The following is a 144179-nucleotide window of genomic DNA, read 5'->3' as shown; positions in this document are numbered from 1 at the left end:
TGTTTAAGATGAATATTGGCAGAGTGAGAGAGAGCTCGTTAGGCAGGCAGGTGTGAGCCTGGTTGCTATAGTGACTGCACCCAGTGGCTCCATACACACGCACACAGACATGCACCTCACTTTTGCTGCTTAAAATGAACAGAAAAGTCAGGCCGAAACAAATCGCTCCCAAATGAAAAGTACAGGTCGTATTGACAAAATTCTTTCACCGTGAGCGGCAGCAATGTCCAGTCTACCTAATTCTCAGTTTTCATGCCTGTGGAGTTTATTATATGGACGTGGTGACAGTGTAAAGACACCATGCTCTTCTGATTTTCAAACAAACCTTCTGAGCCATTTTAACATCAGAGTCTATGGAGGAGTTGGAGGGAGGAGGCTGTGCTTTGGTGACATTTATGAAAGAACCATAACACCTAGTACAATAGTAAACACATTGGATGAAAGAGGACAGCGATGGCTACGTTTTGAGGGTAAAATCAGACCTGTAGACCAAACGCTGCGGACACAGCAGCAGTTTTAAAAAATATTTTAAGATTAATTTTTTCGCTCCTCTCACTCTAGCAGTTGAGCTGTCTCACTCTAGCCCCAACATTCCGTCCTATACACACCCATTATAAACTCTGAAACGGGTGAAAAAACATCATGAAACTTAAACTGGAACTGAAGAAAAAGTATAATAGATATTGAAAAGATGAATAGAAGTTGAATAGTTGAATGTCTTGTCTTCGTTTTAAAGTTTGAATGGTGGCTCTATGTCAACGTATGTGGAAGTAGATACAGTTTAAAGAGGAGTAAGTTGAAGGAGAATTTGAAGGGTCTCCCCATTGAAATACATGGAAAATTTTTGTTGAAAAAAGTTGAATAATTTTAAAAATATAAATGTTATAAATGAGAAAAATAGAAGCAGTCATGTCCCAAAGAAGAGGAATCTAACGGTGTTTGAATGGTTTTTCTAAGTTGAACGGTTTTGAAGGAGATAGATGCACAAAAACGTACGGAATATGATATAATAATAATAATAATAATAATAATAATAATAAAGATTACAACAACAATACTGTGAATGCTTTTACAAGCATTCACACTAATAACTAGAAAGTGCATTTTCTGAAGAAACTGCAGTGTGAATGCTTGAATCTGAATGTATGCACTGAAATGAATTAATTGCTGAATTTTAAGTTAAAAATGTTGAATGAGATGAAAAATGCAGACATTTGCACCTGAAAACAAAAAAGCTGAACTGCTAAAAGCTGACAACCACAGAGAAGAAGTTGGAAAATAGCTGAAAATGTTTTAAATGTAAATTAGAAAAACATAAGAAATGACAAAAGACTATTTAGTCAGAAAACATCTGAATGAATATTAAAAGTTCATATTCTTTGAATCACTGAATGACTAAAATGTGATCCCTCCACTTGGATCCACACAGTTTTAAGGGTTTACATCTCTGAGCTTTGAAAGACACTGTGTTGGAAAGAGAACAACGATGGCGACGTTTTGAGGGTAAAATGATGGCTGTAGAGCAAACACTGTGGACACAGCAGCAGTTGAAAGAGAAGTGTTTAAGATGAATCTTGGCACAGTGAGAGACAGAGCTCGTTAGGCAGGCAGGTGTGAGCCTGGTTGCTATAGTGACTGCACCCAGTGGCTCCATACACACGCACAGACATGCACCTCACTTTTGCTGCTTAAAATGAACAGAAAAGTCAGGTCGAAACAAATCGCTCCCAAATGAAAAGTACAGGTCCTATTGACAAAATTCTTTCACCGTGAGCGGCAGCAATGTCCAGTCTACCTAATTCTCAGTTTTCATGCCTGTGGAGTTTATTATATGGACGTGGTGACAGTGGAAAGACACCATGCTCTTCTGATTTTCAAACGAACCTTCTGAGCCATTTTAACATTAGAGTCTATGGAAGAGTTGGAGGAGGAGGCTGTGCTTTGGTGACATTTATGAAAGAACCATAACACCTAGTACAATAGTAAACACATTGGATGAAAGAGGACAGCGATGGCTACGTTTTGAGGGTAAAATCATACCTGTAGAGGAAACGCTGCGGACACAGCAGCAGTTTTAAAAATATTTTAAGATTAATTTTTTTCGCTCCTCTCACTCTGGCAGTTGAGCTGTCTCACTCTAGCCCCAACATTCCGTCCCATACACACCCATTATAAACTCTGAAACGGCTGAAAAATCATCATGAAACTTAAACTGGAACTGAAGAAAAAGTATAATAGATATTGAAAAGATAAATACAAGTTGAATAGTTGAATGTCTTGTCTTCGTTTTAAAGTTTGAATGGTGGCTCTACGTCAACGTATGTGGAAGTAGATACAGTTTAAAGAGGAGTAAGTTGAAGGAGAATTTGAAGGGTCTCCCCATTGAAATACATGGGAAATTTTTGTTGAAAAAAGTTGAATAATTTTAAAAATATAAATGTTATGAATGAGAAAAATAGAAGCAGTCATGTCCAAAAGAAGAGGAATCTAACGGTGTTTGAATGGTTTTTCTAAGTTGAACGGTTTTGAAGGAGATAGACTACAAAAAACGTACGGAATATATAATAAAATATAATAATAATAATAAAGATTAGAAGAACAATACTGTGAATGCTTTTACAAGCATTCACACTAATAAAGATTACAACAACAATACTGTGAATGCTTTTACAAGCATTCACACTAATAATAAAATAGAATAAAGATTAGAAGAACAATACTGTGAATGCTTTTACAAGCATTCACACTAATTAGAAGAACAATACTGTGAATGCTTTTACAAGCATTCACACTAATAATAATAAAGATTTGAAGAACAATACTGTGAATGCTTTTACAATCATTCACACTAATAAAGAAACAGAAGAACAATACTGTGAATGCTTTTACAAGCATTCACACTAATAATAAAGAAACAGAAGAACAATACTGTGAATGCTTTTACAAGCATTCACACTAATTAGCCTATTGAGTCATCTTAGAATCTCTTTTTCAGTTTGCTGAAAAGATCTTGCGAAAAGAGTCAATAGACTTTCCATCTACAAAAAAGGCTGTAACCACACACAGGCTGCAAATTGCCACCACTCTCCTCCTAGAGACAGGTAACTCATTTTCCACCATTCAGTGTTCTGACATCATGAATATTTTCATCATGATGGCTGTAGAAACAAACCATATAGTTGTTTGAATGAAGTAATAAGTGCAGTAGGTAGTATACTCTATGTGCTATTTTTTCACTTTTTAAAACAGATGACCTGACAAACATCTGTCATTTCTGCGGGGAAGAAGAGCATGAAACTGACAATAAATGGGTAATGTCATCATGAAAGACTGCTAAATGTTATGATCAATTCCCATAAATGAAATTTTAACATTGGGATTTGTATTTTTTTTTTTTTTTTAGATTCAGTGTGAGATGTGTTTGCGGTGGTTCCACCAGCTCTGCTTGAAAAGCCCACCACCAGAAGACGTGTTTATTTGTTTCACTTGTACATAGTTGACACTAAAGTTTCACAGCTAGTGTTCTTATGGCACACATTGTTGAGAACACTCATATCTACATGTATAGATGTAGATGTTAAATTAAGAAGTCTAAAAAAATGAAAATGGTCTCCAAAGTTTCTGTAGTTATTGGTTATACTGTGACTTATTTTGCAAATAAACTATTACGTGATAGCAACGCCAATATGGATTACAGATGGGGGGGCACACATTTTGGCAGCCGATGCCACACAGCCTGATAAAATCTGTATCCCTCCACAACTTTTGCTGTGAAGAAGAAATAGTCTCCAAAGTTACTGTAGTTATTGGGTATACTGTGACTTATTTTGCAAATAAACTATTACGTGATAGCAACGCCAATGTGCATTATTGATGGGGGGGCACACATTTTGGCAGCCGATGCCACACAGCCTGATAAAATCTGTATCCCTCCATAACTTTTACTGTGAAGAAGAAATCGTCTCCAAAGTTACTGTAGTTAATGGTTATACTGTGACTTATTTTGCAAATATACCCTTTGTGATAGCAACGCCAATATGGATTACAGATGGAGAGGGCACACATTTTGGCAGACGCTGCCACACAGCCTGATAAAATCTGTATCCCTCCATAACTTTTGCTGTGAAGAAAAAATCGTCTCCAAAGTTACTGTAGTTATTGGTTATACTGTGACTTATTTTGCAAATATACCCTTTGTGATAGCAATGCCAATATGGATTACAGACGGTGGGGGGGGCACACATTTTGGCAGACGCTGCCACACAGCCTGATAAAATCTGTATCCCTCCATAACTTTTGCTGTGAAGAAGAAATCGTCTCCAAAGTTACTGTAGTTATTGGTTATACTGTGACTTATTTTGCAAATAAACTCCTTCGTGATAGCTTCGCTACAAAGTGTAAACCGAGTGTAAATTCACCGGAGAGCGACGTGTTGCCATGATCGCGTCTGGTTTTACAGTATTATAGTATCAAAGTATTTTTCTAGACAAGTATTCCCAGCAGGTTATTTCAGTGTACAGTTTAAGATAAATTGTCTTCCCCACGGCACATTACAATGTCACGAAACTAATATTAAATTAATCGAGTCTGCTGTTTTCCAGCTTTTACTCTGTATTGCGTCGACAGCAGATCAGTGACAAGTAGCGTACAGAACGGAGCTGGGCAAGTGGCTCCTCCTTCTTTGCGCGCTCTCGTGGATGGGGAAACAATTTTTGCTGGGGGTAACTACTTTGGCACAACACCGGTAAGCGCTGCTTCTCTGTCTCTCTGCTCTGAAATGAAATGTCTATAAGCTAGTGATGGGTAGATGAGGCCTCGTGAACCGTTTCAGCACATTCCCCAAACTGTATTGATACTGTGTCGACACAGTGTTGCTGTTTTGCTCCATACTGACACCTGCTGGACCTTAAATATCATTGCAGGCAACTTACTGGAGACTCACAACAGACACTGATTCAATGACCTAGTCATACTTGTACACTGTAAGGTATTGTACTTTCCATGGAATCATTTTATATCTTTTACATTTCAAATATTGTAGACATCTATAAAATATATTGTGAATGACACTAAGTGAAAATTAAAATGAAAGTATTGTGAATGTAATATTACCCATTTGACTCAGAGTTTATTATAAAATTCTATTCAGAAAAATAAGTTTATCCAATGTTTTTGCATTCAGTCTATTGCATTTTTTTGACACCATTTCCCCAGCTTTGGAAAACTCACAGGCACAGATGAAGCTGGGGTACACAAAAACTGTAAAGCCAGGTGGAAAAAGTTCTGATAAGATGTCTTCCTATTCCCCCAGTACCTTAAAGGATCCTCTGATCTTGGAATGTTTCTCTCCGACACTCTCCACAAAACTAAGGGTTGGCAGTCCCTTATAATAAGATTCAGGACTGCCTGGTCCAGAACAGTCTTCCTAGATGCTTGATTTCAAAATAATAAAACACATATTAATAAAAAAAAAAAAAAAGATGATAAAGCTGTTCAGTGTCAATATAGGCCGACCTGTGTTCATTCTCGGTGTGTTTGTCTCCTCATTTTCATGTTTGGCTCTGTAATGCCTAAACACTGAGGAGATGCTTTTGTTTGTGTAAGAAAGCGCCGCAGAACAGATGCGACATTTAACCTGCATAAAATGAAATAAATAATTTACACTTCAACTCACATTGCTGTTTTTCCTATTCTGATAGATTACACTGAAACAAAGACAGACAAACTATTATCTTATTTGCAGTTAAAAGATCAAAATGATCCCACACAGCAGAAACATTTCTTTTTCTTTCGGGCTCCATTTTGTTATGGAGAGATGTGTATTTGGTTTTTTTTAATCTTTGCGAGAGTAATTTCGTGTTTTTTTGGTGGTGACTCATTCCGTTGACAGATGCGGATGCGGTACTTTTTAAACACAGTTTGGCGCGTTGGCAATGAGCGATACAGCAGCTGTATCGATCACGTGACTTTTTCTTAAAGCGACGCACGCACAGATACAGGCTTCGCTAGGTGAGCTTGATACATGCGTCGGTGCGTCAGTGTTGCAGGACCCATCACTACTATAAGCTGTTTGAGTGATTTACCAAGTTGCTGTTAGTGACTTATAAAGCCAGTCTAAGTATAAGTCATATTAATGTAACACAATGGCTGCTTTGTTACTGAAACGTTGTAATTTTAGTATTTAAAAGGAGTGTTTGGTAATCTAGCCCTCACAACCAAGTGCTAATGCCTAGCCTAGCTCCTATAGCCCAGTGTGAAATGTATTTGGTTTATTTGATTGTTTAATACAGTTATTGTGTTGTTATATTTGATTCATTCGGTGTGTTAGTGTTTCTGAGTCTCTTAGGGAAGCTGAAGTTAGTTCTCCTCTTCACAAATCAGTCAGTTAAAACGGTCTCATTCTTTAGGTTGTAAGGTAATGAGCCGCCATCTTAGAACCACTGATTAGCTGCTGAAGCAGCATGGTCGGCAACTTCAAAGGAGCCATTTTACCGAGGCCGGAAGAAAAAGAGTCACGTGCCTGTTTGGGTTGTGGGTTAATTAACAGAAGGGAGAGAGAGAGTGAGGATAAAACACATAATATAAGAATAATAACATCTCTTAACAAGAAGAATTTTTTTTAATTAATTAATTTTAGTTTTTTAGTTAAATTTTCAGAACTGTTTAACAAACACTTGTTTGTGCAGGTTGTTTTTTTTTTTTAAGTAAAACCTACACCTGCAGCTCTGTTTAACTTCTCACTTTGTGAAAAATTAATGAAATATAAAAAAAGACCACCTTGAAATAAATAAAATGCAGCAGTGCACCATTAATATTATTAATATGATATGTAGATATTTAAAACAACAGCATATTAAATGATACTAAATGACACTGTTTGCAGGTGATAATATTTTTAGGAAGCAGAATTTGAATGCAGACCAACTCATATGTTGAAACCTACAAATATATCACCCAAGCTTTCTTTTATGATTGTTCATGCTTTTAAATTGTGATGTCAGAATTTGATAAAGTGTGCAGTGCTAGGTGTAGCAAATCATTCCTTATTAAATCTACCGTGTTATCTAATAGCACCAAACTAATAGAGCTATCACATAACTGAGAAACTTGTGTGGCTTATTACAAATGGATGAAACCACATATTACCGTAATGAAGACAGTAATCTTTAATAAGGTGTAGAAAAAAGAGGTGAGTTGTTTGTTGCTGTGGTAAACAAAGAAGTGTACTGAATCTTTTGGACTACACAGAGTGATGCAGTATTGACTGTGATGCTGATTTGAGTTGTCTCATTCTGTATTTTTGTTCTATGTCTTTTGTTACACAGAATGAAAGAGATCTTTGGTTTTGCTTTTGCTGGTAAGTAAACAGTGATTGTAACTGAAGCAGTATCAACCTGGCATTGCGTAGCACATTTGGCAAGTTACATACAGTAGTTTGACTTTTTGTCATATGTTTCCATTTACTGATGGGCAGAAACACACAGTCAGGATTTATGACATTCAGCAGCAAAGCCCCCACACAGGACCTTTGACTGTCCCTGAAAATGTCCCTGAAGTTTAATAGCCCATTTATGTATGATTTAAATTTCTTATGGCTTATCAAATCCAAACATGGTTAAATGTCTTTATACAGTTGTTCATTTTCTCCTTATGTTTGTGGATTTAAGTAGCAATGAAATGAAAGTGTTTTAGGGGAGTCAGTATAAGTGGTTGCTCAAACACTTAAGAGCTGCACAGGTATTGATTTATATTGTCTCTCAAATCCTGCTGATGTATTACATTAAAGTCAGAACACTGTAGAAGTATTTTGCCTGACTCGGTATATGTAATAGCTTTAACAGTTAAGCAATAATAAAAACGAATAGAACCAGAGGTGTGAGTGGAAATTGTTAGGTACATTACAGCCACTGTGTCGAATTAGTTTATTACTTATTTAGTGAATATAATGTGTTTTAAAATTAAATAGAAATGTTGCCAAAAATGGACATTGCAAAATACATAAATATTCCTAGCAACTGGTACAATGAAAGGAATTTTTAGTGTAATATTTTAAGACATTTCATTTTAATCACAAAGCATTCTGCACCTCTGTTATTGTAACATGTCAGTATTTACATCTATTTTAGGATTTGCATATTCATATCAGACTAACCAAAACATGATGAGGTTTTCTGTTGCTTCTGATTAAAAGAATTACTTTGTATTTAATGTTTTTAACCTGAAAGGACATTAAAAGTTTTGGTTTTTCACACTTTATTAGCACTGACCTGTTGTAGAAAATGTTGGAGTCACAAGGCGTCTGTGTAGGAAATATTTGGTGTATCCTGCACTTGTGCCAACAAATATTGGTGCCTGTTCTTTGCATTTCTGTAGTAATAATTAGGGATGGGTATCGAAACCCGGTTCTTGTTGAGAACCGGTTCCCACTGTTTCAATTCCTTGGAATTGTTTGCCATTTTTGCAAACGATTCCCTTATCGATTCCAGTCGCCCCAAAAGACGCGTCCACGCGTTGCGGAGCGTCATTTACCTGGCAGGGCGCCTAAGCGGCTCAAACGCTCAAAAGTTTGGTTATAGTACTTTACGAGAACGGATGACAATGGGGCAACTTGCAATACTTGCAAAGTAGATATTTCATTTAAGGGAGGAAACACTACGAATATGCAAAAGCATTTGCTCACAAAACACGCGATAACCTTAAATGAATGTCGTGTTTTAATTCCGCTCCGACTCGTGAATCTCAACCCAGCAGCAGCGGTAACGTTTGCCGTCGCTCTCCCGTTAATGCGGCAGGTAAATAATCAACTAACAGTGCATATTATGTTAGCGCGATCTGCCTTATTACAAAATCTGCCATTACTGTGCATTTAGGTGACGATGATGAGAGAGACAGTCTGGCTGGCTCAGATGCTGGCAGTTCTTGCTGCAGTCTACCGTTAGCGTCTCCTTTCAGGCCAGGATAGATGAATGTCACCGAGCAGTGACTAAGTTTGTGGTCAAAGGCTTGCACCCATTTGCCACAGCAGATGCCCCCGATTTTCGGTAAGTGAACGTGTTTTATTGTAGGCAGGGACATTACTGGATATTCTTGTGTAATTGCTACAGAATAATTTATGTTATACTTTGTTATTGCTACAGAAGAATATTTATTTTATTATTTTACATTTACAATTTTTTTTCCTGGGGACCCCGTGACACCCCATTGGAGAGCCGTAGGCTGTGGATCTCTTAAGATCTCACTGTTGGGTTCGTAAGGCCATGTTACTCCTAAATTTCTATCTTGTTCAAAGAGAAGATATAAAACAAAGTTCTAAGCTAATCGACCTTAGTGTTCTCTTTTAAAAAAAATAAGAATCGATAAGAGAATCGATAAAGAATCGAATCGTTATACAGAATCGAAAATGGAATTGAAATCGTGAAAATTTTATCAATACCCATCCCTAGTAATAATGCTTGTATTACACTTCCTATAGCCATGTGAGACCCTGCAGTTCAATTATCTCCTCTTTAGACTAAAGTAAAGGGCGGATGGGGGACACAAAGGGGGTGAGAGGTAAGTGACGGAAGTGACGGCGGTAAGGTAAGGACCCATGTTGTAGGTGACGTCAGACGCCGGAGATTTGGCGGAAAAAAACAAAACAAACGAATGGTAGCCTAGAATTTAACAAAGTTTCTTTAATCTTCAGTATTGTCAAATAAACTAACCAACTGTCATATAACTAACAACATCTGTCCTATCATCTCTAACACCCTGGAGAACAACGAGGAGAGTTTAGACGCTCTCCAAGAATACATCGACCGGTGCTTCAAGATTTAGTAATGAAGAAGGCCCAGAGCATGTCTTCCCGCCAAAACTGAGACGCCATCATCTAAAGATATCGCCCGCAGACTCCCCGGCACAACATCGCCTGCCGGCAAAGATATCGTCGACATCCTGGAGTCAATCGATAAGCGATTGTCCAGTTTTGATGCGAGGCTGTCCCTGGTGGAGATCTTACACCGGGAATTTCAATCTCTAAAAGAATCCCTGGAGTTCAGCCAGAAGCAGGTGGAAACACTTGCTGCAGAAAACGCCACGCTACGGGACTCGGTCAAATCTCTAACCGAAAATGTGACCCAATTAAACATAGAAAATAAAAAATAAAAGAGACCGTTATGGATTTACAAGCCCGTAGCATGAGAGATAATCTTGTGTTTTCTGGTATTCCAGAGTCTGCCGGAGAGGACCCGGAAGCGACCGTGAGAAGCTTCATTAAAATCCAGCTGAAGCTGCCGGAGGACACGGTGAAAAACATAGGGTTTGAAAGAGTGCATCGCATCGGGCTCCGAAGGCAGGAAGCGGAGACCAGCGTCCTATTGTGGCCAAATTCGGCCACTTTAAGCAGAAGGAGCAGGTGAAGAGTCGCGGCAGAGAGCTGAAAGGAACGGACTTCAGCGTGAACGACCAGTTCCCCAGAGAGATTCTGGAGCGACGCAGGGTCCTGTTCCCAGTCCGGCGTAGTTTTATTCAAAAAGGCTCCGGGCTGTCATCGCCGTGGACCGGCTCTCGATGGACGGACAGCTCTACCGCGACCCGGCATCACTCCATGGCTGTATTGACCGCACACCAGATAAGAATCCGCTGCGCTATTCTCTTCACTCACACTCTCTTGTATTAACTTTTGCTTAACTATGTAATATCAGTTTGCTAATTTAGTATAACGTTACCGTCACTCTCCGCCAATGCTTTAATTGGAATGTTTCCGTTCTTATTTCTTTTTCCTCTCTCTCTTGTCGCTCACCTTGCTCTTTGGTTTCCTTGCTTCTCTTTTCTTTCACTATGTCGATCACCTGTTTCCCTATCCATCCACAAAGGACACTGTCTATTTCTACATGCTCACTCTGCACGATCACGCACACACATGCGTTTAAAGGCAACACATTTACAACAGCCACACAGTGCACACAGATATAGGACACACACGCACACATTTGCTCATTTTAGTTATTATGTACACACATAGTCAGACCTATGGAGCTTCACGCTGCGCATTTTCTTCTCTCTATTTACAAAAAAAAAAAAAAAGATGTGTTTCCATTTTCCTCACCCGTCTAAGCAAGACACACAGCATATGTCATTAGCCACAAACACACAACTATGGGCACGCTAAGGTTTGTCTCATGGAATGTGCATGGAGCTGGCTCTAGGGAAAAAAGGTTAAAAATACTTAACCAACTTAAAAACTACAGGCAGACGTTGTTTTATTACAAGAAACCCACATGCCTGTCACAGGTCTGAATAAACTTAAAACACCTGAGTTTCCTAATGTGTTCTCAGCCTGTTATAATTCTAGACAAAGAGGAGTAGCAATTCTAATACATAAAAATATTAATTTCACAGTACTCGATACAGTTATAGATCCAGAGGGCAGATTCCTAATAGTCAAACTATCTATACTTAACCAAAAGCTAGGTATTGTAAGTATATATGGTCCGAATGTTGATGACCCCTCATTCTTCCACGGTTTTTTTTAGCACACTCTCCGAACACCTAGATTGCACAATTGTTCTTGGGGAGACCTCAACCTGGGACTAAATGAAGAAATGGATAGGCTCAATACAACAGGAACTCAGCGTAATTGGCAGTCCACAAATATAATCAAACAGTATGTGAGCGACTTTGGTCTTTGCGATGCATGGCGCTCCCTCCACCCTAACAGTAAGGAATATTCTTTCTTCTCACATGTTCATCACTCCTACTCTCGTCTGGATTATTTTTGATCAGCAGCTCACTGCTGAGTGACATTTCAGACACTGAGATTCATCCTATAGCTGTCAGCGATCATGCTCCTGTATCTTTAACACTAATGCAGAAGAATAATACCACACCAAGTAAAAACTGGAGATTTAATACATCGCTGCTCAAAGATGAAGAGTTTATCAAATACTTTAAAAAGAATGGACTTCATATTTAGACTTTAATGACATTCCTGGAACATCAGCATCTGTCCTCTGGGAAGCAGGAAAGCCGTGATGAGAGGTAAAATAATCTCTTTCTCATCACATAAGAAGAAAGAAGAAAACAAAAATATTCAAGAACTGGAAAAAAAAACATCAAATCCTTAGAAAAAGCCTATGTATCACACCAAGATCAAGAAATATTAAACAATTTACGCAAAACAAAACTAGAATTAAATGAAATTATTAATAAAAGACTAAATTCTTAGTACAAAGACTTCGCCTGCAAAATTATGAACATGGTAACAGATCCGGACAATTTCTTGCTAACCAGTTAAAAATCAATAAAGAAAAACAACTATATGTGCTGTTAAAGATTTATCTGGGAATACAATATATGATCTTAAAAAATAAACAAAATTTTTAGGGATTTCTATGAAACTTTATATACACCACAAATAAACCCATCTAAAAACGAAATTGATCAGTTTCTGGACAACATAACTCTTCCAAAATTATTAGACACCCAAGCAATGGCACTGGATTCACCACTGATGCCAGGTGAACTCCAGGAAGCCCTGATAAGTATGCCCAATAATAAGGCTCCAGGTCCAGACGGCTTTCCTGCAGAATTCTACAAAGAATTCTGGACGATTCTAACACCAGTTTTTACAGAATGTTGCAGGAAATCAAAGAAAATGGCAGACTACCACCAAATATGAACTCTGCAAATATCAGTCTCTTACTAAAACCAGGCAAAGACCCTGTATATCCCTCAAGCTATCGTCCAATATCCCTTATAAATGTAGACCTTAAAATAATCTGCAAAGCTCTCTCAAAGAGATTAGAGAAAATAACCCCCTCTTAATTCATCCTGACCAAACTGGCTTCATAAAAGGTAGGCACTCATCAACAAATACACGTAGATTACTTAATTTAACAGACTACTCATGCAGCAAAAACATTGAAACCATAATATTGTCTCTTGATGCAGAAAAAGCATTTGACAGAGTTAACTGGAAATTTCTATTTGCAACTTTACACAAATTTGGTTTTGGAACCTCTTTCATAAACTGGTTAAAAATATTATATAATTCCCCAACAGCTTGTGTCAGAACAAATGATCAAACATCCTCCAGCTTCTGTCTCCTGAGGGGTACCAGGCAGGGATGCCCACTCTCCCTTCACTGTTTGCAATTTTATTGAGCCACTAGCAGCAGCAATTAGACAGAATTCAGTAATTAAGGGCATAAAATGCAAGAATGTAGAACATAAAATCAGCCTTTATGCAGATGATGTGTTACTTTTTCTCCAAAACTCACAAACCAATATCTCTGGGGTGATTGAATTGATAAATTCTTTTTCAAGAGTCTCAGATTATTCAATCAACTGGTCAAAATCTACAGTTCTTCCGATTAATTGCTCCTTCCATAATTCTTCTCCTACACCACTGCAATCTGGAAATATAAAATATTTAGGTATTAATGTCTCTCCTAAGCTTTCAGAATTAACTAAATTAAACCACATCCCGCTTTTAAAGACAGTAGAAAGCGATCTGGCTAGATGGAAATCTTTACCCATATCACTCATGGGAAGGGTCGCCGCTATAAAAATGATGGTCTTGCCAAAAATAAACTATTTGTTTTCAATGATCCCAAATAAGCCATCACAAGATTGGTTCAGATCTCTAGACTCATGTATTTCTAAATTCCTTTGGAAAGACAAACCCCCACGTATCAGCTTAAAAACATTACAAAGGACCAAGGATAAAGGAGGATTAGATCTGCCTAACTTTAATCACTATTTTTTAGCCAACAGGCTTCAGTTCATCTCTAGATGGTTTAAACACAGCTTCTTAGATGAGCCCTGGCTAGATGTAGAACAGGCACTATGTAATAATCTAGAAATTTCAGACCTACTATTTATCAGCTCAAACATCAAAAGACATGAATGCTTTAAAAGCATCAACATCAGCTCTTCTCTGACAGCATGGTGGGAGTTTCTAAAAATGACAGCGTCCTCATTAATCCCATGCAAACGTACACCTATCTGGAATAACCCTGACATATTACAAAACAATAATATGATTAATTTTCCAGAATGGAGTTGTAAAGGAATTAAATACTTAGAACATATATTAGAGGGAACAGAATTTATTCCATTTGACAGACTAGTTACACAATATGGGATCAACAAGAAAAGATTTTAGAATATCAACAAATTAAATCCATAGTAAAAAGAGATTTAACCTCAGTCAAGCTGAATTACAAACACCACCAAGTGCGGTACACTTTCTTACTCTTAAATCCCCAAATTATTATCTAAAATATACAGAACACTTTCTAAAATAGATGAATCAATATCCTTCCTATTGCAAAGTGGGAAGCAGATTTATCAGTAAGCTTAGACCAAAACTTCTGGTCTCAGGTATGCTTAAAAACCTTTAAATTGATTAAAAATCCCAGTCTGCAATTAATACAATACAAAATACTACATAGAGTGCACTATACAGGTCATCGGATGTTCAAGATGGGCTTTACATCTTCCAACAACTGCTCACACTGTCAAGGCAATACACCAGACAATTACATCCACGCCTTTTGGTTCTGTCCACCAGTGCAGAAGTTTTGGCGTGAGATATGTGAAGACTTATCAAAGTGTCTGAAATGTAACATTCCAGCCTCCCTTTAGTATGCTTGCTGAGCAACTTGGATGAGGTCACTGCAGAAATAAACACAGCCCACATTGTTTTTACAGCCCTATGCATTGCCAAGAAAACGGTCCTCCTTAACTGGAAAAATAAAAATAATCTTAATTCTAATCAATATAAAAACCATCTAATAGATCACATTAGTCTTGATACAGCCTCTGCCACCACATTTGATCAATCCCTTTGGGCTCCTTTGATCGGCTTCATCACCTAGTGGGGGTGGGGGGGTCATGGTTTGGTCCTGCCTTCGCTATTGTGGTTGATGTGGAGGTTGGGATGGGCTTAGGGCGCCAGGAGAGCCCCTAGAGACGTTATCCCTGGAGGGCACAACCCGGGGGGTTGTGGTCATAACCTGGTGAGTGGCTCTGGTCGCTCTTAGAGGGTGTTCTCCTCGTGGCTGCGTGCAGCGGGGCTGGGGGATGGTCTGTACTGGCGGACGTAGGTTACTGGCCTGGTAGCCTGGCTGCCCCTGAGTGGATCCGGGGCAGGCGGGGGGGCTTGGGGTTCGGGGGTGCTTCGTCTCCGTGATGGGGCTCTGGCTGGGCCTTGGGGGCTTCGGTCCTCGTCGGTGTGTCGCCGAGGTTGTGGGCCGGTGGGTGCACGGGGGCTCAGCCCTGGCGCAGGGGCCTCTGGTGCATCGACCTAACTGGGGACTCTTCAACTGGCAGGAGGTTGTTCCATCCTTGCAGAAGTCCACTCTGCAGGTGGGGAGAGACACAGGAGAGGTGGAGAATAAACCTAACCTGGGTGTCTGTTGTCTTGTGTAGTCTGGAGATGATTGAATGTTGGGGTGGGTATAGTTTCCTCTGCGGTGGGGTGGGGTGGGCTTCCCCAGGTCCTGTGGGGCTTAGCGGTGCTGCTGCCGTGGGCCCCGATCGGGATGGGCCTGGGCTCCCTTGCCTTGGTGGGTACTAGAGGACGGGGGTGCCTACTGGGGTCAGCCGGGGAGCTGGCCCTAAGGAGGGCATCTTGCCCCTCCTTCTTTTCCTCCCATCCCGGCTGCCTCCCTCTTCCCGCTCCACCACACCCACCCACACAGGTAGGGCCTTGGGGTGCGGGTGTGTCACCAGGGTGCAGGGAGGCATTCCCCCCTCTGTCCCCTTCTGGCCACCTGTGCCTCAATTTTATTTCACAACTTAGACATCCACATTATTCACACTCTCATAACACACACACATATATATATATATATATATAGGGGCCTTGAGGGTGATCACGTTAACGGCGTCCAGAGGACGGTCTGTGTATTCAACCCTACCTCTGGCGCGGTGCCCACCTCTCAATTTTAAATCCATGTAGACATTGAGGGTTCTCGGGAGGGGCCGTGCTAACACCTGCTGCTCTCTGGCAGCAGCACCATGCCCTCCCTTGTTTTAAATGCACTTTAGAACAACACGCAGCAACACTACACATGAGCGGGAGGAGGAGGAGGTATGGGGTCTTCACACACCCCGTTCTCTACTAGCCATCGGGGCGGGGGCTGGGAGGAGGTGTTGGCTGTCCGATTGGTCTCCCTGCTGCTGCGGAGCCTGGGGCGGTCTGCTTGCCTCCACCCCGGGGAAAGGGTCACATCTCTTGGGTCTGGTGCCGTTTCCCCTCTGGGGGCGAGGGTACCTGGACCCGGGGCATAGAGTATGTTTGGGAGTATGATTGTGTGTACATGTCTATATATGTCTATCCCTACGTTGGGTGAGTGCTGAGTGTTTGTATATGTGTGCATGAGGGTGGGAAAGCATGTTTATGTCTGTGTGTGCCTGTTTGTCTGTGTCTATATGTCAGGTCGGGTCTTAGACTCCACCTCCCTGGGTACTCCCAGGCCCTCAAGTGTGGAGGCCTATCTCCCCTCACCACACTCCCTGCTGGTAGCTGATGCCCTCAGGGGTTGGTGCATTGGTGGTTCTTGGTGTCCGGGGCTGGGCGCTCAGGTATGCACCGCTCACTCCCGGTGGCTACTTGGCGGGGCCCGATGCCTGTCGCTCGGTCAGGCCTCTTCCGGGCAAAGGGGCCCTCGGGCCTCCGGCCTCGGGCCTGCAACTCGGTTCACTCTGGCACAGCTGGCTGCCGGCAGAGCCGGCGGGCACGCCAGTGCAGCCCCTCTGGCTTCTGCTCCGTGGCTACTGGGTGACCCCTCGTCTGGGGATCTCCTCAGCCCTTCCCAGGAAGGTGGCACGGATGCCCCTCCGGTGGTGCTCCTTGGGCTCTCGCACTCTGGGTCCTCTGGATGTCTGGAGCCTGGATCTCCTCCATGCCTGCTTCATGCCCTGGGGACGGGGCTATGGGCCTCCACACCCTCTAGCAGACCGTTACATGGGGAAACCTTTTTGTATACAAGCGCGTTGATCCACACAGGTGTGCACACGGGTGTTCACTGTTCGTGAGACATAAACTACACCTTTCTTAGCTGCTACTTCAAAGCACATTGTGCGCTGTCTGTCCTGCGTGCTGCACAACAACTTTCAATATTTAGTATTTACTGCTGTTCACACTCAGCTAGATTAACGTGATGGTGTTGTGTTTAGTATGTTGCTTTGTTTTTGTTTGGTTTTTTTGCTTGTCTTCTCTTCTTTTTCTCTCAACAGGTGATCCAGGAGATTTTTTTTTCTCTTTTGTCTTTATAAGTGCCCTTTCTCACTGTCCCTTTTCCCTTCTGTTTTTCTTTTCCTTCCTCTTTCTTTCTTTCTCCTTTCCTATCCCCCAGTCATGTCTGTCCCATCTGTAACAACTGAAAATAAAATAAATAATAACAACAAAGTTTGATCAAATGGACCAATACGGCAATGCCATGATGATCCATTTGGCAAAATAAATCCATTTGGTATCCTTGTTGGTCTTCAGACAACAATTCTGACGGCTTAAGAACCAAATGGGACAGACAAAAAAAAAAAAAAAAAAAAAAAAAAAAGACTAAAGTAAACTTCAAAAAGCTTAAAGTAAACGAGGCTTTTACTAGTTAATTTGTGTCACAGTAAATTGGATTGTGTGTGAAGAGGCTCAACAGTCTGAATCATCAAACAGTGATCTGATGAATTGTTTCCTTTCTCTAGACTGCTGATCTGATCGTCTCAAGTCTGGTAAGTAAATGTTTTTCTGAGGTGCAGTGCTGGGAAATGTTTCTCATTATAGGAGATTCAGTGTAGTGCTGTGAGTCAGCACAGCTATTGGTGATCATCAAAAGTCATCAAATCCTAGAAAAGTCTGTGTAAACATTTCCAGACGTACAGAGGTCCGTAGGTTATTGTGGCAGCGCATATTTTTTCACATTAGAGCAGCTCATGAACAGCAGTTTAGGTACAATTAAGTCTTCAAGTAGGGCCTTGTGGATTTCAAAAGCTTCTTTCCCTTGATTAAATTAAGTCACTGTCTGAAATCTGCTCTTTGAATTAGTCTTTTAATTAAAGATTTTGTTGATGACTGGAAAAAATCAAAAGCACAGATACAGCACTCATTTCTGTATTTTATGATTAAATGATCTACAAAGAAATGATCATCATACTACATTTTTAAGTAGGCCTTTAAGTACGTCCTAGATTTAGTGGAGTGCTTATGGCTGTGTATTAAACATACCCCAAATGTGACTGAAATTTGTAGGAACCATCCATCTCCATATTTCTCATTTTGCCAAAAGTCATACTGAGTAAAGTATTGTTTACTTTTATGTTAACGGATCTCAAATCCCGGTTTCTGTGTGCCCAGATATTATGATGTACTGTTGTCCCAGGTAAGTACACACAGAAACAGGGATTTGAGAACTTTGGGGATTAAGGAACATGTGATGTGGCATAAATTTTAAGTAGGTGGCCTGAAACTGTCTGCTCTAACCTCAGTGTGTTGGTTTTGTTGGACCATATAATATTTACAGTAAGTTATTGTAGCAGCACATCTTGGTGTAAGTTTATAGACTCTGTTTGTTTTTATTGTTTTAATAGAATTTGAATTCAGGCCACCTCAAATGTTAAAACCTGCAAACATTCCATACAAGCTATCATTTGTGATTGTTGCCTACTTTTAAATTGTGACATCACCATTTGATAAAGTGTGCAGTGCTAGGTGTTGCAAATCATTGGTCACGATATCTACTCTCTTAAGTAATCGAACCTAAATTTTGGAACATTACATGACTCAGAAACTTGTGTGGCTTATTGCAAATGAATAAAACTACATATTACCTTTATGAAGATGATAATCTTTATTAGGGTGCGGAAAAAGAAAACAGAGGAGAGTTGTTGTTTGTATTCCAGCTGTGGTAAACAAAGAAGTTTCCGGAATCTTTTTGACTACAGAGAGTGATGCAGTATTGACTCTAATGCTGATTGGAGTTGTCTGATCCTGTATTTTTGTTCTTTGTCTTTTGTTACACAGAGTGAACAGATCTTTGGTTTTGCCTTTGCTGGTAAGTAGACAGTAATGGTAATGTTTAGTAATTTACTTGTGTCATCTTGCCATTCACTCATGGGCAAAAACAAATAGTCAGAATTTAGAATCTGTAGCAGCAAAGCCCCCACACAGGGCCACTGACTGCCCCTGAAGATGTCAATGAAGTTTAATAGCCCATTTTTCTCTGATTTTAATTTTTGATGGCTTATCAAGTCCAAACATAGTTAAATGTAAGAGATATCTTTATGCAGTTGTTCGATTTCAATCCTTATGTTTGTGGATTTAAGTATCAAACAAAACTATGAAAGTGCTTTAGGTAAGTATAGGTGGTACCTTAAACACTTAAGAGCACCACAGCTATCGATTTTTATTGTCTCTTTCATTCCACTTATGAATTAGCATGAAGTCGAAACACTAGAAGTACAGGGAGTGCAGAATTATTAGGCAAATGAGTATTTTGTCCACATCATCCTCTTCATGCATGTTGTCTTACTCCAAGCTATATAGGCTCGAAAGCCTACTACCAATTAAGCATATTAGGTGATGTGCATCTCTGTAATGAGAAGGGGTGTGGTCTAATGACATCAACACCCTATATCAGGTGTGCATAATTATTAGGCAACTTCCTTTCCTTTGGCAAAATGGGTCAAAAGAAGGACTTGACAGGCTCAGAAAAGTCAAAAATAGTGAGATATCTTGCAGAGGGATGCAGCAGTCTTAAAATTGCAAAGCTTCTGAAGCGTGATCATCGAACAATCAAGCGTTTCATTCAAAATAGTCAACAGGGTCGCAAAGCGTGCGTGTGGAAAAACCAAGGCGCAAAATAACTGCCCATGAACTGAGAAAAGTCAAGCGTGCAGCTGCCAAGATGCCACTTGCCACCAGTTTGGCCATATTTCAGAGCTGCAACATCACTGGAGTGCCCAAAAGCACAAGGTGTGCAATACTCAGAGACATGGCCAAGGTAAGAAAGGCTGAAAGACGACCACCACTGAACAAGACACACAAGCTGAAACGTCAAGACTGGGCCAAGAAATATCTCAAGACTGATTTTTCTAAGGTTTTATGGACTGATGAAATGAGAGTGAGTCTTGATGGGCCAGATGGATGGGCCCGTGGCTGGATTGGTAAAGGGCAGAGAGCTCCAGTCCGACTCAGGCGCCAGCAAGGTGGAGGTGGAGTACTGGTTTGGGCTGGTATCATCAAAGATGAGCTTGTGGGGCCTTTTCGGGTTGAGGATGGAGTCAAGCTCAACTCCCAGTCCTACTGCCAGTTTCTGGAAGACACCTTCTTCAAGCAGTGGTACAGGAAGAAGTCTGCATCCTTCAAGAAAAACATAATTTTCACGTAGGGCAATGCTCCATCACATGCGTCCAAGTACTCCACAGCGTGGCTGGCAAGAAAGGGTATAAAAGAAGAAAAACTAATGATATGGCCTCCTTGTTCACCTGATCTGAACCCCATTGAGAACCTGTGGTCCATCATCAAATGTGAGATTTACAAGGAAGGAAAACAGTACACCTCTCTGAACAGTGTCTGGGAGGCTGTGGTTGCTGCTGCACGCAATGTTGATGGTGAACAGATCAAAACACTGACAGAATCCATGGATGGCAGGCTTTTGAGTGTCCTTGCAAAGAAAGGTGGCTATATTGGTCGCTGATTTGTTTTTGTTTTGTTTTTGAATGTCAGAAATGTATATTTGTGAATGTGGAGATGTTATATTGGTTTCACTGGTAAAAATAAATAATTGAAATGGGTATATATTTGTTTTTTGTTAAGTTGCCTAATAATTATGCACAGTAATAGTCACCTGCACACACAGATATCCCCCTAAAATAGCTAAAACTGTCATGGTCCTGGGTCGTTGACCCAGCGTTGTGTGTTTTATGATTATTTTCCTCTGTTCTAGTTATTCTGGTTTTGGTATTCTGTGTCCTCCCCTCGTGCCCTGTTCGTGTTCTGGATTTCCTGTTTTATTCTGACGGTCTGTGTCTGTTGTCATCATGTTCAGCTTGTATCCTCAGGTCGTCTTGTGTATTAGAATCAGCTGTGCTCCCACCTGTATGTCATTACCTGGTCTCCTTGTTTGTGTGTATATTTAGTGGGTGTCAGGCTGTGCTCGGCGTCGGCTCGTCTGCGTTTGTCTGCGTATCCCTGTGTAGTCTGCGTTTCTCTGTGTTCATCTGCGTCATCCGTGTATCTCTGCATTCTCCATTTCATATGACTTCAGGTTTGCTCTTTAGTTTTCCCAGTTTAGGTTTCTTTAGTCATTTGTCATTCCTCACTGCCTGTTCTGCCACTGCCACCTGTAAATAAACCCTCACTCATATCATCAGTCGGCTGCTTGCATTTTGGGTCCTCATTCATCCACAACACGACTGCTGCCCCAGCCGTGACAAAAACTAAAAACTACTTCCAAAAACATTCAGCTTTGATATTAACGAGTTTTTTGGGTTCATTGAGAACATGGTTGTTGTTCAATAATAAAATTATTCCTCAAAAATACAACTTGCCTAATAATTCTGCACTCCCTGTATTTTGCCTGAGTGACTGTAAGTGATAGCTTAAACGCTTAAGCAATAATAAAATGTAAGAGAAGTACAGATATGAGTAGGTATATTAAAGCCAATGTTTTAAAATTAAATATAAATGCCAAAAAGGGATATACTACAAAACATAAATACAGGGAGTGCAGAATTATTAGGCAAGTTGTATTTTTGAGGAATAATTTTATTATTGAACAACAACCATGTTCTCAATGAACCCAAAAACTCATTAATATCAAAGCTGAATGTTTTTGGAAGTAGTTTTAGTTTGTTTTTAGTTTTAGCTATTTTAGGGGGATATCTGTGTGTGCAGGTGACTATTACTGTGCATAATTATTAGGCAACTTAACAAAAAACAAATATATACCCATTTCAATTATTTATTTTTACCAGTGAAACCAATATAACATCTCCACATTCACAAATATACATTTCTGACATTCAAAAACAAAACAAAAACAAATCAGCGGCCAATATAGCCACCTTTCTTTGCAAGGACACTCAAAAGCCTGCCATCCATGGATTCTGTCAGTGTTTTGATCTGTTCACCATCAACATTGCGTGCAGCAGCAACCACAGCCTCCCAGACACTGTTCAGAGAGGTGTACTGTTTTCCTTCCTTGTAAATCTCACATTTGATGATGGACCACTGGTTCTCAATGGGGTTCAGATCAGGTGAACAAGGAGGCCATGTCATTAGTTTTTCTTCTTTTATACCCTTTCTTGCCAGCCACGCTGTGGAGTACTTGGACGCGTGTGATGGAGCATTGTCCTGCATGAAAATCATGTTTTTCTTGAAGGAAGCAGACTTCTTCCTGTACCACTGCTTGAAGAAGGTGTCTTCCAGAAACTGGCAGTAGGACTGGGAGTTGAGCTTGACTCCATCCTCAACCCGAAAAGGCCCCACAAGCTCATCTTTGATGATACCAGCCCAAACCAGTACTCCACCTCCACCTTGCTGGCGTCTGAGTCGGACTGGAGCTCTCTGCCCTTACCAATCCAGCCACGGGCCCATCCATCTGGCCCATCAAGACTCACTCTCATTTCATCAGTCCATAAAACCTTAGAAAAATCAGTCTTGAGATATTTCTTGGCCCAGTCTTGACGTTTCAGCTTGTGTGTATTGTTCAGTGGTGGTCGTCTTTCAGCCTTTCTTACCTTGGCCATGTCTCTGAGTATTGCACACCTTGTGCTTTTGGGCACTCCAGTGATGTTGCAGCTCTGAAATATGGCCAAACTGGTGGCAAGTGGCATCTTGGCAGCTGCACGCTTGACTTTTCTCAGTTCATGGGCAGTTATTTTGCGCCTTGGTTTTTCCACACGCTTCTTGCAACCCTGTTGACTATTTTGAATGAAACGCTTGATTGTTCGATGATCACGCTTCAGAAGCTTTGCAATTTTAAGACTGCTGCATCCCTCTGCAAGATATCTCACTATTTTTGACTTTTCTGAGCCTGTCAAGTCCTTCTTTTGACCCATTTTGCCAAAGGAAAGGAAGTTGCCTGATAATTATGCACACCTGATATAGGGTGTTGATGTCATTAGACCACACCCCTTCTCATTACAGAGATGCACATCACCTAATATGCTTAATTGGTAGTAGGCTTTCGAGCCTATATAGCTTGGAGTAAGACAACATGCATGAAGAGGATGATGTGGACAAAATACTCATTTGCCTAATAATTCTGCACTCCCTGTATTAATATGCAATCCTGTGATGAACAACCAGAGGAACAAAATCCAGAGGAACCAGAAAGTGATTTGAACAATGGAGGTTTTGCTCTAGAAAGTTGTCTGCAGCCTGTTGACATTTCAGAAGAGATTCTCTGTTTCACTGATAACACATATTGTGTGGCTCCTGCAGAAAGAAACAATCCTGTTAGCTCTTCAGAACTCCTCATTTGGAAGCCATGGCATTTCCTGTGCAGTTTCCTACTGGTCAGAATACACTGGATGAAAAAAGACGTCTTAAACTCACACCAAGTGCTTACTTCAAGTCAAGGCTTTTCAACATTGATGCAAGATTTGCTAAAGATACAAATTACCTGTTTTTATCACAGTTTGTCACTGAAATACACTTGGCTAATTCTATCATGACAATACAGCTAAGGAAAGGTAAAACTATGACGAAAGATGGACGCAAAATCACATCAGGGATGTTACAAAGTAAGACAGAAGTAGAGAAGCTGGTAAGAAATAAAGATGCAATCAGATTTATGCAGCCACTCAGAGGAACTCCAGCTTACTGGCAGAAAACTACCAGAGATTTATTCAGTATGCTTCGTCAAATAGCACAACCTCAGTTCTTTGTCACATTCTCTGCTGCTGAGATGAGATGGCCTGAAGTGATTCAAGCAATAAAGAGACAGCAAGGTGAAGGGGTTGATTTTGAAGCGCTGGACTGGTCAGAAAAATGTGAAATTCTAAGATCAAATCCAGTAACCACCATGCGAATGTTTGATAAGCGTGTTGAGGCTTTGTTCAGAGATGTGCTTTTTTCTCCTGCACAGCCCCTTGGTGAAATCATTGATTACTTTTACAGAGTTGAGTTCCAGCACAGAGGTAGTCCGCATATACACATGTTGCTGTGGATTTGAGAAAAGGTAGAAGTAGATGTGGATGATGACCAAACTGTCTGTGACTTTGTGGACATCTCAGCTCAACTCCCTGATCCAGAAAAACAACCTGAACTGCACAAAAAAGTCACTGAACTACAAAAGCACAGCAAAAACCACACAAAGACATGCTTTAAGAGTGTGAACTCTGGTTGTAGATTTGGGTTTCCAAAACCACCAGCCACAAAAACAATGATTGTGAGACAGGATGAGGATTCAGACACTGAAGCTTCAAAAACCAAACTCAGACCTTTGATGAACCTGCTGAAGGAACCTGAAGCTGCTTCCCTCACCATAGAGCAGATTCTGTCACGATGCAACTTGACAATGAATGAGTATGAACAATGCCTCCAAGACATAAACAAGAAAACTGCGCTGATTCTGAAACGTGACCCAAAGGACTGTTGGATCAACAATTACAACCCACACTTGCTTGAAGCCTGGAACTCTAATTTAGATGTCTCGTTAATTTTGAATGCCTATTCATGTGTAGAATACCTCTGTAAATATATAACGAAGAAAGAATCTGGCCTCTCTGAATACCTGAAGACAGTTATTGATAACTCTGGAAACAACACGGTCAATGAATGTGATGAAATAAGAGCTGTGATGCAGGCTTACTCAAAAAAGAGAGAAATCAGTGCACAGGAGTGTGTGACTCGAGTCTGTGGCATAAAAATGAAAAAATGTTCCCGCGGTGTTGTATTTGTACCAACAGATGATAACCCGGTAAAAATGAGTCGCCCGATGAGCTATATGGAAACCACAACACACGACAGTTGTAATATTTGGATGACAAGTTTGAGTGATAAATACAAATGCAGACCTGAGACACCAGAATATGAGGAAATGTCGCTGGCTGATTTTGCTGCCCTGTGCAGGTTGGTGAGTGGTCCAAATGAAGGAAAAGATGTGCTTCCTCTTCTAAACCAGCTTGGATTTGTACAAAGGCGAAAGAATGATAAACCAGCTATAATCAGGTATTACCACTGTTCACAAGAAAAAGATCCTGAGCAATATTATGGACGACTGTTGAGACTTTACCTTCCACACAGATCAGAGCAGGAACTGAAACCACAAAGGTTCCAAATCTATCAGTCCTTCTACAACTCGGGTTTTGTACGACTTCCATGTTCAGACCACAGTGAGTCTGTGAAAAGGATTGTGAAGAGAAATAAAAACAAGTATGAGAAGAACTCTGAGGATATTGAGAGTGCACTGGAAGAGTTTGAACAAAATAGAGATGTTGTGATCGATGAATGGTGCAATCTTGCTCCTGAATCTGAAGTTGTGAGGTTGCAATGTGATGAGAATCTTCCTGAGAGACATTCTGATGATGAAAACGAACAGGAGAATGTTCCTGACTACAGTCGTCAGTTTGATGCTGTAACAGTGATCAGAGCCATCAGAGAACAACCTGCAGTCGATCCAGCTGTGGTACGCGTAATGTATCAGAATCTGAACCAGAAGCAGGCCTGCGTGTTCTATGCTATAAGAGACTGGTGTATTCAGCGCGTTTGTGGTTTGAACCCAGATCCATTTTTCTTCTATATCAACGGTGGTGCAGGAACTGGAAAGTCACATCTGATTAAATGTATTCACTCTGAAGCATCAAAGATCCTGAGCAGACTGCCTGCTAATGCAGAAGAAGCTGACATATCAAATCCAACTGTCTTACTGACGTCATTTACTGGGACAGCAGCTTTTTCTATCAATGGCTCTACGTTACATTCCCTACTGAAACTACCCAGGAGTCTGAATCCACCCATTCAAGGACTTGGTAACCAACTGGATGAAGTCAGATCTGAGCTTATGAATGCTGAAATTATTTTTCAATGGTTTCAAAACCCCTTTTTGCCTATGTGGATGCAAGACTGAAACAAATCAAAGGCACTCAGAGACCTTTTGGTGGAATGTCAGTTTTAGCTGTTGGAGATTTTTACCAGCTGCCACCAGTGCGACAGTCTAAACCTCTCTGCGTTTACGATCCAGAACAGATTGACCTGTAGCAGGAACATTTTCAGATGATCACTCTAACTGAGATCATGCGTCAAAAAGATGATGTGGCCTTTGCAGAGATGCTGAACAGGATTAGAGTCAAAGAAAAGACAGATGAGCTTTCTCAGTGCGACAGAGATGCACCAGACTGCACCAGAAGAATGTCCAATTGAGGTCTTACACATCTATGCCACCAACAAGAATGTGGAATCCCATAACACAGATACACTCAAGAAGCTTCATTCAAACATTATAATCATCACTGCAGACGATTTCCAGAAGGATAAATGTACAGGCAGAATGGCACGAAGAGACAAACGATTTACAGGTGGGCGAAATGATTTACCCGACACCCTGAACATCGCTGAAGGAGCCCGAGTGATGCTGACCAGAAACTTGAACACACTAAACAGTTTGGTCAACGGTGCTTTTGGTATACTGATAAAGGTGGTGAGATCTGAAAATGATGGAGACATAATTAAACTGGGGCTCAGAATGGACAACCGGCAGTCTGTAAGAAGCAACCGCAGTTCTAATGCAGTATCTGATGATCTGGTTTATATTGAGAGAGCAGAGGAGAGTCTGAAGTTTAAAGGAGCGGTACGCAGACAGTTTCCAGTAAAGCTAGCATTCGCCTGCACAATTCACAAAACCCAGGGTCTTACAACACAGACAGCTGTAGTTTCAATGAAGAACATTTTTGAACCTGGTATGGCTTATGTTGCTCTCAGCAGGGTGACGTCTCTCAGTGGACTCTATTTACAGGACTTGGATGAGAAAAAGATTTACGCCAATCCCGAGGTAACTGCAGCGCTCCAAACCATGAGACAAGCGTTGAGGAAATGATGCCTCTTCTTCAGGTCAGAGAAACAGCCAGCAGACCTGACACTCTTACACTGATCCATCACAATACAGAGGGTTTGCCATCTCACATCAGTGACATCAAGAGTCATCATGAAATGTGTTTAGCAGATGTTTTGTGTCTCACAGAGTCTCACCTCCAAGGCTCCTTTGTTGCAGACAGTCTTCATTTGGACAGCTACACCATGTTCAAACGCAACAGACATGTGTCCTACACAAACTTTCCTCACATGGCCAGCAGAAGTGGTGGTGGAGTTGTTGTGTATTTGAGGAATCATTTTCAGGTTCAGGTCAAACAGTATCTGCATAATGTCACTGATCTTGAGTTTTTAGTGTTGAAGGTTCAGGCTCCATTCAGTGCGCTCATTGCGGTTGTGTACAGACCCCCTGACTACAGTTTGACACCATTCATGCAAAACCTGGTAAGTCTTTTAGATTCACTTGAAATAACAGACTGTCACCCAATAATTGTGTGTGGAGATTTTAATGAAAACCAGTTGCAGAGTGGAAGAAAACAGATTCTGGAGCAGTTTCAGTCTAGAGGGTATTCACAGCTGATCACTTCTGCCACGACAGACAAGAACACCCTGCTTGACCTCATTTTTATTTCTCAGCCACAGCAAAGTCTCCATTCAGGTGTCCTGAGAACATATTACAGTTACCACAACCCTGTGTTTTGTGTCCTGTCCTCGAGTCAATCATGAAGTCGTCTGGTGAGTTTTGAAACAATTACTGATCATGTTTGTTACAGAGTTTACTGATTGTAGAGTATGAAAAAGATTTTTCATTGAAAAAATTGTCTTCCCTACTCTGTCTGTCAGAAGACCCTTTCTTATTGCAATGTTATTAATCATTTCACCAAATCATGGCTGAATTTCATGCAGAGCAGGGAACATCTGCCATCTGTTATCATCAGTGTTGGGACTAACGCGTTATTAAGTAACGCGTTACAGTAACGACGTTATTATTGTGGTAACGAGCACGGTAACTAGTTATTATGCCAAAACCAGGAACGCGTTACTCGTTACTGGGATTTAGACAGGCTCGTTACTCGTTACTTCGTGTGGTGGATATCGCGGGGCTTCCACAGATTCAATAACATTAGCAAGTGGTGGAAGCCAGCAGGTGGATGAAGGAAAAGGGAGGCAAGAGGAGAGACCCGAAGCGGCCGCCGGTGTTCCAGATCAACTGGCGTTTAGATCAACTGGCGTTGGTCGAACAGATGTGCGGCAGACTTGCGTTTCAGGAGCTGCTACCGACAAAACAGCAAAAAAAACGCCAAATATGTCATCCGTGACACTTGTGAGGTTATCTCAAACACACTCCGTCAGTCTTGATGCCACTGAACAACAAAATGTTTAAAAATGTCGCGAGTTTACCTGGTGATAGCCTCATGCTCGACACGATCGCGAAAACAGCAAACAATTAACACCACGCCGGTGTTGTTCACAGGACAGCGAGAATAAATGATCGGGAGACTCTTGCCGTCGTTATCGTTCCCCTCACACGTTTTATTTCTCCGGTTTCAGCGTTTTATGCTCAAAACTAAAGCGTGCAGTTTACTTTGTGTGCACTAACATGGACTCGAATCAACCAGCGCCACCTCTGGCCGAGTGCCACAGCCTACAGCCAGATCAACTTGTGACACACATCTGCACCACGTTTGAATTCGTTTCATGCACAATACATGTGTACTTTTCAATTGTGTGTTTGTGCGTCATGCAAATAAACCTTTGAAATGAATGAAATCATACCATATATTTATTATTGGCCTACATTTGTACAAAATGCCAAATTATATACACAAAGTCATAGAAATCACCACTCCAATTGGTCATCATGATTTTAATATTCTCTTTTTCCATAACAATGAAATACGCCTTGGACAAATATGACACATCAATAGTTCATTAGTGTTGTCACATCACATCCTGTAAGCATCTTCTGTCTGTGTCCTTTCTCTGGAAATGAATATTTCCAGCCAATATAGGCAATCCATCAACATGGCTGGAGAGTTGGTTGTTGTATATAGTCTAAGTGGTTTATTATGGGTTACATGAATAAATACAGACAATTGTATTTTCTTGATTACAGTAGATTTTGTAGAATCAAAAGTTTTGGGGATGAATGAGTTTTTGCTTATCATGTTTTACAGGTAAAAAATGTCAAAATTTTTAAACTATCTTTAGGCTACCAGAGATGTCTATAATGATGCATTATGTAGAGAAATTTTTTTTTTACAGCTTACAGAATATGTAAACTGATTTAGAAGTAAATGGAAAGTTACTGCATCCATTTTCTGACTTGGCCTTTATCCGGGTGGGTTTGGGTTTGGGTGGATAAAGGCGAAGTCAGAATTCTCTGAGCAGTTTGAAAAAGCTGCTAATAAACAAAGACATCAGAAAGCAGGGGCTTTAGGTGTAGCCTTAGCGCTAATTAGATTTAGTAACTGACACCCCATACCAGCATTACATAGACACTTGGGGGCTGAGATGGGTGGGTGGGGAGGGTGGGTGGTGTTAAAAGCACTTTATGTTTTGTAGATGTATTTTTTTTTTTCAGACAGGGCACACACAGTCCTGTTTCCTTTGTGGGAAAACCTTCAAACTTCACCATCCTCAGCTGAAACAACAACATCTTAACACCATCTTCGTGAACTGCTGAGCCAAACCTGATCCATCAGTGCTGGACTGCACAGATAACTACACGCCACAAGGAGACTGCTGTTTTATGAACTGCCATACCAGTGTGTCTTTAATGGAGAAGATGACGCACCCATCACCTGACCTCCTGCCTGATCTGGAGACCATCATCATGCTGCCACACTACACACCTCTGAGACCATCAATGATGACTCATACTGAGGAAACTGTATTTCCTGTCAGAGATGCTCAGTGATCCTCAGAGCAGAGAGAGGTATGATTCTTTATCTTTGATTTAAAAAAAAAATGTCAGTGCTTTTAATTCAATTAATTAATTTAAATCCTGTTTATTGCATAAATAATTCCACACTCAAATGATTATACTTGTTGACACTTTTTGAGTTTTAATTCACATTATGGATTACAAATCTATGCTTTTTCTACTCTGTCTCTCTGTGCAGGTACTGCTGTCTTCTGAGTTCTTCAGTGTCCCAACTGAGACATTCAAACCTCATTGCAGAGCTCATGTCTTTCCTCACCATCATGTGAGTGTGAGATTGCTCTGGATTCCAGTTATGTGGCCTGCAGCACCTATAAGGTATTTCAACCTATTTGTAGTTTTTAGGCCTTAACACAAATAAAATGTTCCTTTTTCTGTATTTTTTAGAACAAGCTCGTCCTGTGTGCCTGCATTCCAGCTTCAGACTCTACGCAAGTGGACAGAGTATCAGTGTTTGACCGCTCTTATAGACACCGACTTCTGTCAACTCACTTCTACTGATCAGGCACCTCACTCCAGGAAGACAGAGGGCTGCAAGCCTGTCATCGTTTCCAGTGTGGCTTTGTATTCTTGGGGTGGCATCAGATTTTTTCCCACAAATATTCAAAGGTAACACTTATTTTAAGCTTAGTTATTAAATCAAAAGTCTTCTCTTGTGTTAATTACATTTTATTTGTTGTTGTTTTCTTTTAGATTTATATGCAGTGATTGGATGTGGTGGAGCTTTGTTAACTGTGTGGAAAACATCTGTTTGTGATGATATTTACAATGAGGCTTTAAGGTGACAGTTTCCATGTAATTTCAATTCTTTTACTAAGCAAAAACATGTTTGCAATTAACATATTTTTTCAGTTTTGTCTTTTGGATTTATGGTTAACATTCCTCTGTGACAGCAAATACTAAACTGGTCCAAGTAACCAGCATATCATTGGTCAAAGGCAAAAAGGACCACATGTCACACTAGCAATGAATTTTTGACTGTGTTTGTGTCACCAGATTTAACAAACAATATCAGACATATGAAACTGAACTCTGGATTAATGTGCAGATGTTTTTTTGTGGGTTTTTTTTTATTGTTGAATAATTATTTTGTAGGATAAACCCAATCTATTTACCCAAACAATGTAACTTGTTTGGGTAAATAGTGGATTAATATATCTAAATTTATAAGTATAGCAAGCTGAATTCATACAAACACACAGCTCTAAATCTTGAATTGTAGGATGTACAAAAATGATCATGTGATTATTATGGACATTTAAATAACTATATCTATTGAACCATTACACATATTCTTTATAGAAATTACACAATCTCAAAATGTGAAAAAAGAAAGTGTTTAAGTGAATAAATATTGTGTGTTTGTATGAATCCTGCCTTAGTATGGGGTGTCAGTAACTACATTAATATAGGGTAGGTCTAACAGTGGTTTTCCACATCTGCTCTAATATATATAGATAATGGGTCAGACATGTAAAACCATTTTGAAAAGTTCATAAAGGTCACATCCATTTATATGTGTTCCTCTTTATCATTTTATATCAGGCCACACAGCTGACTTGAGTTTTGATCAGAGTAGAACCATAACATTCATGCTAATGGTTCCACTGTTTACAGTTACTTTATGATGGATTTCACCCTGGTCACAGCACTATGTGAAAAGCTGTTAGAGGGGTAAAGTTAACCCAATTAATACCTCATCATAAGTCACTCTCTAACGCAGGGCAGTGGTTATTTTTCACTGTAATTTATTCCACAACAATGTTCTTTATTTGATCCCCGTTTCTTTAAATATGCGCATCGATTGTTCAGCTGTGTGACTCTCCACACCTGAAATATATCACAATGTGGACTTCATTTCGACAGTATTTTGTAGATTGGTACCATATTTATCATCAAATCAGGAAACTGTAAACTAATTGAAAAAATTAAGCTTCTGAAAATTTTAATGTGGCATTGGAACATGTTGTTTATCCTTGCCAAATGGTATTTACACAAAACTCCAGCAAATCAGAGGATATATTTTTGTCTCTCACTTGCTGTTTATATAGGTGTATATTTTCGCAGTTAATAGCCTATCATGTGTCTGCGCATCTTAGGGCCATAAACATAAACATGGCAAACAAGGATATGTTCACAATTCCAACAGATGCTTCAATTGTTTGTATAGATATTAGATTCATTTGATTTGCATTTTCTATTAATATTTTTCTGTTTGTCCCAAATGGGATTTTTATTTCTGTTTGCCATTATTGTAATCATTGGAAACAACTGAGTAAATATTTTGTATCATATGTTTCTAAAAATATTTGAATGTTCTACTTTTCTACTACTGGTTTTCTACTTTCTAAACTTTCTGCCACTCTTTGGCAATTCAATAACATTATTTTGGGGTGTTTTTATCTCTGACCGCAGCTTCTTGTGGATTTATTACCTAAATGTTGTTTGTGTGTTTTGTTTTGTTTGGTTGGTTTTTTTGTTGTTGCCATTTTTACATTTCACCAGCTGTGTAAACTCTGCAATTTTACCTTGGTTTTGTTCCACATCAGTTTATCTGCTGGCTGGTTTTCTTCCTTTTCTAATGTTTCTGGTAATTTTTCACAGTTAAACAAGTAACTTTGAGGTTACTTCAGCGTTTTCAGCTGTTTTGCTTAATTATTACATTTCTGCAAAATTATAGCAGTTCTGGTAAGTTGTACTATTTCTGCCAAGTTATTAATTTTCTACTAAATTATAGTATTTCTGCAAGGTTACACTACTACTGCTAAGTTATGTTATTCTAAATTATTACATTTCTGCTAAGTTGTAGCTTCTGGTAAACTACAATATTTCTGCTGAATTGTTATATTTCTCCTAAGTTATTGCATTTCTTCTAAGTTATTACATTTTTGTTAACTTGATGTTGTTCTGCAAAGTTATTAAAATTTCAACAACTTTTTAAACACTGACTTTGATTTCTTCAGCTTCTTCAGCTATTTTCAACTATTTTCAGCAGGTAGCTTCAGCTTTACAGCATCCACACAGCATTTTCGCAGGAAATGCAAATTTTTCTAGTTACATATAAGATCAGGTCCCACTACCCAGCGGTGTACAGTAAAATGGCAATAATCTGGCTATGGATGATTCATAATTAAGACATTCACATTTGAAATGTAGAAAACATTAAGGATTATATAATCTATTTTATAATAATAACATAATTATATTATTATATAAAATACTTTTAATTTTAGAAGAAACAGGCCGTTTATATTTCTACATCCCCAATTCATGGTTATTACAAATAATAATCATTGTGCATCTTGATGATTGGTTTAATCAGGTATTATTATGAAATTTAAGCCCTGATTCATCTACACTGGACATAAAGAGTCTGTCATTAAAAAAACAAACAAAAACTTATATAGAGATGAAACTTTATTTTAGAAGAGAAGTGCTTACAAATATTCATATATTAAAGTAAGGTGGACTGGACAGACTGATTGGCTGTCAGATGTGTGGTTGCCACTTAAGGCTCAAAACTTTGGTACATTCTAGCCAGACAGACAAGTGAGAAAACTGACATAACTGTTTTCAGTACGAGAAGTATCTGAAGTGAAGTGAGTTTGTACATGAAATTTTACTCAGCTTCCTGCCGAAATGTATCTTTAGTCTCTAAAAATATAAAGAAGGAAAACAGTAGGTCCAAGACAAAATCAATTTCAAATACTTAAAGCAGCAGGAGTGGTTCCAATGTTCTAAATAAATAACTGTGCACTAAATAATTTACACTGTTGAATGCCATCTAACACAGATAAACCTCTCTGCACAGTAGCAGTCTGTATGTTGTTACTTCAGGCACACAACCAGTGGTGTAAACCCAGTGGGACACTCATTTCAGCAAGAAAAGAAAATAGATGAAGAATTAAGCATGTTTACACAACACTCATATTACAAGAAAATAAGTCAGAACTAAAGGGACACCTAAAGGGACACCTAAAGGGACACCAAACTAAAGGGACAGTCAAAAGTGATGAGAATTTAGACAAATTCAAAGTAAGTAAAGTAAGTAATTAGAGAACTTGTGTCAACATTCATGATAGTACATCAAAATTACTCATACCATATCAGAAATATTTAGTTTCATTAAGGGCAGCTTTTTCATGCACTGCTTTTAGGTTCCTTTTTAGTCTTGAATTTTCTGTGCATGAAATAATAATATAAACCAAAGTCCAGGACTAAAGATTAGACTTTTTTTTTTCTGGAAGTGGTAGTGCAGTGCATCCTTAAATTTATATTGCATCCTAAGTGACGATCTGAATATACAAAAGAGAATGAACTAACTAAATCCTTCATATTGGATTTTATGGGTAATGTTCATGCTTCTACCATTACAGAGCTTTTACTGCTGAATGACTGAATAAGGTCCAGGTGCTTAATTGGCCCGTCTGACATCTAAGTCTTTCATCAGTTGAAAACATTTGATACATGATGAAGTGAAAAACACAACAAAGAAGACTTAAGTAGCTAGAATCCTATATCAGACAAGGAGATCACATTCCTTTTCCAAAGACTCACTAAATAGCGATAAACATGACATGATCCTGTCTTAATTTTTATGAGATGTGTTTCTGCCATTAAATTCAAATTGACATTTTTTTCCTCAAAATTTTCTGTCTTAATTTATATTTTACATAGCATCCTAATGTTTTGAAGACTGGGGTTGTAAAAGTAAAATGATAAATTGATGATCATATATTGCTTGTCAATACAGTAACTCAAGTTTTGACCAAATATGTTTTTGCCAACTGATCCAGATCTGGCAGAGATATCACAATCTACACTGTAAAGCTAGCTAGTTAGTTTAGATCACACATGTCACTCCTGCATCATTAGAAAATGAGTTAAACAACAAGATAACTGCAATACCAAAAATTTCTGGCTACACTCCAGAATTAGCTGTGGACAAAGTCCACTGAAAAAACAAAACCAAAATTTCCTTAGGTCTACCTCAGGTTTTTTAATAAATAAATCCACAACCTACCTACACACAGTGAAGTTACTACATCACAATAACATGCTGTATTACAAGTGCATTGTAGAGACTCATAGTTTTGGATGGTCCTTATAGTCCTCCAAGATCCATCCAAACTAAGTTAAAGAAGTAGAATCAGGTCAACATTCGCAGGGAAGGCAGTGGCTGCAGGTTCTTTAATTGGTCTAACCATTTTAACCTCCTTTATTAACCCCCCCACCCCAAATAAAAAAACTCAGGCGCCCTTGACCTCTGATTGGTCAGATCTTGGCAGTTCCAGTCAGTCCTAAAGCGAGTGCAGGTCTTCATTTGTCATGTTACATAGGTGAAAGCAAGTTATTAAGTAGGTGTGAAATACATGCAGGTGCAACAAAAAAGGTTTACCTTTGTACACAAAACATTTCAAAAGGTCAGATCCTGTAACAAAACATTCTATTATAAATTTAAATGAGGAATTGGACTTCAAAATCTGACTATTAAACTTCACTATCAGCAGCAGTCTTCCAGGGGCAGACGCAGGGTAAACTGGGATATGGGGGAGATGAGAATCTCATTCCAGTCCAAAGGTGCTGGTCTCTTCCACAGCAGTCAGCAGCTTCTCATACAGCACTGAGAAAGATGGGTACGGTGGTAGGTCCAGCCGGTTGAAGCAGGTGTGAGCTCTGGAGAACAGACAAGAGACAGTGTTGTTCATCAGAAAATGCTTGAACAAAAGCCGCAGTGTGTATTCTGGATGTATTAAAGCACAGGTCACTGACAGGATACATAGAGAAGATCAAATCTAAGAAAAATCAGCTTATATTTATCATAATTCCTACAGTGTATGACTGAAATAAGTGCCTGGAAATTCAGAGAACTTTAATATTTAATATCATAAATACAAAATAACTAGGATTACCCCAGCAAACTAAATGTGGGGCAAAAAGTTTGACTGTGTGAGAATATTACCATTTCTTCTTTTTGGATTAACATTTACAGACGTGACAGACAGCCAAAAACACATGTCAAAGTTAAGAAACTCAACTGAAAAGATGAGAGAAAAAAATTAAAAAACATATTGTTGCACCTGTATATGTAATCATATCATGTTTCTGTGAAGACTGAGTATCTTTCAAGTTCTTTTCTAGTATAGCACATATATACATAAACATACATTTTTGATTAGAACCAGAAATCCTATCATTATTGTATCTTATCAAAATTACCCCTACATGGAGAAAGAAGGAGAGCACCTCTGATTAAAAAAAATATTACATTTTGACCATTGCATGTATATTTTATACAATCTCTATCCTATCTATCCTAACGATCTTCAATAGTTGGACATGTGATATGAAAAATCTTAAAATGCTCTTCCCAATTACTCCTTTCCATGTTTCTGAATTTGAGGTGTAGCAGCATGTCTTATACATATTTGTCATGAAACGCTGTGTGGCAGGCAGGAGTAGGACCCAAAATGCAGGCGCTCAGACTCAAGGTGTAAACTCAAAGTCACAGCTTTATTGGCTGGCAGGGAAAAAGGCATACAAACTAAACTAAACTGGGAAATATAAACTTACACTTGACGGAGAGGCACACGAGGAAACACACAGCTTGAGGGACGACGCGACACTGACTCAGAGAAACACAGGGTTTAAATACACTGGGAAGTAACGAGGGGAATGAGACACAGAAGGAGAGCACAGCTGGGAGAAATCAGGACTGACGAGACAAGGGAGCAAAGCAGGACACATTTACATAAGACACGGACCTTCAAAGTAAAACAGGAAGTATGACACAGAGACATGAACTTGGCACAGTGGAGACAGCAACTAAGAAACACAGAGACATAAACCATAAGACAGAGGACTCTAAGAACCGAAAGACACAGAGGGAAACTCAACATGCAGACAGACTACACAGAACAGAGGGGACACAGAAACACGAAGGGCAACGGATCGAAACTAGAAACGATACAACTCACAAGCACAATACTACAAAAATCATAAAGAATTAAACATGCTGGGTCAGGGGACCCAGGACCCTGACAGTACCCCCCCCTTAAGGGCTGGCACCAGACAGCCCAAACAGAAAACAAAACCAAACAGAAAACAACCCAGGGCGGGCGGCGGGGGTCCAGGACGGAGGGCACGGAACAGAAAACAAAAGCAGGGCACAGGAAACACCGGAGCCCAAGCAAGCAGTCCAAACACAGGTCAGTTCAGGGGGCCAGCCGCGTGGAAGACGGCGGCGGCAGAACGGGTCCGGAGGCCGGCCGCGTGGAAGGCAGCGGCGGCGGCAGAACGGGTCCGGAGGCCGGCCGCGTGGAAGGCAGCGGCGGCGGCAGAACGGGTCCGGAGGCCGGCCGCGTGGAAGGCAGCGGCGGCGGCAGAACGGGTCCGGAGGCCGGCCGCGTGGAAGGCAGCGGCGGCGGCAGAACGGGTCCGGAGGCCGGCCGCGTGGAAGGCAGCGGCGGCTCTCAAGCGTTGGGCGTACTGGTCGAGGCTTGGTGGGCGTAGGACTAGACGAGGCAGGACCAGACGGTGGCGTGGCAGCCACAGGACCAGGCGACGTTGAAGCCGAAGCAGAGGCCGGACCAGGCGTGGGCGGCGAAGCCGAAGCAGAGGCTGGACCAGGCGAAGATGAGGCCGAGGCAGAGGCTGGACCAGGCGAAGATGAGGCTGAAGGCTCGAAGGCTGGACCAGATGAGAATGGCGCTGCAGGCGACGGCGAGGAAGCCGGAGACGGTGGCGCTGCAGGCGCCGGCGTGGGTGATGCAGCTGATAAGGAGGCTGCTGTAGGCGACGCTGAGGCCCGAGCTGGACCAGGCGACGCTGAAGACTCGGAGGCTGCAGCTGGCGAGGATGGAGACGGAGCGGAGGCTGGACCAGGCGAGGTGGAGGCTGAGGCAAGCTGGACCAGGCGGCTGATGACGCTGAAGAGGCTGCAGCTGGTGTGGTAGCCGGAGGCGGCGGTGCTGCAGGCCGGAGCGGCCCCTCGGACCCTCCAGCGGAGACGGGTTGCTGAACGGGCCCCTCGGACCCTCCAGCGGAGACATGAGACGAAGGCCGGAGCGGTCCCTCGGACCCTCCAGCGGAGACGGGTTGCTGAACGGGCCCCTCGGACCCTCCAGCGGAGAAGGCAGGTGGCGGCGTGGGAGCCGTGGAGTGCTGGATGAACTCATCTGAGCTTCCAGCAAGTGTTGCTGTAGAGCCAGAGGGTATAGGGACCCCTGGCTGAATGTGTAGAGGACCAGGTGAGCTAATGTGTCGCTGACTAGGGGACTGAGCGGCTACAGGGACCTGGGCTAATGGTTCAGGTGGGAGCTTGGCTGCTAACGGTGGTGAAGTAGGTGACTGCACTGGGGAAGGCTGAACTGCAGGAGACTGCACTGGGGAAGGCTGAACTGCAGGAGACTGCACTGGGGAAGGCTGAACTGCAGGAGACTGCACTGGGGAAGGCTGAACTGCAGGAGACTGCACTGGGGAAGGCTGAACTGCAGGAGACTGCACTGGGAAGGCTGAACTGCAGGAGACTGCACTGGGGAAGGCTGAACTGCAGGAGACTGCACTGGGAAGGCTGAACTGCAGGAGACTGCACTGGGAAGGCTGAACTGCAGGAGACTGCACTGGGAAGGCTGAACTGCAGGAGACTGCACTGGGAAGGCTGAACTGCAGGAGACTGCACTGGGGAAGGCTGAACTGCAGGAGACTGCACTGGGGAAGGCTGAACTGCAGGAGACTGCACTGGGAAGGCTGAACTGCAGGAGACTGCACTGGGAAGGCTGAACTGCAGGAGACTGCACTGGGGAGGCTGAACTGCAGGAGACTGCACTGGGAAGGCTGAACTGCAGGAGACTGCACTGGGAAGGCTGAACTGCAGGAGACTGCTGAACTGCAGGAGACTGCACTGGGGAAGGCTGAACTGCAGGAGACTGCACTGGGGAAGGCTGAACTGCAGGAGACTGCACTGGGGAAGGCTGAACTGCAGGAGACTGCACTGGGGAAGGCTGAACTGCAGGAGACTGCACTGGGGAAGGCTGAACTGCAGGAGACTGCACTGGGAAGGCTGAACTGCAGGAGACTGCACTGGGAAGGCTGAACTGCAGGAGACTGCACTGGGAAGGCTGAACTGCAGGAGACTGCACTGGGGAAGGCTGAACTGCAGGAGACTGCACTGGGAAGGCTGAACTGCAGGAGACTGCACTGGGAAGGCTGAACTGCAGGAGACTGCACTGGGAAGGCTGAACTGCAGGAGACTGCACTGGGAAGGCTGAACTGCAGGAGACTGCACTGGGAAGGCTGAACTGCAGGAGACTGCACTGGGAAGGCTGAACTGCAGGAGACTGCACTGGGAAGGCTGAACTGCAGGAGACTGCACTGGGAAGGCTGAACTGCAGGAGACTGCACTGGGGAAGGCTGAACTGCAGGAGACTGCACTGGGAAGGCTGAACTGCAGGAGACTGCACTGGGAAGGCTGAACTGCAGGAGACTGCACTGGGGAAGGCTGAACTGCAGGAGACTGCACTGGGAAGGCTGAACTGCAGGAGACTGCACTGGGGAAGGCTGAACTGCAGGAGACTGCACTGGGGAAGGCTGAACTGCAGGAGACTGCACTGGGGAAGGCTGAACTGCAGGAGACTGCACTGGGGAAGGCTGAACTGCAGGAGACTGCACTGGGAAGGCTGAACTGCAGGAGACTGCACTGGGAAGGCTGAACTGCAGGAGACTGCACTGGGAAGGCTGAACTGCAGGAGACTGCACTGGGGAAGGCTGAACTGCAGGAGACTGCACTGGGGAGGCTGAACTGCAGGAGACTGCACTGGGAAGGCTGAACTGCAGGAGACTGCACTGGGAAGGCTGAACTGCAGGAGACTGCACTGGGAAGGCTGAACTGCAGGAGACTGCACTGGGGAAGGCTGAACTGCAGGAGACTGCACTGGGAAGGCTGAACTGCAGGAGACTGCACTGCACTGAAGGCTGAACTGCAGGAGACTGCACTGGGAAGGCTGAACTGCAGGAGACTGCACTGGGAAGGCTGAACTGCAGGAGACTGCACTGGGGAAGGCTGAACTGCAGGAGACTGCACTGGGGAAGGCTGAACTGCAGGAGACTGCACTGGGGAAGGCTGAACTGCAGGAGACTGCACTGGGGAAGGCTGAACTGCAGGAGACTGCACTGGGGAAGGCTGAACTGCAGGAGACTGCACTGGGGACTGCAGTGATGGTTGTGGTGGAGGTGTAACGGGTGGAGAAGTGGCGGAATCGGCTGCGGGCTGGGAGGCTAATGGCTCAGCTACACAGTGCCTTAATGGCAGGGCAATAGGTTGAATGATTGACTGAGTAGCAGCCTGAATGGCTGAGTGTAGTAATGGTTGAGGTGGAAGAGAAACAGGTGGTAGTGTGGATAATGGCGCTAAGGGCAGCTGAGTGGCAGACCGAACTGATGACTGAAGCGATGGTAGGGGTGAAAATGGAGCTTCTGGAGGCTGGGCAGCTAAGTGAGCTTCTGGAGGCTGGGCAGCTAAGTGAGCTTCTGGAGGCTGGGCAGCTAAGTGAGCTTCTGGAGGCTGGGCAGCTAAGTGAGCTTCTGGAGGCTGGGCAGCTAAGTGAGCTTCAGGAGGCTGGGCAGCTAAGTGAGCTTCAGGAGGCTGGGCTAAGGGCAATGTAGGAGGCCGGAGTGATAGCTGAGGTGAGAATGTAGCCAGCAGGGACACAGGAGACGGAGCTTCTGGCTGGGCAGCTTTTGGAAAAACAGTCTCAGAATTAATAATCTCTGACTTAACATCCTCTGAGCTAGCAGACACGGAGTTAGTTAGTCCAGGCTCAAACGGAACAGAATTACCACAGTTCTTTGCAAGTTTATGGCTAGGGGGAGCATGAGGAGAACAGTCGTTTAGGTTACCCAAATGGGAAGTTTTGGTCTCAGAAAAAACAGTCTTTTTCTTCATAACATAAGCAGACCTTGGGCCTTCAGACCCAATAGACCGTACGGTTTCACTTACACTCGCCACGGGCGTTTGCAATGGTGAGGTCCTGGGTTCTGGCGGTGGCACTTTTCGCTGCCTGTGCTGCCGCCGCTTCCCCTGGAAATGGGAGCGGAGATAGTGGCGGTTGTCGGTAACGGCGGAGAGGTCGAATCCGACTCCTCCTCTGACCACATCGCTGCGAGGAAAGAGGCAGGTGAGCGGTGGGCAGAGCTGGACGTGGAGAGTGAAGAATTCAGCCGTGGCGTGGAAACCCCCTTCCGCTCTAATGGCCGCTGCTGCGTTGCAGAGAGCTCCATCTGATGCAGCAGCGGTGGTGGCTCCTGCACTGAATACCGGGTGCGGGCGAAAATGCCTAACTCTCGGGCTTGCAGTACCTCCCGGCCTCGCGTATCATGTTCAGTGAGTCCATAAATCCTCTGAGTTGACCAAAGTGGGGGTTCCTCTCGAGGATGGCTTCAATGGCTTTGATTCCCACTGTCATGGCCCGAACATCATCGGTGTGGGAAATCCGGTCCACCAGACCTTGGATGCGGGCAAAATCAACTTCCCGGGCAGAGCCTGCTGAGTCCATGTTTGGTCGCGTCGTTCTGTCATGAAACGCTGTGTGGCAGGCAGGAGGAGTAGGACCCAAAATGCAGGCGCTCAGACTCAAGGTGTAAACTCAAAGTCACAGCTTTATTGGCTGGCAGGGAAAAGGCATACAAACTAAACTAAACTGGGAAATATAAACTTACACTTGACGGAGAGGCACACGAGGAAACACACAGCTTGAGGGACGACGCGACACTGACTCAGAGAAACACAGGGTTTAAATACACTGGGAAGTAACGAGGGGAATGAGACACAGAAGGAGAGCACAGCTGGGAGAAATCAGGACTGACGAGACAAGGGAGCAAAGCAGGACACATTTACATAAGACACGGACCTTCAAAGTAAAACAGGAAGTATGACACAGAGACATGAACTTGGCACAGTGGAGACAGCAACTAAGAAACACAGAGACATAAACCATAAGACAGAGGACTCTAAGAACCGAAAGACACAGAGGGAAACTCAACATGCAGACAGACTACACAGAACAGAGGGGACACAGAAACACGAAGGGCAACGGATCGAAACTAGAAACGATACAACTCACAAGCACAATACTACAAAAATCATAAAGAATTAAACATGCTGGGTCAGGGGACCCAGGACCCTGACAATATTAAGCCAGTTATTTTTTGTTTATTTTATATTTGCATCTTTCTCCCATCTCACTTAATGTACAAGGTAGATAAAAGTAGATCAACGTTTTTTCCCTCTTGCAGAGACTGCAGAGACTCGAAATAAGTTACCCCTTTGTGTTGCCTTCATATGAGTTCACAAAAATAGTGATCAGGCCAGATTCTTTCCCTTTTGTAATTGTGTCTTTTTTGAAGATGTCTAAAAAAGTCCTCTTTTTCTAAATTATAATTATTAGAATGTTTTTGTTTTTGTTTCCAGGCCTTCTTCAGATGATATATAATGCGATATGAAGTGATTCCATTCTCTACCTATTTTTTTAATCTGCCATCTAATTCTGCTGGAAGGAATTCTGACAAGAGTGCAGTCAGGGTGCCTTGTAATAATTTTCTAGGCAATGCAGAGCTGTGCCTCTCTTCTCTTTGGTTAACTGCAGAGGTGGGAAGTAATGAAGTACAAATCTTAAGTAGAATTTTCAGGTATTTGTAGTTTACTTGAGTAGTTTTCTTTTTGCCTACATTGCATGCCAATTGGCTAGAATGTAGGCTTAATTTGCATGTAGGCAATCCTTGCTTATTGTCCTTTTGTAAAAAAAACCCCAAAAAAACATGGAAGTTAGGCACTGTACTTAAATTTACTTACAGTGTAATTATATCATTGTTTCCTGCAAAAACCTGACTTATTACCAGTACGTATACACCTTTCTGGATTGAATTGTCATTATTATAATTATTTTTTGCACATATTTTGACTAGCTAATAGTCAATTTCAGGCTTTCATCTTTAATAGTTTTGAGATATTTATATGCAAACAATTTTTTTCAAAGTGCAAACAAACAAACAAACAAACAAACAAAAAGAACACAACCATAACATTTTTATGCAAATCTGAGATGGTTGGCATTTACCTGGGTAGGGAGGTGACTTTACCCCACTTCTCCACACAGAACCTACGGGGTCCATTGCTGCCTCGCAGAGAAGCAAAACCCTCATATGGAATACTGGATGTCCCAGTCACAAACTGAGGATATAAGGTGAGAGATAACAAGTAGAAAAAAGACATGCAGATAAGAATACCAAGAAAGAACTGCATTGTTACATGTTTGTTTGTTGTTGTTGTTGTTTTTAATAAAAAGCCTCTTTGACTAAAAAAAAAAAAGCCTACCTGTAGGAGCCGCAATCTCTGCTCATTATTGAATCTCTCCACCGCTGCCCAGAACCACCGGATCACAATGTGGTTATCATGGTAACCTAAACACAACATTTCATGTTTTGTCAAAATGTCATGGTAGTAGGACTATAATGAAAGCCAAATAACCAAAGCTCAAGTCTGAGTGAATCAAGAGATGAGCTTTTTGAAACCTTGTTCTTAGTAAAAATCGCCAAAGTTGTTAAAGTTTTTTTTAAATCCTTTTTTAAGTGATGTATTTATTTTTTCATTTTAAACCACAATGACAATAAATAAATAAATCAGAAAACCACCACAAAAACAAAACACAGCAAAACACAACAAAAAACACAACAAAAAATGTCTTGATGCATGCTGAATCATCCAGGTAAGTGGATCTCAGAAAGTTGATTCTTTTCATCTGGACGTTTTGACGTTTTTAGTCGGAGAAAAGTTTCGTCACTCATCCAAGTGACTTCTTCACTCTCAGCTGAAGGCAGCAGTTGTTGTTGAGGTGCATTCTCTCTAAACACTGTGTCTCTGTGGCTTTCAAACCCCAAAAAAGGCTGTGCCAAAACCTGGTCCACGCGAAGGATCCGGTCCCATGGCACAACTAGAGTAATATAGTGTACACTGTTAAGTCGAATGATTTATACATTGGGGAAACCAAACAACCTCTCGACAGCCCAGGACTCTGCAGTCTATTCACACCTACAGGCCAGTGGCCACTCTTTTAAGGATGAGGATGTACACATCCTGGGCAGGGAGAAATGCAGTTTGAGTGGGGAATCAAGGAGGCCATTTAAATGAAAATGAAAAGACCATCTCTGAATCGATGAGGGGGGCTAAGGGTACATCTTTCACCATCTTACAATGGCGTCTTTGCAGCCATTCCTCAATTATCTGTGAATAGTTCTCATGGCGATTGATCCATGGTCTTTGATCATCAATGGTCAATATAATTTACAGTTTTTTCAATATGTGGCTTTACAGCTGAAGGTCTTATCCAAAGTTGTGTTTCTTAATGTTTAAAGGTCTCCCAAATACAGACTTTTTAAATGATCTCAGTGAACTGTTGTCTGTGATCTGTGTTGATTTTGACTGTGTAATTATTGTTGGTGATTTTAATATCCATGTGGACAACCCTCAGGACAAAGGGACTGAAGACCTGAGGGATACTCTGGACAACTTTGGGCTGACTCAGCATGTAACAGAGACCACACATAATAGAGGACACACTCTTGACCTACTCATCTCCAAGGGCCTGAGCATTTCAAAGGTTACTGTGTCTGATCATTACTGTGTTTTCTTTGAAAGTAAAATTTCAGCGCACACAAATATGTCAACAGCAGTGATCACAAAACGGTGTATAACTGAAAACAGTAGTGAATTCTTTAACCAGGTCTTCCCATTAACACCTGGCCTGTCCAGAGGTTCAGTCAATGAGCTCGTCAATAGCTTCAATGCTAAAATGTTAAATGATATGGACACTATTTCCCCCATTAAGGTGAAGGTTATCTCTGGAAGGAAGAAGTCTCCATGGAGAAACTCCTCACTGGTGAAAAATAAAAAAAGAGAGTGTTGGAAAGCTGAGCGCAGATGGAGAAAAACAAACCTTCAGGTTCATTATGACATCTATAAAGAGAAACTTCACAATTATAATTTACAACTGAGGAGTGCAAGGAGGGAGGTCCTGCTTCTCTGACATCATCACCAAAAGCAGTCATAATGCTCGGGTCTTATTGGCTACAGTTGACAGGCTAACAAACCCTTCTGTGTCAGTGGCAGCTGAACTTCATTCGACCATGGCCTGCAATGACTTTGCCAAATTCTTCACAGACGAAATCCAAAAGATTAGACAAGCAATTGGTACATCAACAGCAGATTCAGGATATTTACTGTGTCCACCGAAAAACAGTTTAAACACCATAAAACAGTTTCACCCTATTAACAGCAAAGACCTGGAGGACATCTTAGGTCAACTGAACTCCTCCTCTTGCTGTTTAGATGTCCTGCCAACAGGTTTTTTCAAAAAAGGTCTCAAAGACTTTGGAGTCAGGCCTGTTACAGATCATCAACCTTTCTTTAATGTCAGGTGTGTTTCCAGAACCACTAAAAACTGCTGAAATTAAACCTCTACTGAAAAAGGACAATCTTGACAAGACACAAATGAACAACTACAGGCCGATCTCAAATCTCCCATTTTTAAGTAAGATCATTGAAAAAGCAGCTTCTCAACAGCTCAATTACTTCTTAACACAGAACAACTGCTTTGATGCCTTCCAGTCAGGTTTTAGACAGAACCACAGCACTGAGACTGCTCTGGCCAAAGTGTTTAATGACATATGTCTGAATACAGACAGTGGAAAAATGTCAGTCTTAGTTTTACTGGATCTCAGTGCAGCATTTGATACAGTTGACCACAACATATTACTCAAACGACTGGAGAACTGGGCAGGTCTTTCAGGAACTGTACTAAACTGGTCCAAAACATACTTAGAAAACAGGAAATACTTTGTATCAATAGGTAACTTCACATCTGAGCAGACAAGTATCACATGTGGAGTTCCCCAAGGTTCCATTTTGGGAACTCTTCTGTAAAACATCTACATGCTCCCACTGGCACAGATTATAAAGAACAACAAAATAAACTATCACAGCTATGCAGATGACACACAGATATATATCACAATGCCACCAGGAGACCGAGGCCCTGTACAGGCTCTTGGTAAATGCATTGAGGAAATTAATGACTGGTTGTGCCACTATTTTCTCCAGCTAAACAAAAACAAAACTGAAGTAATAGTCTTTGGTGCCAAAGAAAAACGATTACAGGTCACCAGAGAACTTCAATCTATACACCTAAAAACCACCAACCAGGCAACAAATTTGGGTGTAGTGATGGATGCAGACCTAAACTTAGAAAAACACATTAAGGCAATAACAAAGTCAGCCTACCATCACCTCAAGAATATTTCAAGGATAAAAGATCTGATGTCGCAACAGGACCTGGAAAAACTAGTCCATGCATTCATCTTTAGTAGGCTTGATTACTATAACAGCATCTTTACTGGTCTTCTTAAAAAATCAGTCAGACAACTACAGCTCATTCAGAACTCTGCTGCTCGAGTCCTCACTAAGACCAAATAAGTGGACCACATCAGTCCAGCTCTGAGGTCTTTACACTGGCTGCCTGTCCGTCAGAGGATAGACTTTAAAGTTCTGATGCTGGTCTATAAAGCTCTGTATGGTTTAGGACCAAAATACATCAGTGACCTCCTGACCCAGTATGTACCTTCCAGATCCCTCAGGTCATCTGGATCCAGTTTTTTATCAGTTCCCAGTGTCAGAACCAGACATGGAGAAGCTCCATTCAGCTTTTATGCTTCATATATCTGGAACAAACTCCTAGAAAGCCTCAGATCAGCTGAAACACTCAGTTTATTTAAATCCAGGTTGAAGACTCACCTGTTCTCAGCTGCATTTGAATAAAGCACCAAATCCGCCTGTTTTACTTTTAAGCTTAAATTCTAACACTTACATTTTAACTACTGATTTTATCTACTGTTCCTTTCTTTTTTCATTTTAAATCATGCTTTTTATTTGTTTTTATTTTTTAATGTCTCTGTAAAGCACTTTGAATCCCTGTGTTGTTGAATTGTGCTATATAAATAAACTTGCCTTGCCTCGCCTTATAAATGATTAATAAACCGACCTCAAATCGCATTGTTTACCGGTGTTGCTAGTTTCAGTCATTATACAAATGTACTTTTTTTTAAAGCTGGGAAAACCTACAGTAAGCTGAGACTGAAGAAGTCCCTTAGATGAGTCTCTTTCAATACCATTAAACCAAATATACTCAAAGACAAGCTCACAGAGATGGGAGTAGATTCTTTGCTGTCTCACAGACTACTTGGCAAAAGCCACAGTTTGTCAGGTTGGGGAACTGTGTTTCTGGGACATTAATAGCAGCACAGGGGACTGTCCTGGCTCCATTCCTTTGTATAAAGCAGAATTCAAATACAACTCTGAGCCACATTCAGAAATACTCGGATGTGACTGCCATTGTTTGGTTCTCTCTGCTTCTTGGTTTTCTATCTTAAGTAATCCTGCAGTTTAGTATTCTAGTATTTTGTGTACTTTAATTAGGCAAACATTATGTAGGAATTTTGTATATTGCCAGATTTTTTAAACTATATTATAATTTTATAGTTAGCAGGTTACTATACCATTAATACTGTTAACAGGATGATATGAGTTTAGGAAGAGGATTATCATGAAAAGACCAATCGATTACTAGATCAATAATCTGAAAGATTGCAGTACATAAAGGATATGACTTCCAATTCATTGGTTTGTTGTACACTGGTGTATTTAACATTTGTCAGCTATCAAAGTTTTGTGCTCGTGATACCTATTACCTTCAGTTATTACTAAATGTGTTTGCATTCTTTGTATCTTTAAATATGTTTTCTCATCATTATTAGCGTGATGCTGATTAAGCATCCACAGTATTGTTCTTCTACTTTTCATCTTCCGTACGTTTTTCGCCGTCTATCTCCTTCAATACCGTTCAACTTAGAAAAACCATTCAACCACCATTAGATTCCTCTTCTTTTGGACGTGTGCTTGCATTTTTCTCATTTTTAACTTTTATATTTTTTAAATTATTCAACTATTCAACAGAAATTTACCATTTATTTCAATGGGAGATCTTCAAATTCTCATTCAACTTACTCCTCTTTCAAATCTACTTCCACATACGTTGACCTAGAACCACCATTCAAACTTTAAAATGAAGCCAAGACATTGAACTATTCAGCTTGTATTTATCTTTTCAATATCTTTTATATTTTTTCTTCAGCTCAGCGTTTAGTCTACAGCCATCATTTTAGCCTCAAAATGTAGCCATTGTTGACCTCTTTCATCCAATGTCATTATCACTGTAATAGATGTTATGGTTCTTTCATAAATGTCAACAATGCACAGCCTCCTCCCTCAAACTGTTCCACAGAGTCCAATGTTAATATGGCTCCCAAAATTTGTCTGAAAATCAGAAGTACAGGCTGTCTTTACACTGTCACTACGTCCATATAATAAACTCCTCAGGCATCAAAACTGAGAATTCTGTAGACTGGACATTGCTGTCGCTCACGGTGAAAGAATTTTGTCAATACAACTTGTAGTTTTCTCTTGGGAAGCATTTGTTTCAGGGTCACTTTTCTGTTTATTTAGCAGCAGCAGACAGGCGCATGTCTGTATGTGTGTGGTGCCACTGGCTGGAGTCGCTATAGCAACCAGGCTCACACCTGCCTGCTTAATGAGCTCTGTCTGTCACTCTGCCAAGATTCATCTTAAAAACTTCTCTTTAAACTGCTGCTGTGTGCACAGTGTTTGCTCTACAGCCATCATTTTACCCTCAAAACGTAACCATCGTTCTTCTCTTTCCAACAGTGTCTTTCAAAGCTCAGAGATGTAAACTTCTTGAATTGTGTTAATCCAAGTAGAAGGATAACCTTCTAACCAACCCATAGAAATACATTGTATTTTTAGTCAGGAGTTTGTCTCAACAGCAGGAATGACCCCACTTTTTAAATCACTCCTGTGACCACATTTCTGATAGCAGGAACATAAAAGAAACACTGTTGTGCAGAACAATTCCTCAGGATCCTTAGGTTCAAAGGATGTTTTGATTTGATTGGAGTTAGGGTCCTTGATTTAGATGCAGTTTTTCAGTAAGTGCAGTGAGGCAGATTTGACAGGGTTTTGCCACAGTGTAATAGTATGTCTGTAGTTACTGCAGGCCATCTGATCAGAGCATTCTGGTTGGCCCGTTAAATTCAAGCTTATTGTTAATTTGTGGATTTGTCTTCTGCACACAGGTGGTTCAGATCTGGGCAGTTGGATTCAGATGATGACTTTTAGAATCATCTTTTCTGACTGAATGACTAAAAATTACAGCATTTACCTGTCTGTAGTGAAATCTCCCAAATTTCAGTCATTCGGTGATCAAAAGAATTTGAACTTTTAATATTCATTCAGATGTTTTCTGACTCTAAATTTCTTTTGTCATTACTCAGCTTTTTCTAATTTAATTTTTAAACATGTTCAGCTACTTTTCAACTTCTTCTGTGTGAACATCAGCTTTCAAAAGTTCTGCACTTTTGTTTTCAGGTGAAAAATTCTGTATTTTTCAGCTGATTCAACATTTTTAACTTAACATTCAGCTATCAGCATTCACACTGCAGTTTCTTTAGAAAATGCATTTTCTAGTTACCTCTTGTTTCTAGCTTCTTATTGGTTGTTACATGAATTTAATGCTAGTATTTCTCAAACATAAAACTGCGACTGTAATAAAGAACTAATAGCAAGTAATAGCTTCTTTTTCCCCTGGGTCACAGGTTGGCAATTTGCATAACTCTATTAACACACATACTATATGTATTCATTTATCCTCCCCCAATTAAATCTGTGATCCACCTGTCTGTCCCCCAGCTGATCTTCTTCTCCTGTTGACGGCTCTTTTGATGTTGAAGTTTGCTGACAATTAATTGTTAATTGTAAAAATAACACTTTATCTTAAACTTTATCTAAAGGTTTAAAACAAATTTATCCTGGATAACAAACATTCATTCTTAACTTCCTCCACACCTCCTCTGTACTCAGTGTTGTTCCTCCAGTCTGTTAAGTCAATTTCCGCAGTGCCTGCAATTACCAGCTCCAGTTCCCTGGCATCAAACACAGATACCAACCTGGCATCCACCACCTGCAAAAACATTCAAAATATAAAACAGTGAGCTTCTTTTTTCACACTGTACATTTAGGGGCACTAGAGATAAATTGGGTGATGCATAAAATGTGAAATATATATAAAAACTCTGTCACACTAAGCCATACCTCATAGAAGCCTCTGACCAAGCTTTCAGTCTGGTGTACCACTCCTCTCTCTATCCTCCACTTTACCATGCGCTCAATGTATTCCTTCTTGTTCTTCTCTGAGACAGGAATGTTGGCTCCACCGGGCTTCAGCTCCCTTTCTGTTATCTATGACAAAACAAAATTATTTGATGGATATCATGGATTGTTTCCTTTCTAAATCATGAACGATTAACGAGATTCAAGCTAGAGTGTCTCTCCTCCTTCTCTGCACCACTGTATGAAATACATTTTGGAACCATACACATACACACGCACTTGTATGTATAGTTTTAGGCCTCTCATTTACATTATATACATAGATGTTCACCACAAAACCTTTGAATCAAAACCTTTGTTCAAACTGAAGGAGAATCACTTTTCGTTCTTATTTGCAAGAGCATATATTGGCAGTACATTCTGTATTAAATACTATCTTCACATATATCCAACAACATTTCTCTAAATGTTTTGATGATGAAAGTAAATCTAGTATCTTTTTTTTTTCAATTATCCTACATTATATTCACTTACAGAGGTGAACAGCATGCTACCTAACTGGACAGTGCTGTGCAACACCCACATTACCAAACTTGGTGTTGCAAGAAACCAAACTGGCAATTTCTTCTGGACAGCATGTGATGTTGTCTGGTGTTGCAGATTGCCTACCCTTGGTTGGCCAAGTTTGTTTATTTGTTGGTCAGAATTGTTTAGGCCCCATATTTTTGGACCCATGAAGACCTCTGGTGAATAAAGTTAACAAAAACTCAAAGTAAATGAAATGTCAGTAAAATAATGAAAAAGGATTGATAAAACTGGCAAATCACTCAGTAACCTTCATCCACTGGAGAGACTGGTGAAACTCCTTACACTGCCAAGGCATCTGGGATGTTGGCTTGGTATAAGGCCAGGATTATACCCAAGTTGTGTATTTTAATTTGGTTAATGGACTGCCGCTTTTCTACTCTACCTGAGCACTCAAAGCTCTCAATACAACTTGCCTCAGTCACCAACTCACACAAGCACTATGCTTTCTCTAAGTCACATTGAACTATCTAACATTCACACATAATTGGCTAAGTATCGTATTTGGCATGTCGGGTGAAGCAGCCAGGGAACCACCAACCATCTGATTAGTAGATGGCCTGCTCTACCTCCAGAGCAACAGCCACCCCCATTTGTTGAAAGCATAGTTGGTGTACATACACACACACATGCGCGCACACACCTACACACACTGACCTGTCCAAAAACTTCTTCATTGACAGTGAAGGAGAGGTCCAGCATATCGTCTATGTCGTTGTCCTTCATCCACTGAAGAGACTGGTGAAACTCTTCATCCAAATACTCCAAATCACTCAGGTCACAGGAACTACAAGTTGGGAAAGGCGGATAATGTGTGGGTCTATGTCGGCTGTCTTAGACCCACATACAGATTAACTTATCCTCACACTGGCTCTTTTCACAGTTAAAATCTGTTTAAAAAATGTACATATATATATTTCAGCAAACTGTGTATACATTAGTCACTTTGTTAAGTATGTATTTCTAGTACTGAGTTGGACCCCTGTTGCCTTCAGAACTGCCATAATTCTTAATGTCAGACATTCAACAAGACGCTAGAAACATTCCTCACAGATTTTGACAGGAGTGGCACCTGGTGTAGTGCATCTGTGCCAAGCTCCTCTGCCCGCTTTGGTTGGTTATTTTCACATTCCTATCAGCTTCAAGTGGTCTGGCCATTGTCCTTTGACCTCTGGCATCAACACATGTTCAGAGAACTGTCACTCACAGGATATTATATATTTTTCATACTATTCTCTGTAAATCCTAGAGATCCCAGTTTTTGATAGCAGACCAGCCCGTGTGACACTAAAAACAATGACACTTCAAAGTAACTTGTCTGTGAAGGTTCTCAGTCATCCAGGTCATCGTAGTCAAAGGAGTTTGCAAAGAAAAGCGTCTGGACTTCTTTAAGTTGCTTGAAGACGTTTCACCTCTCATCCGAGAAGCTTCTTCAGTTCTAAGGTCTTGTCCAGACTCAGCAGTCCATCTGCATCTTAAGGATAAAGGTCACTCTTTCGAGGATGCCAATGTTCACATTTTGGACAGAGGACAGATGGTTTGAAAGAGGAGTGAAAGAGGCCATCTATGTCCACTGTGAGCGACCATCTTTGAACAGAGGCGGTGGTTTACGACACCAACTGTCTGCCATCTATAATCCAGTTTTGAGTTCCTCCCAGACGCCTTAACGCCCACTCACATCCTGGGCCATCTGACCTCAGGAATTCACATGACAAGGTGGGGCCAGGTTTCACAATGAGCTCACCCGAAACCCTGGCTGATTAGGTCCCGCTCCCGCTTTCACACCTTGGCGCATGTGATTAGAGGATCACCAGGGGGTCCTTTGTCCCTCTTTGGGGGGATACTCCCACTGGGTTTAACACTAGAATTACTGAGCCTTTTTTCCCTGGTGCAAGTCCCTACTACTAGATTTACTGGCCTGCATGAGATTTGCGTAAATTCCCCCGACCTTAACACCTCTTGGCACCCCGCTGAGATTTTCACAGGTCGTCAGCTCCATTGTTCTCCTGCTTTTGTTGTGCAAACACACCTCCCCCCAACCCCTAACCATGAGAGATTCAAGTTTTTCCTTCCTGCAAGGCTGCTTTCCTTCCTTACCTGCCTGCATGCCTGTCCATAAACATATATACACAGAGTTGTACATATATTTATATATTTATATAGCCACACCTTATATAATATGCATAAAGTCTAGTTATACACACAGACACATCTATATCATATATACACACACACACACACACATATATATATATATATATATATATATATATATATATATATATATATATATATATACATACATACATACATACATACATACATACATACATATATATATATATATATATATATATATATATATATATATATATATATATATATATGTGTGTGTGTGTGTGTGTATATATGATATAGATAGATGTCTGTGTGTATAACTATGTATGTGTGTGTATAACTATGTATGTATATATATATATATATATATATATATATATATATATAATATGTATATATATATATATATATAAATGTTTGTATAGTGCACTTTCTATACCGTGCTCTGTCCACTTTTTTGCAATGACAATGCAGATTTTCCACTTGTGGGACAAATAAATGCAGATTTGCTGTGTGTGTGTGTGTGTGTGTGTGCGCAACATTGGCATTTGTTTACTCAGATCCAAGGCAGGCCAAACCTCTGTGTTACAACCTACATACAAAAGACAGACATTCACAATATATGGGTACACAAGTCTGTTTTATTTCAAAGCGTTTCAAACTTTACAGGGTTTGCAGACCCAGTGTCCATCATCCCTGCATTTGGCACAGGTGAATTTCTTACATGTTGCACAGGTAAATCTGCTGCGATTCCTGTTGCAGCTCTCTTGCACCTGGCACTGTGTTGTCTTTACAGTCCCTGGCACAGCAGCTGCAGCAGCCTGCCTCTGTGCTAAGATTTCCTTGTGCTGCATGAATCGGCAACGAAGTTGCTGAGCTAGAAGACGCAGAAACAATCTTCTTTTGCCTGTCCACCCTGTACATGCCTTGTACAAAATGTAGGCATTCACTGGCGCCAGGTCCAGCATATTGTAGAAAACCGCTACTGGCCACCTGCGTGTTGCTGATCTTACAGAATACATCCGTGCCATTTGGTCCAACACGTCTACACCACACTGTAAAAGCACTGAAGTGGAGAATACCTCTCGCTTTGCAGTATCTTTTGCAAGTTGAGGAAGTTCACGCGGACTTTATTCACCGTGCCCAGTAATGTTGTTTTTTGCGCTGCAGCAGTCTGTGCGACAGTGACAGTGAAGTAAAGAAATTGTCCGTTGTGACATTTCTCCCATCATCCAAAACGGCTCCATCAGTTTCATGACCATGTTCTCTGCCAGCCTCTCTCCCTTCTGACGACTGGGGTCCTTTCCCAAGTAAGGAGATGCACTGCAGACATATTTGGTGTCCAAATCCGTGGCCATCCAGAACTTGATCCCAAATTTGTCTGGCTTGGTTGCAATATACTGGGTGAATGGACAACGAACCTTGGTAGGGAACAGCTGTTCATCTATGGTCATGTGTTCCCCTGGAGTGAAACTCTTAGCACAGTTCTCGTTGAAGCGTGTCCAGATGTCGGAGATCGCTGCAAATTTGTCTGTTTTCACCCGTTCTGCCCGTGTGTCCCTGTCATCAAATCGAAGGTGTTGCATAATTGAAATGAATCTATCTCGGGGCATTGTCTCTTTGATTTGTGGCACCAGAAAACTTTCTGACCAGCAATCCACAATGGCACCAACAGGACACATGATTGCTCTTACAAACAGGATTGAAATGAATGCCATAAGTTCATGAACTTAAACCATAAAGTCTAGTTATACACACAGACACATCTATATCATATATATATATATATATATATATATATATATATATATATATATATATATATATATATGTGTGTGTGTGTGTGTATATATATATATATATATACACACACACACGTAGATAGATAGATATGTGTGTGTGTGTGTGTGTGTGTGTGTATACATACACCAATATTTTTGAATACACGTGTCCATATTTATGTTTCCAGATTGTTTGTATAGTGCACTTTCTATACTGTGCTCTGTCCACTTTTTGCAATGACAATGCAGATTTTCCACTTGTGGGACAAATAAATGCAGATTTGCTGTGTGTGTGTGTGTGTGTGTGTGTGTGTGTGTGTGTGTGTGTGTGTGTGTGTGTGTGTGTTGTGCAACATTGGCATTTGTTTACTTAGATCCAAGGCAGGCCAAACCTCTGTGTTACAACCTACATACAAAGACAGACATTCACAATATATGGGTACATAAGTCTGTTTTATTTCAAAGTCTTTCAAACTTTGAAACGAACCTTGGTAGGGAACAGCTGTTCCTACCAAGCATTTCTTGCAGCTGGCAACAACGGTCGTGCATTCAGTATAGTTGTGACTTCCGCAAAAAAATGTGGTCAAAATCTCATGAGTAAGTTGAAGCATTTCTATCAGGCATTTCTGAAAGTTGTAACACAGAGGTTTGGCCTGCCTTGGATCTGAGCAACTCTGAGTGAGCAAATGCAAATGTGCCAGGCCTCAAGGACAATGGGTGGTTTGCACAACAAAAGCTGTAGGAGAAACAAGCTGACGACCTGTGAAAATCTCAGCAGGGGTGCTTAACACCTCGGGACTTGCACCAGAAAATAAAAAAGCCAGTAATTCTAGGGGGTATTGGGTTTAGGGAAGTTACGCAAATTTGCGCAGGATAGTAAATCTAGTGTTAAATCTGGGACTCTCGGCCATTTGACCTTAGAACTGAAGAAGCTTCTCGGATGAGAGGTGAAACGTCTTCAAGCAACTTAAAGAAGTCCAGACGCTTTTCTTTGCAAACTCCTTTGACTTCAAAGTAACTTAAATCACCTCTCTTGTCCATTCTGATGGTTGTTGTGACCATGTCTACAAGCATTAAGTTGCTGTCATATTATTGGCTCAATAGGTACGCTGGACTTTACAGCTGCCAGAAGGCTGCTGTGGCAGGGTGTGGTTTGGGGTTCAGCTGCATGGGAAGGGTGGTGGAGCAGCAGGCTCAAGGGACAGCGTCAGGGCAGAAACAGCTGATTCTGATTGGACTGATTGTTTTTTCCTCTCCTTATTTTAGTATCTGCTGGGGCCTGGAGAGTACAGATCGGCCCAAGGCTGAAGAAATGCCAAGAGGGCTGGAGTTGGGTTGGGCTGGGTTAGTGTGCGCTGTAAACACACACTGACCCAAAACACACTTCTATAGCAGCTATAGTTATAGCTGCAGTATGTTGGCCCACAAAATATTATACCCTGGATTAACAATGTGATATCACTCAAGACGAGCAAAAACATAGAATATATGTGTTAACGAGCAGTTGCTCAGGCGTACCCAGCAAAATGGCAGGTGGGTGTATACATACAGACATTTCATGTGCATTTGAGTATTGTGTGTCAACATACATCCGAAGTAGGCCTTTATAGAAGGGTCTGGTGAAGAAGGCATCCAGCAGGTACTGATGGATCAGAGCCATTCCCAAAATGCGACCACTGAATCGGAACCTGGGGCATACACAAACACAAAAGTTAAATATTGCGTGTGTGTGTTAGTGTGTGTGTGTGTTAGTGTGTGTGTGTGTGTGTGTGTGTGTGTGTGTGTGTTTGGGCGGGGCTTCAAATGGACTTTTACCACTCATGGTGATTGTCAACGAAGGCAGACATGGGACTGATCTGAACGGTGTAAGTGTCATTGGCAGAGTACTCAAACAGACCATAATAAGGGTTAAACAGTTCTCTGGAAACCAAGAAGAAAAATTCTCTTGAGGGCCCACTGTAGTCCAACCTGAAACACACACATTTAGACTTTAGATTTCCTTTTTTTCTTCTTTTCCCTTCCTTGCCCCTCCCAGATACTCACCCCTCCTCCCCGACAAAGCTAACATAAAGCTTGCTCCGCTGTAGGTCTTTCCGGGAGTAACACATAATTTGGTTGAAGGCATCTTCCAGGAGTTGGTCACGACGAATGATCAGTCTAAGATAGACAAACAAGAAGTGCAGACAGACAACTCCCAACATACAAAGAGTACTGTATTTTTCGGAACATAAGGCGCACTGGATTATAAGGCGCATTAAGTGAAACAAAAATCAGATAAGTCAAACTTTAATCAATTCATTTTTTTTTTGCTTGCTCCATTTTCGTACCATTGATTCATTAATGTTGAATTCTCTCACAGTTGCTCTATTCCCCTGTTGTTTTAGTATATTAATGACTAACCTCGTATTCAGTGTTGGGAAGGTTACTTTTAAAATGTATTCCATTACAGAATACTGAATACATGCCCCAAAATGTATTCTGTAACGTATTCCGTTACATTACTCAATGAGAGTAACGTATTCTGAATACTTTGGATTACTTAATATATTATCATGCTGTTTACAACTACGTGAATGTACTATTGCTGTGATTTATTACTGTTACTGAAGGTCCGCGGCTCCGAACAGTAGTAAAGGGACCTCTGGCTAATACAGTGGGTTCCGTGTCGGGCTGGTAGCCGAAAACTAGCTTTACTTTGTTGTCTGGGTCAACTTTGCTTGCCAGAGACAGAGAGAGGCGTTGAAAGGCTGCTCCAACGGAACTTATTTTTTCCGGAGGAAAACACGAACACAGTGTACAGTTGAGTCTTAATAGCTTACTTACAGCTGGGCTCGTCAGGCACTCTTCTTGGCTGCAGTGGTTATTATTATATTTACATGCATCCAGCTCCCGTTTTTGCTCCGTGACAGCTCGGACTTTTCCTTTCTCTCCCTCCCTCGCTCACAGACACATAACATGTATGGTAGTCCATTCTCCCTGCAGCACGGACTACACTGCCCATGAGGCTACATTCTTTAGGGCCATGCCTGTAGCATTCTGCCTTTTAGCTTAGCACAACAACAACAACAAAAAAGCACTCTCTCACCCAGGAAACACGCAGAGAGAGAGAGCGCGTCACCCTGTAACCATGCTAATCTGCTCAGGACGATATTATGACAAGTTGTGTCAAATGCCGCACTAAGATCCAGAAGGATGAGAATGGTTAAAAGACCAGAATCAGCTGCCATCAGAAGGTCATTAGTAATCCTTAACAAGGCAATTTCTGTACTATGATTGTGGGGGAAACCAGATTGAAATTGTTCGTAGAGATTATGGTCATTGAGGTATGAGTGAAGCTGGGAGGCAATAACTTTCTCAAGGATCTTTGAAATAAAAGGGAGGTTTGATATAGGGCGGAGGTTATCAAAATTATTGGGATCTGCACCAGACTTTTTGAGAATTGGAGTGACAGAAGCAGTTTTCAGGGATGGAGGAATAACTCCAGTGTTAAGTGAGTTATGCTAACATAGCTGTGTCGCTAGCGATCACATAGCACATCATTATATACCAGCTAGCCCAACTTCAGTAACCCTACAAACATCACTGCTGTTTAGTTTTATTTCTTCATTTATGTTGGAAGTGATAGCAGAGCTGTACGTTTTAATTTTTTCAGAAATCTCTCAGTCAGAACATGGTACATCATGTTTAGGTGGAAACTAACGAGCTAACTTCCTGCTAACTTCTAACTCTGTTAATTGTAATAAATTCTTGTAATTGTTACACTTGGTAAAGCAGCAACACTGATCATTTTATTAAAGATGAAATAATTTAGACAGTTTTTGATACGGTAAAATACAGTAAATAAAAAATGATCAGAAAGGATGCCTTCTACAGTCAAAGCTGCTGACTTACTTTAGCTTCCCTGGTCCTTGTCCATAGCCCTTAGTTTCCAGTTTCCTGTAGAAGTTCCGCAGTTTTGCCTCAAAGTCTCTCTTGTAGGGTGCTGGTGCTCTGGCATTAGCTCTCTGAGTGCCTACGTGTACACTTAAATGTTTACTTTGATGGGTCATGTCAACAAGCTGACAGATAAAGCAGAAATGTTCTTCAATTATATATTCAGAATTCTACCAAGCAAGAACACGTATTAATTTCGTCAAATGCTCAACAACAGTGGTGCAGCTGTCATACCAGTGTGTTTATTTCCAAGTGATGTAACTTGGGTTGCAGGTGCAGCTTCTGCACTTTATAGACAATAAACTGTTTACTAATCACAGATTTAACTGATCAACCTGCTCTAACATGACTAGCTGTGTTCTGATTTTACCAATGGTTGTCAAAAACATTAAGTCTTTATTGTTGGTGTGAAAAGTCTACTTTTGTTGTTCTTGTTTAAACATGACTGTAAATTTCCACTGTTCAATGCACAGATGATATGTAAGGACAGTTCAACACCATAGCAAGTAAGAAAGGATGGAACGGCTTGGATAACAACCATTGTACAAATTTCAGCTTTTCATTTTAGCTCAGAGCTAAATTTCTTTCTGTTGAACTGGAGTTCTGAGTTCAGTTCAAGGTCAATATTTCCTAGTTGGCCAATCCAGATATTCTACGTGAATCAGCTGTACAGCAATGTGAAGTGCACTTAACGAAAATAGCAAAGTACTCTGCAGGGCTCAAACACAGTAAAAGTAGGTTCCATATGAATTTGTGAGAGAGGGTTTGGGGATAATATTTTTTGCATGTGTTGTTGTTTTTTTTTTTTTACAATGCTGTGACTTTTCTGTTGATCTTTTACCAGGTGAATTCTGTGGGGAAGAGACAGGTGACCCCCGAGGTGACTGGCAGTAGCTGGGGTGAAGTAAGGCATGAGGAGGCACATAGGACATCACTTCTTCTTCAAAGAGACTGCAGATGGAAGGGTGGAGTGAGGATGAAGGGACATAAAAAAAGAAAGCAATTCACTAAATGCAATTACTTCAGTAAAGCAGTGAGAAAATGAAAAAAAAGAGGTAATAACAAGAAGGGGATACACAACTAGTCCAGTTAGAAAAAGGAAAGCCAAGAAAAAAACAAAATAAGAATGGAATAAGACAGAGGAGGTAAAGCAGAAATATGTCACCTTAGCAACATGACAAGGTCAGCAGCTCCTGACAGCCTGGCCAATCCTGACACTCCATCTGTGCGGATCAGCTGCACTTTCTCCCTGTTGTCACAGCAACATTACAATGGCAATGCTATTCATTAATGTATCCCATGCATGTATTTCACTTTTACTTTGGCTACTTAAGGGGCGACAATAGCTCTGGACTGGAGCAGACAAGATCCCAGTCTGCTCCAGTCTCTGTACTAACCCCATGCTCTCCAATGCAACCACTGGAGTATGAATGTGTGTGTTAGACAGAAAGCACTCAGAAAATAGTCCTGCATGAGGCTAGTGTAAAGCGCTTTGAGTGCTCAGAGAGAGTAGAGTAAGCGCTACATAAGAACCAGTCCATATTGTTTGTGTGTTGTGACTGCTTCTTGCAGACAAAAGCAGTTTCTGCAACAAAATCTTTCTACTGGAAAGTCTTGGTTTGCAGTTGCAGTATGGTCTCCAGAAAATTGCAATTTTTATTTTCAAGTGTTTGCAAAGACAGATTTATCATAGTCAGGACATTTTGCATTGATCTTTTCACATTTACAGGCATATTTGAAGGTTATGATCAGATTTTAGGGCTAGTGTTTTCAGCTTGTATCAATTTATAGTTTAAATATTAATTTAACAATAATCTTTAATATTAATTTCTAATATGTTTTTATAAATGTTTCATCATTTTATTATTGATTTTTTATGTCGCTTTTCATTTTTTGACACTTGCTGTTTGTGCATTTCTTTTGTCTGTGTGTCTTTGATTATTATGTTGTAAAATTTCAAAAATTAATGAAAAACAATGTTGCAATGCAATTAGCAGTAGCACAATGAACTTTGCTTCTTTCTTTAATGATTTTCTCTTCTGACAACTAAGTTTTCTTGCAATAATTAAATGTTTCTAAATATGATACCACTGTTAAATAGGAATAAGGCACAGCAATATTTTTCATCTTGTCTAAGGTCTCTGATATATGAAGTTGATTCTTGTATGCAATTTTTTCCTGCAATATTAGTTTGTTTCCTGCAAGCTGAATTGTGTTCCTCATCAAAGCTATTTAAAACATGTTTAAGTTCTAACTGAGCTCTTCCTAATGAGCCACATTCTACATGTCTTCATAAAGTTCAGCTCAAAAGTAATATTTAAGTAAAAATCTGTCAAGATCACCACCCCTTTTAGGAAGTGAATCTCTATATCTTGAAACAGAAAACAAATTATGCCCAATTGGACTGAAATCCAAGATCTACCAACTTGGATTTTTCATTTTTATTCTTTTTGTCATTTGAGATCCATGGAACAATTATAAGGCCTATGTGGAGGGAGAGGGAGTTTTTTTCTGAAAACTCTTGCTCGACTTAAAACCATGGGAACAGAAGACAGGTCTGAGGGTTAAGGCGGTGGAGATGTGGATCAGAGGGAATGGATAGTGAAGAAGATTTCAAATAATGTTTGTGTACCAGACATTTAATCTAGAAAAGCTATTTTTCCTCCCATATTTGTGCGGCAGTAAAGCTATGCATCAATGACACATAGTGGTGTTGTAAGTTTGTGGAGTCCTGGCATGAGAAATGCCTTTTGAATATATTTCAAGCATGAAAAATAGCACTCTTAAACTTTTACAACCTGGGGTTCGTGCTTGAAAATGACATGCCCAAAATTAATTGATTATTTCTCTGCAATTACAAACTCTGTGTAACCATCTTGGTATCAAACTAAAGCCAACACTTGCAAGACTTAAGGGGCCATTAGGTGTAAGTATCACAGCAGATGCCATTGTATCAAAGTAACTGAGAACAAAGAAAAAATCTAGTCACCAGATTAAGGAAAGCATTATATAAACGTTAAGTTATGCATTTCTGTATGTATGTACCTGAGTGCATGGTTCCGGTTAAAGTCAGGCTGCCTCTCCTGCAAAATCTCAAAGATGTTTGGTTGTCGTAGAAATGCCACAATCTTCTCATTGTAAGCTAGAAAAAAGTGAACAGAAAATTTTTGTCAAATGTATTCATCTCTTCATCTCAGATTCTTGTGTGTGCGTGCGTGTGCGCGTGCTTGTGCATGCACTAACCCACTGGTATTAAGTCTTGGCATGGCCCTCTGTTGGCAGATGTGAAGGTGCTGGAAGGTCGTGGAAGAACAGGTGGGCTAACATGACGAGGGTCCTCAGCCATCTATAAAAACAGGATGTCAATAAACATGCTGCCCTTCTTGTTTGACAAGACAGGTTTACATGATATGTAAGTGGAGGAAGAAAACATGTAACTGCGTATTCCTGTTATGATTAGAGGACCAATTTAAGTAGCTGTTTTAAAACAACTGTACTTTCTGTTGTCCACGATCATTACGTGTCCCTTACCAGTCGCCGAGTGGTAACCTCTCCAGCACTGTGGCTGCGCTGGCGAGTCAGGTGTTGGCGGTGAGCGAGGAGGCTCAGCGGCCGAGAGCTTTGGAGAGGCAGCCGAGGGTCAATGAACGTAGTGGCACGGCAGTTATGGTCTACAAAGAAAGGCTAGATGGGTGTGCACACAGACACACATACAAGCTGTCAAGTGTTAATCATTTTTTAATTTGATTACAATTTTTAAAAAGTAAGAAATACTTGACAGAATAAGTGTAGAACAGTTATATACTATTTTTGAGGATCTGAATACAGTCTGAATACAGTTAAACTGTATTCAGATCCTCAAAAATTCATGAAATGTAGACATTGGGGCACCGATTGATTACAGTGTCAGCCCTACCTTGCCGGTGTGGTCGTGCTTCATCTCCCAACCCCTGGGCAGCTCCAGCTGTTTGTTAGCAAACATGTTGAGGAAGGCCACCAGGTCCCTGTTGTGCTGATAGCGCTCAAAGTGATGAGCATCCCGACGAACCTTACTGATCATATGTTTCAGACATGTGTTGGTGGTGAACATGTGGTAGCCACTCTAGAGCCATGAAAGAGATTCCAGTAGACAGGAAGGAGATTTAGCACAGAGAAAACACATCAAGAAAAGAGTAAGTTTTAAGTGCCTTGTATGGCCTTGTGTTATACTATGTAGTCACTATCATATGCACACATTTCAGGGGGAAAGCAAAGCGCATTGCTGTTGTGCTTACTACTCACAACCATTACACAATATAGGTGCTGTTTTGTATAAGCTGAAGTTTATTCGGGCACTCTATTATTTGTAACCGTCCCATGGATTTGGGTCTTTTGCATGTTACGAAAATATACAGTATAAAGCAGCAGTGGCTCAATAGTGTAAGTAAGGGACTATATCATTGCAGTTACTACAGTATGTGTGAGGCTTTTCTAATGCTGTTAATAACCGAGTAAATACCTTCAATATGCACCATCAAGTATTTCAAAAGATTACAATTTATTCTATCTATCATATACATACAACATTAAATATTTTGTCCATTTTATTTGTATGGCAGTATCAGTCAGTCTGTCAGTAAGTCTCAAGTTTGGTCAAATTAAATATGAGACTTTCAGACATCTTTTTCCAACTAAGAAGGCTTGAGGCCATGTTGCCCTCAGGACTACCTATTTTTTTCATATGGTTTAGAAATACCTAGGAGGCAGCAAGAGAGAAGGAACTCAAGAATGTGAAGTTGAGAGTACAGACTTTAAATGACTGGTAAAGGGAGAGAGCTTGCTGATATATGATGGAAAGAAAGAAGGTCAATATATTTTGTGTGCAAGAGACAATATATCTTGGAAGAATGCAAGGCAAGCAGCATTAGAGGTGGATTCAAGAGGGTCTAATGCTAGAGGCTTCGCATGATGAACTGTTTCTTTTTCACACACTATGTGTTTATACACTGCATTTAATCATTAGTTATTATTAACCTCCGATTCTCTTCCACAGAATGTCTTTGTCCTTTCTTCCCTCACTCCCAACTGGTTGCAACAGATGTCCAGCCCCTCCCTGACACTAGTTCTGCCGCAGGTTTCTTCCTATTAAAAGGGAGTTTCTTTCTCACTCTCACCAAAACACTTCCTCAAAGGGGATCATATGATATTTGAGTTATCTATGTTTTCTTTGTATTATTGTAGGTTCTTTGCCTTACAATATAAAAATATATAAATGAAATTGAATTGAATTGAACAAATATAAGCAAACTCACAAACTCTTTGTGTGTAGTTTATTGCATATTGCATCTGCTAGGAACAGCTGCTGTATTTCACAGGGAGAAAAAAGAATGCAAGTTAACTTCACTTAGAAATTACGATGTATGAAGACAGGATAGGAGAGGATGAAGAGGTAAGGAGTGCTCAGTGGCATTTGATAAACTGCAAATTTAAGGCTTACATGTAATGTCATCATTTTAATTAGCTATTCGTTCTGTATATGTTGCTTTGATAAATTATGTATTTTCATATAGTAAAATGTTCTGCAAAACAAACTAAGGTATTGTAACTTTGTGTTAATCAAATGATGATGAAAATACTCTGTAGTTCTGTTAAGAAGAATAAACAGGTTACATTGTCGTATTATGGTGAGTTTGAAGTTCTGTGTTGAACCGGTTTACAGTGGTTGAGGCGTTCATGGCCAGTGTCAGATCAAGTTTTGCAGATATTAGTTTGTATTAAGTTGGTGATACTTACTCCCTAAATTCAGTATTCATACTACCTGTACACTGTCCAGTATTCAATTCAATTCAATTCAATTTTATTTATATAGCGCCAAATCACAACAAAAGTCGCCTCAAGGCGCTTTATATTGTACAGTAGATAGCACAATAATAAATACAGAGAAAAACCCAACAATCATATGACCCCCTATGAGCAAGCACTTTGGCGACAGTGGGAAGGAAAACTCCCTTTAACAGGAAGAAACCTCCGGCAGAACCAGGCTCAGGGAGGGGCGGGGCCATCTGCTGCGACCGGTTGGGGTGAAAGAAGGAAAACAGGATAAAGACATGCTGTGGAAGAGAGACAGAGATTAATAACAGATATGATTCGATGCAGAGAGGTCTATTAACACATAGTGAGTGAGAAAGGTGACTGGAAAGGAAAAACTCAATGCATCATGGGAATCCCGGCAGCCTCGTCTATTGCAGCATAACTAAGGGAGGATTCAGGGTCACCTGGTCCAGCCCTAACTATATGCTTTAGCAAAAAGGAAAGTTTTAAGCCTAATCTTGAAAGTAGAGATAGTGTCTGTCTCCCGAATCCAAACTGGAAGCTGGTTCCACAGAAGAGGGGCCTGAAAACTGAAGGCTCTGCCTCCCATTCTACTTTTAAATACTCTAGGGACAGCAAGTAGGCCTGCAGAGCGAGAGCGAAGTGCTCTAATAGGGTGATATGGTACTACAAGGTCATTAAGATAAGATGGGGCCTGATTATTTAAGACCTTGTATGTGAGGAGCAGGATTTTGAATTCAATTCTGGATTTAACAGGAAGCCAATGAAGGGAAGCCAAAACAGGAGAAATCTGCTCTCTCTTTCTAGTCCCTGTCAGGACTCTTGCTGCAGCATTTTGGATTAGCTGAAGGCTTTTCAGCAGGTTTTTAGGACATCCTGATAATAATGAATTACAGTAGTCCAGCCTGGAAGTAATAAATGCATGAACTAGTTTTTCAGCGTCATTCTGAGACAGGATATTTCTAACTTTAGAGATGTTGCGCAAATGGAAGAAAGCAGTCTTGCATATTTGTTTAATATGTGCGTTGAAGGACATGTCCTGGTCAAAAATGACTCCAAGGTTCCTCACAGCATTACTGGAGGCCAAGGTAATGCCATCCAGAGTAAGAATCTGCTTAGATACCATATTTCTAAGATTTTCAGGGCCGAGTACAATAACCTCAGTTTGATCTGAATTAAGAAGCAGAAAGTTAGCGGCCATCCAGGTCTTTATGTCTTTAAGACATTCCTGCAGTTTAACTAATTGGTGTGTGTTACCTGGCTTCATGGACAGATAGAGCTGGGTGTCATCTGCATAGCAGTGAAAATTTATTCTATGTCTTCTAATGATGCTGCCTAAGGGAAGCATGTATAATGTAAATAGAATTGGTCCTAGCACTGAACCCTGTGGAACACCATAATTGACCTTAGTGGGTGAAGAGGACTCTCCATTTACATGTACAAATTGGAGTCTATTAGATCGATATGATACAAACCACTGCAGCACAGTACCTGTAATACCTACAGCATGTTCTAATCGCTCTAATAGGATATTATGATCAACAGTATCAAACGCAGCACTGAGGTCTAGCAGGACAAGCACAGAGATGAGTCCACTGTCAGAGGCCATAAGAAGATCATTTGTAACCTTCACTAAAGCTGTTTCTGTGCTGTGATGAGCTCTGAAACCTGACTGAAACTCTTCAAATAAGCCATTCCTCTGCAGATGATCTGTTAGCTGTTTGACAACTACTCTTTCAAGGATTTTTGATATGAAAGGAAGGTTGGAGATTGGCCTATAATTAGCTAAGACAGCTGGGTCTAGAGATGCTTTTTAAGTAAAGGTTTAACTACAGCCACCTTGAAGGCCTGTGGTACATAGCCGATTATTAGTGATAGGTTGATCATATTTAAGATTGAAGAATTAATTAATGGCAGGACTTCTTTGAGCAGTTTTGTAGGAATGGGGTCTAAAAGACACGTTGATGGCTTGGGGGGAAGTAATTATTGAAGTTAACTCAGAAAGATCAATTGGAGAAAAAGAGTCTAACTTAACATCAATGGTACTAAAAGTAGCTGTAGATAATATTACATCTGTGGGATGATTATTGGTCATTTTTTCTCTAATGATAAGAATTTTATTTGTGAAGAAGTTCATGAAGTCATTACTAGTTAACGTTAAAGGGATTGTTGGCTCAGTAGAGCTCTGACTTTTTGTCAGCCTGGCTACAGTGCTGAAGAGAAACCTGGGGTTGTTCTTATTTTCTTCAATCAGTGATGAATAGTAAGATGTTTTGGCTTTGCGGAGGGCTTTCTTATAAAGCAGCAAATTATTTCTCCAGGCTAAATGATGATCCTCTAAATTTGTGACACACCATTTCCTCTCCAGCTTACGAGTTATCTGCTTTAGGCTACGTGTTTGAGAATTATACCACGGAGTCAGGTACTTCTGATTTGAGACCTTAGTTTTCACAGGAGCTACAGTATCCAGAGTCGTACGTAGTGAGGAGGTAAAATTATTAACAAGATAATCGACCTCTGTTGGAGTAGCGTTCAGATAGCTGCTCTGCTCTATGTTGGTACAGGGCATTGAAGATGATAACAGTGGGTGGATTATATTCTTAAACTTAGTTACAGCACTTTCAGAAAGACATCTACTGTGATAAAGTCTACTCTCCACTGCTGTATAATCAATTATTGTAAATGTGAATGTTATCAGGAAATAATCAGACAGCAGAGGGTTTTCAGGAAACACTGTTTGTCTGATTCAACAACAACAACAACAATAATAGTAACAATAATAATAATAATAATTTATTTGAGAGTGTCGATGCGGAAGTATAAAAAAAGGTCATAGTTGCGCCATGTCTCTGTGGATCTAGAGAAAGCATATGCTAGGGTGCCAATAGAGGAACTGTCGAGGTAATTGAAAGAGGATTTCACGATCCTGGGTCTTTTGACCCAGCGTTTTGAGTTTTAGTTTATTTTGATGTTTATGGTTTATGTTTAAGTTCATTGGGTTTTCTAAGTTAATTTGTTTATTAGTTTGCCCTTATATTTTCAATCCCTGTGTTAAGTCTCCCTTGTCCTTTATGTGTTTCATGTCTGCATGTCTTTTGTTGTCAAGTTCATGTTGTCACGTCTGCGTTTCATTATGTTTCCTATTTTATTTTGAAGAGGTTCTGTGGTCCTGTGTTCTGTGTTTAGCTTTACGTTTTCCCTGTGACATCGTTATGCTCATTTGTTTCAGCTGTCTCCCCATGTGTTTCTGCTTCCCTCATTATCCTCCTGTGTGTATTAAGTCTGTGTGTTTTCAGTCATTCCTTGTCAGGGGTCCGTTCTTCATACCTCGCTTACTACATCCAAGATCAAATGACACATCCAAGATCAAATCATCGCGCTAACCTTGAGCTCACTAATCCGGTTCTCCGAACACACCTGTTGTTGACGATTAGTATAGCTGGATGAAGTAATGCGAGATCACTGGGTGGCTTAAAAGGGGCTACGCATCGATAGTAGAAACATTGATCGGCAACCCTTTGATTGGTCGGCGAAGATGTCGGCGGCGCTCAGTATTTTACGGCAGCAGAGCAAGAACTCTTGATTGAGGGATATCAGGAGTTTCAGAGTTTAATTAAAACGCAAGGGAACACTGCAAAGGCTGCAAAAGCAAGGAGAGAGGGCTGGCAGAAAGTTGCTGACAAATTAAACTCGTAAGTAATTTATTATATCATATTCCATTATATCCTCTTTCACATTAGAGCCACAACAGGACCCACTAGAACATGGGGAGAAGTAAAAGTGAAATATAAGAATATTCTACAGAATGGTAATATTTATCACTTATATTGCTTTTAGTCTCTTGAAAAGAGACCCTGAAATAATCTGTTTGTTTGTTTATAACAGCAACCAAGAAAAGGGCTGAGCAAATAAAGACAGGTGGTGGTCCTGCACCCCCTCGTGTGTGTGTGTGTGTGTGTGTGTGTGTGTGTATATATATATATATATAAGCAGGAGGAAGGACAGGAAGGATCCTGTCTATCCCATCTATCCCGTAATATACGTTGAATTCTGGAAACTCTCCTTATCAATCTTGCACCTTCCGCAATGGGTTGCTCGCGTATACGAACAGACAGGACATGGCTGCGACAGACTTCCCAAATCCACCTTCGCTTTTATAGCCGTGGTCTCTCATCTTGATTACACGAAGTAATTTACTATTACTACTCTAAAATATGAATTACATCTGAAATAATCAAATACATGTAATAGAATGATTACTAGTACATTTCCCTTTTTTTAGGAAATGACCTGTATGTATCTGTATGCAATCAATAAAAGAATCAAATACTGCATTATCTTTAGTTACATTGATGATATTTATTTATGGAGAAACAGTGGAGAAATATCGCTGTTGCTTTCGTATAAATGAAGCGGACATACCTGAGTGGCCGCGATCTAATCCTGTTTACATAAAGTAAACCTGCTCCCGAGCAGGTTTACGCTTACGGATCTGTTGCTATGACAGCAAGTCCCGGATGGGCTTCGGAGAACCGAACGATCCAAGATCACGCGAAATTGTCAACAATCAAATCCGGCTAACTTACTTAGCGAGGTACGAAGAACGGACCCCAGGTCATCTGCTTTGTTCACGTCATGCATCCAGTTTTTTTTCCATGTCTCCATGCCAGGTCCCACGTGCAAGGTTTCTTCATGCTTTAATCTTAGTTCACCCAGTTTAGTTTATTGTTTAGTTTCACCTTTGCCTTGTTTTTTGTACTTCTTTGCCAGCCTTAATAAACGGCTCATTTTTTGTTATTCCACATCATGTTTCACATTCTGTTTTGGTCTGCATTTGAGTCCTTTTTCGCAATACATACAGTCTGCCTCAGCCAGACTGTGACAGAGGAATTGGAAGTCAGGAGTGGCAGAGAGTATGAGGATAGTAGTGAGGTGTGGAGTAAGAGTGACTTGTTTAGGGGGGGTTTGGGGGTGGGATTACATCAGGTATTCGCTTTGAGCCCCTTAACTATCTGTGGTTAGAATCATAACCTATGGCAAGCCAAAAGCTGATCCTATTCTTTTGCTTTTATTAAAAATGTTTTTTGAATTTCTGCCAGTGAGGAAACAAGGAAAACACTCTTCTAACTGACACAGATCACAATCTATTTTTTTTAAAAACAAACTACATTTTCTTTTTTTTTTCAAAATATAAGAGTAGAGTAAGGTTAGTTATCATCTTTGATGACCTCAAAGAGTTAATAAGTGCGTTGTTTAAAATCCCTTTCTTGAAACAAATAGAATGTGGTCTGTTATGAAAAGAGAGACACATGAATGGAAGTAAAAGAATAATACGTAAGTAAAAAGTGTCCATACAGGGTTGGAATGCAGCACAGTGAAGAATTCAGGGCTGGTGAGGAACTTGGCGCTAGGGGACTGAAGCAGCAGGGTTAGGCGAGACCTGGGACTGGACTGTGGCAAATTGCTGTCCCTACGTAGCTCTGCAAAATATACCAGAATCGTCAAAATAAAAAAAAGAAAATCACAGGGGAAGAACATGGATCAGGATTTTGTGCCGTGTAGAAGGGGCTACCTGGGAATGAGGGCTGCATATCAGTCTCATCAGCTGAGAGCTCATTGGGTAGCTGCTCTTCTGGTCTACTGTCATTGGTCATTGTCCTACGTATACTTTGATACCTGCAAATTTATGTGTACAGTAACAATTAATGATAATGTTACTAAAAACAAAAAAATGGGTAGTGGCAAATTCATCTCCATATTTAACTGAAACTTTGGACGAAGATCTAGTTTGCAAATCTTCATGTATATATGTTTGTTTTCTGACCTGCGATTTAGCTGTTCCATCTGCTGTATGGAGTTAGACCTCTGAAGAGTTTGTGGGGCTGGGGGTGCGGTTGGACGTTGCCATGTTGTTGTTCTGTTCACGTGGTCCACATAAAAGATGCGACCATGGCTGTCTATGCGAGCCTCCCAATCTGGATCACACACAGTGCAACAGAAGAACACATATAGTAGTTGTTTTTCATGTAAGAATATAGAGGTTTCTAAACTAAGGTTTTATTAACAAAATGATACAGTAGATTATATATAATTATAATCATGTATGTATATATATATATATATATATACATACACATACATATATACATAACTGAATGTCTGGCTTATGGGTTTATTACAAATTACAATGCCTGTCTAGCATTTAAAGATAGGGTTGCAAATTCCAATTCGATAGCAAATTCCACATCTGAAAAATAGTAACACAAATTTGTCTCAACTTGTCTATTCATACATACATGTAATTGGAAAGGCCTATTACAGTATTTTCCGCACTATAAGGTGCACTTAAAATCCTTTAATTTTCTCAAAAATCAACAGTGAGCCTTATGTATGAATTCTGGTTGTGCTTACTGACCTCGAACCGATTTTATGTGGCACACGGCGCTCAAATATCTGTCAAAAAATGTTTTAGTGGACTTCTGGTGTCATTGTGGCGAAAGTAGCAGCATAAACAGGAGCTCCTGCATCGATAGCTAAAATAATCCGCAATTCAAGAATATAATCCATTAAAAGTGACTTTCCCCTCAAGAATAATGAGCGGAGATAAAAAAAAAAAGAAGAAGGGACGAGCCCCAGGCCGAAGCTTAGAAACGCGACTTGAGAGGAAGACATACGAAACACGCTCCGAGCAGGAGGGCGAGAAGATGGCGGAGGAGGCCTCAACATCAGCGTTAGGCTCCCTCAGACAGGTGGTGAGTGAAGTAGTGGCGGAGGGCATGCAAGACCTTAAGGCAGAGATGAAGAAGGAGCTATCGCTCATGAGAACAAGTTTGAAAGAGGACATGAAAGCCCAAATGAGCGAGTTAACACACGAGATAAACCAACAGGTTACCGCCGCCACAAGCAGGATTGAGGAGGTGGGGAAACATCTGGAAGAAATGGAAAGAAACATGGTAGGGAAGGAGAAATGGGACATTGGAGCGAGGGATGCCATTGTTCAGCTGCTGGATAAGCAGAGGCAGCTCCAAGAGAAGGATACGGATTTGGAGGGGCGCTCACACCGTAATAACATACGGATATATGGCATCCCTGAGAACATAGAAGGCACCTCCATGCTAAGGTATGTGGAAAGCATGATGATGTCGGAGTTGGGGGACGGTGTGGACTTGGGCAGCGAGAAGAACCTAGGGATAGAGAGAGCTCACCGGCCGCTGGGAGCGCAGCCGCCGCCGGGGGCGCCCCCCCGATCAACGGTGGTGCGCTTCTTAAAGTTCAATATTAAAGAACAAATCCTACGCGCTGCATGGAAGAAGCCTGTATATATAAAGGAGAAGGGGATTTTCTTTGATCACGACTATGCCGAAAACATACAAATGAAGAGAAAAGAGTATGGCCCGGTTAAAAAAGTACTTACAGAAAACGCCATCCGGTTCCAGACCCCGCTTGCCAAAACGCGGGTTCATTTTGACTCGGGAATGGTCCTATACAATAGCGCGGAGGAAGCTGCGGCGGATCTAAGAAGACGCGGATACACGGTGGGACCGGTGGCCACAAGAAAGCCCAAAGGCATTATGGCGGAGATGATCAGCAGTATGCTACCGACGAGCGTGGTTGGGCCGCGTCGTGCCGGGAATACAGCTGATCTACGCGGGAGCGCACGGGAAAAGCTGAAGGTTTTCCAGCGCACGGAGGACGTCGGTATGGAGGAGTAACACCCACTGCCCCGCCCACCCCGTTTCGCTGTTAAGATGAACATGGAACGACAGGTGCACTGGGCTGCTGATATAGGGGTATATGGTTGGATGGCCTCCTCCCCTGGCCGTGATGGAACTTGGGACGTCGATCCCCCTTTGATCATGGAGTGGTGAGGGTCCGATGCAGGTGACTCACATGTTTTTTGTTTTTGTTTTTTAGTTTCCCTTTTTCTTTTAAAATAGGAAACGAGAGGGGCCCCACACTGTGGCATTTCCCCCCAGACTGAGAGGAGAGAAAAAAACCTCTCTCATGGAAGACCTGGTTTGTTTGGTTAAGACAAGTTCTGTCTTTGTTCATGTGTGTTTATTATGTGTTCTGAGGGCTGGGAGTATTGTTATGTTGGTGCAGGAAAATAAGTTGGAAATATATAGAATGTATGCGGTATTATAAGGTACTGTCTTTGAATGTAAATGGTATAAAGAATCCCATTAAGAGGAGTAAGATAGTTTCAAAGCTAAAAAGGGAACAAATTGATATTGTGTTTCTGCAAGAAATGCATCTATCAAAGGAGGAACACAAGAAGTGGAAGAGAATGGGGTTCAAAAATATTTATTATGCCTCACATAGATCTGGGAAAAAAAGAGGAGTGGCCATTCTGATACCGAACAAGGTTGGTTTTGAGTTTACGGGAGAACATAAAGATAAAGAGGGAAGATTTGTGTTGGTGAAAGGGAAAATGGAACAGGAAGATGTCACGCTGTGTAATATATATGCACCCCCTGGTAGTAGTACAGGGTTCTTTAAGGAGATATTCAGTCTTAATGCCGCAGAAAGTGTTGGAACATGTATATGTGCGGGAGATTTCAATTTACTTCTCCATCCAAAATGGGATACAACTAGCCAAGACCGGAGGGGAACTAAATTAGAGAAACAAGTAAAAACAATGTTATCTGAGTTGGGGCTTATAGATATATGGAGATATTTACACAAAAATGAACGCAAATTTACATTTTATTCAGCGAGACATGATATGCACTCGAGGATTGATTATTTTTTTACTTTTAGTAAAGATCTCCACAGAGTGAAGGATTGTATAATAGGACAGAGAGATTTACCTGATCATTCGGGACTAACTATGAAGATTGGGTTTAAAGCTAGCCCCAGAAACACCTTATGGAGGCTTAACACAGGTCTATTAAATAATGACTCGTTTAAAAGAGAAATGGGACAGGAGTTAAAAACATATTTAGAACTCAATGACAATGGAACAGTTAATGCTACAATTTTATGGGATGCGGCTAAGGCATACCTTAGGGGTAAAATTATTGCAAAATGTGCAGTCCTAAAGAAGGTGAGAGCAAAGAAGCTGTCAGATTTGCAGGAAAATTTGGGAAAATTGGAACAACTGCACGCCGTTACAAGGTGCCCCCAGGTATTGGAGCAGATGAGGCCGGTTAAACAGGAGATCCATAAAATTTTAAGTGAGGAAATTGAAAAAAAATTAAAATATAATAGACAACGGTGTTATGAGGCAGGACCCAAAGCTGCTAGGCTATTATCATGGAGACTCAGATGGCAACAACAGGAGAACACTATTCATAAAGTTCGAAATTTAAAAACAAATAAGATAACTAATAAACTCGAAGAAATTCAGAGAGCATTTGAAGAATATTACGCTGAGCTATACACACAACCGGATAAAGCAGATGAGCATAAGATTCAGAATTTCTTATCCAGCTTAGATCTACCATTTATAGGTAAGCAGCAGAATGAAAAACTCATCAGAGAAATATCAGCAGAAGAAATTAACATTGGGATCTCAAAACTCAAGACTTTCAAAGCTCCAGGATGTGATGGATTCCCACCAGAGTGGTATAGGCAGATGAAGGAACCCTTAATCCCACTATTAAAGGCCTCTTTCAATTACACTCTGAGTGGGGGGGCGCTCCCACCATCGTGGTGGGAGGCATATATCTCTGTCATACCAAAAGCAGGGAAGGATAAAACTGACCCCAGAGGTTATAGACCTATTAGCGTGTTAAATATAGACTATAAACTATTTGCCGCGATTTTGGCTAAGAGGTTAAGTACATTGATGCCCACGCTGATTGAGGAGGATCAAACAGGCTTCATTGGTAACAGACAAACACACGATAATATCAGAAGGGCCATTCATATTATTGACCAGATACTTAAAGGGAAAACTGGAACAGTTCTCATTGGGCTTGATGCAGAAAAGGCATACAATACGGTCGGGTGGGAATTTCTGTTTCATGTGTTGAAGAGATTTGGGCTATGTGACAGGTTTATTCAATGTATAAGAATGATTTATATGTCTCCAACAGCGAGGATCAAAGTTAACGGCAGCCTCTCAAATCGGATAATACTACAACGTGGCTGTAGGCAGGGCTGCCCGTTGAGCCCGCTGCTCTTTATTCTTTTTTAACCCCTCAAGACAATTGGTAGCTAAATATAGATTCGGATGGCATCAATCTCAAATGGAGTACTTGGGGATCCTGCTGACAAAAGACCTTGCATTGTTATATGAAGTTAATTATAATCAGGTGAACAAGAAGATATATGAAGATCTGGAGAGGTGGGGTCTGCTCCACCTCGATCTGGGCAGCAGAGTTAGAGCGATAAAGATAAATATCCTCCCAAAGCTGCTATATTTGTTTGCAGCACTTCCAGTGGAGGTTCCAGCAAAACAATTTAGGGAGTGGGATATGCATTGCTCAAGATTCATATGGGGAAATAAAAGGCCGAGAGTGAGATATGCAACATTGCAGCTGCCTGGTGAGTGGGGGGGCATGGCCCTACCGTGCTTTGAGGATTACTATCTGGCAGCCCAGATCAGACCTCTAGTGTGCTGGTGTAACTCTAAGTATGAGGCAAAATGGAAGGACATTGAGCTTTCCTTGATGGATTTCCCAATACAGTCTGTTCTGGGGTCTCTTGAGAGTTTGCCACAGGCGTATCAGATGCAAAATTTCTGTGTAAGTTTTTCCCTGAAAAACTGGGCAGATGTGATTAAAATTTTTGGTCTTAATAGGGAAATAGGGTTGCTGGGATGGCCAGCGTATCTCCCACGCTTCCTTCCAGCATTGTTAGACCATAAATTTAGGGAGTGGTCCAGGCATGGAATCACTACAATCTGTATGATAGTTAAGCATGGGGAGGTGATAAATTTTGAGGACATGTGTCAGATTTACGAGATCAGCAGGGAAGATTTTTATCGTTACCTACAGGTTCGGAGCTTCTTCCAGAAGGAAGTTAGAATCCCTGATGCAGATGTTAGTGGGGTGATCCAAATATTTATGGATGCTTATGGTGAGAACATTATAAGAGGCACTATAGGCAAAGTGTATAGAAGTTTTATAGCTATGAAAAAGACCTCAACAAGATATGTCAGTCATCGATGGGAAAAAGAAGCAGGTATAACTATCTCAGAGGAAGATTGGTCGCAGATGTGGAAGAATGTGTTATCTACCACAAATTCTTTAACATGGCGAGATTTTGGATGGAAGAATTTAATTAGATTCTTCATCACACCAAAGCAGAAATCCAAAATAAGTGGTTCAGGCGCTTCGTGCTGGAGGGGGAGTGCGGGAGGGTCGCTGCAGGTTGCTTCCATGTCTTCTGGTCATGCCCTAAACTGAAGACCTTTTGGGAGGAGATTAAACAACTGGTGTTGGATGTGCTGGAAGTAACACTGGACTTCTCCTTTAGTACCATGTACCTTGAGAATATCCCTGAGGATATAAATAAAAGAGACTCATACTTACTGAAAATAATTATGGTTGCATGCAAAAAGGCAATTACTAAATGTTGGTTACAGACAAGCCCCCCCACACGGAAGCTGGTCATAGACATTATTAACACAATTCATCATATGGAACTGATTACCTTCTCACTGCGGCTGCAGAAGGAGAAAGGAGAGAGACTTTGGGAAAGATGGGATCGTTATACGTCAAGAGACTAGAATCTGATACCTCTGTGATGCAGAGGGACAGCTGCAAATTTGTTTGAATGGAACATGCACCTGTGTAATATGTAATATATGAAAGTAAAACGAGGCGATGTGTATTTTGGACTATGTGAACATATGTGAATGTGCTGGTTTCCCTTGCCCTCTTTAGTTCTGTATGTAAAATAAGATGAAAATCAATAAAGAGAAAGTATCTAAAAAAAATGTTTTAGTACGACTTTGGTAAGCTATGAAGCCGCACCGCTTGATGGATTGTCAGAGCATTACGGCTACCGTAATCAGGAGCCTCGCGGAATAATCTGGGTGCGCTTCAGGTCCCAAAGTCAAACGAACACTGCAGCATCACTGAGAGTTAAAAACTGTCTAAATTCTTTCATCTTTAATAAAATGATCAGCATTGCTGCTTTACCAGGTGTAACAATTAAGTTTAACATCCAGGCATCCATGAAAATAGAATTTATTACATTTAACTGAGTTAGAAGTTAGCAGGAAGTTAGCTCGCTAGTTTCCACCTAAACATGATATAGCATGTTCTGACTGAGAGATTTCTGAAAAATTAAGACGTACAGCTCTGCTATCACTTCCAATATAAATGAAGACAGAAAACTAAACAGCAGTGACGTTTGTAGGGTTACTGAAGTTGGGCTAGCTGGTATATAATGATGTACTACGTGATCGCTAGCTACACAGCTATGTTAGCATAACATAAACACAGTGAAGCTGGAGGATGAACGCTAACTTTTTTCCACTCGTTAACGTGAGGGTTCCCGATGGTTAGGGATAAATCACAATGCAGGATGCTGTAAACGGACCAAACTTCAGTCAGGAGAACAACTGACATAATCCATCCACAATACAAGGTTAGTCATTAATATATTGCAATAACATGGGAATAGAGCAGCTGCGAGAGAATTCAACATTAATGAATCAATGGTACGGAAGTGGAGGAAGCAAGAAGAATGGGTTGAGTAAAGTTTGACTGATCTGACTGTTTTGTTTCGCTTTATGCACCTTATAATCCAGTGCGCCTTATGGTCCGAAAAATACGGTATCTGAATTCCTTATGACAGCTCCTGTGCTATATCTTAATAGTTCCTCATACTGCTTTATCCAGAAGACTTTTAAGAACCCTAGTACCGTATGCATAAACCCTGACTGCTATACACAACCTTCAAACTTGAAGGTATCTGATAAAGGAAATATGTGTATCCGGTTTCTGTATTGCTGTGTATCCTGTATTGTGTACTTTAATGTTATTTAAAACATATACAGACATATACACACACACACTCACCAGGGGGCAGTGGTTCATCTACTCTCTGGTAGCGACTGATGTCATGGCGAACAGATGGCAGGGAGTGAACAGACTGGTGGCCATTGACCTGTGCTGTGGCACCTGGATAAAAACACATAAACAAGCACATAAAAAATTAAAGCATCAAAATGAATATAAGAAATCCAAAAAAGTACATTTTTTATAGTCATGGTTCATAACAGCTCTGCTATTTAATATAATCCAATAACATCAAAAGGTTAAATAAACACAGTTGTTCCCTTTAAAGCCATTTTTTATTTGTTTTGAATTAAGTGCCATTACAGTCTTGATGCATGCTCAATCATCCAGGTAAGTAAATCTCCAAAGGTTGACTCTGTTCATCTGGACGTTTTCAGTGGGAGAAACATTTCGTCACTCATCCAGGTGACTTCTTCAGTCTCAGCTGACTGCAGGTTTCCCCAATCTTATAAACAGGACATTTGCACTACAGTCTTTCATTAATACTTCCTGATCGCTCGGTTAGGATTTTTTAAACAAGGTTATTCATCTTGCGCTGGACTGGACCCCAAATGGCACAGCCATACCAGGCTTGGCACAGAGAAAAACCTATTGACACTTGAAGCACCCATCTGTAGGCAAAGAGCTGAAAGGGGGGTCGGGGGGTCACTGGTCACCAGTCTGCCCTCCTTTGTGTCTTTACAAATTTCCTGCGCATGAATCTCAGGATTTTGTTGAAATGTTTAATAAGCCTATCCATGCACTGCATGAAAAGTTTAATTTTTGTCAGTGAGCAACACTGTAAGCTGCTATGGAATTACGAGTTAATGACTCTATACAAAGATTTTGAAGCAATAGAAGAGAGCTTAGTGTGTAAATGAATAAATATCATGATAGTATGCAAGGGCCAACACAGACACACACACACACACAATTACACACACACAGAAACACAATTAAAGTAACACTGTGAAAACATCAGATCGCTACAAGAGAAAACATATTGGGTTCCGGTTGAGTGAACGCTGGCATGCCTGGCTGCTGCTGCTCACCGGTTACTGTTATTATTTTTATTATAATTTCTTCAGATGCTGACAACAATTTGAATCGAGTATCGAAGGCGCAACCCTGTTTTGACATGTTTCTGCAATATTTGCGGGTTTCTATTGCTTGCGCTGCAGCTGTCAGCTGTTTGTTCGGTCCTGAGAAGGGATATGTTACTGTTATTTTATCACTGCATTAGAATTATATAATAAGCGTTGCATTAAAGCATTTATTGAAGCTATTGACATTACATTAACGTTTGTATTACAGTGATTGTTATAACCTCATGTTAATCTTCTATTTACAGGTGTTAGTATAATCATATAATCTTTCATTGCAGGTGTAACCATGATCATCTTTATACATATTGCCGCTTGGTGCTTATTATGGAGTTGTGCTCAAGTCAGTAAGGGTTAAAAGCTACAGTCAGCGGGATGTCTGGCTGATCTATTGAGTGAAGTGACGTAGAGCGTAGAAGGCCGCACATGCTTACAAAACACATATACCATGTTATTCATCATGATCCTTTATTCATTTATATTCTTTTATTAAGCTTTGAGTAGTGGCATTTGATTAGAACATTTATTCAACAGATTACATGTATGGTTTCAGTTAGGTTATTGCACACATACTGAGTTGGCCTCTGTCCTTATAGACAGAGGGAATGCTGAGGTCGAGGCACACACGCACACACACAAGCAGTAGTTAAACTCATGTGTAGGTGAGAGTTCAAATATTTAAATAACAATCTGCAAAGCCTTGTAGCTGTTTGATTATGCTTGCAGGAGAGACTGTTTGTTCCAGGGGATAAGCAGAGTTAGAAGATTACCGGGAAGGATCTGGCCTCGGGAAGAAGAAGATGTTCTTTTAATGTGTTAAAAGTTGTCAACATTGATTGTATTGTACCTACTTTACGCATGAGGGGGCGTTCCAATACCCTGATTTTCATAAAAACTATTGTTGTGTGGTTTTCGGTGAGAGATCGATGCTGTCTGCATGCAGTGTTCATCTCCCACACGTGTGTTCATTAAAATCATCGTTTGACTTGACCCGGCCGGACCAGTGTTGTTATTTTGGTTTTCCTCCTGTATCCATCCCCAATATTTTGAACTCGTGACAGTCCCTACTTTCATCTGGCCTCTTCCAACCGTTTGTGTTCAGTGCTCGGCCCTGATTAAGATGTGGATCCACAGGCTGCTGGTGTGGTTCGTGCTCACCTGGGTTTTTTTATCCATCGTTCATCACCCGGCGTTCATCACTCTGCTACGGATCTTTTGTGGCTCCGTTTTTGCCTGGCTGTCTCTCCACCTGTGGCTCTTCACCTCTACCCAGACATCGCCTTCAAGCCCCACCGCAGGTACATCCACCGAGGGCTTCGGCGGAATTTCAACATGAATGACACTAACTCAATAGTGTCCATCTGGTCTAAAACTCGTCGTCCTCCCCGCAAGACTGACCGGGCTGTCGACCACAACGTGCTGGCCCACCTTGCTAGATCAACTAAGCCCACTGTCAGACATGGTAACTCCAGTATCAACTTCAGTCTATTAAACATCCGCTCTCTCACTGGTAAGGGACATCTCGTCCAGGATCTTCTCTCTGATCGTAAGTTGGACTTTCTTTGCCTGACTGAAACGTGGCAACAGCTTAATGATTTTGTTTCTCTCAATGACTCCACTCCATCTGAGTTTGTTTACATCTGTCAACCTTGTAACTCGGGGAGGGAAGGGGGTCTCGCGATAATTCACCAGAAGTACTGGAAAGTTCTCCCTGTCTCTGCCCCTCCCTCCCATTCATCTGAATAAATTGCATTACAGCTCCCTGGGCCTACCCCCACCATTATATGTACTGTTTATCGGCCACCTGAGCCAAATAAGGAGTTTTTAAATGAATTTTCTGCTCTGCTCAGTCATTTCTCTGTACTTTCTCCAAATCTGATAATTGCTGGTGACTTCAATATTGATATGGACAATGATAAAATCCCTCTTTCCAGAGATTTTACCTCCTGCCTGCAAAGTTGTGGGCTTCTACAGTACATAAGGTTTTCTACTCATACTAAGGGACATATCTTGGATTTGGTCTGTTGTTCTGGCATCACCCCTACCCATTGTAAAGCCACATTGTTTCCCCAGTCTGATCATATGTTTATTTCTTTTAATACAAACATAACCGCTTCCAAAACCTGTACTTCTCGTAATATCACTTTTAGGAAAATTTGTAATATTAACCCAGCTGTTTTTTCATCTGCCATCCATGACCTTCCATCTATTCACAGCTCCTCAACCCCTCATTAACTTGTTTTTCATTATAATGTCAACCTTCATAACCTTCTTAAAATATTTGCTCCCCTTAAACATTGAACTGTCTCATTTTCCCGTTCAGCACCATGGTTTACCCCCAACCTGCGTCATCTTAAAGCTAAAGGATGCCAACTCGAAGGTCTATTCAAGAAAACTGGACTTACTATACATAAAGAAATGTATAATGATCATGTTTTGTTCTATAAGGACTGCATTGTTTCAGCCAAATCCGCATACTACTCTGGTTTAATCAGTTCTAATGAAGGTAACTCCAGGTCTCTCTTTTCATTGTTCAGTAAAATTACAAAACCTCCGGACATATTCCCCTCCCACGTGTATTCTGCTGACTTTTGTAATTCTCTTATCTCTTTTTTTACTCGTAAAATCTCATCTACTGTCAACTTAACTCTGTAGGAGCTTCCGACGCTGAAGTAGACTTCCTGTTTCCCCCACTGTCTTCTTGTCAGTTATTTTCAAGCTTTACTCTTCCCTCCATAACTGATGTATCTAATCTTATTAAAAAACCTAAATCATCCACCTGTCAACTTGACCCTCTTCCCACTGTGTTAGTTAAAGCCTGTCTTCCCTCGTTAGCTCCTCTCATAACCAGTATTATCCATTCCTCCCTTAACACTGGAATCGTTCCTTCATCTGAAAAAGGCTTCTGTTATTCCAACTCTCAAAAAGCCTGATGCAGACCCCAATAACTTTGATAATCTCCGCCCTATATCAAATCTCCCCTTTATTTCAAAAATTCTTGAAAAAGTTGTCGCCTCCCAGCTTCACTTACACCTCAATAACCATAATCTCTATGAACAATTTCAATCTGGTTTCCACCCCAATCATAGCACAGAAACTGTTTTGTTAAGGATTACCAATGACCTTCTGATGGCAGCTGATTCTGGTCTCCTATCCATCCTCATTCTTCTTGATCTTAGTGCGGCATTTGATACCATTTCTCACAATATCCTCCTGAACCGGTTAGCATCCACTGGCATTAGTCATACCCCCCTTGCCTGGTTCACCTCATATCTCTCAGACCGCACTCAGTTTATCCAATTTAAATCCCATTCTTCAAGTCTCTATCCTGTTTCTGCTGGTGTGCCCCAGGGTTCAGTATTAGGGCCTCTTTTATTCATTATTTACATGCTCCCTCTTGGTCATATATTCCGAAAATATAATATAAATTTTCACTGTTATGCCGACGACACCCAGCTCTACATTTCTTCTAAACCCAATTCATCCCTCCCACCTACCTCCCTCTCAAACTATTGTCATGCAACAAGAGGAATCTAGGACCCACTCCACCAGTGCAGGCACTTAGAATGGTTCCAAGGATTTCTTGATGTCAAATGGCAGTTGGGGTTCCGTTGTCTGACTTTTAGAGGTCTGTGCGTCTCTCCATGGACATGCCTCCCCAAACCACCACTGACCCATCATCAAACTGATCATGCTGAACAATGCTACAGGCAGCATCATATTTGGAAATTATGTATCGGAATTTCAGGAGCGGGACCACGCCCATGGGCCCAGCTAGTGAAATATAAATATACTCCATGGCTTCTACTGAAGAGAGTCCAGTAGAGGACGCGGGCTCTCATGCCACCCTCATAAAGTCTGTTTCTGACATTCACACCAATGACTAGCTGGAAATCATTTTGTAGGGCTTTGGCAGTGCTCATCCTGTTCCTCCTAGCACAAAGGAGCAGACACTGGTATTGCCAATGGGTTAAGAACCTTATATTGGCCGGTTCAGCTCTCCTAGAGTAACCATCTCCTGGAATCACTTCCATGCTGTTGAGACCATGCTAGGAGCAAGCCTTCTGGCAATGGCATGTATTGATGTGCTATCCTGGACTGGATAGCAATTTAATACGTCCGTTTCTGTCAGTACGGAATTAACGTATTGATTTTATTTATTATTGGACTACCTTTGCAAAGTCTGTAGGGTTCAGATATCGTTTCATGCTTCTAATACTGACATTGACCCTAGCCAAATGCAAAACCAGTGAAAAAACAGTAAAAAAAAAATGAGGATGTGGGGAGGCAGATAATCGAAAAGTAGTCTGATGGTGTCGTACCCTTGTGGGGATCTTTTATGATTAGGACTGTTCTGCCCTGTGTTAGCCAGTCTGGATGAATACCTGCTGTTAGCAGCTCCCTTACTTGTCCTGCCAGGTCATTGAGTGCTGTTAGTTTAGAAATGCAGGTAGAGGCAGTAGAGGCAGCTTTCAATACGATACTCCCGGACAGACTAATAGTTAAACTGCTGGAAATCGGACTTCCTTCTACCACCTGCCGCTGGATCAGAGACTTCCTCTCAGACCGTGTACAGAGAGTTAGAGTGGGGCCTCATCTTTCCTCAGCCCTCAGCCTTAACACCGGCTCCCCACAAGGCTGTGTACTGAGTCCCCTACTGTACACTCTGTACACACATGACTGTGTTAGTACCCACCCAGACAACGCAGTCATCAAGTTTGCAGATGATACCACCGTGGTGGGGCTCATCTCAGGGGGAGATGAGTCGGCGTACAGAGCTGAAGTTCAGAGGCTGTCAGATTGGTGTGTAGATAACAACCTGGACCTCAATACCAACAAGACAAAAGAACTTGTTGTTGATTTCAGAAGGAGGAAGTCTGAGCTGCAGCCTGTCAGCATCAACGGGAGTGTGTGGAAAGGGTCTCCAGTTTCAAGTTTCTGGGTGTGCACATAGACACAGACCTCCAATGGAGCTCTAACACCTCTGCGGTTTTAAAGAAGGCCCAACAGCGCCTCCACTTTCTGAGAATCCTCAGAAAAATGGACCTGAAGAAGGAGCTGCTGACCGTCTTCTACCGCTGCTCCATTGAAAGTGTGCTGACATATTGCATCAGTGTGTGGTTCTCCAGCTGCACCGCAGCACACAGAAAGGCACTCCAGAGGGTCATCAACATGGCCCAAAAATCATTGGACATCCTCTTCCCTCCCTGAAGGACCTGTACAGCACTCGCTGTCTCAAGAGGGCACGCAGCATCCTACGGGACTGCACACACCCAGGACACCGGGTGTTTAAGCTGCTGCCGTCTGGCAGGAGGTTCAGGCTGCTGAGGTCCCGAACGAATAGACTCAAGGACAGCTTTTACAACAGGGCAATAGCCCTAGTCAATGCAAATAGCTAAACTTGACTGGCTACCTACCTGGACTTACCGTTAACAACGGTAAAACAGTAATAATAATAATAATATTTATATTTATAACAAGGTGCAATAATAATTAATGTGCAATAATAACAGTAATACAAATACACTTCTTCTTCTTCTTCTTTTTAACTAAGTTATTATACTGTGTTGTGTTGTTTGTGTTGCGTTGTGATGTGTCGTATCGTGTCATGTTGTGTTGTGTTACATGGTTGGTTGTTGCCGACGTAGGACAGTTTTCCAATTTCATTGTACTAGTGTACTATGTATGACTGTGCAATGACAATAAAGAGTTATTTTATCTTATCTTATCTTATCTTAGAGGGGCACTATTTGTATGTCACTATTGTGACCTTTCACTTTTGTGATAATTAGACCAATTAAAGATGACTTTTCTGGACATTTTGAATTAGGTCTGGTGGGACTGTCAACTCTGAAAGAGATTGAGAGAGTTACACTAAGATTTGAATTGTCCAATGAAGTGTTCATGACTTTATTGATATGTTAACTAATTGTCACCAGTGATTAAAACAGATGAGAGAGAGCATTAGAAAAGTGAATTAGGTATGGTAAAAAGATGAGTTTTGGTGCAGTTTTTGGTGCATAAATACTACATGCAATAGTGAGCAGACTGTTGTGTATTGAAATGTATAATATAATGCCCTGTATAATCATAATAGTAATGGGGGTAGCATGAGGATTGGGTTTTAATCATTATCTGGCTGGGGCCTGTATGGAGTGTGTATGTTTTCTTCATGGCTCCTCCCACAGTCCAAGCATACGCAGTAAGTGGAGTTAGTCTGTCTTCATGCATGCTCAATCATCCAGGTAAGGAAATCAGTTAGTCAGTGGTGCTGGTGTCAGTCATTCTGCAGATGTACTGTTTATAAGGTTGGGGAAACCTTCAGTCAGCTGAAACTGAAGAAGTCACTTGGATGAGTGACAAAATGTTTCTCCCACGAAAACACCACATCCAGATGAACAGAATCAACTTTTTGAGATTTGTGGGGTTAGGTTAACTGATGATTCTAAATTGTCCATAGGTGTGAATGTGGAACATGACTACGGATGATGTCTGTCTGTGTTGACCCTGCGACAGACTGGCGATCTGTCTTGGGTGTACCCCGCCCCTTATCCTATCACAGCTTGGATAGCCCTCCCATAGCCCCAAAGTTTGATAAGCGGAAAGAGAATGGATGGATGGATGCTTAATAATAATAATAAAAATAATAATAATAATAATGAGAAGAAAATATTTGTGTCTGGAGTTGAAATGGTCAAAAGAACACTTGGTTAAACTTTTGCTCAGTGCCTTGGATATGGGTTTTTACATATGGATTTGTTGATCTGGTTAGATGCGCAAAGGTTATGTTAACCCTTGTATGGTGTTCGGGTCTGTGAGACCCATGCCATTTAGAGGCCGTTGTCCCTTTAGGCAGTATATACCATCAAAACCTGCAAAATATGGTATAAGGATATGTACACTTGATTAGAACTGATTTTATTTTTTTTATAACATTTTATTGACAAAAAACGAGAAGCACAGTAATTCATAAATGTGATCGAACGAAGGTAAAAGGAAAAAATTAACCATGTTTGCTGTTCACATGGCTCGTAATTGGAATAAAGTAAACATCTGTTGAGTAATTTAACATACAGGGAGTGCAGAATTATTAGGCAAATGAGTATTTTGTCCACATCATCCTCTTCATGCATGTTGTCTCACTCCAAGCTGTATATGTTAGGATGCCTGGGTCGTTGACCCAGGGCTTTTGAGTTTATTATATTATTTATCATTTCTAGTCTTTGGGTTTCTTAGAGGTCTGTCTTATGGTTTATGTCTCTGTGTTCTATAGTTGCTCTGTCTCCCCTGTCGGCTGTATCCCCTTGTTAAGTTCGCGTCTCTGTGTCATGTTTCCTGTTTTACTTTGAAAGTCCGTGTTTCATGTTAGTGTATCTGGTTTTGCTTTCCTTGTCTCGTTAGTCCTGATTTGCCCCAGCTGTGTTTCCCTCCTGTTGCCCATTCCCTGATCGCTCCCTCTATGTATTTAAGCCCTGTGTTTCAGTTTGTCATTGTCGCGATCTACCGTTTACTATGCTGTGTGTTCTGTCTGCTTGCCTGAGTTTATTTTGAGTCCCAGTTTTGTTACCTTTTTTGAGTTCAGCATTAAAGCTGTTTTGAGTTCACGTCTGTCTCCGTAGTCTGCACTTTGGGTCCTCTTCCTGTCTGCACACAGCCTACACTTAACAGAAGATCGCGACCAGAACATGGACCCAGCAGCACTCGCCCCGTCTGATGAGCTCAGGGAGGATATAATTTATTCAGTGGAAAAATTATGTGACCTGTGGCTGAATCATCCAGGGGAGGAATTTCAGCGTGCTGTAGCGAACCGGCTACAGCGACTGGTTTCTGGTCTCCCCTGGCTTTTGGACTCACTTCACCCACTCATACAGGAGTTTTTCCTTAATGAGCTTCATCTGCATGCCCCTGTTGCTACCGCTCACCTACCCAACTCGGAGAAAGATGTGCTGCCCAGCCTGCCGGACTTGGAGTTGCCCAGCCCATTGGAGCCATCACCGAGGAGGAAACGGCGGCCGCGCCACCGGCGTGTCACCCCACAGCCGGACTTCGGGATGTCAAAACAGCCGGCTGTGGTGAGTGAAAAGGACACTTTTTCTGTTTCTTCAGGCCATGGGACTATTTATTCTGGGGCTATATTTTTTGCATCACCTGCCCAGCCTTTGTTCATCTCCGCTGGAGGGTCCGAGGGGCCCGTCCAGCCTTCTGTTCCCGCTGGAGGGGCCGAGGGGCCCGTCCAGCCACAGCAACCTGCCTCCGCTGGAGGGTCCGAGGGGCCCGTCCAGCCACAGCAACCTGCCTCCGCTGGAGGGTCCGAGGGGCCCGTCCAGTCTTCTGCCTCTGCTGGAGGGTCCAAGGGGCCCGTCCAGCCTTCTGCCTCCGCTGGAGGGTCCGAGGGGCCCGTCCAGCCTTCTGTTCCCGCTGGAGGGTCCGAGGGGCCCGTCCAGCCACAGCAACCTGCCTCCGCTGGAGGGTCCGAGGGGCCCGTCCAGCCTTCGTCGCCACCACCTGCGGCTCCCCCGCCGTCGCCTTCGTCGCCACCACCTCCGGTTCCCCCGCCGCCCACCCTGGTTGGGTTTTTTTTTGTTTTTTTTTTTTTTTTTGGTGTTTCGGTTTGGGCTGTCTGGGAGCCAGCCCTTTAGGGGGTACTGTTAGGATGCCTGGGTCGTTGACCCAGGGCTTTTGAGTTTATTATATTATTTATCATTTCTAGTCTTTGGGTTTCTTAGAGGTCTGTCTTATGGTTTATGTCTCTGTGTTCTATAGTTGCTCTGTCTCCCCTGTCGGCTGTATCCCCTTGTTAAGTTCGCGTCTCTGTGTCATGTTTCCTGTTTTACTTTGAAAGTCCGTGTTTCATGTTAGTGTATCTGGTTTTGCTTTCCTTGTCTCGTTAGTCCTGATTTGCCCCAGCTGTGTTTCCCTCCTGTTGCCCATTCCCTGATTGCTCCCTCTATGTATTTAAGCCCTGTGTTTCAGTTTGTCATTGTCGCGATCTACCGTTTACTATGCTGTGTGTTCTGTCTGCTTGCCTGAGTTTATTTTGAGTCCCAGTTTTGTTACCTTTTTTGAGTTCAGCATTAAAGCTGTTTTGAGTTCACGTCTGTCTCCGTAGTCTGCACTTTGGGTCCTCTTCCTGTCTGCACACAGCCTACACTTAACAGTATAGGCTCGAAAGCCTACTACCAATTAAGCATATTAGGTGATGTGCATCTCTGTAATGAGAAGGGGTGTGGTCTAATGACATCAACACCCTATATCAGGTGTGCATAATTATTAGGCAAATTCCTTTCCTTTGGCAAAATGGGTCAAAAGAAGGACTTGACAGGCTCAGAAAAGTCAAAAATAGTGAGATATCTTGCAGAGGGATGCAGCAGTCTTAAAATTGCAAAGCTTCTGAAGCGTGATCATCGAACAATCAAGCGTTTCATTCAAAATAGTCAACAGGGTCGCAAGAAGCGTGTGGAAAACCAAGGCGCAAAAATAACTGCCCATGAACTGAGAAAAGTCAAGCGTGCAGCTGCCAAGATGCCACTTGCCACCAGTTTGGCCATATTTCAGAGCTGCAACATCACTGGAGTGCCCAAAAGCACAAGGTGTGCAATACTCAGAGACATGGCCAAGGTAAGAAAGGCTGAAAGACGACCACCACTGAACAAGACACACAAGCTGAAACGTCAAGACTGGGCCAAGAAATATCTCAAGACTGATTTTTCTAAGGTTTTATGGACTGATGAAATGAGAGTGAGTCTTGATGGGCCAGATGGATGGGCCCGTGGCTGGATTGGTAAAGGGCAGAGAGCTCCAGTCCGACTCAGGCGCCAGCAAGGTGGAGGTGGAGTACTGGTTTGGGCTGGTATCATCAAAGATGAGCTTGTGGGGCCTTTTCGGGTTGAGGATGGAGTCAAGCTCAACTCCCAGTCCTACTGCCAGTTTCTGGAAGACACCTTCTTCAAGCAGTGGTACAGGAAGAAGTCTGCATCCTTCAAGAAAAACATGATTTTCACGCAGGGACAATGCTCCATCACACGCGTCCAAGTACTCCACAGCGTGGCTGGCAAGAAAGGGTATAAAAGAAGAAAAACTAATGACATGGCCTCCTTGTTCACCTGATCTGAACCCCATTGAGAACCTGTGGTCCATCATCAAATGTGAGATTTACAAGGAGGGAAAACAGTACACCTCTCTGAACAGTGTCTGGGAGGCTGTGGTTGCTGCTGCATGCAATGTTGATGGTGAACAGATCAAAACACTGACAGAATCCATGGATGGCAGGCTTTTGAGTGTCCTTGCAAAGAAAGGTGGCTATATTGGTCGCTGATTTGTTTTTGTTTTGTTTTTGAATGTCAGAAATGTATATTTGTGAATGTGGAGATGTTATATTGGTTTCACTGGTAAAAATAAATAATTGAAATGGGTATATATTTGTTTTTGTAAAGTTGCCTAATAATTATGCACAGTAATAGTCACCTGCACACACAGATATCCCCTAAAATAGCTAAAACTAAAACAAACTAAAAACTACTTCCAAAAACATTCAGCTTTGATATTAATGAGTTTTTTGGGTTCATTGAGAACATGGTTGTTGTTCAATAATAAAATTATTCCTCAAAAATACAACTTGCCTAATAATTCTGCACTCCCTGTAAAATTGTTTGATAGTGTTAATTGGAAAGCCAAAACTCTAGCGGGTCCACCAGACCCATGAACACTGGCTGAGTAACAAAAATACGAACACCATACAAGGGTTAAACTTTCACATTGTTACACATGAAACCACTCACATTTAACGTAAAAAAATATAATTACTATAATCATTATAAGATGAGGCTGAAAATCTGAAAAGTCCAGATATACATGCCCAAGGATTTTATTTTTAAAAAATGTATTTCTTACTCTCTATATACTTTGAAAAATATGTAATGCCTGGATGAATTAAACTCCTCTGGTATGGACAGATCTATTGCTCAAGATAGCTACATTACAGAAGCAGAAAAAAAATTCAATATGTTGTTAAAGAATTAGGTTTGTTACACATGAGGATAAAACTACACCAGAATGTTAAGACCTGTATTCTTCTTACAGCGTGTGAACAATGTGGACCCAAAACAGTACAAACAGAAAACTGCATGACATGATGACGAGCAGACAAAAGCTGAGGGTACAAATAAACACGGAGACACTTGCGGAAAGTGAACATACAGGTGCAAGCAACTGGGAAATCGAAGCTAAGGAAAGTAAAACTGAATACTAAACACATAAAAAAGACTATCAAAATGAAACAGCAAATAACATACGAAGGAACACTTATAGCTATAAAATCTAAAGACTAAACTGAGAGTATAAAAAGTACACAAAACCTGCAACTGGAGGTTTGCACAATCAAAGATGTAAAACTATGAGTGAAAAACAAAAGGAGTCCTTTGAATGTATTTGGTACTCCAGTATTTTTTCTGTTTATTTTTGTATACTTTATATATTAAAAAATGAAATCGAGTTTGAAAATTTTTTTCAATGCCTTTAGCAAAATTTTGATACTTATTGTGACAGAACCTACCAGCTTTAGATGTCATGTTTCTTCCTTGCTCAGGCGTGCAGGTGGATAGCGAAGGTGGTGCTGGCCCATTTGCCTCACTGCTTAATGACTCCCCCGGTTCCTCATCTGCCTTTGGAACAACTGCTTTTTTTGTTCTCACTTCCTGAAAAAAATGAGAGAGGAAACATGCAGAGGTGAGGCTTTGTCAAAGCTCTTGTCAGATTGACAGTGACTGTCAGCAATAAACTATTGATAATTTATAGTTTCAATTCAGCTTTTAAAGGTAATCTGCCACATGTAGAACCAATATTAAAGAGGGATGATGCTCCTAAAGTCATAGTCCCTCACCTGAATGGGTGAAAGAGGACCAAGTGAGGGATTGCAGTGTACTTCTGGGTTTTTCCCCATCCTGATGCTGTGCTCCTGACTTGGACATTCCCCTGGAGATTCTCCAGATCTGACTTCAGCTGCCTCAGCCCTTGATACCTGAGATGAGTTGGAAGCTGTGGCAGTTTCCCCAATAAACTGTGTAGCCATTGCTCTGGCAGCTTCTTCTATTCTATCTGCTGATTGTCGTGTCTGTATTGGGAGTGCAGCAGCACCTTCTTGTGCTCCTGCTCCAGCTTCAGGCCCTGCAGTGTTGGCTCCAGACTGAGCACCAGCAGAAGAACCTGCCTCTCCTGTGGCCTGAACTCCAGGCCCTGCCTCACATGAGCCATGTGACTCGCCTTTTGAACCACTGCTCCCCTGTGAAGACTCAGGTGTAGCTGAGTTGGTTTTCTGCTGTGTCTTTGTTTCCAGCGATTGATCCCAGTGCTGCCCAGCTCCTTCCTCGTCCTCATCTGAGTCAATGTGTAGCATGGCACTGAGCCGTGTGTCTGTGGGAAAGCTGGAGCTGAGCTTTGGTAATGGCCCTGCAGCAGGTCGGTCCCCAATGCTCCTGGGACCTTCGAGGGAATCTAGGTAGTCATTAAGTGACACCTGCCTTTGGGTGAAGCTGCCAAGAGCCACAGGAAGCAGATTCACCTCTCCCACTTGCCCAGGCTCCTGCCACACACCGTCATCGCCATAGTAACATGAACCATTAACATATAAGGAGCCCTCATCAGAACCCATGCGAGAAGGTCCACATGTAGCACCTAAAGACGAGGAGAGCTGATGGAGATCTTCGTCGTCAGAGGGACTCCCAGGGTCACCATTCATTAAACCACCCAGGATCGTTCCCGTAGGGTCTGGCGAAGCTTCTAGAGCAGAAAAGAGAATGGATGAGAAGCAGAGGATGTGACAACTGAGAGATAAAACAGAAAGAATTTCAAAAATCATTAATTTAATAATGTGTGCTTTCATGACATGTTAGCAGAACAAAAACAACACCTCCCACTTCCTCGTCTTCTTTCGGCTGTTTCTGTTAGGGGTTGCCACGGGGGAACATCTTATTCCATCTCGCTCTATCTCTAGCATCCTCCTCTGTCACACCAATTCTTTGCATGTGCTCCTTCACAACATCCATGAATCTTCTCTGTGGTCTCTGTGGGTGCTGGTCACGCCCAAAGAAAACCTTAGCATCTTCAACTCTGTCACCTCTAGCTCGGCCTCGTGTCTTTTTGTCAGTGTCACTGTCTCCAAACCACTCACCATGTAGACCAGGTTTCGCAACAATCTTCTAAACTTACTCTTTCATTCTTGCTGCTATTATAACAAATCACACAGTGACACTTATCTCTATACACTCCACTCTGCTTGCCCTTATCTTGTTCACCTCTCTTGTTTTCTGTCCGTGGCTTTGGAAGGTTGACCACAGGTACTTGAACACACCCTGCCCCTCACTATTACGCCTTTCTTATTTACACACATGTATTTTATCTTGTTTTCACTGACGTTCATTCCTCTTCTCTCCAGAGTATGCCTCCACATGCATGTGGCATGTGGATCTTGGTAATTTTTTTTGCATGTTTTATGGCCCTCGCAGTACTTTTTTATTTACATTTTGCAAAACACCGCTGCTGCCCAGAGTTCCACAGGAACTCAAGAGGAGACATCAGGCCAGAGCAAGAGTTAAAACAAGGAGAAGGAAATATAAACCCCCTGTTCCATCAGTCATCATGGGGAATGTGAGGTCTCTGACTAATAAGATGGAGCTGATAAAACATCAGAGGCAGTATCGGGAGGCAGCTTATTATGCATGGAGGCATGGCTGCACCTGGGCCTCAGTGCCACCAGCTTTGTCATCCAGCTTTTTCACTGCTCGGGCCAACAGAGAGGCCAAGCTGAGCAGTTAGAAGAAAGGTGGAGGGATTGCATTGTTTATTAATGAAAGGTGGTGTATTCCAGGACATGTTACTGTGAAGGAACTTCTCTCCTCGCCTGACGTTAAACTTTTAGCTGTAAGTTTGCGCCCATATTATTTACCACAGGAATTCTCCTCCACTATATTAACTGTTTTTTTTGTACCACCATCAGCTAATGGTGCAGCAGCGTGTAACATCATACATGCAACTGTTGATGGCCTGTAGTGTAAACACACAGAGGCATTGATCACCATCAGTGGTTATTTTAACCATGTCAGTCTGGACTCCACTCTCCCAACTTTCCAGCTGCATGTGGACTGTAAAACACAGGACAATGAAACGAACAGTTATATCTATAACTTCTGTTCCCTTTCAGTCGATTCATTTGGTACAACACATAAGTATGGGATATCACGCCCTTGCGTGTCCTGGCTGAAGAAACCTTTATTCACGGCTTTAATGGAGATGACGTGTGATGACATGGGCACAGCCCCGCCAGCACATATAACCGCTGTCATCACAGTCATCCCTCAGTTCGATAGCCGCTCTTCACCGAACCAAGCTGCTCAGTGGGGCCACCTTGTGTTGTACCTCATTCCCCTCCTTCAGGGAACAGAAGTTATAGATATAACTGTTTGTTCCCTTTCAGTCGATTCACTTGGTACAACACATAAGTATGGGACATATATACACGCCCCGCAGGGCAGCAACCGAACTGGAATTGGACCACCACCACCTTAGTGTGCAGTAGACCAAGCAGAAAGGACAGTATGAGCCACCGAAGGGGCTGTAACATCCAGTCGATAAAACCGCACAAAAGCGTACGAGAGAAAGTTCATATCCACAGACTCAATGGGTTCAAACAGGGGGCTACAAAGGGTCTCCAGCACCAAAGACAAGCCCCAAGCAGGGACACTGGACCTAAGCACAGGTCTCAGCCAGTGAACCCCTTTCAGAAAACATATGGCAAGGGGATGTGCACCTGGTGTCACCCCATCAAAGCCAACATGACAAGCAAATATAGCCGCTAGATAGACCTTAACTGTCGAAAATGAAAGGCAATTATCCAGCAGCTCCTGCAGGAATGTCAAAACATCCACAATAGAGCACTGAAATGGGAGAGTGTGGCGGTCCTGGCACCATTGCTCGAAGGCTCGCCGTTTGTAAGCGTACAAGCCTCTGGTGGATGAGGCCCTAGTGCTCTGAATTATCGCTATCACACTAGGTAGCAGACCCTTAGCAATCAAGTTTAACCAGCAGGTAAGCATGAAGGTGCCACAGATCCGGGCGCGGATGAACCACTTCACCTCCCGCCTGAGAGAGGAGGTCCCTGTGAAGCTGCCAAGGACTTGCTAGAATCAGAAAGAGAGACTGCCGACACACTCTCTCTAGAACTAGACATATCATTTCCACTGGGGGAAATGGATACAGGAGCACATCTGGCCATTGGTGTGCCAGCGCGTCCATGCCCAAGGGTGCATCGTGGTCGCGTTGCTGTGACGTAATCAGCCTACAAATGCGGCCTCAGGAGGATGCAGCCTATGAATTTGGACACCCCCAACATTTCCTCCCTCAGTATCATGGCTGCCTCGTTGCCGACAGTAGTGTTTACAACTCTCCAGAAAGAAGGTGGCTTGACCCGGAACTGCAACCGATAACCCATAGCAACGGTTCAGCCTGAATGGCTTCGAGTGAATGTCCGAATAACACAGCCGCAGACACTGGTTCGTCCAGATATACAGCCCTGTCCCTATACGGGACGTCAGAGAGGGTCAGCCACAGGTTCCTCTGTGCCACTACTGTCGAAGCCATCCCTCTGCCCAGGGAGAGCGCTACATCTGCAGGCTTCACTTGCCTCAGTTAAGGTCAGTGTTTGCGACCTTACGGTAATTCATGATGTAATCCCACACCTACCTCAAACCCATAAGTCACTTCTACAGCACACCTCACCATAATCTCACCATCCTTATACATGTTTTCTGTCATTACCGATTTCCTTATACAGTACCATAACTCCTCTCTTGGAAGTCTATCATATACTTTCTCTAGTCCACAAACACAGTATAGCTACTTTTTGAACTTTTTTGAAAGCTTGCTTCCACCGCTGAAAATAACTTAAAATTTTGAGTTCTTAAAACTCAAAATTTTGAGTTCTTAAAACTCAAAATTTTGAGATATTTCGAGTTGAATGGCAGTTTTTTGTACATCAACCTTGCTACACAGAGTACCAGTATAGATGTAAGTACACTTCTTTTCCAAACCTCCCACTCTCCAAGATTATGTTAAGCAATCCGGTCAGAAAGTCCACTGTCCTTTCTCCTAGACATCTTCATGCCTTCCTAGGTATGTCATTTGTGAGCCGCTGTGTGAGCTGCCCTTACTTTCTCCTTAACTAATCCTCTGCACATCATCATTAATTTTCTTCCCCCAGTCCTCCTTTTTTTCATTTTCTTCATTCATGAGTTTCTCAAACTATTCCTTTCCATACTTTCATCTTTGCAACACACTTTCTTCACTCATTTGTACATTTTCATCTATATCCCTAATGACCCTAAATTGCTGCACTGCCTAATAATAAGTACAAGTAACATATTTTATTTCATTAAATCATTTGTTTTGGGAATTTGGGGGCTATGTGTGTATTTACCTTTTTAGTGAGAATGAGAGTAATTTACCATACATTACTATCATAATGCGCTGCCTATAACAATGATGGTTAGTGGTGTGCGGATCGATACTGAAATATCGATTCTTCCGATACCAGTAAATTATGTTCTAGAATCGATTCTCATATTAAAAAATCTATATTTTAGTACTCTTGGGTAAATTTGTAGTTTTTCCATTAAAGGGAACGTAGTGGAAAGAAACTATATCATTCGGATCGTCTAATTTGGAAGGAACTACTTCCTCTTACGCCTTTCATAGTCATATGCGAAATACAGCTGTATAAATGTGTCGCAGCTCCTGGCGTGCGCACTCACAACAATGGCTGAGCATAAATGGAGTCATGTGTGGACGTATTTTACCTCCACAAACAGCCAAGACGCGGTTTGCGATACATGTGGCAAGACAGTGAGGTGTTGTGGCAACACTACTAACTTCGTCAAACACCTCAGAGTAAATCATATCACAGAATATGATGAGCTTATGTTAAGGCGAACTGAAGAGGAGGAGAGGAGACGGACAGGCGCTGCTAGGGTGAGACAGACGTCTCACGCGGAGTCCTTTAGTGCTGCAGCCAGGCAACATGCTCAAATAGTGCACAACTTCAGGTTTTTTATTTCTATATGATAATTCTGCATTATTAAGCAATAAGAACAAGTAGTCTGATGTCCTGTAATCATTATGAAGCTATATTATTATATTATTATTACAATTACATAATACAATTATATATTGTATTATGAAATGCAATGAAACATTAAGTTTTTGTACAAAGTATCGGTATCGGATCAGTATCGTCGATACCACCCTGAATTTTACTTGGTATCGGATCGGAAAGGAAATCAGTGGTATCGCACATCACTAATGATGGCATCAACAATACAGCAATTCTGCTATTTTTGATAAGTTTGTATACGATGGAACACTTGGAGTCTTGGAAAAGAGATATGCTCTAGGTGTGCTTTGCCTCAAAGCAAAAAACGAAGATAAGATATTTATCCAGGAGATGATACTGAATATGGAATCATATTGAAGAAGAAATTAAGGCTCAGTCATATCTTGTTTCAAAATGGAGGATTACCTATGACACTGCACGCTCATTGGTTACAACTTGGCAATCACAAGTCATTAGCTAATAATTGTGCACTTTCACAAACAGAGCCACCCTTTCTTGTCACATCTGTTTTTTGCAACCAAGATGGCAAAGGCAGAAACGTTCATCTTAAGGCTCTTCAAATGTGACTTCAAAAACTAATGGCTGGCATCATGGTCCAACTTTTGAGATAAGGAATTACCCATTTAGACCACAAACGATACACATACACACCTTCTTGTCCAGCTGAAGTGATGTCCACTCTGAACATAAGCTGCCCGCTCACATGGTCCATAGGAAGACGATGACACAGGCTGTAGCTGACTGTCTGATCACTGCACACACATAAACAATTGTTTTGTCCCTACTGACAAACACCTACTAGCATTTCAATACAGTACAGAAAACAAGCACTCTCTTTCCTCAGCCCACTGATCTCAATTCAATCAACAATCAAGTGACTGGATGGGTAAATGTGTATCAACTACATTCTGCTGATTTATATGCAGTTTTCCACAATGGTGAATTTACTGGTAATTTCTGTGCGACTTGCCCAGAGACTGACAACTTTTGTTAACACTGCACAAACTGTATGTCACCATTGCTTACTTAAATTAATGCCTGACCAGCAAGCTGATTGGAAATTATGGATAGGTACTGACTGAACTACATAGGTTGCTGAAGGTCAGACCTTCCATAGAAGGTTGCTCTTTCTGTCTTAAAGAGCAATCCTTCTATTAAAGAAATGTAAAAAAAAAAAAAAATACAACCCACGTGACACTGTCATTGACGCTGAGTCCGACTGACTTTCCTTGCACAGTTGTTTTGTCCTTTACCTGTTTTTGGTTTGAACCTATCTCATGTTTGGCTCTGCATGCCAACTTACTCAGCAGCTGGCCATTCCAGAAGTCTCTGGATGGGGATGATCAGCTGGCCCAGGAAGCGCTTGATGATTGGCCGGCTCTTGGCAAACTTGTCCTTCACCTCAATCTCCAGCACATCAGTTATCAAAGCCACAAATGTATATTTCTAAAGAAAGAGTAAATAGCAAAATGCTGGAAAATTTAGTATATTTATACAGTTGTGCTTGCATTACATAAAGTTAATTATTGACTCTGCCCTGTGACTTTACCTGGCCTACCACTTCGTGGCTCAGTTGCTGTCATTCCAAATCATTTCTACTAACAGTTGACTGCAGAATATTTAGTAGCAAGTAAATTTCTCAACTGAAATGTTGCACAGGTGGCATTCTATCACAGTACCACACTGGAATGTACTGGAATGACAGTATTACATAGCTGACACGGTGGATTCAAATGGAACAATCTCAAAGTAAAAGAGCTGCTTTAAAATGAAAACAGAGAAGGGAAAAAAGAAGAGGACAAAGCAAGGATTAACCTGGGACAAGGATTTACACAGAGTTTTAGGATTTAAGGGGCTTAAAAACAGAAATCCAGGAGTTATCATTTAACTGATGGCTAAGTAACAAACCATGCCATAGATAGATAGATAGATAGATAGATAGATAGATAGATGACCCCAGAACACTTCTAAAATTTGCCATTTTTGTGTTGTTTTTTATGGTTGCAATGCTGCATCTATCCATTAACCCAGTGGTTCCCAAACTTTTTTTGCCAGGCCCCCCTTTTTTACAAGAAAAATGTTCGCGCCCCCACCACCTAACCCCCCCCGCACAAACGCATCCTCCAAACACACACACCCATATTTTGTTTACAAACTCCATTGCGGTTTATTTCACACCTCAAACATTTAGTAAACAATTAAGCAAATACAAGTAAATAAATTACAGGCAGTAATAAAATATACTACTAACTCTTTTACGCTGCGTCCACACCTACACGGGTATTTTTGAAAACTCAGCTGTTTCTATGCGTTTGGGCTTTTCATCAACACGTAAACGGCGTTGCGATTCACCGAAAACGGAGATTATTTAAAACTCCTTTTTGCGTTTACGTGTGGGACGAGGATTACAGAGTTCGTCACGCAACGTCAAAGGTATGTGCCTCTTTTCACGTCACGCTGTGCGCCACGTTATTGTTTACATGAGATGAATTGCAGAATGGCAGATAGAGACAAAATACTGTTACTGTTAAGTATCTTCAGGTTTTACACGCTTACATATACACACGCAGTTACTGTCCCTCCATTTAGAAAGGCAGAGGCGTCACGGTGTAATTATTTTACGTGTAGTTGTTTTTTCCTGTGTAATAATATTCAACATTGTTATCAATACATTTTTCAAAAAATGTCTCTCTGTGCAAAATGGGTTTAAACACATAAACAGCTGTGGGATACTGTTTGTCCGTGATTTGAACCGGGGAACAAATTACGGCAGGATCAGCCTGATATTATTTGTATCCCGCTGTAACTTTACTGCATAAAGAGCTAACATCATGTTAGCTCTTGATTTTTAGTTCACAAACACTTCTTGTAATAACTAACTACTCCTGACATTAAATGTCAGGAGTAGTTATTACAAGAAGTGTTTGTGAACTAAAAATCAAGAATGTGGGATACTGTTTGTCCGCGATTTGGAGAGCCCAGCGCTGCTCCCGACGCAGGGAAACTAATTTTGCAGGGGATCCTACCTCGGCACTTGTGCAGGTGAAGCCAAAGGGAAGATATGCTTCACCATATTTTCCTGTCTTTGGTTTGGAAACATATTTGGCGATGCTTCATCTCCTGCTTTGCGTTTATGTGGGAGCCCCGTCAAAAACCTGTCCACAGTGTCCAAGCGCTCTTTTTTTTTTCTTCTTCTTTTCATACCGCGCCCCCCCTGCAATGGCTTTGCGCCCCCCCTAGGGGGCGGGCCCCACACTTTGGGAACCTCTGCATTAACCCATGTTGTTCTGCTTATAAAATTCAGGGTCACAAGTATTGTTTTATGTGGTTGCGTGTGGTGTGCTGATTTTTGTTAAGCTGATAGAAACGATGCTTTTGAAATTACCTGCCACTTAAAAAACTCATGTCATGCTTGCACCTCTTTTGTAGTGCTAGCTAGATGCTGAAGTACCTCAACTGCAACTTATGGATATTAACACTCATTACCTTGTTGTGCCAATGAAAAACACCGGCCCATGTTAACCCCTGACTTTGGCATACAGTTCTGTCTCTTTCATCTCTTTTTATGCGACATCCCTTAGTGATTGATACACCATTAGGATGTATGATTAGGAACATAAAATAATAACTCCCCTCAGATGTGTTAAACCGAAAGTAACAAGCCTGTTTTGAAAATGTAAGGAGTACAGATATTTACTTCCAAACATATAAACTTCTTCCTATAGACCTTCAGAGGATACTTCATGTAGTCTTGATAAATGGCCAAAGGGGGGCCAGGTTTCCAGCTGCCAGTTGCCAGCTGCTCTAGCACTCAACGCCTCCAATTGCTAATGCAAGTTAGCCACACTGTCCGATGTAAGAAGTTCTCTGATTGGTTAGAGAGAGACACACTGGCTGCCTGGATCTTTCTACAGAGCTGTGTAGATAGCTTTGCACTGCTAAGAAATATGTGTGCTTATATAAAAATACAGCCTCTGTATTTACACTCTGCCCAACAAAGATATACATGAAGAATATGAAAGGATTCTGCAGTGAGATGGAGAGCTGAACCTTGGAGTGTGTGTCTGTGGACAGTCTGACCCCCTGTTGAAGGTAATGTGCTAAACATGGCTAATGCTATTATTACTGCCTTAAAGCTCATGATTAAAATGCTGATTGTAAATACATCAGTCCATATGTTGCCACATAACTATAGTTGTCTCTTCTATCTTTCCTTTTATTACTCTGCCAAGGCAAAGAGTAGAGTCAACACTATTGATGTAAGTTCATTTATTTTAACTACAGGAGTGTACAAATTCATCCTCAGCTGGACATAGATGATCATCAAGGACCATCTTTACCTAATCCCAGCCTCTAAGACTACGTTCACACTGCAGGTCTTAATGCTCAATTCAAATTTTTTGATCAAATCCGATTTTTTTGTCTGCTTGTTCGAACTACAAATAAAATGTGCGCTCTAGTGTGAACCCTCAAAGCGGCCCGCATACGCAAAAGAAGACGTCACACACAACGCGCTCTGTTTAGACCCAGAGCAAACAGTATTGTTTGACTGATGGCCCTTAATATAAAGACTTGTTTCTGACTTTACGTTTCCCAATTTTGCTTTAAGTTGTAAAGTTATTTTGTTATTTACATATGGCCTAATAATTATCCTTATTGCTGTTTTAGAGAGGAGCGGTGCTTCAAAGGATAGTTGAAAATTTCTGTCAGGATCTGCAGATTATACAGTACAAATAAAATGTTCACGTTTCTTCGTTGTCTTCCCAACAGTTTCACTGACATCTACACTGGATGGCCAGGACGCATTCACGATGTCTTCTTGGCGTCTGTCTTGTGTCAGTGACGTAAAAGACGGATTTAATGCGACATGACCGTTCAAACAGAAGTCGCTTTCTAAAACATCAGATATGTATCGGATTCAGTACTTTAGGATTTGATGCGCTTTCGCCTGCAGTGTGAACGTAGCCTAATACGTTCACACTACATCAATCTTATCAGTGAATGCCCAGTATATTGCAATGAGTAGCATTTAACCATTTACTGCACCTACAGTACCTGTATGTAGTCAAATGTGTGGTAAAGATATAGATAACTGAATTTAGTTATTAATGCATTATATGCAATGAAAACCAAAACTGAAATTGATTCAGTTTATACATTTTCTCTGTATGCCCTGTAGGGTCTGTACCTATAAAAAATATACAGACATCCAGCCTTTTATGTTTACAGTGATACAAAGCGTTAGAACAGTTTATCTATATGTACTTTTGCTAATAACAAATCATCTTTATTCTTAATCAAAAACATAATCAAAGTACAGTAAAGTCTAATTAGTACGATGAATAAGAAATTTAAGTAGTGAAATGGTTCTAATACCTGAAAATGGATGTTCATGTGACAGTGAGCTAATGATAACTCTATTAGAAGTAAAAGAACTGGCATGGCCAGAGCATGCAAGACTACTTAGGGCTGCCAGTTTATTATTAGAATAGGTGGGGTAGATTTCCGGATGTCACAGACAGATAGAGTGCCCTCACCCATCGGCTCCATCCAAGCTCTGTAGTGCCTGCTGGGTAAAACTCATAGGATCAGAGGGTGAACTATTTAAATAGAAAACCAACCCAGACTTCCTGTATTGAGGTGCTGGTTCCACAGATCGACAGACTGCACTCTCCATTATTGTTGCCCTGCTATAAGAATATAATGGATTTGGCATCAACACCAGTGCTCTTCATCTTCAACTTTTCCTATTTATCTTTACCCATACATTAAACATCTCCTTTAAATGGTGTATGAGTTTATATCTTATTGAGTCAGTGTGACGTTATGCTAACCTCCCCATGCCACACAGGGTTGATAGTGTTGGATATGATGGAGGAGCGTCTCTCCTGGCCATGGTGGGTAAACTTAGGGAGGCCGCTCCTCTTCCCGGGCTGGATCGACATTTTCAGGTAGGGGTCCGGGTTGAAGAACATCCCTTTCTTTAGGTTCACTGCTCGGAAGTCTGAATTGGAATACTTCATGAGTATTTTTGTATTCATTCTCCAGCACATTTCCACTGACTCATTCATCTCACCTGACAGGGTGAAGCTGACAAGTTTCCGACAGTGCTCATACTCTGACTGCTCCTCCACCTGGCCTTCACCCCTCACCTGATAACAAAAAAAAAAGAAAAACAAAAGAAAATGAACATGTTTTCAGCCCTGACTCTAACAGATAAAAGTTGAACCAGGAAGACTTAAGTGGGGTGGAGTTAAGACTGTTTCTCACATCTCTTCTCATGAGAGAGCTTAGTGCCATTTACCTCACTACAATTACCCCTCATTGAATCTCACTGTTTAAATACAGTTTATGGCTTACCAAAGCCATAAACTGTCCAAAATATATTATTCTTTTCACAAAGCTCCATGTATTAATGGTTGAATTTATTAACCATTATTTTATCAGGTAGAGTCAGTAAGAGTGAAAAAATAATTTTGTAAGCTCTTGGACTCTTGAACAGTTCCTTGTGTAACCTGGATTTGCTTATCCATCCATTTCTTCCTCTTCTCCAATTCTGAGTCGTGGCATGGCTGGAGCCTATCCTAGCTGTCTTAGGGCAAGAGTTGGGGTACCCCTGGACCTGTCCAGGGTGTACTAACACATAGAGACAGACAACCATTCATACTCCGATTCACACCTATGGGCATTATAGAATTACCAATTAACTTAACCCCACTAACTGCATGTCTTTGGACGGTGTGAGGAAGCCAGAGTACGCAGAGAGATCCCATACAAACACAGGGAGAACACGCAAACTCCACAGAGAAAGGCCCTGGCTGTGAGGCAACAGTGCTGACCACTGCGAGATTGTAGAACACTGGTCAACTGTTCAGCAGGTCAAGTTAAAGGCAATGTCAGACATCACAAAGGAAAGTCCTACAACACAAAGCACAAGCAACAAAAAAGGCTAAAAAAAATGCCTGGAGTCCTTTTTTAATCACTAGTGACTAAAAAATTCTCATTAGCACCTTTCCACGCACTGAGCACATACTGCTTTGCCTTTACAGTATGGCCCAGATAAACCCCTGTGGGGTTTGCAAATTCACACTGTACAAGCTCTATCGTAAGACATTGTTAGATCCCAGGAGGTTTGGACTCTACATTAAACTTTTCTATAGCATTGAAGGTCTCAGTGAGCACCATGGCCTCTATCATCTGTAAATGAGCTCGTCCCTCGGCTAATGTGAGCAATCAGGGTAGAAGTGCCTTAGTCAGGAAGCTGCGTGTTAGGGTACCTGGGTCGTCGACCCAGTGTTTGTGTTTTTGGTTCTTTGAGTCTTGTTAATTTATTTGATTCTCTGTGTATTTTATATTTCTTTGCCCAGTATGATTTTACTCCTGAGTTTATTCTCTATTTCTAGTCTTGGTTTGCCTTTGTGATTCCTCCCCTGTTAGGTCAGTCTTGTTTTCATGTGCATCTGTCTGTTCCCTTAGTCAGTCTGCGTCTCTGCGTACTTCCTGTTTTACTTTGATAGTCTTCCGTCGGTGTGCGCCAGGTTCTGTTTTGCGTCTCCCCGGTCTCATCTGTTTAAGTAGGGTCAGCTGTGTTTCCTTTCTGGTTCTTGTTCCCTTGTTTAACCCTTGTATTTATTGTCTGTGTTTTCCTCTGTTCAGTGTTGTGTGTTTCTAGTTTAGTTTCTAGCGTTCCCCAGTTTATTTTCTGTATTGACTCATGCCAGCAATAAAGCTGAGGTTTTTGAGTTTGAGTTCGCATGCTGGAGTCTGCATTTGGGTCCTCCATTCCTGCCTGCCGCACACAGACCATGACACGAAAAACCTGACAGTTGGCACTCTGACAGTGCTCCGGCGTTGCTCTGAGGATAACCTTCCAATGAGACAACCATTTCTGCAGCACTCCAACAATTATGCCTGTCTGGTAGAGTGGCCTGACAAAAGCCACTCCTCAGTAAATTATAAAGAACAGCCTGCCTGGAGTTTACCAAAAGGCACCTGTCAGGCAACCTATCAGATAATGACAAAACAAAATTCTCTAGTCAGATGAAACAAAGATTTAAGTCTTTGAGGGTCATGTCTGGAGCATTGCTCATTGCCTGGCCAATACAATCCCTAAAGTGCATGGGGGTGGTAGCATCATCCTTTAGGATTGGTACCCGGGCTAGTCTTCCCAGTTCCTGAGGAAAAAAATGAATCTAGCAACACAGAAACATCTTTGATCACGTTTTAAGCTGAGGAGCTCAAGGTTATATTTATATAACCTTGAGCTCAAGGTTATATTTATATAACCTTGAGCTAATTTAAATTTATTAACATTAACAAATCCTTCACACCTTTGAACTTCATTTTCACAATTCTATAATCTCACTTCTAGTATTATTCCTAACTATTGCCAAGAAGAAGGTCATCACTCTGAATTGGAAACCAAAAAACAAGCTACATATTGAGTTGTGAGCAGTGGAATTATCTTCTAACATAGCTCATATAACTAAGGGAAAATATCTGCTTCCCTCAATAGTTAATACTGCTGAATTAGATGGTCTTCAACTATGAATAAATAACTTGGTGAAACTGATTCCCAAAACACATCATGGTAACATGCATCATTAATTTTTGAAGTTCTGCTAATATAATTCATATTTTTTCTAAGTTGAATCATTCTCTAAAGACTACTAGAGATTGCACTGCCATTAAAACCATCTACTATTACAAATGTCTTACTAGGTAAATATATGAATGTGTGTTATGTATGTACTGTATATATGTAAATATGTATATTATTTGTAAGAGTTTGAGTATAAAAGGTATTTATGGATATGTGTTGTTCTGTGCAAGCATACACATATGCAACATGAGACAGGAAATTCTATTCTAATCCCCCCACAGTCCAGTGACGTGCATGATGGTTAACTGGCCAAAGAAATGCATGTGAGATAAAGGCATGTAGTATAAAACCATTTCAGTAGTACGAGAAGGACATTGCTATATTTCTATAGTCTTTCCGTATATTTTAGAGCATGGATGTGACAAATTATGAAATCCAGTTCTGTGCTTAATCATTTGCCTAATCACTTACATCTGTTACATGTTATAGAAAAATCAAACTTGATAATAAAAAAAAATAACAACTCAGTTTTCCTTTAATATAGCTGGTGTGTTTTTCTTTCCTCTTATGGAAGAGATCGGCATAGTGTGATATAGGTGTGCGTTTAAGTTTTAAGGAGTTTGTAGAGCTGAGCTGCCTTTTATTTTGAAAGGTTTTCTCATGTCTGATATATTAGACGGCCAAGTAAACGCCTGTATTTTGGTCAAGTTTTGGCTTGTCCTCACTGTGATGCTAATTTAAACTCCTTTATTTATTGTCAGATATAAAATATATACATTTGTAACAAATTGCAGCTGCTTGGGCCCACACCTGGACAGAGTATAAAACAATGACTGGAAGAAAAGAAGGTGGGACACAGACAACTATACATACTGGTACTGCAGGATTCTTGACGGTGATACAAGGTGTTGTTGCTCTTAATGCTCCACTTATACCATGATAATATTTAAAGCAGATCTTCGTCTCGGCTGTGAAGAGAGCAAACACAACACTCTACCTTTATGATCATAATTCCATATATTAAAAAAAACATTTTTAAGAGTTATGTAACTTAGTAAAATATCTGCCAGCAACAGAAAGCATTGATTCCAAAATCATTGAACACCTTATTTAAATAAAATTGAGACATAAATCTGTTACTACATTATATTACATACTGTGCAAAAGTCTTGAGTTATCCCTCACAATTCTATATGAATTTGCTAGAAAAATAGGAAATGTAGTGATTTATGCAAAAATACATTAAATTCAGTATGTAAAGGAAAAAACACAGTCTTTTCAATTTTCAATGTAAGTCAATATTTTGTATGAGCACGCTGAACACAGACAAGCATTTTTGTCATTTCTTTAAGCAGTCTTCACAAATAGCTCTCCAGGCTCGTTGAAAGACATTCCAGTGCTCTTCTTTGAATGTTGGCTGCTTTTTGTTGCATTCTCTGTCAAGATGATCCCATACTGCTTCAGTAAAGTTCTGAGGAGGCCAATCCTGTCACGACTGGGGCAGCAGTCATGTGATGAATAAATGAGGACCCAAGATGCAGACGGTGATGGAGATGCGAGTGGAGGTTTATTTACAGTGAAGATAACAGAAGTGAGGGCAGGACTGAACATAAACCTAAACTGGGTGAAACTAACGAACAAACCTGGAACATAAGGTCAGCGGGAGAAACTCAGGGATGGCAGATGAGGACAGCAGAACAGGGAGACGTAGAGAAACATAGGGAATGAACACAGACGACGCAACGAGGAACTGAGGGAAACACACACCATAAATACACAGAGGGACACTGGGAAATCACACACAGGTGGGAGACACAGCTGGACCTGATTAACCTGACAAGACAGGGGAACACTAACACCAGGGACCAACAGAGGGAGCACAAACCCAGTATCTAAAAACCCAAAACACAAACCATCCCAAAACAGCCCACAAATAATAATGAAAATAATAACAATAAATACACAAACACAAAATCACTGAGTCGTGGACTCAGGATCATGACAAATCCATGAGTAATAGTGTTCCACTATGTGTTTTTCTATCCAGGTATACTTATACTGCGATGCCAGTGTTTGGGCAAGGCCAGTGTTTCACATTGTCATGTCAAAATGTTAAGCTGTTTCCAATTAAATAAACTATCCATATGGTTTTGCATGGCAGATCAAAATCTGACCACACTTTTCTGTGCTTATAATGCCATCAATTCTGACAAGATCCCTAACAGCACTGGCTGAAATTGTTATTTAGATGCCAGAAGAGAACAGATGTTGTCGCGACCTCCTGAAAATACTTTTAGGATTTAATCCACCATATACACTCCCAGTCAAACACCTTCTCATTTAATGTCTTTTTCTTTATTTTCATGACTATTTACATTGTAGATTCTCACTGAAGGTATCAAAACTATGAATGAACACATATGGAACTGAATCATTCTAGGGTTTACCTTCCAATATAAAGTGCCTTGAGGCAACTGTTGTTGTGATTTGGAGCTGTATAAATAAATTGGATTGAACTGAATTGAATTGTGTATATCTGCTACTGGAACTCTGTGTGGCCTTTAAATGGACTCTAATCTGAGGTACTGTTAACTTGCAATTTCTAAGGCTGGTGACTTGGATGAAAATATCTTCAGCAGCAGAGGGGACTCTTGGTTTTCCTTTCCTGAGACGGTCCTCATTTGAGCCATAGCACTTGATGGTTTTTGCAACTGCACTTGGGGACACATTTAAAGTTTTAGCAATTTTCCAGACTGACTGTCCTTCAGTTCCTAAAGTAATGATGGACTGTTATTTCTCTTTAATTTGCTGATTGGTTGGTTGATCAGGTTGAAGAATTTATTAATGAAACTACAACATAACATCCAGAACGCCTCTCATCTCTGCAGTAATGGGTCATGTCTTCCACCACTTGGAGGCACTGGAACATGTTCAATGCCACAAAATCGTAAAGATGCTACATGAAATTTCATAACAGTAAAGTGGGCGTCTACTGGATAATATTTACCAAATCTGTGAATCGCACTTCTATGTTCACTTATTCTCTGTTTCAACTTCCATGTGGTTTTGCCAATATATGCAAGACCCCAAGGGCAATGTATCTTATATATATAACATGGGTAGATGAATATCACACTTCTAATCTAACACTGTGGTTTAAAAAAGTATGTAGTTTTACTAGTGTTGTGACATTGGCTCTAGATTTCAATATGCTAGATTTTAAAATGGCATGGAAGTGGGTTGATGACTTTTTAAAAACTATTTAAAAGCTAAGTATTTGAAGCTAAAAAATAACAGCAATTATATACTATATGTTTAAATTTTGTAAAATTAAATTAAATTTTAAAATTAAATTATTTTTTTAAAAATACAAATAGAAATTTGATCATTTGAGACTGGAGTAAACCAGGTCTTTAACCCTCTCAGGCTCAAATTAAGTTTTTGTTGCTAATGCACAACCAAGTCCTGCAGTGGTACTTCTGAGTAAAAAAAACTCATAAAATATGTATGTGGGGCAATCAGGTTGTTAGTTTTTAACTGTTGCAAATCAGCAACGCCTGCCTTGAAAGGGTTAAATCTGTCCCACATTTGTCATGGTCCTGAGTCTGATGACTCGGTGTTTTGTGTTTCTTTATATTATTCTATGTTCTTGTTTATTCTGTTATGTCTTTTGTTTAGGTTTGCTATGTGTTAGAGTTTTGTCTTATGCCTGCCTATGTTCCCTCTGTCTGTCCATGGTGTCACTGTGTCTGCTCGTGAGTCTGTCTGTTAAGTTCAGTGTCTTGTCTGGTCCTCTGTGTCTGTTAGTTTCCTGTTTTATTCTGAAGGTCCTTGTCTCATGTGAGTGTTCACAGCCTTACGTCTGTGTCTTGTCAGCTGTGATTTCTCCCAGGTGTGTTCCCCTCCTGTCTCCCATCCCTTGATTACTGCTGTGTGTATTTAAGCCCTGTGTGTTCTCCTGCCTGTTGCTGGTTCGTCTGCGTTATATGGTGTTTTGTTCTCTGGCCTGCGTTATCTCCCTGCATCTCTGTTCTGGTTTCAGGTTAGTTTTCCCAGTTTAGGTTTGTCAGTTCTGTTCTCGGCACCCTCGCTCCTTTTTTCGTTGTTTGTCATCCACTTCAATAAAGCTCACTCTCATCTGAAGCAGTGCTTGCATTTTGGGTCCTTTAATAATTTCACACAGCTCGCCTTGCGAGCCTTGACAACATTACTAATTCACGTTTATTTTGATGGTAAGAAAGATGAATGAATGAATGAATATCTATCTATCTTGAAACATATTTAATACATGAAGCTAAAATTTCACAGTAACCACCATATATGTTCAAACTTTGTACCATAACATTTCATGCAAATCAGATCTGAGGTGGAATCATCCATTGATATGACCGTCCTTTGCATCTCCAACTCAGAAACGGAGACTGAGACTTTAATGCACTTGTTCAAGCCCCACACAGACTGCGGCAGTGTGCCAAAGGTAAGACAAGTATGTACACCCAGTGAAGCCTGGCCTCCACAGCAATAATATCATTAGGTTTTTTTCAACAAACTCAACAAAGCTATACAGCATTGACGGGAAGTATTCATCGCATAAATAAAGGATAATTTGTAATTAACAAGAACACAAGACACTCACGCTCCATAAAATAGGGTCCTGGCTCCAGTCTCCACACAATCTGTCCTCTCTGGGTGCCGTTCACACCACGGTTCTTGGATTCCCACACATTGGCCACACAGGTCTCATCTGTGAAACATTTATATGTAAATATACATAAATATGTTTAAGTAAATACACATTCCTAAATGTGTTCTTTACCTCTGCACAGATGCTTACAGACATGGAAGGATGCCAACAGTTATTGATACAAGAAGAACACACAAACCTAAGTTTTTAAACAGTGAAATTACAATTCACACAACTACTGCTTGCCACACTTAATTTTCTATTTGTTTTTTTTATTGTTATATTACTTCAATATCTTACATTTTATGTATTTACCTTTTTATTCTCTGAATTTGTCAAATTTTAGTACATAAAGATCTTTTGTAGTAACATGTTTCCATATCATTGGTCCACATCATTGGTTTATTTTAAGTGTTTTTCTTCTTCATTGTCTGTCTGGTGTATAACATTGTTATTAATGCACAATTTGCACAGTTAAGCAGCATGATTTATTATTGAAGAATGTAATAAACGGTTTAAAGTGCCTTTATTATTAGTTTTTGACAGTCTCCATTAAACGGTTCTCAAATTTAACTTAATATCAAAGTTTCTCTTAGCTTTCAACTAGTTGGTTAGTCCATTTTTTCCTCATTAAGTTAAGAAATTGGTTGCCCTGAACATCCATAAAAGCCATTTATTTACAGGCAGCGTCTACTAGTTCAAATCTGATGATGCTCCAGTTAAGTTCTGAATTGGCCTTTTCCTGCTCCTATTTTTAAGCATATTAAAGGACAAAAATGAGGGATTTGTATTAGCAGTGTCATCCTCTGAATGTTTTATCACACTGTGAGACATGTTTTTATTCTTCAGGACTGAGCTGACTGATCTGCACACAGTTTTACTTATTTTACTAAAATTCACCATCTCATATTTACCTCAACTTGATCTTGTTACTGAATGCTCCTCTCTGCCCTAAGTCCTCTATAATAATAATTAAAAGAGCTAAATTGTCATGGTCCTGAGTGCGTGGACTCAGTGATTTTGGGTTTGGTGTATTTGTTGTTATTATTATTATTATTCTCATTATTATTTGTGGACTGTTTTGGGATGATTTGTGTTTTGGGATTTTTGGATTCTGGCTTTCTGGGTTGGTGCTCCCTCTGTTGGTCCCTGGTGTTAGTGTTTCCCCTGTCTCATCAGGTTAATCAGGTCCAGCTGTGTCTCCCACCTGTGTGTGATTTCCCAGTGTCCCTCTGTGTATTTATAGTGTGTGTCTGCCTGTGTTCCTTGTCGTGTTGTCTGTGTTACTCTGTGTTCATCTCCTGGAAACGGTCTGTGAACCTTTCTGTGAATCCACTGTGTGCTCTCCCTGCTGTCCTCCCTTCATGTTCAGGTTTACCGTTCTATAGTTTAGTTTCTCCCAGTTTAGTTTATCCTAAGTTCTGTTTTTGCTATCCCCACTTTGTGTTCTGTCATTTATAATAAACCACCCTTGCATCTCAGTAAGTGCTGCATTCGAGTCCTCTTTCCCACACATCACACGGCTGCTGCCCCAGCCGTGACATAAATAATCAGGGAAAATCTTGATGTTGATTTGAATGAGCCCTTGGACATATAAATGTCACCACATGCAGTTGGATCATCACGTAGGAGCCAGAAGGCAAAAGGAGGATGAGACTCGATATCAGGTTAGTTGTGAGCCACAGGGTATATCTTCTTTGGGGGTTTTTTCCTTTTTTAAGTTTATAGGTGTTGTTGTTGCTTTGCTCACTAATTTTAGGTTTTTCCTGCTCCTAAAAAGCCTTCGGGAGATGAAGAATGATTGGTCTGCCTATAGTTTGGGCAATAAGTCTGTATTACCTCGCTTGTGTATTTTTAATTTTTTAAATTTAATTAGCCAATTTTACAATGAATCTTACATTTCTGACAAACACAAAAATCATATGATATATGATATTGATCTCTGATATTCACTGTAAAAACGATAACTAGTAATTGTTGATTTGATTAAAGTTTTCAAATTAAACTGACTTAGAAATAAAACTTTCCATTTACAACCTAAAAAAGCTTGTCTGCCCAACAAATTTCTTCCATTGTTGTCCTAACTAAGATTTTCTAGCGAGCATAACAAAGATTATCAACTTTTGAGTAGATTTTTTGAGTCGAGTTGGGAACCAGTGGGAAACCCCGTACATGACTGGCACATGTGGTCTGAACAAGTTTGAACTAGACCAAACGAGCCTGAGCAGACTGTGTGATAGTTAGTGGTTTGTCGATGTGTTCTGGACTGAAAACCTGCTAAGAAAATTTGAACATACGTGGCCAAAGTTGGATGAAAATTACAATTTTTCGACCGTTACGGATTTTACCTGGTCTGAAGTTGGAGTGTATTATTTGACCATTTTTTTTGGGACCGGTGCGGGAGCTGCCGACCATTTGCCCTAGCAGGTAAGCAAACAACATCTGTTATTAGGATTTTCTACAAGCGCCTAGGCTGCATCCTCCTGAGGACCCAGCAGGGTGGAACGAGTAAAGCACTGAAAAAAAGCCAAACAATAACATATTTAAGTCATCTAAAGCTAGCGAAGGACCGCGCGGGTGTGGGTTGAAAATGATATGCCAGGAGTTCGCTGTTCTCGCCAGCTCGAGCCTTGAATCCCCAGCTAGCTATCGAAGCTGGTGGTAACAGACGTCTCCGAAAACGTAGAAGCATTTTTGCAAAAATGTGTTGTCTTAATAAACTGAGCAGATATTTGAAATTTACACAGCTACATTCTCGCTTGAAAATATCTTAAAAGTTTACTTTGGGAGGGAGTCCGATCCGTAACTTTTTTTTTCTCGTTTTTTTTCTACATTATATTGAAATGTTTCATTATTGCAAACATTTTCTCTCAGGCGGAGAGAGGTCCTGGAGTGTCAGCCTATGGTATCTGAGGTCCAGGAGAGATGACCTGCGCTGTTTTCCTCTGAGGAGGTAAGACTGTCTTAATTTATTTATAATTTAATTATTATTCAAATTGGGCATGATTTATACTAGATTGACTATATTGAAGTAGTACAGTATTTGCTGGGGTAATGCATTGGCCAACTTTATTATCTTGTGCTACCACTCCAGTCAAGGCCCTTGCCAGTGGTATATTGAAATCCTTACCCTCAACATTTCTGCCACTACAAGAAAAGAGTCCCCATGCTAAATTGAAATTGTGAAACAGAAAGGCAATCTCATAATTTTGACTTAGCATGTTTTTTTTCTTTTTGTGCTAGAAATAGGATTTCTATAGACTGAGACGGTTAGGGAAAGAATACTAAGGCAGGTCACAGAATCTGATTGGTCACAGATTTTGGTGCAACTTAGAACATAATATGTATTTTCATATTGATACTGGGTTTTGTGGAGGGTATTTCTATTCCTGTGCAAAAGACGTATTCATGAGAGATTTTTGAAGTAGGTTTTGCTGTTGATAACACAATCAGGCATATAACATGGTGCAGACTGTACAACACAGCTACCCAGGAATTTTCTGTGCTGAATAAATGACAATATTTTGGTGAATGTATTGTTTAGATATCTGAAAAATTTCATCGGATCACAAGCAAAGACCTCCTGGGGACCTTCAATGCATCCCTTGACAAATTTGTGCCTGGCCTGCTGAAACTGTACTGGTCTAAGAAGGGAGCTCTTGGTGAGGAGATGGAAGACCTCCTGGATAAACTTGATGAACAGGTGAGTGAAGTGCTCCTTTATCTGACATTTTTAGAAGAGAGTATACTTTTCTCATAACAGAAACTGAAAAAGATGTTGGCTTCAAACAAAACACATCAGTGGACATGTCAGTAAAAATGAATGTCATCAGTCATTGCTTTGTTCTTATTTGGCAGTATTTTTTCAGTTCAGTTCAGTTCAGTTCATTTTTATTTCAAACATTTCAAACATGTGTCTTCGCAATCATTATAAAATATCATTTCATTATTTGTTTGAAAAGGAGTAGGCAGAAGTATTTACTTATTTGTCCCTACCCCCTCAAGTTTTACCTCTCATTCATTTAATTTTCTTTTAGTCTTAAATTAAACAATCAACATATGAAACAAAAGTTAAAAAAAAAAAAAAAGCAAAACAAAATAAAACGTAAATAAATCAAAAACAAGAAATAAGCAAGCCCCACCACAGTATAGTTTCTTTCATATGAAAAATACAGAATGAGTATATTTGCAGATACACAAGTTATGGAAAAACAAACAAACCAAAAAAAACAAACAAAAAACCCAAAAAGAACCACAACACCATTTCCAGCGACATTACCGTCCTGGGTTAACCCCGTTTTCTTCATTCTTATAGTTATTTAAAATTAGGTTTTTATATTTTATTTTAAACTGATTTATGTTTTTACTTTCCTTTATTTCTTCTGTTAGACTGTTCCATAATTTAACTCCTGCAATTGAGATAGACATAGTTCTTAAAGTTGTTCTAGCACTTTGTATTTTTAAATTCCATTTCCCTCTTAAGTTATACCCACCTTCTCTTTCTATGAACAATTTACAGATTTCTTTTGGAAGCAATTTATTTCTTACTTTATACATTATTTGCGCTGTTTTAAACTCCACCAAGTCTTGGAATTTAATAGCTTTCATTTTGACAAAGAGTGCATTTGTATGGTCCCTGTACCCCACATTATTTATTAATCTAATGGCCCTTTTCTGTATTATAGTTATTGTTTGTGTGTTACTTTTGTATGTGTTTCCCCAGACCTCTACACAGTAGCTCATATACGGCAGTAGTAAAGCACAGTATAAAATGTGCAGTGCTTTCTGATCCAACATATGCTTTGCTTTCCCCAGGACGGCAATGCCCCGTGCCAATTTCCCCCGAACATAAGTAATGTGTGGCTTCCAACAGAGCTTATTTAATTTGTAAAAAGAAAGTAAAATTGTTAACATGGTGTTGTTGTTGTTGGGGTTTTTTTGTAAGTTTTGCGTGTTGCTGGGTCTGACCTGTGCTTTATTTTCATTACTATGAGAGTTCTGATTTTGCATTGTGTATAGTACACCATGTTACTACACTAATTGAAATTCTTGTTTTCCACTGAAAACTCTTTAGACATCCAACATTGTGTCCAACGGCCACTGAGAGGCCTGCCCATTTTCCTCAAGAGAAGATGCAACAGAAGTTTTCCTGAAGTGCTTAGTAAGTACAAAAAAGTAATGCAAGTAAAACTAATTGCTATGAGATGTTTTCAAAGGATGGGTTTATCCAAAATGGAAATGTACACTTCCTCAGTGCAGTCCAGATAATTTTATAGTGGGGATTGCAGTTGTCATAACTCTCTCCTTTTTTTCTGCTGAGCAGCAGCTGGGCATTGTTAGTGGTTGTTCCATAGCAGAAAATATTTTTGTACAAAACTCACAAGGTGGCATTAATTAAAGGAAAATAAGCTTTTTCTTCTTAAAACCTCAATGAGTCAAACGACCAGCATGGTATAGAGGTTAAAGTTTAAAATCTTTAGAAATTTGTTTTGTCTTTAGTTTTTCTTAGCTTTCAATAATTCATATTTTACTTTTCTTCAGGACACTGACATTTTGGAACCAGTGTTGAACGGTGCATCAGTTGGAAGGGGACATCGTGCTACATAACATTCCAGATCTCTCTACTGCCCTGGCATACCTCTTTCGCCTTCTGTATGCCCTCAATATTGATTATCCAAAGCAAATGAGTTTTACCTTTGAAGCAATTGCCATCTTGTTTTGACCTGGTCAGACAATATGAAGGTGAAGTGGATAAATCATTATTTTAGTCAGATGAATCTGTATTGTTGAGAATATATGGTGAAAATGTGTCTTGTAGTATTTTAAAAGATTTGTTATAGTGTTAGTTTCCTCTTCATTGATGGTAACATTTCTAATAACTTTTAACTTCCATCGTTCATCATAGTAAGCCCATGTAAAATGTCAATGTCTGGGTACATAGGCAATCGTTTGTGGCACTACCCTATTTAATGTGCAATAGTTATGTTCAGCTTTTACAAGACGGTCAGGGTGTGTGTGTGGGTGAATTATTAAGTTGCTTTTCTTTTTTGGTTCTGGACTCTAAGAATTTTAACTTCTCTGCTGGGGTGCTCAAAGCACCCAAAAGAAACTGGCAACACGTTTTTGTTTGTTTGTTATTTCTTTTCTTTCTTTCTTTTCTTTTTTGTTTTTTTTTTTTTTAACAGAAATTCACCCTACTACCCATGACATTCTGAAATGTACTGAAAAGACTGTTGAACAAAATAAATAAGCTTTTAGATAACATTGAATTGTGCTTTGTTTTATTCTACAGGGAGTGCAGAATTATTAGGCAAATGAGTATTTTGTCCACATCATCCTCTTCATGCATGTTGTCTCACTCCAAGCTGTATAGGCTCGAAAGCCCACTACCAATTAAGCATATTAGGTGATGTGCATCTCTGTAATGAGAAGGGGTGTGGTCTAATGACATCAACACCCTATATCAGGTGTGCATAATTATTAGGCAACTTCCTTTCCTTTGGCAAAATGGGTCAAAAGAAGGACTTGACAGGCTCAGAAAAGTCAAAAATAGTGAGATATCTTGCAGAGGGATGCAGCAGTCTTAAAATTGCAAAGCTTCTGAAGCGTGATCATCGAACAATCAAGCGTTCATTCAAAATAGTCAACAGGGTCGCAAGAAGCGTGTGGAAAAAAACCAAGGCGCAAAATAACTGCCCATGAACTGAGAAAAGTCAAGCGTGCAGCTGCCAAGATGCCACTTGCCACCAGTTTGGCCATATTTCAGAGCTGCAACATCACTGGAGTGCCCAAAAGCACAAGGTGTGCAATACTCAGAGACATGGCCAAGGTAAGAAAGGCTGAAAGACGACCACCACTGAACAAGACACACAAGCTGAAACGTCAAGACTGGGCCAAGAAATATCTCAAGACTGATTTTTCTAAGGTTTTATGGACTGATGAAATGAGAGTGAGTCTTGATGGGCCAGATGGATGGGCCCGTGGCTGGATTGGTAAAGGGCAGAGAGCTCCAGTCCGACTCAGGCGCCAGCAAGGTGGAGGTGGAGTACTGGTTTGGGCTGGTATCATCAAAGATGAGCTTGTGGGGCCTTTTCGGGTTGAGGATGGAGTCAAGCTCAACTCCCAGTCCTACTGCCAGTTTCTGGAAGACACCACCTTCAAGCAGTGGTACAGGAAGAAGTCTGCATCCTTCAAGAAAACATGATTTTCATGCAGGACAATGCTCCATCACACGCGTCCAAGTACTCCACAGCGTGGCTGGCAAGAAAGGGTATAAAAGAAGAAAAACTAATGACATGGCCTCCTTGTTCACCTGATCTGAACCCCATTGAGAACCTGTGGTCCATCATCAAATGTGAGATTTACAAGAAGACCCGTATGAAAAGAACATCGAGGGAGCAGTTTACCCTGCCCGGGATAGGGTTACCGGGGCCCCGCCCTGGAGCCAGGCCCGGGAGGGTGCCCGAGCGGCGTCTGGTGGCCGGGCCTTAGTCCATGGGGCCCGGCCGGGCACAGCTCGAAGAGGAGACATGGGCCCATCCTCCGCAGAGGCCCACCACCCGCAGGAGGCGCCATAGGGGTCGGGTGCATTGTGTGTCGGCGGCCAGGCCAGGAGCGGAGGCCCTGGACCGATTCCGGCTGCCAAGACTGGCAATAGGGACATGGAATGTCACCTCTCTGGTGGGGAAGGAGCCTGAGTTAGTGCGTGAGGTTGAGAAGTACCGGCTAGATATAGTCGGGCTCACCTCTCGCATGGCTTGGGCTCTGGAACTAGTCTCCTGGAGAGGGCTGGACTCTGTCTCAGTCTGGAGTCGCCCCTGGTGAAAGGCGGCGGGCTGGGGTGGGTATTCTGATATCCCCGGCTTGCTGCCGATGCGTTGGGGTTTTTCCCGTGGATGAGAGGGTTTGTTCCCTGCGCCTCAGGGTCAGGAACGGGTCCTGATTGTCATCTGCGCTTATGCGCCGAGTGGCAGTTCAGAGTACCCAGCCTTCTTAGAGTCCCTGGGGGTGCTGGAAGGTGCCCCACCTGGAGACTCTGTTGTCCTGCTGGGAGACTTCAATGCTCACGTGGGTAACGACAGCGAGACCTGGAGGGGCGTGATTGGGAGGAACGGCCTCCCTGATCTGAACCCGAGTGGTGTTTTGTTATTGGACTTCTGTGCAAATCACAGTTTGGCCATAACGAACACCTTGTTCGAACATAAGAGTGTCCATAAGTGCACGTGGCACCAGGATGCTCTAGGCCGCAGGTCGATGATCGATTTTGTAATCGTATCACCAGACCTGCGACCATATGTTCTGGACACTCGGGTAAAGAGAGGGGCTGAGCTGTCAACTGATCACCACCTGGTGTTGAGTTGGATCAGGTGGCGGGGAGGACGCTGGACAGACCCGGTGCACCTAAACGCGTGAGTGAGGGTGTGCTGGGAACGCGTCTAGCAGAGGCCCCAGTCCGCGAGATCTTCAACGCACACCTCCGGCAGAGCTTCAACAACATTCCGAGGGAGACTGGGGACATTGAGTCCGAATGGACCATGTTCAGCGTCTCCATTGCCGGCTTGCTGCATTGAGCTGCGGCCGCAAGGTGGTTGGTGCCTGCCGTGGTGGGAATCCCGAACCAAATGGTGGACACCAGAGGTGAAGGGAGCCACCAGGCTGAAGAAGGAGTCCTATCGGGCTTGGTTAGCCTGTGGGACTCCAGAGGCAGCTGACAGGTATCGACAGGCCAAGCGGAATGCGGCTCGGACAGTGGCTGAAGCAAAAACTCGGGTGTGGGAGGAGTTCGGAGGCCATGGAAAAAGACTTTCGGACTGCCTCGAAGAGATTCTGGCAAACCGTCAGGCGTCTCAGGAGGGGAAAGCGGTGCTCTACCTGCACTGTGTATAGTGCTGGCGGTGCGCTGCTGGCGTCGACTGAGAAAAATTGTCAGACGGTGGAAGGAATACTTGAGGACCTCCTTAATCCCACTGACACGTCTTCGAGGAGGAAGCAGAGTCTGGGGATGAGGGAATGACCCGCCAATTTCTGGGGTCGAGGTCACTGAGGCAGTTAAACAACTCCTCGGTGGCAGAGCCCCTGGTGTTGATGAGGTCCGCCCGAGTTCCTGAAGGCTCTGGACGTTGTAGGGCTGTCCTGGTTGACACGCCTCTACAGTGTTGCGTGGAGATCAGGGCAGTACCCTGGACTGGCAGACCGGGGTGGTGGTCCCCATCTTTAAGAAGGGAGACCGGAGGGTGTGTTCCAACTACAGGGGATCACACTCCTCAGCCTCCCTGGGAAAGTCTATGCCAGGGTGCTGGAAAGGAGAGTTCGTCCGTTAGTCGAACCTCGGATACAGGAGGAACAATGCGGTTTTCGTCCTGGTCGCGGAACACTGGACCAGCTCTTTATCCTCTCAAGGATACTTGAGGGTGCATGGGAGTTTGCCCAACCAGTCTACATGTGTTTTGTGGACTTGGAGAAGGCATTCGACCGTGTCCCTCGGGTGTCCTGTGGGAGGTGTTGCGGGAGTATGGGGTGTCTGGCCCATTGCTACGGGCCATTCGATCCCTATACAACCGTTGTAAGAGTTTGGTTCGCATTGCCGGAATAAGTCGGACTCGTTTCCGGTGGGTGATGGGCTCCGCCAGGCTGCCCTTTATCACCGATTCTGTTCATAATTTTTATGGACAGGATTTCTAGGCGCAGCCAAGTGGCGGAGGGCTTTCACTTGGTGGCCTCAGAATCTCATCTCTGCTTTTGCGGATGATGTGGTTCTGTTGGCTTCATCGGTGAGGGCCTCCAGCTCGCACTGGAACAGTTCGCAGCCGAGTGTGAAGCAGCGGGAATGAGGATCAGCACCTCCAAATCTGAGGCCATGGTTCTCAGCCGGAAAAGGGTGGAGTGCCCACTCCGGGTCGGGGATGAGTTCCTGCCCCAAGTGGAGGAGTTTAAGTATCTCGGGGTCTTGTTCGCGAGTGATGGGAGAAGGGCCGGAGATCGACAGACGGATTGGTGCTGCGGCTGCAGTGATGCGGACGCTGCACCGGTCCGTCGTGGTGAAGAGGGAGCTGAGTGTAAAAGCGAAGCTCTCAATTTACCGGGTCGATCTCGTCCCGACCCTCACCTATGGCCACGAGCTGTGGGTAGTGACCGAAAAGAACGAGATCGCGGATACAAGCGACAGAAATGAGCTTCCTCCGAAGGGTGGCTGGCCTCTCCCTTAGAGATAGGGTGAGAGGTTCGGCTATCCGGGAGGGGCTCAGAGTAGAGCCGCTGCTCCTCCACATTGAAAGGAGCCAGTTGAGGTGGTTCGGGCATCTGACAAGGATGCCCCCTGGGCGCCTCCTGGGTGAGGTGTTCCGGGCATGTCCCACCGGGAGGAGGCCCCGGGGCAGACCCAGGATGCGCTGGAGAGATTACATCTCTCGGCTGGCCTGGGAACGCCTTGGTGTTCCCCCGGATGAGCTGGAGGAGGTGGCTGGGGAGAGGGAGGTCTGGGCTTCTCTGCTTAGGCTGCTGCCCCCGCGACCCGATCTCGGATAAAGCGGATGAGGATGGATGGATGGATGGATGGAAAACAGTACACCTCTCTGAACAGTGTCTGGGAGGCTGTGGTTGCTGCTGCACGCAATGTTGATGGTGAACAGATCAAAACACTGACAGAATCCATGGATGGCAGGCTTTTGAGTGTCCTTGCAAAGAAAGGTGGCTATATTGGTCGCTGATTTGTTTTTGTTTTGTTTTTGAATGTCAGAAATGTCAGAAGTATATTTGTGAATGTGGAGATGTTATATTGGTTTCACTGGTAAAAATAAATAATTGAAATGGGTATATATTTGTTTTTTGTTAAGTTGCCTAATAATTATGCACAGTAATAGTCACCTGCACACACAGATATCCCCCTAAAATAGCTAAAACTAAAAACAAACTAAAAACTACTTCCAAAAACATTCAGCTTTGATATTAATGAGTTTTTTGGGTTCATTGAGAACATGGTTGTTGTTCAATAATAAAATTATTCCTCAAAAATACAACTTGCCTAATAATTCTGCACTCCCTGTATATCTATTTATTGAGTGTTTTTTCAAGTATAATAACAGCATACATTTTCCTTTGTTTATATAGGTAAATTTTCAACTCACTGGAGTAAGAATTGTATGATTACTCAACAAGAATATCTGTGTTTGGTGAAGGCAGAAATACATGACATTGAAACCAGAATTTCTTCGTTAGACTTCCAGGATTATCCTTTTTCTTTTTTACAGTGTATCCTATAGATTTCCTCCCTGATCGGGTCTGGACTGAGATACAGCGCAGCACATCTCAGATGGGCAGATGGGCCTCTCTCCAAACATTAGGATACTCGTGGGGAATGCTTCGGTGTACCAGCTAAAATGGCCAATGACCACTAGGCTGTCACTCCCAGTGAATCTGGTTGAACTAGTAAACACACCCTGATATATTACCCACACTACGTTTTTCAGGCATTGCTTCAGTCATTTAATTCTTGCTGTCCTGTTATTTATATTTTTTTCCAGCTGGTGCAGAGGACCCATAATTTTGAAGAAATGACAATAGAAGGTTATCCTATTGTATTCTATTCTGTTTGCTCTCTGTGCTTGGCCTCTGTCTAAGGCTGGCACCTTTAAACTTTCCACAAACTTCTTCACAAACAGAGCGGTCACATTCTTCTACCATCAATCAGGTTCAGTGGTGCCCTTCTATCACCAGCAGAGATTCTTCCCCGTCACCTGATCCATGCAGCGTCTAAAGCTCACCTCCTGCAACAGGCATTAGGCCAGTTGGGCATTATAAACTAAAACCTTTACACATCAGGAACCCAGCAGTGCCTCGATTTATGTAACACTTTCTATGTACCTCTGGACTGACATGCAGCGCCCTGGGTTCTTTTCCCTGTAACAACAATCAATATTAATATACCAAAAACATCCTTTAGCTTCTAATAACATACTTAATAATCCCCCCCAAAAACAAGAGGAAAAAAAGTGCAATATTATGTTATTTATTTACCAAAAGTAGGCAACACAAAAGAAAATATGTATTTGGTCCTCCTTAGAGCAATGATTTAGGCAAAGAGTGTCATCAGTAAAACAAAACAAGATTAATGCTCCAATGCAACTCCTTGTAAACCAGGATTATTCTACCAATAACTGGTAAACCTTTGGCTAACATAGGAGTTGATTCCCAGTTTTTGTTCAACAGACCACAAAACAACCCACCTATTCAGCACCCTGTTGGTAATAAATCAACTGAGCAGAACTATTACTTCAGTATTAAACACATTTACATTCGTGTGTCCAGGTGAACATGTATATGTAAAGAGCTGGGTATATTCAACTAAACTAGCCGTTACAAGCGTGCGCAGACAATGCTCAATTACGATGGGTGTTAACGAGCATGTATGCTAGTGTGCAGCCCTAGAGCAGGTTTACCAACAGACTCTCAACAGAAGTGCTGACTCACAGTCAACATTTCTTTGTTGTTGCTAGAGGTCCTAAAAATTGTGTTGTTGTCATTTGGCAGTAAAGAAGGAAACAACTGAAAAATGTTTGCACAAAACCTAAAAAACTTGCTTTTAGCAGAAAACTCAGTCGAGCTCTGCATCGACAAAGAATACATCAACTATGCTTTGGCGGAAAAAAAACACTAAAACAGTCCAACTATGCATCAAAATAAAAGCAGCACTAGGCTCCCTAAACTGAGAGGCTACTGTGAGGTCTGTCCCCAACAGAATTTCAGAGTCTCTCAGAAGCTTTAGTAGCTAGTACCCGTGTATATCCAACAGTTTACTTCAGTCTCCAGCCACCTTGGCCTCGCTGCTCCCCTCCCCCTCCTCTCTTGGCTCTTCCCATCAGACCAACCACTCGAGAATTGAGAAATGTAAGGTCTCTTATTTTTGACTAATCTTCGGCAAATCTTCAATACCTTCTTCACTCAGTTTAAGGCCACATCCTCCGCCGAGACTGCCTACCTCCCTGTCTTGAAACCCTACCAGTTTGCCTACAGAGCATATTGGTTCACAGAGGATGTGACCACCATCATCCTTCACAGCTGTGTGAGGATGCTCTTCATGGACTACAGTTTAGTATTCAACACCTTAATCCCAGACATCCTTATCACCAAACTGGACCACTGTCATCGTCAAATGTGCTGATGATGCCACTATGGTTGGGCTAATTTCTGACGGAGATGAGACGGCATACACGGTGGAGGTAGAGAATTTAAAACATAACAACTTATGGACTTGGCACAGACAGGTCCACTCCCCTCTCATTATAAATGGAGAACGGCTGGCCTCTGCCACCCTGAGGCTATTGCCAGCTCATCCTGTCTCAGGAAAAGCAGGACAATCACAGGTGACCCCTTGCACCCTACCCACCACTTGACTCACTGCCCTCTGGTCAGCACCTCAGGTCAATGAGGTCCCACTCCCGCCTCAAACACACCCCACCCACCAATCTGAGCCATGGTCTGAGTAACCCTCAGGTCACTCTAGAGCTGAGCGATATATCGAGTTTTTTAAAAATATCGATATATTTTTATACGAGATATAAGATGTGACAATATCCTTTATATCGATATAGTCTATGTTACGTTATAATTATAGTTGCGGAGCCGCAAGTTTGCCTCTCTTTCGTCCACTTTTGTCTTTACGCAACGTTACTCGACCTCGCCTCTCCTTCACTGAACACAACTCCCCCTCCTCCCCCATCGCTTCACCTGCAGGCAGCGACAAGATGATCACGGCAAATCTCCGTTAATGAGTTACTGCGCATCGCCCCGTGCGTGGGGCTGGACGGCGTCAACGTGTTAACGAGCTAACCATGCTAACGAGCTAGCCACGCTAACGCCATGCACGGCCTGAAATCCTTTCATTTTCTCAAAAGTTGACTGCGTGCCTTTTGTATGAATTCTGGTTGTGCTTGATGACTGCGAACCGATTTTATGTGATACACAGCGCTCAGCAATCTGTCAAAAAATGTTTTAGTTCGACTTTGGTAAGCTACGGAGCTGCACCGCTTGATGGATTGTCGGAGCATTACGGCTACCGAGGAGCCTCACGGAGTAATAAGTACTGTGCTTCAATGTAATATTACCGTATTGTGTGTGTGTATAAGGACCATAAATGGCACCTGTTCAGAGACATGGTTACGAAGCGGATTTCAAACTCCAGGCTGTCAGTCATGCAGTAGAAGTTGGGAACAGAGCAGCTGTGAAATCTGTCTTTGTTATTATGCTCAGCGTCTGTTAGTTTACATTTTGACTGGACAATTGTGAGCTCTTTGTTATGCACAAAACAACATAGTTTTCTTTTATTTATAGAGCATCATTATTTTTTTTTTTGCGATTAATATTTTATTGTATTTTTTAGAACACTACAGTCCACTGTAGAGACAGATTACATCACATAGAAAAAAAGCATCAGCATATCAGCAGAACAGTAGAGAACACAAAACCAAAATGAGGGGGGATGAGCAAAGCAAGAGATAAACAAAAATAAATAAATAAATAAATAAATAAGTAACGAAAAAACAACAACAAAAAAAACAAAAAAAACAAAACAAAAAAAACCCCAAAACAAAGACAGCCAGCCTATGACTACGTGGGTCTTACTGCATGTCACACTCTGACCTCCCTGAGTGCGCTTCTTCAGAATTCCAGTGTCTGTCCCACTCTAAGTGCTAGTCTGATCCTTTTATTCTGGACAGATATGGATCCCACTTCAGATGGAAACTCTCCACTTTATTCAGAAGCCTGTATGAAAGTTGTTCTAGTGCAGCGAGTCTCCCTAGTTGAATATGCCATACAGAGACAGGTGGGGTGGAAGGGGCCTTCCACTGGGAGATAATGAGTTTACGCCCCAGCATCAATGCAGTCTGTACCCACTCAGCGGCCTTAGGCGGAGCATTTTTAAGGAGTGATGGGTCCCCCAAAACAAATAGTCTTGGTGAGAAAGGAATATCCCATCGTATAGTTAATTTGATAAAGTCATGTATCTCAGTCCAAAAGGTTTGGGTTTTAGGACAGCTCCAAATCATATGGGTCAATGTGCCCACCCCAGTCTGACATCTCCAGCATTCAGGGGACCGTATGAGGTTCGCCCTATACAGTCTGTGTGGCGACCAGTAAATTCGGTATAGTAATTTGAATTGGATTAGCCTCGTTCTAAGTTCCCTAGACACCTTTTTACTATTCTGCAAAATTGTAGTCCATTCCTGATCCGTAAAAACCACACCAAGGTCAGATTCCCAAGCTAACCGGAGGGCGGGAAGCCCTTTACTCGTGCCCTCAACAAGCATTGAGTAGTATTTAGAGACTTCACGACCTACCCCAAAGATTTTTTTGATGTAGCTGAGATATTCAATCGTAGGAGGTGGTGTGGAGGAGGAACCAAAGGTTTTGAGCAATAAGTGCCGGAGCTGCAAGTACCTCCAGAACTGACTCTGTGGCAACTGAAACTATGCTTTAAGGTCATTGAAGGACTTGAGAATTCTCCCCTGATACAGGTCTCCGAGAACAAGTATCCCTCTCTGGACCCACAGTCTCCAGAAAAACGGAAACTTATTAATGCAAAGTTTGGGATTGAGCCATATGGAGGCCTCAGTATGAAGGTGGGAATTAAAATTTAACAGCAAGGCCACCTTCTTCCAGACGGTCTGTAGGAATGAAAGAATGGGGTGGGTTTGTATATCTGGTGGGAGCTTGGTGGTTAAAATGTGCATCGGAGGGAGTGGTGAGCACAAAGCACTCTCCAGACTAAACCATGGGGGGGCTCGTTCTGGAGGGAGAGCCCAGCGAACCATGTGTCTCAGACTGAAAGCATAATGGTAAAACAGTAAATTTGGGACCCCTAGGCCACCCGACTCCACTGGTTGCTGTAGCTTTTTAAGCTTTATTCTAGGGCGCCTGTTATTCCATATGAATTGGTTACATAACCTGTCAAATTGCTGAAAATATTTTGATGGGATTTTTAGCGGGAGTGTTTGTAGTAGGTAATTAAATTTTGGAGCACAATTCATTTTGATGATGTTAACTTTACCCCAAAGGGTGAGAAACAAAGGGGACCATCTAATTATGTCAGTTCTGAACTTGTCCAATAGAGGTTCAAAATTAGCCTGAACTATGTTGTACAACAAACGGGGGAATGTAATACCCAGGTATTTAATCCCAGTCTGAGGCCAGCTGAAATCCCCTGGCTGGAACAGGGTTTTGGGGCAGAAGGCTGTCAGGGGGAGCGCTTCAGACTTTGACCAATTTACTCTATATCCTGATATATTAGAGAACCGGTTAATAATTCTTAAGAGAGCAGGTAGAGAGCGTTCTGGCTGCGATATTAGGACCAGGGCGTCATCAGCATATAGCATCAATTTGTGATTATCATTGTGGACCTGGATACCTGGAAAATCAGGGTCTCTACGTATTGTCGCTGCCAGAGGCTCTAAAGCTAGAGCAAAAAGCAGAGGACTCAGTGGGCAGCCCTGTCTTGTACCTCTGTGGAGGTCGAAGGACTGTGATATAATACGGTTCGTTAGTATTGATGCTCTTGGATTGTTGTAGAGAAGTTTGACCCACCTTATGAATTTTGGGCCAAAGCCAAATGCTTCCATTACAAAAAATAGAAAACGCCACTCTACCCTGTCGAATGCTTTCTCTGCATCTAGGGAGAGGGCTATAGCTGGAGAAAAGTCCCCTGTAGGGGATTTATTCTGGGTTGCCCACATAATATCAATTAGGCGTCTAACATTATCGGCAGAGCTGCGAGTCCGAATAAAACCAACTTGGTCGGGGTGTATTAAGTAAGTCATGACCTTATCTAATCTGGTTGCTAGTACCTTGGCTAAAATTTTGCAATCGCAATTGATCAACCTTATTGGTCTGTAACTCTTACAGTCAAGCAGGTCTTTGTTTTTCTTTAAGACAAGGGAAATAAGTGCCTCCGACAGTGTTGGTGGCAGGCTGCCCTTATCCAGGGCCTCCTCAAACATTTGAAGGAGTAAAGGGGAGAGCTCCTCTGCAAAGTTCCTGTAAAATTCTGCTGTGAACCCATCCAACCCAGGGGCCTTGTCGATTGGAAGGTTTTTGATTACCTTTAAGATCTCTTCCTTTGAAATTGGGGCGTCCAGGGAGTCCACCTGTGTCTTAGAGAGAGCTGGGAGGTTGAGGGGGGAGAGAAAACTGTTAATTTCCTGAGAGTGTGCTTGTACTTCTGAGGAGTAGAGTTGCATATAGAAATCTCTAAAAGCTTCATTCACTTCAGAGGGTTTTGACACCAGAGTGCCATCCTGTGCTCTAATTGCTGCTATGATAGTCTGAGCTTCTTTTTGTTTAATATATTTTGCAAGCAGTTTGCCAGGTTTATCTCCATCTTCGAAGTATTTCTGCCTAGCCGAAATAGAGAAACTCCATTTTCTGAGTCAAAATTGAGTTGAACTCATATTTAAGTCTAGTTAGGTGGGTCAGATTTGCTGAGCTCATGTCTGCCTTAAAAGCGGCTTCAGCTATGGCGATCTTCCTCTCCAGGTCTATCTGCTTGGTCAGAGCAGTTCTTTTCTTATATGAGGCATGCTGGATTATGAACCCTCTAATAAAAGCTTTCAAAGCTTCCCATGCTACACCTGCACTAGGAGCTGTGGAGAGGTTAATTTCTATATAAGAATTGATCTGCTCTCTTAAGGAGTGGAGAAAGTTGGGATCATGTAAAGGCTTGAGTTTAGCCTCCACCTAGGAGGCTTGAGGGGTTACCAAATGAGCTCAGATGCAAGAGCACCAAGGCGTGGTCAGAAACGTGTATACTACCAATAGAGCAAGACAATGCTGAGGGCATGATAGAATTTGACACAAGAAAATAATCTATTCTTGAGAGAGTGTTGTGGGGGCAGAATAAAGGTGTAGTCTCTTGCGGATGGGTTGAATACTCTCCATACGTCTACCAAACCCAAGGTCCTACACATTTTATAGCGACCGAAGCTGATCTAGAGTGTCGCTGTGAGGGAGTGCTTGATCCAGTATATCATCCATGACCAAATTGAAGTCCCCTGCTATCAGGATTGGGTAGTCGGCCATATCACTAATTTTGCATTCCAAGTTTCCAAAAAAGGTGGGGTCGTCAATGTTTGGTGCATAGATATTGCTTAAAATCATCCTATGGCCTTGAATCTCAGCCAAGAGTAGCAATGTCCGCCCATCTTAGTCCTTAACCACCGGGTGCATTTAAACTGTAACCGCTTATGAATTAGAATTGCGACACCCCTACTCTGACTGCTGCCACACGAAAAAAATACCTGACCCACCCAATCACGGTAAAGTTTACCTGACTCTTGGGGAGACAAGTGAGTCTCTTGAAGAAAGACAATGTCAGCTTTTTTTGATTTGATAAATGTCATGATTTTCTTTTTTTTGATTGGATGGTTAAGGCCCTTTACATTCCAGGTCATAAAAGTAAGGGCCCTTTGTTGCTTATTCGCCATCATGCAATACGTATCAGACATATAACAGTGGGGTAACTTATTATTAGAACCAGGAGTTCAGTGCTGAGTGGACAATATTTGGAAGGCTGGCTGTAAGAAAAGTGGGGGGGTTTGGGAGTAAATAAAAATAACAATCGATAAACATTCAAACAGATACTTCTGGGGCAACCGAGAACACTAGTTACCCTCAGGTGGGGTATAAGCCCCAAAAAATAAAACATAAACTTTATGGTCCGTGACTCTAACCAGTCGAACAGTCATAAACAGGACCCGTCGCCAGCAGCAGCAGCATATTAAGTCGATGTAATATGAGGAAACCAGTCAATCCGGGACTTAGCTAACTGAACAAACCTCTATGCAGATTGGTTAGAACTGTCCCCTGACAAACTGAAAAGGGCTTCATAACAACTGAATTACTAAAAGAGGAATTTAATAGTCTTAGTGAGCTTCTCTACCAAGCAGATTGGATCGTATTCTCAAAAGTAGCACAACCGAAAAAGTCAAATCAAACTACGAAGCCCTATAATATTGAGACTGAACAGTTAGGAGGTGCAAAGTATATCGTGTATGGCATGTTAATTAACGCTAGGGCAAAAGAGAAAAAGGAAAAGGAAAAGAAAAGGGTAGTGTTTAAATCCAAGCCCTGATTATAAATAACTCCCTTAAGGTAAAGACAGAATGTAGTCCTGGGCTTTTTTGGGGTCGGTAAACTCACGTCTGCCCTCCGTCATTTTCAGCACCAGCACCGCTGGGAACAGTAGGGAGAACTTTATCTTCCTTTCGTGCAGCAGCCGTTTACAGGGATTGAATGCCGCTCGTTTGTCCGTGACAAGTTTGGAGTAGTCAGGGAAGATCATAATGCGGTGGCCGTTCCAGCTCAGCTGTCCCAGCCTCCGCGCAGCTTCCACGACCCGTTCCCTGTCCTGGAATCGCAGAAATCGGGCGATGATGACCCTCGGGGGATGACCGTCAGGTTTGCGTCTCACCAGGCTGCGGTGTGCGCGGTCAATCTCCAGCCCGCCCGGGAAGTCGACCTTCAAGAGTTGTGGGATCGTGTTGCGCACGAATGCTAGAGCGTCCGAACCCTCGCAGCCCTCTGGAAAGCCGGCAAAGCGCAGATTGTTTCTCCGTCCTCTGTTTTCGAGGTCGTCTAATTTCTGTCGTGGAGCGTTCACTTCGTCACTAGTAGCAGGAGGATTTTCCTTTAGCGCTCTGCTAGCATCCTCAAGGAAATCCAGACGAGACTCAGTGTTGCTTATTCAAGTAGCCATATCCGCTAGCTTAGCCTCCACTGCCCTCGTAGCAGTTTGAATAGCATTCAGCTTGCTCTCTTGTGTCTCGGAGGTTTCCTTAAGTAGCACGTAAATACTTGCAATGTCTTTGGCCATTTGTTCAGCTGTAGCAGTCTGAATAGTATCCGACATTGGAGGTGAGGGCGGGTGCGCCTCGTTAGCTTTCGCCGACGTGTCCTTGCTAGCGCCTTCCTGCCGTCGAAGCGTAAGTTTTTGTTGGTGACTCGGCATTTCTGAGTTTTCACGGAGAGTCTTCAAGCTTCCCACTGTCCTGAGGTGATATTTTGTAAGTGTTATGTAGCGTAACGTTCAAAGTCTAATACAAATTAGCTGCCACTGCGACGGAGCTTCCCCATTCAAGCTGCCATCTTGACCGCCTACGTCACCGGACTCAGAGCATCATTATTTAATAAATGCTCATAATTTATTTTTGAGTAGTTTTTTTTTCATGTACATCTATGCTGTATGTTAATAAAAGTGCCTGTGTGACATCTGGGACACAGCTTTGACTAAGAACTCTCTTTTTGTTCTTACTTTATGGCTTTAAAAAAATATCGAGATATATATCTTATATCGCCATCCAACTAAAAAATATCGAGATATGAATTCTGGGTCATATCGCCCAGCTCTAGGGCACTCACACATGGACTCTATACTCAGACCAGGTTCAATGCACTACTTTCAAGCACTTTGCAACCTGCCCTCTAATGTGTGCCTTCATCCTGTTTTGTATTCGTGCTATCCTACTATTTACGTTTTTATTCCATGCACAGTGTACATGTACAATGACAATAATATTCTATTCTAAGATGTGCAGACACACGCATGGAGTAAAGAAGCAAAATGCACACTCACATGCAGGTGTGGTTAAACAAAAGGCGAGGCATTTATTTTGGCCAGAGAGAACAATAATAATAATATTAATAATAATAATAATAATGGATTGGATTTATATAGCGCTTTTCAAGGCACCCAAAGCGCTTTACAATGCCATTATTCATTCACGCACACATTCATACACTGGTGGAGGCAAGCTACGGTTGTAGCCACAGCTGCCCTGGGGCAGACTGACAGAGGCGAGGCTGCCATATCGCGCCATCGGCCCCTCTGGCCAACACCAGTAGGCGGTAGGGTAAAGTGTCTTGCCCAAGGACACCACGACCAGAATAATAGAAAACACAATAGAAAAAGATGGAACAAAAGCCAATAGTGGGAAATAACACTAGGAAAACAGTAATACTAAAGCTGGCAGACCCAAGGAGAAGATGACTGATGTTCTGAGAAGAGACAGAGGGAGAGTGAGACAATACATACACAAGGAGGTGATTAGGAAAATTGGAGACACATGGCAAAACACACAACAGAATGGAGTCAAGCTAATGAGGCAGGGAGAGGAAGCATAGACAATGAGACCCAGACCAAGACACAAACTTGACAAAGAAAAGGTAAATGGACATGACTGACTTCACAAAGGCGACGCTGGGGAGAAGACACTTAGATGAGACTAAGACAGACTGGACGCAAAAGGGAACAAAATTAAACAAAGAAATCTTCCCGTTGTTTTCATGGCATCACTGGAAAAAGGCTGAAGTTAACCTTGCAAACCACATTTTCTACATGGTGTATACAGGGTACAGTGGTCACTAACTCAGCATTAGCATGATTTTAATTTTTTTAAGTAAAGAGACCTGTTTGACATTTGACCACTGTTAAAAAAATAAATGTATTCATATAGCACTTTTCACAGATAAATGTCACAAAGTGCTTCACAATAAAACAAACCCCCCCCCCCAATTAATTAAAACATAAAACAACAAATTAATTGTTGTCTGTATAGAAGTGTCTTTTAAAACAGTCAATGGAGTCTGTACAACTTAAAGAAAACTGAAGAGTATTCTATAGCCTTGGTGCCTGAAAAGCGTGTTTTGAACCTAGTACATGGGACCAACCAAGCATGAGGTTTCAACAGGTCAGTTTTTTACTGGGGAGCTTCGCCATGTAGAGCCCTAAAAGTTAAAACTAAAATTTTTAAATTTATCGGCAATCAATGAAGAGAAGCCAAAAGGTAATATGCAATCTCTTGTTAGTGCCAGTTAAAAGTCTTGTCGCAGCATTCTGTACAGTCCAACGTCCAAAGTTAATTTGGAGAATCGATTCTCAAGCAACACTGAACTGTCAAATATGACGCCCAAATTTGAGACTCGACTGAACAGAAGAGCCGAAAAAACCCCCCACTGATATTCCAACTTACCCAAAAGGAATATAAAATGAGCCCGATATCGACCACCCACTTACCCCACGTCGTAATAAGACACTGAAGAAGAAGAAAAAAAGGAAGCATCCAGGGTAGCAATTCTTGTTTCTGTTAAGCTGGGCATACACTGTGCGATTTTTTTTTTCAGTCGCGTTATTCAGCTTCAGCTCAAACTGCACGATTGACTCGCAGGGGTTATAAGTTCGTAGGTCATGATGCAGGGTCTCACACTATACGGCCCGATGCTCTGATGCAACCTGAGTGCTCACACTGTGCGTCCATAAAATGAAGGTTATAACAGAAATTCTGTCGCTCGCTCTCTCTCTCTGTCTTTCACTCACACAGACTCACACCACAACCATCAACTTTGCTAAATTGCTAATGAAAAACATTGATCAGGGAGCTGTGATTGAGCAGCAGTGTAAATCCAACTATTTTCATGGTTGTTGTGGTTGTGATAATTTTGTGATGCCACATCGAAAAGACTCAGATGAGCTTTCCAAAGTTCTACAAGTGCCTCCATCGCTTGTGTCCAGATCACACGCTGCACTGCTGTGCTACTCCGTCTCTTTCACCGACATTTATGTGTTTGCGCGTGCGCAGTGTGAGCGGCTGAGGTGACACCGCATTGGGAGCTGGTTGTGAGGCGTTGATCGCTTCTCGTTACCCCACGTATACTACACGATGCACGAAACACGATGAAGGCCAAACTCGGGCCGATCACCAAAACGGTTGCACGACTCAAAAATTGGCTCAAAATGGGCCAAAAATCGTACAGTGTATGCCCAGAATTACACTGTCATAGACTTTAAACTGGTGTAATTTTGCTATTGAAACTATGATATTGATATTATGATATTGATAGACAAAGTTGTAGAAAATAGTGCAACTCGTTAATATAAATTACCTATCATTACAAAAATACAACAGACTGAATGCACAGTCTAAACCAGGGGTCGGCAACCCTGGGCACGTGTGCCACAGCTGGTACGCGAAGGGTTAACTGATGGCACGACCATAGCTGGACTGGCCATTGGGCATACTGGGCATTTACCCAGTGGGCCGATGGTGATGTTTCGTTTTTATGGGCCGATGATTTTTATTTTTATTTTTTTTATATATAAACAGTGAAAAGTGGTGGATTGGCCGGATGCTGGCAGATGTGTAAAAATAACTCAGTTGTTTGGTGGTGGCTGTGGCGGAGCTTCCACAGAGGCCAGCAGGTGGATGAGGGAAAGGGGAGGCAGGAGGACGAGTGTCAGGTGAACTGAACTTCAGGTAAGAAGTTATGACCTGCAGTCTATCTGGGTCAGATATAAACCAAGTTTAGGTGGAATTTATTTTCGTTGTGCTGACTTTTTACAGTCAGTTACAATAACTCGTACTGCGTACTAGCTAGCATGACGGAGTTTCTATACAGCTGGGTGGGTGCTATGATGTTACTGATAGTGAACTTTATTTTATTCATGAGGTTAGTTAGTAGAGTTGCCACCCCTTAAAAAACAGAATCGTCCCGCATTCAGAGAAAATATTACGCGTTTCGTATTGAGCTGAAAAGGAACACAGTTTGTCCCGGACTTCAGCTAGAATGGAAAAAAGACACAAAGCTGGAGTTATTCTGCGTCTTTACGCTGTCAGCTGCCTCTTCTTCTCTCATTCAATCATGAAACTGATCAATGATCAGCTGATCAGCTTTTCTTTCACAAGTCCCGTCTTTTGTTTGTTTATCGCCCACTTTGCGCCAGAAAGAGGAAACCAGTGGATGTCGCGCTAAACAACAGCAGCGCGTTTAAGCTTGATCAGCTGATGTTAGAATTTATGTTAAAGTTTATGCAGTCCCCTTCAGCCTGTTACCCACTACTCTCTACCTCACCTTTGGACTACACCTAGTATCAGCTGATGTTTGCTGGAGCCACAGCTGTAAAAGCTGCTGGTCATGATGTCGGTTTGGATATGTGGTGAGAGGGAAACATGAAGATGAAACCAGGAGATGTCCTTACTGAATCATCAGAGCTGAGCAGGTGATGGAGAAACAGGTTTACCTTTTAGGTGACATGAATGAGTTGAAGGGAAGTTATGAACTGTTTCTGAGAGACAAATAACACCAGGATCCTTTTCTGTGTAGCTGACAGCTGGTAACTGTGCAGGGGCGGGTCTAGCAAAGTTTTGCCAGGGGGCCAGGTAGGGCATTAACAGGGAAAGGGGGGCACAAAGAAATACTTTTCTTTCTTATTCTCATTTAAAATTTCTCGCTTTTAATAAATAATTATCTGAATCTTACAACCAAAGTGTTTATCTGATGTAAAATGTATAGAAATCATACATATACCAACAAGACAGTGTACATCACTGTCACAACAGCGTTTGTTTTCATTCAAAGGCTTTATGGCTTTTCCTATAATACCTGGTGGGCCGATCTCTAGTCAAAATGCCCGGGCTGATTTTTTGTCCCAGTCCAGCCCTGGGCACGACACGCAGTGAATTAATCTGAGAAGGTGCATTAAAAAATAAATGGCCCGGCCAGCGGTGCACATCGCAAATTAGCTCGCATAGACACATTAGTTGTGCCGCTTCTTAATGACGGTATCTTAGCTAACAAGCCCAACTACCAGATTCAACTTGTAATTGGTTAAAAATAACTTAGCCTACCGGTGAGAGGGACGTTGCTAGCTGGCAGTTTTTTCAAGCGATGTTGAAATTTCCACATTCCGACACTTCAAATGCTTCAGGAGCTGTCCGCTCAGTGCAGCATCACCACCACGGAAATACACGGATACATCCGTAGACTCGACACAGAATTCACAATGCGTTTTAGGGACTTTCAGGTGTATGGACCAATGTTTTCTTTTCTGATCAAACCAGAAAGCTTTAATGAGCAGCTGGGTTTGTCTCGCATTAACTGGCTGGACACAGAGGACATCGAAATGCAGCTGATTGAACTGAAAATCTCGACTCTGTGGGGTCAAAGTTTGCAGAACTACAGACGCAGCTGGAATCCACAGCTGTACGTGTTCATGGAGCTGCATTTTCACCTGCTGGACATCACTACCTGACAAGTTTAACTGTCTTCAGAACATTGCAGAGGCCTTATTGACAGTATTTGGCTCTACATATGTGTGAGCAGATTTTCTCTCAAATGAGTGTCCTCAGGTAGCCGTCTGAAAGCTGGACACTCGGAGACCTGTGTCTCTGAGTGGGAGACCAGGATCACATTAACATCTGTATCCCTGTATTAACAAACATACCATATTGGCCCAGTTTATTTTTCTTATCATTGTTGTGAGGAGACCATAGATTTTCTGTTGTACAGTTCATTTGCTGTTATGGATAAAAAGTGTCTTTTTTTTTTTTGTTTGTTTCAAAATAGCTGGTAACTATTCACTGATAGCTGCCATCACCTGCAAACAAATATAATTCTATAAAGTTGTTCTATATAGTGTGTAACTGTTAATATAGAGCGTTATTAAATTTATTGCTAATGCAATCATATGGCACATTGACTTCTGAGGAAATTTTAGATGGCACTCATCATCAGAAAGGTTGCCGACCCCTGGTCTAAACAAACACTGTTACTGTAGAGCTGCAGAGGGCTGGTGGAGAAGAATATTTCAAGAATTCAATAAAAATTCAGAACTTGTAACAGCTTGTAATAAAAAAATGTAATTAGGATAAAAATAAACAAAGACTAAGCAAGCTTTGAAAGTAAGAAAGTGTAAACAATATTTATTGTTATAGAGTTAAGTTTAAAAGGGCCAAACACCAAAGGTTTGAAAACATCCTTAGAATCTTTGATTATTATGCCAAAACCACAACACAGTTATCTGCTGTCCCATTTAAGAAAGCAAGCTATCTAAATATTCACAAAAATACAAAAAGAATTGTTAATAATTAGTAAAGTAAAAGTATATAAGTGTAATAAGTATAAAAAGTAGTAATAATATTAATACCTGTGTGCTAAAGTCATTAAAAGCTGTTGTAATTTTTCCCAACAAAACGGAGAGTAACTGATTAAAAATTAAGAAGCTTTTGTCAATTAAATCTTTCAGAAGTAATCCATTAAATCAATCTGGCATGTTATCACCAGCTGTGTGTCATGCCAGAGAAACGCCCACCATCTTTTTCTGTACCTATAGGCCTTGCTCTATGAGGTTACCTTGAATTGATACTAAGCTAACTTCAGCTTTGTTCTACTAGTTCACACGCAAGAGTAACATATAAGAGATATATGCAGAGTAACTGGTGATAAACTAGTAATTAAATTTGTTTTCCATCTTTGAGCAAGTGAGTTTCAGTTTCTCACCAATGTGGTATAAGCCGATCCAGTCAGCTGCATCAACTTCCTCCTTTATGTCCCAGGAGATCACCAGTTGGCTGTGACCCAGAGTCACCTGGTATGTAGAAGCTGTGAGCGATGACCGACTTTCTGAAGTCACCAGGTCTGTGTCACTATTGGCCCGCTGAAGCCCCAGTCCTGCGGTTTCTGGCTGATTCCCTGATGACATTGTAGAGGAGGCCGAGGTCGAGGCTCCAATTGGTTCCTGCACTGACAAGCTGCAGACGTCAGGCCCAATCGTGTAGGGTCGGGTATGTGGAGTGCGCCGACGCACCGCCAGCAGGTGTTCCCTGGCACTGCCACTAGGTGATGATGAGGATGATGAAGAGGCAGTGGCAGTGGCAGCTGTTGCCATGGTAACAGTAGAGGGAGGTGAAGGGAGGGGATGAGAAGTTAGGGGGTTAGGTGATTAGCTAGTGATGCTGGTGCTGGAAGTGGTGAGTGTGGGGATGTAAAGGTGAGGATGGTGATGATAATGGTGGTGGACGTGTGGTGGTGGTGGTGGTGTGTGTGTGTGTGGGGGGGGGACTAGGGACGGGGGTGAGGGGGAAGGACAGCAGATGCAAAAAAAGAAAACAAATAAGGAAGTGGAAATTATGAAAATAGAGTATGAATAGCAAGAAATAAGACCAGCGACCGTTAGCTTAAACAAATGCAAAGGTAACAGGAGAAAAGGGAAGAAGAGGTGGAGGCAACTCTTCATCAGAATTGAATATTTGGAGCAGTGCAACTGTAGTATAAAATAAAGGGAACTGCTTGGATCATATTTCCACTGAAAAAAATCTTCTGGAGCGGTGGCAACATTTAGGACAAGGCACTTGAGAGTTTCCACAAGCTATCACTGAAATGAACATTAAGTGTTGGTGGCTGAAGCTTCTGTAAGCAGTCATTCATATCCTGTCATGTGACACCAGTCCATTTTAACACACACTTAAGTGCGAACAGTACAGTAGCCTCTTGCTTAAGAATTAGAATTTGCTTGAAAGTTTGAAAGTCATCCAGCCACACATTATAAAAAGAGAACCATGGAGGTGGGACAGGGGCAAAAAAAGATGCAGAAGGAAGGATAAAGATGAAGCCAAGATGATGCCACTTGTATTCCAGGTAGGAGGAAGTGATGACAGGGCTGGTCCTACAAACCACAAGGACTGTCAGGGATGAAAGGAGGCTGGAAACCTAAAGGAGAGAAAAAAAAGCAGCAAGTTGATTAAACAGCAAGAAAAAAAAAGCAATGAATTATCTTTTGTCATAATCTTTTGTGTTCTTAACAGTGGGTTATGTCACCTGAGACGACTGTCTGGATAATAATCCGTCAGTTTAAAATAATTTAAACGTTACCAGAGCCACTTGCAACACATGCAGAGCTTTGATAACAACAAACGGGGAAAATACCTCCAACATCTACAAACATTTGATCACACAGCATGCAGCAATTAGCACAAATGTAATGTCTAAGGGTGCTTAGCGATTGGGGCGAGGGAATCATTTCACCATAAACTGGCTGGGACCAGTTGCTCCCTGCAAGATTTCAGACAGAGGAGTGAAAGGAATTATAAGAAGAGTTGTCCAAGAGCCAAGGAACACTTGTGGAGAGCTACAGAAAGAGCTGGAATCAGCAGGTACAACTGTTTACAGGAAAACTATAATTAATGCACTGCATGTTACAAATAACTTTATGGACATCTATTGTTTGATTTCTTTGGATGTGATTGGATTGGATGAGTTATTACTGACATGTGGTGAGAGTTTCATTTCAATAGTACCTTTGAGAAATACATTTACTTAAAAAAATGGTGACATATTCAGTACTTATTATTATCTACATGACACATTAATGGGAAGAAAAAGCCAAAAATCATCCTGACACTGGCAAAGGCATCAACTACGGGCCACCACTATAGCATCATCTGCCCCTAAATTAAGGAAAATTATAAATTATATATGAAGCTGCTGGAAGTGCTTTCCAGCCTGCAGGTAAAATAAGTATTGTGTTGTGGTGGTGCAATTTTCTGGCGGTAGGGACATCGCAATTAAATTATTAACTCTAAAATATTAAAAACTGTGTTTAACTTGAAGAGTTTCTGGTTAACCCAAAGTTAATAGCTATTTTTTTTTATAAATCTGGAGCAAGTGTGTACAAACAGAACTGACCTCTTCGACAGCACTACTCACAAGCATGCTACATAAATAGCTGTAGCATGATTAGAGAACAATAGAGGGGTCCTGCCAAAGGGAACAGCTTCCTGTTCCCAGCACACCCACCACATTCCTCCATGTCACTTTGTGTCTGTTTGTTTTTCAATGCATTGCTCTGCTCAAGGTTAGAAGCACAACAAAGTGACTGAGTGTGTGACAGACTTGATGGCACTCCAATTATTTAATTAACTGTCTGCACATAATTGAGACAACACTATCAATCTGAGACGAAAGATGTCAGGACAAACTAGAAATGCAGACAACAAATGCTTTTATCTGAAGCAGTGCACTGATTTGCTTTGTTTTTTTAAGTCATATAGCAACTAGAGCAGGGCGATATGACCAAAAATATTTATCACGATATACATTTGAAAATTTGCGATAACGATATAACTGACGATATAACTGACACTAGACAAAATACTTTACAACTCCACAACTTTATTAGTGCAAAAAATCCCATCAATGTATTTTCACTTAAACAAGCAGCTGTTTTTTATGTGCATTAAAGTTATATAAAAATGTAACAGTGCAAATTCCTTGCGGACAGTTTAACCAAAAGGCATTTCCAGTGTAAACTGGCCGACATATCCTCAGCATAACCATGTATAATATCCACAAAATTTAAAAAGAGGTTATACACACACAATACGGTAATATTATGTTGAAGCACAGTACGTATCACTCTGCGAGGCTTCTGCCTACGATAGCCGTAATGCTCCGACAATCCATCAAGCGGTGCGGCTTCGTAGCTTAGCAAAGTCGTACTAAAACATTTGACAGATTTTCGAGCGCCGCGTACATAAAATCGTTTCGAGGTCAGTAAACACAACCAGAATTCATACATAAGACACACGGGATTATAAGGGACACTGTCGATTTTCAGAAAAATCAAAGGATTGATTTTAAGTGTGCCGTATTTTCCAAAAAACACGGTAATAACGACGGCCCGCTAGCATGCTCTACCAAAAATAGTGCTTTGTTGTGTATCTGACGGACGAAAGCTAAACCAGTTCCACACCACTGAAGTTGCAGCATTTTTACAAACCAATTCTGGTTCATCCGTTTCATTTAACGATCCATTTTCACTCTTCTCATTCTGCGTCGCCGTCATGTGCGTATGTAAACATAGGCACTGCGCATGCGCGTTTTACCCATATTCTATCGCGATATTTCATTTTCCTATCGTTGCCCAAAATTACACCGGTATTACCGTGAACAGTATGATATAGCCCAGCCCTAATAGCAACTGCAACACTGTGTCCAGGACACAATGGGAACTCAATGTACCCTTCCAATAATTAAAAGGGGTGCAATTAAAGCCTAGAAAGATGCATTCTGGACAGTTATGTACATGTTTACATTGACACTGAAATGCATTTGAAGTAATTCAAATGTAACTCATATTGTACACAAACAGACCGGATTTGTAGTTCAGATTCTGTAAACTTACCTAAACAACAATATTGTCCAGCCATAAATATTTCCAGTGTAAATTTGGCTATTATAGGATTTGCTCCTATGTATTTCGATGCTGAATATCCCCAAAGATGGGAGCATGAAATTGTCCAAAATGTCTTGATATGTTGAAGGATTAAAACTTTTAACTAGAACTAAATAGCCAAGCCCAACATCTGAAAAAAACACCCACACCATAATTCCCCCTCCACCAAACTTTACACTTGGCACAGTGGGGTAAGACAAGTACGTTTCTCCCGGTGACCACGAAATCCAGACTCCTCCATCAGACTGCCAGATGGGAAAAGTGTGATTCGTCACTCCACTGCTCTAGAGTATAGTGGCGGCGTGTTTACACCACTGCATCCAATGCTTGCATTGCACTTGATGATGTAATGCTTGGATGCAGCTGCTTGGTCACGGAAATCTGTTCCATGAGGCTCTCTACACACTGTTATTGAGCTAAAGCTCCAGAGCTCTATAGCATGCATTTCACTTGCATTTGCCACTAAAAACAGACCTGGAGTAAAACATATTAAGCCCAAGCAGCCCATAGTTTTCTCTGAATATGCTATCACACTTCAATGTGGACTCTGTCTACTCACAAACGCCAGGGAACAAAGAAGCAGAGCTGTCATAGAGATGGTGAGCTCAGGTTAAGTTGAAAAAGAGTTTTTTTTCCTAGCATCCAAAACAGAAGCACTTGTTACTGTAATCAAAATCCTATACTTGGAAAAAGCAGGTGGGAGTTCTTAATTAAACCACCTCTATGAAAACTTAAATATGAAGAAAAGTGAACTTTCAAGCTCCTCCCATCCACTGCAGTTCATTTTACACAGTGAAAAATCTACAGTGATACCTGCAGTAACCAGGGATCAGTCTACTTGACCATCTACATTTCAAGGCTTTAGTAACATTGTTTTGTGGAGTTATAGAAATATAAATATATAAAAATTACATTTATTAAGTTGTGTTAATGTTTTAAAATATAAAAAGAAAATCCCCCACCCTCCCAACATGCCAGTAAAAATATACATGGGAGAGTAAAACGCCACTGACGTGGTGCTGTTAGGCAAGACAATAAATTATTAACATAAACCTAATGTTGCATCAAAGCACAGGGTATGTTTCTGAGAGTCTTTGTTGTTGCCACCACAGTAAAGGCTTAGAGCCACACATACTCATTCAAAAACACACAGGCACACACACACACACACACAAAGCATATACCCATGAACATACACCCACTTTATCTCATACAGGAGCCACAATACTCTCAGAACTCCTTTTGCCTCCTCAGTATTTAAGAAAGCATTCCAAGAAGACAGAGTAAAGGCTATTTTATTTTATGCTTTAGTTTAAATGGTATGTAAACCTTATTTTATTTGACATTAATGTGTTTGTGAATATTTATTTTTGCACTTAGGAAAATGATTTCTGCAAAAAAAAAAAAAAAGATTTTTAATCAAAGGAAGGGTTTTCGCTTTTTTGGCATTTATTGTATGCTGCTACACTATTACAACGCTTGAATTCTAAAATGGAAACCAATAAGCAGTTCCATTTAAAAGACATGTAAGTTTTTTTCCTTTTGAATATTCACTGTTACTTTCTTAGTAAGTATTTCTTATGTTATTACTTGACAGAGTAATAAACAGAATACTCGCTAAAATAATCGACAGCTGCAACATAATACAAGATTTGAACTGCAGCCAATTTGATTGGCTGGATGTTGACATAACTGGAAATAAAAACTACTCACGGTTTTAATATTGCCCACAGACTAGAATCAGCGGTTTACTGAGGTTTATGTTTAAAATCAAAAAAGCAAATTAGAAAAGACAGTAAGGAATTGAATTCAAGTAAAAACAGGGCAGGATGTCCTGCAAAGGAAGTGGTATCAAGTATCAAGTCAATAGCCCTAGCTGTCCAAGGTAGACTTAATACACTACAGAACTCAGCAGTACTGCTAATTTGCTAGTGAAAAAGTCACACATTCAACCAATGAAAGAAAAATTAATTGCCACTCAACCTACAAACAGAACCTTGGTTTATACTACATTTTACTATATACAGGTTACACAGTCAGGCTCAGACCCTGAGTAGACAAGTAGAGATGGTGAACAAATCAGAACTGTAGTGCACTCACACATTCAGATCAACCTCAGAATAAGCCCTGATCCCCTGCTGAATCTGTAAATGTGTACACAAAGTCATTCTCTCTCTCGTTTTTTTTAAGGACAATTTCATTTTAATGACAGACAGCGTCAAGAAAAAAAATCATCACATAAAAGTTACAAATTGTTTTACATGTCACTGAGTGATCTAAGTAATGGTGAAGCACTCCTGTTGACAGATTCAATTTCTTCTATTTCAACTTCTCCAAAACCATAGGCAAGACCAAACAGCTGTCAAGTAAGATTCTAGACATGCACAAGGCTAAAATAAACTGCAAGACCACCAGCAAAATGTTTGGTGAGGTGGTGATAACTGTTTTTTTAGGATTATTAGAAAATGTTAGAAATATAAAATGACCATCAATCTCCAGACCATCATTGGGTCTGGAGAACTATGCCCAATGGCTTGAGAATGATCATGAGAAATGTGCTACTTCAACGCAAAACTACACTGAAGGAGCTTGTTGATAATGGAAGTTAGGTCACCAAGAACACTACTGGTAACACACTTTGCTGTAATGGATTGAGATCTTGCTGCACCTGCAAGGGCCCCCTGCTCAAGAAGGTACACGTACAGACCCATTTAAAGTTTGCCAGTTAACATTTAAATGATTCAGAGAAGGCTTGGGACAAAGTGTTGTGGTCAGACGAAATCGAGCGCTTTGGCATCAGTTGTGTTTGGAGGCAAAGAAATACTGAGTATGACCCAAAGAACAACATCCCCACCATCAAGCATGGAGGTGGAAACACTGTGTTTTGGGGCTGTTTTTCTGCTAAGGGTACAGGATGGCTTTACTGTCCCATGTACTGTAAAGTCTTGTAGGAGAACTTCTAAAACAGTAAGAACAGTTAATTGATGGGTCTCCAGCATGACAATGACAAGAAGAGTCAAAGTAGAAAGATAATATGTGGAGGGCGCTAAAGCTTTGAGGTGCGAAGCAGCGATAAGCCTAAAGGATTTAGAGTTTCTATAGAGAGAAGTGGACCAAAATCTGTGCAAGAAATTCGTTCTTGCTCATAATGGTTTCTAAGTCGTGTCATGACCCCCCACCCCGCCCCGCCCCGCCCCACACACACACACACACACACAGTATATGATAACAGGTTTAGCTCATTAACTCCTCCTTTGCTCCTACAGCTTTTCCTTCTGACAGCAATAAATGAAGATGATACTCGAGGCTAAAGATGTGTGTTGTGTGTTGTGTGTGCTGTTGCTAATTAGAGATTTATTTGTTCCTGCTGCTACATATGGATCAAAGAATGACTTCATCAGCTCACAATAGCAACCTCGTCAGAGGCAGACTGTTGCCTAAAGAAAATGGGATCATGTAGCGTTAACGGAAACAAAAACAACAGTTAAACCCTCAGCTTTTGAGGTTCTTCTCATAAACGCATACTCTATTGTGCTAAAAGAAGTATGTTATTACATATATAGGGAGACGCCTTCCGTACCTTTCGTTTAAAAAACAAAAACAACCCGTCGTTTACAGCGCTCTCTGAACGGCGAAAAATGGACCGAACACGTCGCTCACTGAAGGACAACAGGCCTCCTCACGGCCCTGACACAACAGATCCCTCATCAGCGTCCAAGCGAAATCCGCCGTTCCAGAAGCCAGGCGCAACCCCGCTGCCTCCTCGTACTCCAACAAGGGAAGCAACACCTCTTAAAAATGTTTGCTTCTTACGGCTCTCGTTTATAAATCATGGTTCCAACCTCGTTCTTTCTGCTGGTCGGTGATGTTGCCGATTTAAAAGATCTAATTTGCCTAGACCACTTCAAATCCCATCTCCTCGTTTCCTCGCCTCCCTACTCTTCATCCTTAGTTGGTACATACGCTATCCACGCTGGCGTGATCTAAAAAACAAACAAACAGTACTCTGAACATGAAGGTATGTTCCTATGAAAAGTCCTGCTCCGGAACTTTTGTTTGTAACAAAACCATTTCTTCCTGTGCGAAACCATGCAGCCCGTTCAGCGTCGAAATCAGTGATTTGACTGACACCTCCCACCTCCCACCTCCATCCCCTCCTTACGCCAAAGGTACCAAAAATGAGGGTCGGGGACCTTCAGGGATCGCTTAGAAGTATTTCAATTACAGGAGGAGAATTACTGTGTTAATCACAGAATTCAGTATGCTGTTTATATTTTTATATGGAAAGTTGAGAATGTGAAACGCATTGATATGAGGGGGGGACAAGGTCTGAATTAATAAAGAATAACTACTTAAAGAAGGAAAATATACTAACAAATGCTGAAACAAAAGCAAAAACATTCAGTGTGCCGTAGCATCACTATGGCTTGCAACCATGTAATAGTGTTGTGTGCCTGAAGTGTAGCGACAGCACCCAATCAGGAGGACACTGTCACATTTCAAAAGCTTTTTTTTTTTTTTTTTTTTTTTTAAAAAGCATAAAGATGTCTTTTTGCTAAGCTATGTTGCTGTATAGCTACAGCTAACTCCCACATCTAAGATATCTAGCATAGCAACATATACAACACCAAAAGTGAAGTTGCTGAGGTTAATATTTTTCCTTCTTCCAGTTACTACTCAAGCCATGCATTGTTGCCTTTGGGACCTCAGCTACATGTTTCTCCCAAGCTGGAAACCACCACAATCTTACTCCTTTCTGTAACGTGCTTCCATTCATGACCAGATTATAAGTATTACCTAGTAAAGACATTTGTGTTTGGTCGATTATTTCCTTGTTGTAACAATGGTTCTTATAAAGAATTATAACAATAAATCAATAAATGCAATAAATTGATAAGTCTGAAAGCCTTTTTTTTTTGTTTGTTTGTAGTTTTTATTTTTGTCCCCCTTTAAATAGTGTGACATTTGTAAAGAAATATGTGGGTTGTGCCCATGAAAAACCTTAAAAATCTTCTCTACCAATGCCAAACACCTTATTCTGCTGTTATCTTCTATTAACTCCTGTCTGCAGTCCTGACCTGAACCCCACTGAATACTTGCAGGATCAGCTTAGGCGTTCTGTTTCTGCCAGAGTGACCAACATGAACACA

The 144179-nt window shown here is 41.5% G+C and overlaps 1 protein-coding gene and 1 long non-coding RNA gene across 3 annotated transcripts; one reads left to right on the top strand and one right to left on the bottom strand.

Annotated features, from left to right (window-relative positions):
• Positions 1-33361: 33361 nt before the first annotated feature.
• hecw2b (HECT, C2 and WW domain containing E3 ubiquitin protein ligase 2b) lies at positions 33362-143159 on the bottom strand. 2 transcript variants are annotated; one of them, XM_039607450.1, is made up of 30 exons: positions 142610-143159; positions 135297-136505; positions 108933-109040; positions 105170-105264; positions 101771-101846; positions 101529-101698; positions 96998-97140; positions 96346-96446; positions 90415-91310; positions 90088-90229; positions 77455-77556; positions 70302-70452; positions 70050-70153; positions 69833-69957; positions 62583-62768; positions 62198-62350; positions 61910-62012; positions 61712-61808; positions 59832-59915; positions 59508-59617; positions 58625-58745; positions 56777-56890; positions 56549-56701; positions 56323-56421; positions 51492-51621; positions 50232-50378; positions 49986-50100; positions 43332-43417; positions 43075-43187; positions 33362-35638 (listed from the first exon to the last, which is right to left on the bottom strand). In XM_039607450.1, exons 2-30 carry the CDS (start codon positions 135682-135684, stop codon positions 35527-35529), a joined length of 4524 nt encoding a protein of 1507 aa, XP_039463384.1. In that variant the 5' UTR covers positions 135685-136505; positions 142610-143159; the 3' UTR covers positions 33362-35526. The 2 variants fall into 2 exon arrangements, with proteins under 2 accessions (XP_039463384.1, XP_031607910.1); XM_031752050.2 differs by lacking the exons at positions 105170-105264; positions 135297-136505; positions 142610-143159.
• On the top strand, positions 111364-112710 carry LOC120436438. The gene is made up of 3 exons (XR_005610422.1): positions 111364-111407; positions 111855-111933; positions 112525-112710. It is a non-coding gene; the product is annotated as an uncharacterized LOC120436438 (long non-coding RNA).
• Positions 143160-144179: the final 1020 nt, after the last annotated feature.

The sequence above is a fragment of the Oreochromis aureus genome, linkage group 23 (genome assembly GCF_013358895.1).
Source record: "Oreochromis aureus strain Israel breed Guangdong linkage group 23, ZZ_aureus, whole genome shotgun sequence".
Classification (NCBI taxonomy): Eukaryota; Metazoa; Chordata; class Actinopteri; order Cichliformes; family Cichlidae; genus Oreochromis; species Oreochromis aureus.
Note: the sequence above shows the minus strand (reverse complement) of the source record. Positions and strands in the feature narration are given on the sequence as shown.

Coding starts and splice junctions, on each gene's coding strand:
- hecw2b (XM_039607450.1), bottom strand. CDS start 135,684: ATGGCAACAGCTGCCACTGCCACTGCCTCTTCATCATCCTCATCATCA. Junction 77,557..90,087: donor AAACATGACATCTAAAGCTG/GTAGGTTCTGTC, acceptor GTTTTTATCCAG/GTGCCACAGCACAGGTCAAT. Junction 56,891..58,624: donor CAAGGACCAGGGAAGCTAAA/GTAAGTCAGCAG, acceptor TGTCTATCTTAG/ACTGATCATTCGTCGTGACC.